This window comes from Chenopodium album, chromosome 1, assembly GCF_948465745.1.
Source record: "Chenopodium album chromosome 1, dcCheAlbu1.1, whole genome shotgun sequence".
In the NCBI taxonomy this organism is placed as follows: domain Eukaryota; kingdom Viridiplantae; phylum Streptophyta; class Magnoliopsida; order Caryophyllales; family Amaranthaceae; genus Chenopodium; species Chenopodium album.
The window spans coordinates 75752098-75896276 of record NC_137834.1 but is presented as its reverse complement, the minus strand read 5'-3'; positions in this window follow the sequence as shown (position 1 = coordinate 75896276).

Sequence of the window (144179 nt, the reverse complement as noted above, 5' to 3'; positions counted from 1 at the left end):
GTGACTATGCACTAGGAGCCGTGCTCGGACAGAGGAAGGACAAGGTTTTGCATGATATTTATTATGCTAGCAAAACCTTAGATGAAGCCCAAGTCAACTATGCCACCACAGAAAAGGAGTTTCTTGCTGTTATTTATGCTTTAGAAAAATTTAGATCATATCTAGTTGGTTCTAAAGTTAATGTTTTTACTGATCATGCAGCATTGAAATACTTGATAGCCAAGGCGGAATCAAAGCCAAGGCTACTCCGGTGGGTTCTCTTGCTCCAAGATTTCAACATTGAAATAAAAGATAAAAAGGGCCAAGAGAACGTAGTGGCAGACCACTTGTCACGTATCAGGTATGATGAGGGTAAGGATTCTTTACCTATAGATGATTCTTTCCCTGATGACAACCTGTATGCAGTTGTAGAGCATCACCCTTGGTATGCCAATTTTGCTAATTATATAGTGGGTGGTACTCTACCTCCTGACTTGTCCTACCAACAGAAAAAGAAATTCCTTTATGATGTTAAACATTATTTTTGGGATGACCCTTTTTTGTTTCGTGAGTGTGCAGATGGATTATTTCGCAGGTGTGTTCCCGAATGGGAGGTTCACGGCGTCCTTACCAGTTGTCATACTTCACCCTATGGTGGACATCATGGCCCCACTAAAACGGTGGCTAAGATTAATGAGTCAGGCTTCTTTTGGCCTACTATGTTTAAAGATGCTAACACTTTTGTGCAGGCTTGTGACTCTTGCCAGAGGACTGGCAACATTTCGCGGAGGCATGAGATGTCCCAAACTGTGATTCTCGAAGTTGAAATATTTGATGTTTGGGGTATCGATTATATGGGGTCGTTCCCATCTTCCAATGGGAATTGTTACATACTTGTAGCCGTAGATTATGTGTCCAAGTGGGTAGAAGCCATAGCTTCACCAACAAATGATTCCAAGGTAGTCATTAAGCTCTTCAAGAAGATCATATTTCCCAGGTTTGGTGTTCCACGAGCTATTATTAGTGATGGGGGTACCCACTTCCATGAAAGACAATTGATTAACCTCCTCAAGAAGTATGGGGTATATCACAGAACAGGGCTTAGTTACCACCCTCAAACTAGTGGTCAAGTTGAGGTCTCTAATAGGGAAATAAAGGCGATCCTAGAAAAGGTAGTAGCCAAGTCAAGGAAAGATTGGAGCATGAAGCTTGATGACACACTTTGGGCATACCGAACAGCATTTAAGACACCGATTGGTACTTCACCTTATAGATTGGTTTATGGTAAGGCATGTCATCTTCCCGTAGAATTGGAGTACAAAGCTTTTTGGGCGATCAAAGAGCTTAATATGGATTCTAAGGCCACGGGTAAGAAGAGACTCCTTCAACTCAATGAGTTGGATGAGTTTAGATTGTCGGCATATGATAGTGCGCGGATCTATAAGGAGAAGACCAAGAAGTGGCATGACAAGAGGATCTTACCAAGAGAGTTTGCACCAGGCGATAAGGTTCTTCTCTTTAATTCTAGATTGAAAATTTTCCCAGGAAAGTTGAAGTCTAGATGGTCCGGTCCCTTCACTGTCACAAAGGTGAACAAATTTGGTTCGGTAGAGTTGGTGAATGACAAAGGTGAAGAATTCAAGGTGAATGGCCAAAGGTTGAAATTGTATCATGAAGGTGCTACCATTAGAGATGTGGAGGAGACTCTCCTAACTCCACTTCCAACATGAGCTTCAAGGTGGTGAGAAGGTCGTGCGGGACCTAGATAAACCAGCGCTTTGCGGGAGGCAACCCGTATTTCATGTTTTCTAGGCTAGTTTTCCTTTTCCTTAATTTTTCTTATTTTATTTTAATTTTTTTAGAGAGGCGAGGAGAGTGATATTTCACCAGTTTTAAGTGTTGTTGTACAGGTATGAATTTGACAGGTATAAAGACTTAGAAAAATTTTGAAGAAGAAACGAAATCGGGGAATAAGGCTCTCTCGGGCCCGATCGGGCGAGGCTCGCCCGATCGGGCGCGCAAGCTACCCAGAATTCAGCAGCAATTTCGCCCGATCGGGGGCGAAAGCGAGCTAAAAATCGAAACTAATTTCGCCCGATCGGGCGCGCAAGCAAGGTTGAATTCAGGGACAATTTTCGCCCGATCGGGCGAAGCTTGCCCGAACGGGCGCTTTTTGTGGAAAATCGAGTAAAAGAAAAAGATATGTCGGGCGAAGCTCGCCCGATCGGGCGAGCAACGGGCGAAAATTTCGTTCGCGTTCGCCCCCGATCGGGCGCGCAACTTGAGTTTTGGAATTTCGCACTTTCGCCCGATCGGGCGCGCCTTCAGGCTGTCCCCCCTTTATTTTCTTTTCTTTTCTTTCTTTCCTCATTTTCTCCTTATTTCATCTTCTTCATTCACTTTCTCTCTCTAAAACCTCCATTTTCAAACCTTAAACTTACACTTCAATCCAAGATCTTCTCCAATTCTTCCATCCAAAATAAAAAATTCTTACATATTCCATCTCCCCTCATCTTCCTCTATAATCTATACTAATTTTCCCCAATTTTCTCTCAACTTTTCTCAAACCCTAAGAGAGAGAAACCTCAAATTTTCCACTATTTTCAAAGATAATGGCCTCCAAGCGTTCAAGGAATAAAAGGGGTGAGAGCTCAAGTGCACCACAACCAACAATCAACCCGGACCTTCAAATTCCGGGATGGGAAGAGGTTGTAATCACCTCGGAGGAGCAACGGGTACGGATGGTCAACCTTACCGATCGTCAGGTAATTTCTGCCCGTTTCATTCATCATCCTACATTAGCTAGGCTAGGTCTTGATAAATACGTAGAAAAATTGTTCAAGGGCATAGGCATGAGTGGTTTTTTTTCAAATGTGCCACGATACTTATGATTATTTAACATTGGAATTTATCTCAAGTTTTAATGTTATTAAAATGAATGCACTTATCACTCATGTACAATTTCGATTGTTAAACAACGATGTGAGACTAACTTTAAAAGAATTTGGAAAGTTGTTTGACTTAAAATCGAACAAGCCTATTGAACCCTCTCAAGACCACACCGCCGTGGTCTATAAGAGGTTAACCGGGGAGGATTTGGTGAACCTCCAACATGCCAAAGGGACGTGGATTCAACATCCCGTCCCAAAACTTTGGCAAAGATTTGTCGGCCTTACCATTTTTGGGAGGCATGAACCGGAAAATGTTCGGAGGGATGAATTGGAACTTTTGGCATCGTATATCATTCCCACTGCTGAAAAATTAAACATACCCCATAGGATAGCCAACCATTTCCAAAGGGCGGCCAATGCGGCCGAGGCTAGTAGGTCTAGAGGGCCTATTTACTTTGGGGGGTTAGTGACCCATATAGCTAGGAAACACTTAGGTTGGAACCCCGATGGCCATAGGAAAGTTGTGGGATCGAACCTAATGGACCTACCCTATTTAGGGAGCTTGAACTGGGTACAACCTGTGGGAGTGATACTTGGTGGATTGTCCACCGACAATCGGGTAGGAGGGACCAAGCCTTTACCTTACCCAACCCCGCCTTGACCAAATTTGAGAGGGGGAAGCCCTCTTATACTTTCGATTTAAATGGTCAAGGTGAGGTTCAACCACCTCACCCCTCACCACAACCCCACCAATCCCCCATTCACCAATCCCCCATTCACCACTCACCCCACTACCAACCACCCCCACCTTTCACCTACGGCATGCCCACTTCCTCGGTCGATTACAATGTCGACCCCAATGCCCCATATGACTTTTTGGCTTTTAGGAGCCAATTAGACCGCATTGAGACGGGGCAAGGGAGGGTTGAGGGCATGATGCAAAACCTAGACTCTAGGTTAAGCACCCTAGATGGGCGGGTTGGTATTATAGAGAGGAACCTAGGGAGGGGCCTTTACCCCATGTATGATGATTATGCCCGTCGGGGGGCTATTCCTCCCGATTCACTTACTCCCGATTGGTTCCAATACCCCCAAGGAGGGTATTCTCACCCCGGTGCATATGGTACTTACGTGTACTACTCTTCGGTCCACGGTTATGGGGGTATGGGTGGGAATGTAGACCCTAACTACTATGCCGGTGGTTCGAGATATGGTGGTGGTGGCTCTAGCCATGGAGGAGCCGGTTCTAGCCACGACGGGGGTTATTCTAGGATGGATGAGGATGAGGAGTAGGCTACTCTCCCAAGTCAATGAGGGCATTGCTTGATTTGTTTTGGGGGGGGGGTGTTCTTTCACTTGGAAATTCTCTTCCTTTTCTCTCTTTATTTGCTTTCTAGTATAGTTTTTATTTGCTTTCCTAGTGTAGTTTTTTATTGCTTTCTTATATATGAAAAATACAAAAAAAATTGAAAAATAAAAAAATTCAAAAATACGTTCCAATGAATTGTAAATCATACTTCCCTGTGCCCCATACTTGAGAAAATTTGTTTTGATTCTTGGTATTTGATGATGAATTTTGTGGATTTGTTGGTCATGATTTGAAGTCTAATTGTTTGGATTCCTAAACTTGCGTCAATTTTGCCCAACTACTTGTGAATATAGTGCTTGACTAGTTGATTTGGTTAGGAAATGTGTGATAGTTCCATAATTTCTGGTATGTCAATAAATTTGAGTATTGATTTGCAACTATGAGTAGTGTTTCATGACTTTTTATTATGCACATGAGGAGGATGAAGGCGTTCATTCTTTTAGGTAGCCTTCAGAGTATTTAGATACATTTGTTCCCTTCTTGTCACCCATGTTGTTGCTTGTGCCCTTTTATTATTTATAGCCACATTACAAGCCTTAATTGCCCCATTGGTTACTAGTCCCAAGCTTTGCTTGGAGGAGCTATTAGTGAGTGAGGTGAGGGAGTTTGTAGTGTGCACTTTATTTGCACAATTTGGGTGGGTTTTGAGAAGTAATTTGTTCTTGATCATATTTTTGTTTTTATGAGTTTGAAAGTTGTATATATTTGAGAAAAATAAAAGTGTGATGAAAAAAAAGAAGTTCAAAGAAATAAAAGTGAGAAATTTGAAAAAAAAAAGAAAGTGAACTTCTAAGAAAAAAAAAAAAGAAAAATGTTTGATGTTCAAATGTTCTAAGTGAAGGTTAATCAAAAGAAAAGAAAAAAAAAAGTTGAGTTTCAATGTAAATATTTCAAGTTATGAGTTCAAGGGTTTGTTTTTCACTCAAGTTCTACATTATCATATTTTTATGAGTGAAATTGTGAGTGTTGGGATTGTTTTTATTGTTTGGAGTATATATTTGGTGGTTTGTTGTTGAAGTTGGTTATGTTGGAGATGTATATGATCATTATTTTTGATCATGGGTTTATTAGGATTTGGCTCCCTTAATGCATAGCTTTTCTCTCACATAATCCCAAATTTATCCTACCTTTACCCTAGCCTTACATTACAAGCTTAAAAGACCTTCCGACCTTGTGCATAGAAGTTATGTAAATGTGAAAGTGTTGTTTTTCAATGCAAGTTATGACTTGGCATATTTCGAGTCGACTAGTAGGATGAGCGTTCAATGTTTTTATACACATGAGAGTGTTAGTTGGGAGGGCATTGTTCACATTAAAGGGGTTGGGATGGAGAGCGATCGAGTACATTCTTTACTCGCCACATAAATGAGAGTCGAGTGTGTGAGCACTAGTCTTGAATTCTATATGCTCTTGTGGTTTGCTCTACTTGACAATTGTTGGGGAGGAAGGGTGATTAGATGAATAAGATTGATTGATGTTGAAGCATGTTCATTTAATTTTACCTTGAATCGTGGGCTTTTGATTTGTTTATTAGGGTGAAGTATGTTTTATATGTTCATTGATGAGCTCTTTGCTTAGGGACAAGCAAAGGTTTGGCTTGGGGGAGTTTGATATGTCTATTTTATATAGTGTTTTACCTCCGTCCCGTGGTCATTATTAGTAGTGTTTTTGGCTCTTTCGGGCCACTTTTATTACTAATTTGTGTGTTCTAGTGTTTTCGTAGTTTTAGTTATATTTTACAGGAAATTGCACTCTTGGAGCATTTTCCCGGGCCTTATTGGATCGACTACGGAAGCTAGAAGGACACGACCACTTTTGGAGCCCAAGATCGGTGAGAGCCGGTGACTAAGGGCTCGGTTATTTGGATCACGAGGCAATTGGACCATGTATTCGAGACCCGAGAGGAAATATGGATTGGGCCGAGAAATCTAGCCCAATCGAAGTCCAAGCCTTGAAGAAGAAGACCGGGCCCGATCGGGCAAGCATACGCCCGATCGGGCAGATGCGCGCATGGGTGCCCTCAAGGAAAAGGCGCGCCCGATCGGGTGAGCGTAGGCTCGATCGGGCGCAGCACATTAGAAGGAGCGTTGTAAAAAAGGCGGGCCCGATCGGGCGCCCCTTCGCCCGATCGGGCGCGTGTTTTTCTAGAGTCTGATTAAGCTTAGTTTAATTCGTGTTTTAGGGGAAGTATGTATACGTTTTGTACGGATTATTTACTTACCTTTTTCTCTTAGACTTTCTCTCTCTACTTAGAATTTTTCTCTCTCTTAAATTTTCTCTAAACTCTTGTTCTTAATTCCTTCATTAATTTCAGATTTATTTTGGTACAATTTCTTCCCTTTTTAATTTCAGCTATTTTAATTGTTTTCTTGATTATGTTCTTATTTATTTATTTGATTGGTTTAGTTATGATGATAAGTGAGTAGTTTTATTCTAGGGTTTATGGGGATCCATAATTAATATGAAGGGATAGTTTGTTATTATTGATTGTTGATATTGCATGATAATTTCCTATTGAATTGTTTTAATTCTTTGCAATTAGGTTATGAATCGAGCAGATGTAATTTGATTGTGAATGTTTAGCAATATTGAATTGATGAATCGAGCACATGTTGATTTAGTATTAAAGGCTATTTTTAATAGGAACTTAGGTCTAATAAATTGCGAGAGCCTGTTAGATCTATGTTGATTAATAAATTGCGAGAGCCTGTTAATCATGTTGTCTATGCATTGTTAATTATTAATTACTCCGTTCTATCCCGGAATATTAATTATTGGTAAACCTGTGACCCTAGGCCTTCTTATTATTTTTTCTTTTCTCCTTAAACTCATTTTCGTAGTATAGAATTCACACTAAAAACATTGGTTACTTGGATAATTTAGAATATAATAATTAATTAGAACTAAAAAGACCTGTTTCCCTGTGGAGTTCGACCCTACTTCTCTATCTACCTTAGTTAGTGATTTAGGTAAATATTTTTGATCAGGGGATACAACTTTACCCTGTCAGGGAGATGAATGAAAGAATGCTAATTAAAACTAATTGTTGAGGAAAACATGTGAATGAGGAGAATGGGTGAATGAATGGTGAATGATAGATGTAGATGATCCATGAAAACGGAGTTTTTAATACGATATTTATAGAGAAAATCAGCCAAAAAAGATAAATTAACAAAACAGAGTCTAATGCTTAGGAAACAGAGCTGGCGCCAACCCTGGCTAGCTGGCGCCAAGCACCAGCACTAGCGCCAGGCGCCAATGGCTAGCGCCAGGCGCCAAGCCTGGTTCCAGGCGCCAAGGCCTGGGGTTGGACGCCAAGCTTGATTTTAACGCGTTTTCGAAAATCCGATAAGTTTACCGTACTAGAGGATAAAATAATATAATTTTTTCGAAAATGCTATTTGATTTTAATTAAAACTCTGAAGAGTCAACAAGGTCAACTTATCAATGCTAATTGAATTAGGAATGAAAAAAACCTTCTAGAAGATTCTAGATGACTAAAACCATTACTAATTGCATTAGGAATGATAAATCATATTAGGCGCTCCCCAAGATCATTGGGCCGTACATAAAGCTCAAACCGGGCCCAGTTTGGTAAATTAGCCATAACTTCCTTAATATTCATCGGAATCGGGCTGATAATATATCGTTGGAAAGGTCTTTACAAGCCCCATCCAACTACACCACTATTGGACCCATATCATGGACCAACAAAAATGGATTGGCTGTTTTCTTAAAATAAAGTTTTCAAAAACAGAGAGAAGAGAAAAGAAATAAAAACTTTCCGCAACACTAGACCTTTCCACACATTCGTTTCATTCGATTATGATTCGACGTGAAAGGTACTCATCACTGGGTTTGGTTTTGGGGAGACACAAATGGGTGTCTACAAAAGCCCCCACTTTGACTGAGTTTGGAGAAACGCAAGTTTTGAAAACGAAAGTCAAAGTATCGGTAGGGACGGAGAATGATTCAGAACGTTCTGCGATCCTAAATCAATCTTGTAACGCCGATACCTGCAAAACTAGCGTTAGTTAAACAGATAAAAGAGTTAAGAAACGCGTATCTTGCACCGTCGAGCACACGTCTCTGAAAGTAACCAATTTTCTTGATGACCTCTACAAGTTAGAGAATGTCATCCCGCTTGAAAACCGCTACGCCCGTAACTGCTTCCAAATTTGGAAGATTGCTTCGCCTGAAACGATCCTCCTCTGCATTGATAATATTCCGCGTCCAAGGGAATACTATCGAAGATTGCTTCTCTTGAAACAATCTCCAGTTGTTTGTGACAACTCTCCGCAAGCTAGGGAATGTTGTCTTGCTGCTTCGATGTTCACTCGTCTCTGAAAAAAGAGCTTCTTTTTTCGCTGTGATAGTCTTCGAAAAGATCACTGCTTCTTAATGTTTGCTATTCCAGTACGTCGGCGCTTTGCTTTTTGTGAACCAGTATGTCGGTGCTTTTGCTGTGATGACAATCCTTTTTTCTTTGGGAATAGTGGCCAACACAACTCTTGTATGATATATGACAATCCGATTTAGGGAAAGTTATCAATGCCACGTAACAATACATCCTTGGAAATATTTCCACGATGAAGCGACAATCCGTATCTCGGAAAATTTGCCAAAATCCAATTTTTGGAAAAGTTGCCAATGCTTCGTAACAATCTTTCATAAGAACTTTGCTATGATCGACAATCCACATCTTGGAATATAACTCTTGAAAGCAATCCACCTTGGAAATTTGCCAACGTTATGCGACAATCCTTTTAGGAAAATATTGCCACAATTGACAATCCACGTCTTGGAACATTTGCAAGAAAGAGTCGACCGACAATCCACTTCGGGAAAATTTGCCACTTGCTGAAATGAATGACAATCCACGTTGAGGAACTTTTGCCGAAATTTATGATGAGTAGAGACCTACGACAATCCTTTGGGAAATTTTGCCATAGGGAACTGGGTGTATGACAATCCAATCTCGGAAAACTTGCCAACGATCTTTGAATGTATGACAATCCGAACTTGAAAAAACTTGCCAAACAAAGAAGGAGCACGACAATCCACGCTTGGAAACTTTGCAAGAGATGACAATCCAATTTTGGAAAAATTGTCGTTTGAAGAAGATGCACGACAATCCATTTTAGGAAATATTGTCATTTAAGAAGAATGCGCGACAATCCATATTTGGAAATATTGTCGTTTAAGTGCTTACTTTTGAACCGATTGTAATGAGCCAGTGTTTTAGGCGCTTAAGCTAAGTGAGACGATTTTTTGTCAGGTCAATCACTTACTACGATTGTAATCGAGCCGACTAATAATCATGTCAAATTGCTTATAGGGGCTAACTGGCATACCAAGGAACCCGAAATTGCTTCATGAGGTCGAAATCACCTTTCTGAGAGGCTTCGAGCTCTGTCGTTGCTGAGATATTTCTGGCGCTAGGAATGGGAGTAGGGTCCTCCCTATTCTGCTGCACCTGTATTTATTTTGACTATAGAACTTTGCCAATTTCTTTAACCATGTTAGGGTTGACCTAAGGTTTAGCATTGCTTGACTCATCGACTTGACACGACTCAAGGTATAAACTTGACTCGCTGATGATTGACTCGAGGTTGACTCGACTCAAAGTGTTTGACACATGTGTTAGACTCAAATAAAAGAGATATGACACGACATGACTCGTGTGTGCATTGTAATGTGGTCGCGCGACTCGAAAATGCAAAAAAGCAAAAATTTTCCGTCATTTTTGTGGAGGGTGCCGACTTTCTCCCGAAAAAGAAAGACGCAAAAAAAGAATCGAAGTGTTTGAAGGTGCATGTTGAATGAGCTTAGTCAAATGTCATTTGATACTATCTCTCAAGGTGCAAGGATTAATCCATCCTAGGCTATCTCAATGGTTGACTCAATGATGAAAGTATTTGGGTAACTTAGGCACGGAGGCTAAGCACTTCATACTTCGTGATGCAATGATGATTATGATTGATGAGTGATGTTGATATGACAAGGCATGCTTCAATGTTGCGTTAAGATTTCATGACAAAGGGTTCCTAAGGGAAGGTATATATTTGGTCATGTATCTGTGATGTGTGTGAAAGTGACACTAAAGTTAGGCCGCAAGAGCTAAGTGTGTGGGAGAATATTATTTGTTAAAAGAGTCAAATGGGGGTGACTCTTAGGCTAGGTAAGTTAATGATGTAGGGATCAAGCCCCCAAGTCTAGCTCTAAGTGAATAGGGATGAGCATTGGAGATCCCTTGATATGATCATGGTGCAAGTGTGTGAATGTGAATATGAATGCATGTTTATTACGGCCGCACCTCGATGTGAGATTGCCTACGTATCCGTTAGGAATCAGGCCGAACTTAGCTCTAGCCGAACCTCGCACAAGTGTGTGTATACCTCAAAAAGGTCTTATAAGGGTTGTAACGCGGTTAGGCTAAAGGTTATAGAAGAAGGGATAAAGGCTGAAGACCCTAGATAAGCCCCCCAAGGTGTGCAGCTTTGCTTTTAAATCTTTGTATTTTTATGCTTGAGTTTCTACTCTTTTTTTAGATCTCTTTTATCTTTTGCTTTAGCATCTATTTTATTTTTATAAGTGTGGGCAATCCCGATCATGCGGTCTATCACTCACCTGGCATTCATGTTTCTCAGGCACGGTACCGAGCACTCGATAAGAGACGCAATCTGAGACGTGATCTTATCGAAGATATTTTCATATCAAAGACATTGGAACACTTGCCCTTTTGTACACTTTTATTTATTTTTTCTTTTGCTTATTTTTGCTATTTTAATCTTTGAATTTGCTCAAGCTTTCTTTAGAATTGCAAAAGTTGCAAACCATCCCATCCCAAGGTTAGATAGATGTAGGTTGAAAAAAGAAAGGTCTATCGTTAGACGAGGCTCAAAGTGGTTTATGAAGAAAAGATTGTATAATTGAAGGGTGAAATGTGATATGATGCGGCTACAAGGGGTGCCTTAAATCATTGGTATACCTTGTGCTTAATTCGACATGGATTTTTTTTTTTTTTTTTTTTTTTGGCAATGCAACGAAATGATCATATAAGGAAATGAATGCTCATTTTCATTAAAAGAAAAGGGGAAAGAAAGAATCTACAAAATTAATCTAAGGGAAAAGAAAGGTGCCTATGCTAGACTTATTGGGGAAAGAAAAAAAAAAGAAAAAGAAATAGAAAAAGAGGTCACGAAATCTTGTCGTTGAAGCTCGCCTCTTGTCTTGTGTTGTTTCATCATCACCCAGTCTTGTCGCTAGCTAGAGGCAATGGGACCTTGTTTGCTTCTATGAGGTCTTGAATGAGATTTTGAAACCTGTAGCATTCATCAGTGGTATGATCGTTTCCTCGATGGTACTTGCAATAGGAGTTTGGATTCCATATCGAAGATCGATTTTCTAGTCTTGGATCCTCGGTAGGGCCAATAGGTTTGATTAATCCTCGATCATAGAGACGATCGAAAGCAGCATCGCAGGTCATTCCAATGGGTGTGAACTCTCGCTTGGGTTTCCTTTTAGATCCTTGATTGTTTATAGCTAAGACATCATTATGGTCAAAGGTACTAACATTATTACTAGAGTGGGCGTTTTCGGAAGAAGAAGGATTGTCGCTCTTCTTTCCTTTCCAGCCACCGTGGTTACTATTGTTAGTAGCTTTTTGCTTTGCGAGGTTGTCTTCGATTTCAATTCCGATGTCATAAACGGCCTTGAAGGTATTCAAGTTGTGTTGATATTTTAAGTGCTTTGAATACTTTTCTTGGAGATTCTTGATAAACATCCTCACAGACTCCTTTTCGGTGGGGACCTCAATCATCTTGGCGGAAGTTTCCCTCCATTTATTAAAGAAAGAAGTAAAACCTTCATTCTCTTTTTGTCTAAGCATCTCAAGTTGTCTATGATCGGTTTCAACCCGAATATTGCACTTGTACCTATCAACGAAAGCGTTTACTATCGATTCCCAGGTAGAGGTTTTTTCTTTGTCAAGGGAGAAGTACCACTGTTGGCAAACGGTTTCAAGAGATAGTGAGAACAGAGAGGGAAAAACCTTCTTATCGATACCCTTAATACTCATTATGGTTTCAAAAGCTCTTAATTAGATGAAAGTAAGGATTATCCGTTGCTTTGAATTTTGGGATGTCGTTGGCATTGAACTTGTGTGGAAGAAGATCTTTGTCCACCGAGACCCCTTGTGATGTAAGCTCTTGAAACTTGTAATCGCTAGACAATTTGCTTAAACTCTCTTGCATGAGGTCCATTTGTTGTTGCTTCACGGGATCATCGATCCTAAGTGCGAGAAGCTTCAATGTCTCTGTCACAGTAGCCAGTTGGTTCTTAAGATCATTGACTTCTTCTTGTGTTGCCATTATCTTCTTAGCCTTCCTCTTTTGACGAATCGGTTTATCAAAAAGTGAGACTTGAATAAAGAGGTTGTCTTTGATTAATCGCCCTTCTCTCCTTGACCAAGTACTTTGGAAAAGGAATTTGGGGATACTTATTGTTAATTATTTGACTCAAACTTTATTCAACATGCAATGGATGGAGGAAGTGAAAAAAGATTTGAATAGAATGTGAAGGGAGATTTAGGTGGAGGTATATGAAGAATTAGGAATAGAATGTACCCCCCAACTCAAATGACGGAAAGACCGACTCATGCATGGACCTAAAACATGGTCGTGACATATACTCAAAGTGTGTGCTAAGACTAGTGAGTGTAGGTGACATGTTGAAACTCGTATCATGACCATGTGGCTAGACTATGTGACCGAGACTCGATTGATGACTCGACAACGTGTTATTGACAGCGAAAATTAACCGAATTAATTAGCAAACTGGTTAATTAGACCCTAGGTGATGACTCGACCAATAATCCGAACTGTCGGCCAAGCGACAGGACTGGCGTCACACTGTGGAGCTTGGCGTCAGAAAACATAGTTGTCGTCAGGCGCTACACTCCATAGTGTGGCGCTACAGCTCAGACCTTGGCGCCAATATTGGAGCTTCGGTCTGGGACTGTTTTCGGTGTTATTAATCAACTGGGGTATGCCTAAAGTCGTACTAGGTCAATTCTGATTAAAATACTAGACTTTATTGACTCAAATTAATTAATTAATTAATTAATTAGGCAAAGTTCTTTAAACCATTAATTTATTTAGTCTCAACACAAGTCAACAAATGGTTAAGCGAAACATAGAATATATATGCACAACCAATAATGCACAATTAGTCAAGTAGGCACAATATGATGCAATGTGTTTGCAACCTAACCATGGCTCTAGTTCTCTAAAGTTCGTGATATGGTTTAGTCAAAAAGGGTCCATGGTTAATTTTCCGGATGCACCGCGCGGAAGCCTAACCGTGAAGGGTTGGCGCGAGTGGATGGGACACCGCGAGTTTTAGAAAAAACTCGCTTCCATGGTTTGGTGAATTCAACATCTCGGATGTACCCTTTGTTGCACGGAGCGTTCAATCGGGTAGATGGAGCATGAATTCCCAGAGGGTTATGTCCATATGTAGATCACATATGGGTTTCAGAAAAGTGAGAAAAAAATTCAATCAGGAAGTAGGATCGAGCAAACAATACGAAAAACCGGTCAAAATTAGAACGCATATTTCTGGCTCGGTATTGGGGGAAATTGGCGCCAGCAATCAGAGACTGGCGCCAACTTTTAACTGTAGCGCCTGGCGCCAATACTAGCGTCTGGCGCTACGGCTAAAAGTGTGGCGCCAAGCTCTGGCCCTTGACGCTACTTCCCACATGCCTCAGCAACTTTCTGTGCTCGATAAAATCTTCCAGTTTCGCGCGGTGTTATTTCAGTCCTAGTTGTGAAAGACATTCCTCAAATTTCCTACGTGAAAAATCCTATGTTTTTGACTCATTACGGATGGTCTTTCCAATGAGATCCTTTTTATGCATATGACGATAATGTTAATCAAAATTATGCACATGAAATACTTAGAACTTTTCGAGTCTCATCCACTCATTCTAAATCATTGCTGAAACAAATTCAGGAATTAAAATAGAAATCCTCCCCAATGGAGTCGCCAAAAACTATAGGGAATAAATTTCAAGCTTTTAAAATCCCACTAGCTTGAACCCCACTGTGATCATACACTAAAGTACGGTGGCGTCCAAAAGGGAAGAAGATAGAGCAAAAGAGTCGCCAACAAGTTTTTAAGGAACTTGTAAACTGTTCACGAGGTGAAGGTTACACCCCTTAACGATCAAAGAGATCGTCAACTCCATAAGGTCTAGAACCAAATAAGGGTTCGGGGATGAAGGTACAAATCCAACATAAAAGAGATTGAACCTGCCCTAATAATAGGCCTCTACTTTATTCTGATCGTATTCATGTGCGCTTTCTGACTAACATGCAATCAATAGGATTAACCCTAAACCTGTTTATCTATGTTGGTTGAATTTAATGCACAAATAAATCTATTATTGGCGATCACTTGAATTATAATCACAATTAACCCTAAACAAGATTATTAAATATCTTATTAAGCGTGATTACAAGTACAAATTCCCTTTAAACATACATAAAAGGCGTGATCAAGCAATAAAAATAAATATCAAGCAACATAATCATAAATATCTCAATAATAATCATGAATAATAATAATCATCATCAAAATAATAATAATAATAATAATAATAATAATAATAATAATAATAATAATAATAATAATAATAATAATAATAATAATAATAATAATAATAATAATAATAATAATAATAATAATAATAATAATAATAATAATAATAATAATAATAATAATAATAATAATAATAATAATAATAATAATAATAATAATAATAATAATAATAATAATAATATTCATAATCATCATTAATTATAACAATTATAATCATAATCATGTTCATGTTAATATTAAAGCATAATAAAAACAGCAAGATCCTAGGCATGATACTAACAAGATTAATAACAAACCCTAGCATGTCACTAAGCAATAAAAATCAAAGCTTTAGCGCTAACATGATACTAACAATCACAAATATTAGGAAGAGAATAAAAGGCATCATAGCAATCATATTTAATATTAAAATTAACCTAGACATGATACTAGGAATATCATAATAACAATATAAACATGATTTGTACATCATAACATCAATTAAAACCATTAAAGTACTTACTTTGATGCCTCGTACCTCTTTCTAATAACAAAATACACACGTTAGTAACTTCAAGGAAAATAATAAACAAACAAATAAATTAAATAATTGAAATAGAGATTTGGGACCAAACCCTCAGAAATTAAACCTTTCACGTCTAGAGCGAAGGCAACTTCGAATATGGCTAGGTGTTTCTAGATCTTGCGAATGCGGAATTTTGTATAAGAAAACCAAAGTTTAGAGGAAAGATGAATGAGGGAGATGAATGAAAGAATGCTAATTAAAACTAATTGTTGAGGAAAACATGTGAATGAGGAGAATTGGTGAATGAATGGTGAATGATAGATGTAGATGATCCATGAAAACGGAGTTTTTAATACGATATTTATAGAGAAAATCAGCCAAAAAAGATAAATTAACAAAACAGAGTCTGACGCTTAGGAAATAGAGCTGGCGCCAACCCTGGCTAGCTGGCGCCAGGCACCATCACTAGCGCAAGGCGCCAATGGCTAGCGCCAGGCGCCAAGCCTGGTTCCAGGCGCCAAGGCCTAGGTTTGGACGCCAAGCTTGATTTTAACGCGTTTTCGAAAATTCGATAAGTTTACCGTACTGGAGGATAAAATAATATAATTTCTTCGAAAATGCTATTTGAATTTAATTAAAACTCTGAAGAGTCAACAAAGTCAACTTATCAATGCTATTTGAATTAGGAATGAAAATAACCTTCTAGAAGATTCTAGAAGACTAAAATCATTCCTTATTGCATTAGGATTGATAAATCATATAAGGCCCTCCCCAAGATCATTGGGTCGTACATAAAGCTCAAACCGGGCCCAGTTTGGTAAATTGGCCATAACTTCCTCAATATTCATCGGAATCGGGCTTATAATATATCGTTGGAAAGGTCTTTACAAGCCCCATCCAACTACACCACTATTGGACCCATATCATGGAACAGCCAAACTGGATTGGCTGTTTTCTTAAAATAAAGTTTTCAAAAACAGAGAGAAGAGAAAAGAAATAAAAACTTTCCGCAACACTAGACCTTTTCACACTTTCGTTTCATTCGATTATGATTCGACGTGAAAGGTACTCATCACTGGGTTTGGTTTTGGGGAGACACAAATGGGTGTCTACAATAACCATGGACCCTCTTTGAATAATCTATATCCTAAACTTTAGAGAACTAGAAACATAGTTAGGTTGCAAACTCATTGCATCATGTTGTGACTACTTGACTACTTGTGCATTATTTTCTTGTGCATACTTACATGTGATTAAACTAACCGTTTGGTTTGACTTGTTATTATGAATATGTTTAAATAAACTAACCAAGGACTAAAGGACTTTGCTTAATTAATTGATTAATTAATTTGAACTAATGAATAAACCTAAAATCGAGTTATAGTTCCTTTAAGTCAACCCAGTTTTTTATTCCCGTATACAGCACAAGCGTCAACTTGTTTCGGTCATAGCTGGAGTTCTAGGAAGAGTTACGAGTCTTAAAACTTATGGATTTGTAGTCTCGAGTTTTATCTTTAATTTTGTGTTGGTTTTGTCCCAATCAGAGTCACAAATAAAAAGTTATGACTAATACTACAACCTGTCCAGTTTAGTGCACATACATGAGGTCTTAATTTAGTTTTGTTCGAGTCTAGTCACATAGTCTTGCCACATGGTCATGACACGAATCTTAACATATCACCTAAACTCACTATTCTTAGCACACACTTTGTACATACTCTTTTAACACCATGACCATGTCTTAGGCTCATGCATGAGTCGGTTTTTTCCGTCATTTGAATTGGGAGTACATTCTATTCCTAATTTTTTCATATCTCTCCATCTACATCATCTTTCCATTCTCTATATGCTTTCTCCATATCAAAACCTTTATTTTTCCTAATTTCTTCCATCCATGCACGTTGAATGATTTTGAGTCATGTGATTGACAAAAAATAAAAAATAAAAAAATAATAAAAATAAAGTAATGATGAAACAAATGCACAAGGAAAGCTTCTCACCAAGATTTCATGCTTTCTTGTTCTTTTTTTTCAAACCCTTCCCCAAAAAGTCTAGCATAGGCACCCTTCATCCTCCTTGAATTTATTTCTTAGAGTTTGATTTTTACCCTTCACTTTTTAAATAAAATGAGTATTTATTTCCTTGAATATGATTAGTGCATTTCCAAAAAAAAAAAAAAAAATGCCGAGCTAAGCACAAGGTATACCAATGATTTGAGGCACCCCTTGTAGCCACATCATATTACCTTTCACCCTTCAAATATACAATCTTTTCTTGATAAACCACTTTGAGCCTCGTCTAACGATAGACCTTTTTTTTCAACCCACATCCACCTAACTTAGGGATGGGACAATGTGCAATTTATGCAATTTTAAAAAGCTTGAGTGATTTCAAAAGATTAAAATAGCAAAAAATAAGAAAAAAAATAAATAAAAGTGTACAAAAGGGCAAGTGTTCCAATTTCTTTGACATGAACATGTTTTTGATATGAACACGTCTCAGATTGCGTCTCTTACCGAGTGCTCGGTACCGTGCTTGAGAAACATGAATGCCAAGTGAGTGATAGACCGCATGATTGGGATTGCCCACACTTATAAAAATAAAATAAATGCAAAACCAAAAAAAGAGAGCTAAAAAAAGAGTTAAAAGCCTCAAGCATAAAAATATAGAGATTCAAATGTAAAGTTGCACACCTTGGGGGCTTATTGAGGGTCTTGAGCCTTTATCCCCTTCTTCTTCAAACCTTTATCCTAACCACGTTACAACCCTTCAAAAGACTTTTTTAAGATATACACACTTGTGCGAGGTTTGGCTAGATCTACGTTCGGCCTGATTCCTAACGGATACGTAGGCAACCTCACATCGAGGTGCGGCTGTAATAAAAATGCATTCACAATTACCTTCACACGTCATGATCATATCAAGGGATCTCTTATGCTCATCCCTATCTACTTATAGCTAGACTTGGGGGCTTGATCCTTACATCATTAGCTTACCTAGCCTAAGAGTCACCGTTATTTGACTCTTCTAAAAAAAATATCTTTCCACACACTTAGCTCTTGCGGCCTAACCTTAGTGTTACTTTCACACACTACACAAATACATGACCAAATAGTCCTTCACTTAGGAACCCTTTGTCATGAAATCTTAACACAACATTGAAGCATAATTCGTCATAACAAAATCATTCATCACTCATCATTGCATCACAAAGTAAGAAGTGCTTAGCCTCCGTGCCTAAGTTACCCACATACTTTCATTATTGAGTCAACTAGGATAGCGTAGGATGAATTAACCTTTGCACCTTGAGAGACAGCATCAAACGCATATACTTGGCTAAGCTCATTCAACATGCACCTCTAAACACTTCGATTCTTTTTTGCGTCTTTCTTTTTCGGGAGAAAGTCGGTACCCTCCACAAAAATGACGGAAATTTTTTGCTTTTTCGCATTTTGAGTCAAGCACATCACAATACAATGCACACACGGGTCACGAGTCACACGTGTCAATTCACCTTGGGTCAACCTCAAGTCAGTCAGTCACGTTGAGTCAAACTCAAGTCAGTCAGTCACGTTGAGTCAACCTCAAGTCAGTCAATCACCTTAGGTTAATCCTAAGAAAAAAAATTAAGCCTTAGGTCAACCCTAAAAAAAGTACTAGCAAAGTATTTTGGCAATCTTTTGATTTTTACATGATACAACTATTCAGCAAAGCTCTTGTTCGCAGCCAACCGAATGAACGCAACAAACATTCAAGTAAAAAAAAAACTCTTTTGCTTAGAGACGCGTGGGCACATTGTTCAAAGCTCTTTGTTTAGAGACACGTGGACATATCATCAAAGCACTTTTGTTCAGTGACGCGTGGACATATCAAAGCTCTTTGTTCAGAGACGCGTGGACAATCCTTTCAAGCTCCTTTATTCAGGGACGTGTGGACATATAAAAAAAGCTCTTTTACTCAGAGACGCGTGGGCATATCATTCAGAAGCTCTATTGTTCAGAGACGTGTGGAAAATCCTTTCAAGCTCCTTTGTTCAGAGACGCGTGGACATATAAAAAAAGCTCTTTTGCTCAGAGACGCGTGGGCATATCATTCAGAAGCTCTTTGTTCAAAGACGCGTGGACATATTAAAAAGAAGCTCTTTGTTTAGAGACGCGTGGGCATATCACAAAAGCCCCATTGTTCAGAGACGAGTGAACATCAAAATAGCAAGATGGCGTTCCCTAGCTTTTTGAAGGTTATTACAACAGCAAATGCAACAAATCGGTTACCTACAGAGACGTGTGCTCGACGGTGCAAGATACGCGTTTCTTAACTCTCTTATCTGTTTTAACTAACGCTAGTTTGCAGGTATTGGCGTTACAAGGATGATTTAGGATTGTAGAACGTTCTGAATCATTCTCCGTCCCCCTCGCTACTTTGACTTTTGTTTTCGAAACTTGCGTTTCTCCAAACTAAGTCAAAGTAGGGGCTTCTGTAGACCCCCAAATGTGTCTCCCCAAAACCAAACCCAGTGATGAATACATTTCATGTCATTTGGTTATCGAACAAAGCAAAAGTGTGAAAAGTCTAGTGATGAGGATGTTTTTATTAAAATATCTCTTCTTTCTGTTTTTGAAAATATTTTTTTTCTTACCCTATTTATGAAAAACGTGCATTCCATTTTAGTTTGGTACATGATATGGCTCCAATAATGGTGTACGTGGATGGGGCTTGAAAAGACCTTTCCAACAATAGATTATAAGCCCAATTCCGATGAATAATGAGGATGTTATGGCCAAAATACTAAACTGGGCCCAAATCAGATTTTACCTACGACCCAATGATCATGTGGAGGGTTTAAAGGTTTAATCCTATTGCTAAACAAATTAGGATTTATTAGAAGCTTCTATAAGTTTCTAAAAGATCTTTATTATCCTTTTTGAAAAGATAAAATCAAAGAGTTTGAAATTGAATAAAACTTTTTTTTTTAATCCTAATTCTATTCGAATTTAAAATGATCAAAGACAGTCAGATATAATTTTCGTGCCTCAAAATATTCATACAAATTTTATATGGTTGGATATATCTTGAAATTATTTTTCCAGTTATATATTATAATATTAAATCCGAGCTATAACGAAAAAGTTATGAATGAGATATGAAATTCTATCCAAAACTGACACCCTTCCACTATTTCGGCCATATATTTTTATCTACATAAGATTTAAATCTTATTTTGATTGGGTTGGAAAGTAGACTTTAAGAGCTTTCTAACAACATATTATATGCCTGATTTGGACTTCTGGATCAAAAGATATGATAAAAACAAAATCCGTAAAAACTATCTTGAAGCGCCAGAGAACAGGCCTGTCGCGCGGCGACAAACTCTGTCGCGCGGCGCTGCACCCTGTCGCGCGGCGGCAGGGGCAGTTGCGGCGAAAACATTGATTTTTATTCCTCTTCGAACTCCAATTATTTTTTTATCATATTCCGGCCGATTTTCGTTATAAATAGCCTCCTTGAACCTCGGTTTTTAATCATCAACTCCCATCAAGAACTTCTTGATTCTATCTCTCTTTCTATACTAGCCTTTTACAAACAAAATCCCTCATACATTAGCACTATACACACCTAGCCAAGTTCGAAGTTGCCTTCGCCTTAGACATGAAAGGTTTGATTTATGAGGGTTTGGTCCCAAATCTAGTTTAAACTTTCTTAATTCTTTCTTTCAATTATTTAAGTTAATTATTTGGTTTTATATTTTCCTTGAAGTTACTTACGTGTTTATTTTGTTATTAGAAAGAGATACGAGGCATCCAAGTAAGTGCTTTAATTGTTTAATTGATATTATGATATAGTATCATGTTTAGGTTATTATTTTGATTCCTAGTATCATGTTTAGGTTGTTATTTTGATTCCTAGTATCATGTTAGGATGCTTTTCTTAGTATGATATTTAGGGTGATTTGCTTATATCAGTTATGATTTCTGTGATGCTTCCTATTTTCTTTCCTAATAGCATGATAGTATCATGTTAGGGCTAAAGCTTTTATTGTTATGTTTAGTGACATGCTAGGGTTTTGTTATTAATCTTGTTAGTATCATGCCTATGATCTTGCTATTATTATGCTTTATTTTTAACATGATTATTATTTTAATTATAATTGTTATGATTATTATTATGTTGCTTTATATATACTTGTTGTTATTGCTTGATCACACCTTTTATGCATGTTTAAATGGAATTGGTACTTGTAATCACGCTTAATAAGATAATTAATAATCTTGTTTAGGGTTAATTTGATTATAATTCAAGTGATCGCCAACAATAGGTTTATTTGTGCATTAAAATTCAACCTATATAGATTAAACAGGTTTAGGGTAAACCTATTGATTGCATGTTTGTCAGAAAGCGCACATAAATACGAGAAGAATAAAGTAGAGGCCTATTATTAGGGGAGGTTCAATCTCTTTTAGGTTGGATTTGTACCATCATCCCCGAACTTCCAGTCTTGGTTCCAGACCTATTGGAGTTAACGATCTCTTGGATCGTTAAGGGGTGTAACCTTCACCCTGTGAACGGTTTACAAGTTCCTAAAACTTGTTGGCGACTCTTTTGCTCTAGCTTCCTTCCCTTTGGACGCCACCATGCTTAAGTGTATGATCACAGTGGGGTTCAAGTTTGGGGTAATGCTTGAAGTATTCCCTATACTTGCAAACTAGTGTTAGTTAAACAAATAAAAGAGTTAAGAAACGTGTATCTTGCACCGTCGACCACATGTCTCTGAGGTAACCGATTTTGTTGCTGCATGCTGTTGTAACAATCTCCACATGCTAGGGGACATCGCTTGAATACTGTTCTGCTTTTAGCTGCCTTCAATTTCCGTCGTGACAGTATTCCACATCTTATGGAACACCATTGAGATTGCTCTTCTTGTAGCACTCTTTTGCCGCTTTGTACCCATCTTCCGCAAGCAAGGGAACACGATCGAAGATAACTGTCCTTGTAGTAATCCTCAGCTTTTTAAATTTCTCACATCTTAGGAAAAACTGTCAAAGATAGCTCTGCTTGTAACCATCTTCAGCCTTAATGACGGTTTTCCACATCTTAGGAATTATCGTCGAAGATCTCTCTGCTTGTAGCAATCCCCTATTTGGCGTGATAACCTTCCTTAGAAAGCTATCGAAGATCACTGCTTGTTGATCCTCAGTTTGTTGGTGCTTTGTTGTAATGCTTAATGTGTTGTTGCTTGTATTTTGCTGTGCTTTGATATTTGCGTTTGCTTTATGAACCAATATATTGGGGCTTGAGATGAGCCAATGCTTAGGCGCTTAAGCTAAGTGAGGCTATAATTATTAGGTCGATCACTTACCGTGATTGTAATTGAGCCGACTACTAATCATGTCAATTTGCTTATAAGGGCTAACTAGCATACCAAGGAACCCAAAATTGCTGCATGAGGTCCGCATAAATCAATATGGGGGCCACAAACTGTGTCGCTGAGGAAAGGGATCCGGTAAGCACCTTACGCGTTGTCGTGGCGCCACAGGCTTGTAGCAGCGCGACATGTCAGTCCTTTTGCGATGGAGTAGAGTTTTCCGGATTTAAACCCCTTCTCCTTCATTTTGCTGTTTGTGCCTCATTTTTACTCGTTTTCAATCGATAACTTCACTTGGCTCGTTCTCCTTCGTTTCTCAACGAAACTCGCTCAAGTTTTTTTGCAAATCAAAGCTTGTGATCTCTAGTTTTCTGATATATGTAAGTTTTGCTCAAAAGCACTTTATTTTATGCGAATTTCATGCTTGTTTTCTCGCGGTTTTTCTGAAAAACCGAGATTTATATTGCTCAATTTGCTTTGTTTGTCAAATATTATGCTATGAATTTGCTTATTTATTTTTATATATCACCTTAGGAGTGTTTTGAGACTTGTTTGACTCAATTTGGTGAAGAAATGAGCAATTTGCAATTGTTGAGCCTCTTGAGTTCGTGAGAACAATGGATTTGTTCTTCATGTTTTTGCTAGCTATTCATTCTCAATTGTCACAATATTTGTCCTAGTATTGCAAGAAATTGTTTGATTGCTTAAAAATGTTAATTTGTGCTCGAATAAAAATCAAGCTCTGTTTTAGTTCTACGTACTTTGTTTTTTGTCGAACATAATATCATGTGGCTAGGCGAACCTTAGATACTATAGAACCTTTGATTTATGGTTTTCTTACATATTTAGCATGTCTCGGCAACGCGGTACTGGCTCACGCTCTTGTGGGGCTCACCGAGAGGACCAGCCCGTCGACGCCGGGGAGGGTACTTCCACCAGTCTAGAAGACACTACAAGAAAAAAGGCTATTTCTGACGGTAAAAATCCATAGGAAATACCCAAAAAACCGTCAGAAAAGTGATTTCCGATTGTTTTCCGTCAGAAAAGTGTTGTCGGAAATACCTTTGTCGAAAATCTGCACTTTTTCGACAGAAATACCATCGGAAATCACTTTTCCAATGGTTTATAAAGGCCATCGGAAAAAACCGATGGCATAAACCATCGGAGATTTCCAACGGCTTTGCCATCGGAAATTTCCGATGGCCGGATAAACCATCGGAGATTTCCAACGGCTAAGCCATCGGAAACGCCAGCATATAAAATTAAAAAACCAAAAACACCGCCCCTCCACCACCCACCGGGCCACCATAACCCTAAACCACCCCTTCCATGACCTAGACGGCCAAATTACCCACCCAAACCACTCAGACTACCCACCCAACCTAAACCACCAAAACCCACACCAAACCACTCTAAATCACATAAACCCACTACGTACCCACACCCACGCGACCAGACCCACACCACCCCTCCCCAAACCTCCTTTGCAACCACAGAAACCCTACACACACGTACACCAAAAAAACCCTGACCACCACCACAAGTACCCGCCGCTACCAACACCAAGGGCTCCTCCAACCGTCGCTGCAACCAAAAACAAGCGAAGAAAACGAATAATCCCCCACATAAACGCAAGAAAATGAAAAAGAGGATAGATTAAAAAAAAAACCTTTATAATTTCAAGAAAAATGGGTTTATATTGTCAAATTCAACCACGAAAACTCCAGACCTAGAATTTTCATGGTTGAACTTGACCAAAAAACCAAAAAAAACCCACCAATTGCTTGTTTTCTTGTAATATTTGCTATAAACAATTTATGAACTGCAAATTTGGCCTATCAAAGTGAGATAAACAAGAAAAAGATGAACATAATTAAAAAGAAGAGGATAGAGAAAAGACGAGAAGTGTGAAAAAGATGAAGGGGAGCAGAATGAGAAGGGGGGAAATGAGGAGAGTGAGTGGAAAAGAGAGGAGAGAGAAAGGTAGATGAGAGTTAAAAGGGAGGGGGCGGCTGTTTGTTAAAGAGGAGAGTAGCCTTAGGATTTTTTTTGTTTCTTATGTTTTATCATTTCCAACGGCTTTTTAAACAAAATCCATCGGAAATTTCTGATCGGAAATGTTTTATGTTTCGACGGTTTTAGACCATCGGAAATTTCCTATGGCTTTTAAAACCATAGGAAATTTCCTATGGCTTTTAAAACCATCGGAAATTTCACATTTTTCGACGGTTTTTAAAACCATCGGAAATTTCCGATGGCTTAAGCCATGGGACAAACCCTGGGAAATACGGTTTTAAAGCTTTTAAAGGCCGTCGGAAATTTCCAACGGCGTAGTCCATCGGAATTTTTTTAAAAACCATCGAAAGTTTCCGATGGCTTTTAAAACCATCGAAAATTATGTATTTTCCGACGGTTTTAGGTGGCCATCGGATGGTATCCATCGGAAATAGCGTGTTTTCTTGTAGTGGGAGTTCCCTGATTGGGATGGGCGTACCTTGTTCTTTGCGCCTTTATTTCACATCTCGGAGCGAGTCGGCCTCGGGATGACTAATGAGCGAGTTCGTTGCCATGGCTCGGGTAACGACACTATAGAGCAGCTGTAAGAGTCTTACTTTCGCAACAACGAGGAATTTCGTGTGCTATAGCAGTCTTGTGGTCTGACTCCACTGTTGTAGGCCACTTAGGTGCTCTATTCTTCGTCATCGAGTCGTTTCCTAATTTGAGCTTTGGTGGAGTTCTTTTGGGACACCACCAACACTTTCAACTTTCCATGGGTTGAGATGACTGTCACTCCTGTCGACCTATCTCTGATCACTGGGATCAAGTTCTGGACTGCTGCGGTTCCATTTGACAGCGATATCACCGTTTTCTCTCCCGAGGTAGAGCAGCTACTCGGTCCTATCTCTATTTGAGCTCGCGGCGAGGCTCGGCCGATGCAGATTAGCAGCCGATGTATTCGTCGGTCTATGCTCGTCAAAGCTTTCAGAGATGGTGCGACCACCCTGGAGTAGCGGGTGTGTATCTTTGTTCTGATTCTTTTGTTGGGGACTTTCTCTCCTAACAAGGGTAGCCGAGTGATACTCTACTACCTTCCTACTCTTCGTGACCTTCATATGCTTGGGACATATGATTGGGCCAGCTTGGCCTATGCTGACTTCCTGCTTGGATTGCGACTTGCTTGTCGCCATCGCAAGTTTGAGAAGGAGGTCACTCTTTCTAGTTTATTGAGGATCGTAGAGGTATACCATGTTTCTCCTTACTAAAGTTTACTTTAGACATGTGTTAGCACTTGCTGATGCTTCTCTATCATTTATAGGTCTGGTTCTACGAGTACTTCCCATCTCTTTAACCGGCGAGGCCCTCGCCTCATGGGCTCCCCGTTACTGCTAGTTGGGGAGGCAGTCAAAATGACCAGACTGCTACTGCTCGTGTTCAAGAGTTGATTCTCTCGATATTGTAGACACCTACTTTTGGCCTCTTGTCCCAAAAGGAAGTGCGATGATGTTACAAAAATCCGTTATTCATGTTAGATCAAAGTTGAAGTGTTTATGGACTACGAAATGCATTATGAAGTAAGTTGAAACCAATATTTGAGACGAATTTATCTTAGATCCTTTTCCGATTACTAATTAGGCCTAAAACAAGTTCATACATGTTTAAACTTGATTAATAACGGACCCAAATGCGACTAATGCAATGATTGGATGCAATGGAACCTACATTGTTGAAAATCGAGCCAAATAGATAAACCTACCATAAAATTCCCATGCAAGGCCTACACAGATGGATAGCCCTTTCAAAAAATCTTTCCAACGGTGTATTATAATCCTAATTCCGAGCCAAAACGAAGAATTTATGATTAAAACACTAAACCGGGCCGTAAAACCGACACCCTTGCACTCAAACAGCCATAAATTTTAATCCATAACAAATTTTAAACTACTTTTAATGGCATTAGAAAGTAGACATTCAGAGTTTTCCAATGATATCTCACACGACTTAATCTGACTTTGCAATCAAAAGTTATGGAAGTTTTAAAAATGTGTTTTCGTATAAGGCAAAGCGCAAACCAGCGCAACTCAGTCAGTTGCGCGCGACACCCAGCGCAACTCAGAGAGTTTCACGCGCCACCTGACGGCGCGAATCTAAAACCCTAAACCTAGATCCCTATGCCTATAAATAGGGGTCTTCGTTCAGCATTACGAGGACCGAAAATTCAGAATTAAAACCCTAGTATTCTCAAAGCCCTAATCTCTCAACTTCTCTTACCATCATACTACTTTTTCTTCTCTCTTCCCAAATACTTTCCAACCCTAATTGAATCCATTGAATTCCTTGGAGTTACAAAGAAAAAATAAATTCCATAAACACATTAAATGGAGATTTAACATAAAAGAAGAACGGTTAGTTTCCTGAGCACTTAGATAAATCACTTTTCTTTTATTGTTTAAATAACTTTATTGATTAATTAGTGTTGTTTGATCACTTTAAACAAACTTTTAATTAATTAATTAATTCACATAGTACTCTTTTGTTAATCAAGTCTAGAATTTGAATAATTAATTGTTCTTTTATCACTTAAGACAAGGCGAATATTGTTTATTTATTGTTCTTTCACGAATATTGATTAAATAAGAATAACGACTTTTGCAATGTAATTCCTACGTGATTAATGCGTGTAAATAAAATAAACTAACTTAGTTTTAGGTATCGTGTTGCATATATTGTTTGGGGATGAAATTGTGAAAAAGGAAGAGCTAGTAGCTAGAGGCCGCACTAGGGCTAGAATAGCGATTCCTCCATAAAGGAACGTTATTTTAGTACCCTCGTTCCCGAAATCATTTATGGTTTATGTAGACTAATTTGGGCATGGGTAAACTTACAATTCGTGCTAATTATCCCATAAAATCCACATGGGAGAAAGGCATGAATGAGGTTTATGCGTTTTCCTAAAACTCATTGGCGACTCCCTACTTGTTTCTTATAAAAAAGCGTGATGACAAGATCAATTCTAATTCAAGGTCCCCCAAATAGTCAGGAATTCAAATGCTAATACAGCCTAACAAGTGTAAAGTCCTATGCTTTTAAAGGGCCAATGGGCATTTAAGGAGAAGATCCTCAACGATGGGAACACCTTCCTTACAGTGGCGACTTCGCTGGGGACTTAGATGTTACAAGATTAGTTCTTAGTTATGGTCCAAGGTTTCCAACACCAGGTTTCCTATGGGTTGTAACGATGGATAACTTGGATAATCTCTAGTTAGAGAGCGTGACTTGAATGCAGAATATCTTCCTTTTACACAAAAGTAAAAACCAAACAAGCAACATTGCATCATACATAAGCTTAGCACACTTTAACCATTGAGGATTGGCTCATTGATTAGGGGCTTCCAACACTAGGCTTCTATCCCGAAATCAATAGTTCTTACCCACCCATATGTGCAAATTTAAAAGCATCTCCTGACTGTAACTGCTATGGGTTACAGTCAATAGTTCTTACCCACCCATATTGCCAACAAAATATTGGGAGGGCTATGTCATGGGTCAACACGTTGAGTGATTGATTCATGCATCGTCTCTTAAGATATGGTACCCTTGGACACCCAACCTTGACCTTAGAATGGCATTGTATGCTTTGACGGTTCCTTTTATGTGCCTATGTGACTACATGAATATGTTCTTCTTGTGTTTTCGCAAAAAAAAAAAAAAAAAAAAAAAAAAAAAAAAATTGTCGAACCTACTTGGTGGCACGCGCCCTCCAAGCGCAAGTTCAGAAGTTGCGCGCGGCACCTCCGCGGAACACTGTGTCTTGCGCGCGCCCACTGTTTAACGTTGACTTTGACTCGTTACGAGCAATATCATATGGAGAAAACGAGACTACCGCTTCAAGGTTAATCGTTAAGTAGGTGCTAAAAAATCTCTTTGGCTAACAACGTTGTCTAACTTTACTATGATCGTTTTTTTTTGTTTTTTTTTTCTCGAAAAATCCAAAAACATGTTCTTTATTGTTCTTTTTTTGTTTTTGCAAAAAAAAAAAAATTAAAAATAAAAAAAAAGAGAGAAAAAAGAAGAAAAAAACGCATGTGGCAGATGCTACTCTTGAAGTTGCACTTTCCACCTTAGCGCAAGATAGAAAATTGCGTGCGATACTATTTTTGATTATGATGATTCATTTACGTACTTTATAATCGAACTAATGACATTACTTCTTATGAGGTTCGTCATTAGAAGTTTGCTTCTCTTGATAGGATGTCACCAATATGTTTATTCTTAAACGTGCCTACTTTCGTGTTCATCATTTTTTTAGTTGTAATTGGTCAACCTTGATTTAAGAATATAATTTATTTACCTCTTCTATGGTTTTAAAAGAAAATCACGAGAAATTTACTTGAGATGATTGCCTCACACAAAAAAAGAGAGAGAATATAACGAAAAAAAAAGAAATGTCGTTCTTAAAAAAATAATTAAAAAAAAGAGAGTATGATATAAAAATAATATATTATTCTAAAAACAAAAAGAAGATAATAAATGATAAAACCGAGAAAATGATTTAATTATTTCTTGGATTTTACATTCGGAGGCCATCATTCTTTTGAAGCAAATAGTAAAATAATATCCTTTAAAGATGAGCAATATGAGAATCATAATTGAAAAAAAAAATGATATAGATCTCTATTGCAATCTTAGTGATCAACACATACCATAGTATATTTGATCATTTTAAGGAGTGTGTTTGGGTCGATTAATATTTCTAAAAATTTGATGAGCATTTTCAATCCAACTTTGTTGTCTTTCTCTTCTACCTTTTTCGAAAACAAGTCATTTAAAGTAAAATCCTTAGATGATTACCTTGTTGAAGTAAACACAAATCATGACGTTCCATCAATGATTGTTCGTGAATATTTTGACATTTTTCATTAACAAACTTGCTTCAAGTGAATTCGTATTACAAGGATTAAAAAAAAAAAAGAAACAAAACATTCATTTTGACTTTGATTCGTTGTTTGAATGCTTGGCAGAAGAGTTTAGTGAACGCGCTCAATTTCTCGTGATACACATTACTATATCATCTTCCACATTCGCATACTAGTCCAATTATGGGTGACAAAGCAGCATTGGAGAAACTTAGAGAGGAACTCCAAAACCTAAAGGCCCTACGAGAAGAAGAAGCCCAAATGAAGGTTCATAAAAAAGCAGAAAAGGCTAAAATAAAAGCAGAAAAAGAAAAAGAAAACATTCTACAAGAAAAAGCAAGAGCCGAAAGACTAGAGGCCTTGGAGAAACTTGTCCTTCGAGCTACTCAGGGAATAAGTACTTCAATTACGAGCTTGCACCACAACCTAGTGGCAAGACTCTCTTAAAAAAGTTCTTGACTACGGATTTTCCAACCCTTAAGGTACAGACAATCCTAGGACTCACTAAATGAGCTTTATTGGAATTATGGTATTGAAAGGGGTTAACTAAAAGAAGAACGGTTAGTTTCCTGAGCACTTAGATAAATCACTTTTCTTTTATTGTTTAAATAACTTTAATTGATTAATTAGTGTTGTTTGATCACTTAAAACAAACTTCTAATTAATTAATTCACATAGTAATCTTTCATTAATCAAGACTAGAATTTGAATAATTAATTGTTGTTTTATCTTTTAAGACAAGGCGAATATTGTTTATTTATTGTTCTTTCACGAATATTGATTAAATAAGAATAACGAATTTTGCAATGTAATTCCTACGTGATTATTGCGTGTAAATAAAATCAACTTAGTTTTAGGTATTGCGTTGCATATATTGTTTGGTGATGAAATTGTGAAAAATGAAGAGCTAGTAGAGGCCGCACTAGGGCTAGAATAGCGATTCCTCCCAAAAAGGAACGTTATTTTAGTACCCTTGCTCCCGAACTCATTTCTTGTTTATGTAGACCAATTTGGGCATGGGTAAAATTACGATTCGTGCTAATTATCCCATGAACTCCACATGGGAGAAAGGCATGAACGAGGTTTATGAGTTTTCCTAAAACTCATTGGTGACTCCCTACTTGTTTCTTATAAAAAAGTGTGATGACAAGATCAATTCTAATTCAAGGTCCCCCAAACAGTCAGGAATTCAAATCCTAATATACCCTAACAAGTGTAAAATCCTAGGCTTTTAAAAAGACAATGGGCATTTAAGGAGAAGATCCCCTACGATGGGAACACCCTCCTTACAAGTATTATTTGCTTATCATTTTCGTCCTTTTTGCTACTTAGTAGGAGCCTATCTCATTAGTGTTCATTTTGTAGGGGCCTGAGGTCCAATTTCGGCCATGGGCCAATTTTGACCTTCCTAGACGGGATGTCCAGTACATCAGCGTCATTATTTTTAGGGGACGTACGACGTTGTGGCATATCTGGTCGAGAGAGTTGCGATTCAGCATTCTATGGAGTGTTTTGTGGTTCTTGTTCGTCCCCCTCGGCACATGTTTGACCAGATGGCCATGAGAGTCCATTTTGGTGGATCGCTAGCTGGTACGGATTGGCAGCGTCATATCCCTTCAAGACGGAGTTATGGCGAGAGCCACATGCTACATTTGGATCAACCTCCTTGTATATCGGAGGAGGCGCAGGTACATTTTGCGCCTTTGATTTTATTCTCTTGATAGCCCCCTAGCAAGTCCTAATCGCCTAGATTTTGTTTTGACAGGCTGCGACAACGGCTAGGGAGTTTGTGCCTCCACCTGTTTGTATCACCTACTAGGGGTCTTTTGGCCTGGTCGAGGAGATGATTCCTTTGGCCCCTGAGCCTTGGCACTTGATAGAGAGGTCGATACCTCGCCACCAGACCTCGGTAAGTCTTTCATCATTATTTTGTGTTTGCATGCATGTTCTTTGATTGAGTTTGACATCATTGCTTGTCAATTTTCCCGCGAGGTGATGACAAGGATGGCGAGAGCTATGGATGCCTTTTGTTATCCGCTCGTGAGATTGAGTCAACTAGGTAGGTGTCATGGAGACGATGGCATGGAGGTATTTCTTTTGACCTTATTGCTTACTTTATTTATTTATTTTTCCATGCTTGACTTGACTTGTTTTTTCTTTTTAAGCCTATTCCTCCTACATGTACTGGTACGAGACCATAGACTCGGAGGGAAAGGTCCGGATCTGGCTCGAGGCACCGACGTACTTTGGTAGGAAGCCAGGGTGGTCGAGCGGATTCAGACCACACCGTAGTACTGGAGGATTCGGGCTCTTTGTCTTAGGGTGCTTCAAAGAGGCCGACTAGCCAAGGAGGCGAGACATCAGCTCCTTTAGCGGGTGGTGGGACGTATGAGGTAGGCTCATTGTTTCAGCAGCCATAACAACCTCAACAGTTAGGAGTGCAGCCGTAGGGTGAAGCAGGATGGACTGGCCCCACACTTTCAATCCCGGCCACCAGCGATCAGGCTGCTAGTGAGGGGTTGACTCCTCGGACTGTATAGTTCTTTGACATGTTTGACGTTCCTCCACATTTGCGTACTCAGCCATCATAGCTGTGACTAATTGTATATATTTTTATTTTGAATTTGTAGGACTTTGCTTATTTTGACTTAACAATTATGTTAGACATATTGTATATATATCCTATGATTACTATGTCTATTTTATCTTTACATTTTTATGTTTTTTATTTTATGTACATATGAATGTGTGAAAAATGTGACTAATTTTTGCGCAAAATTTTTCGTCATTTTTATTATTAATGGAGGGTATCCAACTTTCTCCCCCAAAAATGAAAAATAATGTCAAATTTGACTAAAAATAAGCTTAAATTTAAATAAACTCAGAATAATCAAATATGGGACAAGTGTTTGGATAAGATTTGCAAAAAATAATGTTTGGATAAGGCTTTAAAAAGAATCCAAAACCGTACAGTCAAAGTACAAATTTGAGTCAAAGTCGGATAACATATGGTCAGCGAAACGCGTAACGCTGATGCAGAAAAAACAAATTGTCGCGGTGCACTGACACCTGTCGCGGCAAGACTACTTTGTCGCAACACGCTGGGTTTATTTTTCCAAAAGATTCAATTTGCATCAGCTATTGTTTATAATTAGCCCCCAAATCCATCGATTTTGGTACAATTCGAATTGAAAAAAAAACATCTCCTCTTTAGTTTTTCATCATGTCTAAGAGTTTTAGCGATTTTACTCGTGAGTGGTGTCGGTCTTTGACCGCTAAAGAGAGAAAAGAGCTTGACTTTTTTTCACTTGGGGGGTTTGCTTGGTATTAAGGGGGTAGATCTTGACATACACTTTATTTATACCACCTTAGAGTATTGGGACCCAGACACCCTTTGCTTTAAATTAGGTCATGATGAATTTGTCCTTTACCGGAAGAATTTGGTGCCATCCTTGGCTTCCCTTCTTTAAATCTTGCGGTAATTCGAAAGGTGAGTGAGTATTATTATAAAGATTTTGAGCGTTTCCTTAACCTTAGGGATAGGGACTTAAAAGATATTGTGCATGGGAATGTAATTGATTTGAACAATTTGCACGCTTTTATTTTGATAGACCACGCTCGGAGTCTTTTCATGTTTATAAAAGAAGGGATTTTCTCTTTTGCATGTTTAGCCAATATCTCCTCACTAGCGGTAATATTCGTGAGGGTCAAGCAGTTTTAGCGTCTGTCATAAAATAAATTGAATCAGGAAGAAATGAAAATTTACTTACATTAATACAATTTTTAGCTTTTCAAATTAAATTGACTTTTTTTTTATATTGAATTAATTATTAAAGCAATGAAAATGACTTGAATAAATTTCGAAAATTCTTGAAATACACCTTCGCCCAGATTGGCGAAAAAATACTAGAGCTGGACTTTTGAACTTGTCGCAGCACGACAATCCTGTCGCGGTGCACTGGATTTGTCGTTGTGCGAAAAATGCTGTTGTGCAGCGCTGATCTTGAATTCTGCGCGCCGTTTGTTCTGTGTTGACGCACTGATGCGGAGATGCAAGATTTGTAGAAATCAAAGTGGCCTCACCCTGTAAAGGGTTGTCTACGTATCCTTTCCTAAAGAATCAGGCCAAATGTAGCTCTCTTGAGTATATTACTCAAGTTATGATGGGTAGAAATTCTTATATTGGTCAAGGTTTGTCATGTTAGAGAATTCATTACCATCCATATCAGTTAGTATTGTGGCACCTCCTGATAGGATAGTTTTGACAATGTATGGCCCTGACCAATGAGGCCTAAATTTGCCTCTTGGGTCTAGAACATTTTTTCTTAATGTTTTAACACCAAGTCTCCCACTTTGATGTTTCTTTTCTTGAACTTTTTGTTAAAGTGTCTAGCCATGCGAGTTTGATAGCATTGAGTATGATGTAGAGCTTCTAGTCCTTTTCCATCAAATACCTTGCTCTAATCCATTCTACTTCATCGAGTTTATTTTCCAACACAATGTTTAGAGAAGGTATTTTTAGCTCTACATGTTGTACGACATCCATTCCATAGACTAGGGAGAATGGCGTATTTCCCATGGATGAGCGAATTGACGTGAGATAACCCCAAAGAGCAAAATGGAGTTTGTCAGGCCAATCCTTGTAATTTTATTTCATTTTCTCGATGATAGTCTTTAAGTTCTTATTGCTTGCTTCTATTTCACCCTTTGCTTGCGGCCTATATGGGGAAGAATGATGGTGTTGAATACCACACTTTTGAAGCAATTCTTCACATTCCGCTTGAAAGTGAGTTCCATTGTCACAATTCATTTCATATGGGACTCCATATCAACATATTATGTTTCTTTTGATAAAGAGTGCTACATGTTTTGTGGTGAGTTTTGCGTAAGATGCTGTTTTAACCCATTTGGTGAAGTAATGAATTGCTATCAAGATGTGTTCATGACAACCTGTCCAGGAGGGGTGATTTTTCCAATGATGTCAATGCCCTATGTGGAGAACGACCATGGTGATGTATAGGTGTAAAGGAGTGATGGAGGAACATGTTTCAAGTAAGCATATATTTGGCATTTAGGGCATCTCTTTACATATTGATGGCAATCCCTATTCATGGTAGTCTTATAGTATCCTTGGCGCATTACTTTTTGGGCTAGCATTTTGCCATTCATATGAGTTCCACATACTCCTTCGTGAATTATTCTCATTGCCCTTTGATCTTCCCTTTTCCCTATACATAGGAGAGCTCTACCCTTAGGTACCCTTTTATGAAGCTCATCGTTTATGAGTACATATTGGGAAGCCAAAAGCCGTAGATCTCGCTTTGGTGACATAATTGAGGTGGATATTCACCTTTGATGACATAATTGAGGTGGATATTCACCTTTAGTGACATAATTGAGTATGTCAGTATACCAAGGTTCTTCATCTTCTTCTTGTTCCTGAGCTTCCTCGTCATCTTCTATGGCTTAAATGTAAGCCAGTTTATGCCTTTTCTCTATTGTTAGAGGAATTTGCTCAATTTCCTTAGGAATTTTAACCATTGAGGCTAGTCTTGCCATGGCATAAGCAAATTGATTTTCCTCTCTTGGTAAATATGTGTATTTGTAGACACCCAAATGTGTCTCCCCAAAACCAAACCCAGTGAAGAATACCTTTCACGTCATTTGATTATCAAACAAAGTGAATGTGTGAAAAGTTTAGTGATGTGGTTGTTTTTATTAAAAATAGTCAGTCCATTTTAGCTTGGTCCATGATAAGGGCCCAATAATAGTGTAGTTGGATTAGGCTTGAAAAGAGATTTTCAACAATATATTATAAGCCCAATTCCGATGAACAATGAGGTAGTTATGGCCTAAACTAAATTTGGCCCAAAATGAATTTTATATGCGGCCAAATGATCTAGAGGAGGGCTTAATTATTGTTATTCCTAAAGTTACTAGGATTGATTTTAATCTTCTAGAAAAATTTAGAAGGTTCTTTTAAATTCTAAATGAGATTAGGATTAATAATTATATTTTAAAAAGTTTTAAGTTTCTCTTTGATTCGGAATGGGAGCTGCACTATGTGGAATTGATTAATTAATTATTTTAAAAGTGATCAAACAACACTAATTAATCAATTAAAGTCCTTTTAAACAAGAAATTAAAGGTGATTTAACTAAGTGCTCGGGAATTTACTACTTCTCTTTGCTACATCTCCGTTTAGAACACTTATGGACACCTTCTTGTTGGGGAACCTCCACCGTAGTAACAAAGTATCGAAAGGGTGAGTGTTAAGGACAAGAGGGCTAGGTTGCACAAGTTCACAACTTATTTTCCCAGAGTTTTAGGTTAATTTCTGTCTGTTGAAACCTCGATTTAAGCTCGTATTTATAGAGAAGGATTAGGTTTAGGGTATCGAGCTTTCTGCCGTAGCAGGTGTCGCGCGCAACAGATGAAGTTGCACGCGGTATCCCAATGCAAGTAATAGAGTTGCGCTACCATGTGCTGCCCGACTTTTTGTCTTGCGCGCGGCTTTATGGTAAGATTCGATTTTATATTTTCCGTATAATTTCCGAATAATTACAAATCTTCCACAGCGTTACTCTGAAAGTTGCGCTGGGTGTCGCGCGCAATTGAATTAGTTGCGCTGGGTGTCGCGCGCAATTGAATTAGTTGCGCGCGGCAGCCCAACGTGACTTTGTGAGATGCGCGCGGCTTTTTCTGAGGCAGCACTAAGTTTTAACCTAGGGGCTCCTAAATCCGTCATTGTTAGGGTTTAAGCACGGGCTTAAGCCTATTTATGTTCGGGTTTAGTTAATTGGACCTTTGTTTTGGCTTTTCTTTAATTTGGGCTAGTCTTTTTTGTTTTGTGGCTTAACCAGTTATCCATAAGTATTCTTTACTTTGATATAACACGAAGATGGCTTTATTTATCGTCATTGCACTTCCTGTCGGGACAAGAGACCAAAAGTAGATGTCTACAGTTAGCCCCCACTTTGATCGAGTCTAGAATAGACGATGATCAAAGTAGTCAAGGAAATAAATCTGAGACTCATTCTGCGAAGTTCTCTAAGGATAGGGAATCTTTCAGTAATGTTTAAGGATGTCGAAACAATCCTTGGTTCGCTAAGTGTTTTAAGCAAATAGCTATTAAGGCTAGAAAAAGTCCTTCCTAGTCTTAACGCGCTAAAGAATTGACAGGGGTCGGAACTAGGTCGTTGGACTAATCCTCCCTAAGCCAAACAAAATTCATAAACACTTAACTAACCTAAATACAAGTATAGAGGTTAGTTAAGGGTCGAACCCAAAGGAACGGTTATGTCTAATTGCTTTCAATTATGTGCCTAAGCTAGGTCGAAGTTTAAGGATAAAAGGTGACACTAACAACTACTTAAACGAAGAAACCAAACAAATAGGAATCAGTATAATGAAACACTAGGGTTTAGGATCCTCAAATATTAGCAATGAACATAGCAAATTGGGATAGGAAGTTGACTAAGTCGAGTGATGCAAGGGAAAATCAATCATGCAACCAAAAAAGCATATCAAGCTATTTTCTTAGAGGTCTAACTATCGTCAACTACGATAAACTCTAGCTAGGAACGTCAAAAGACACATCAATCGTTAAATGCAAACCACAAATCAATAGTCCGTATCAATGTGAACCTACAATGCAATCTAGTGTGAATAAATAGGGTGATCAAGCCTAAATCAAACACACACATGCACATAATCAATCAACCAATTTAATCACATCATCAACTCCATCAATTATCCCTAAATTTACATTAATCCATCACATCATATAAGCTTCACCATCACCCTAGCAAGAAAACTACTCTAGCAGCATCATCAAATTAACAAACTACTATAGAAGACAAGAATCAACACTCAAAGAAGAATAATTACTCTAATCAAAGATCAAAGATCAAAATCCAATAAAAAAAATCATAAAAACATGAATATTAAACAAAACAATAATATGGATAGAGTTTAGAAATGCTCATTGATAATAGAGAAGATCTCTAATACAATTGTCACCATTGAATCTTCAATCTCTCAATCACCATTGAAATTCCTCACTTTATCTCTCTAAAATCTATTTCTAAAACTAACCCTAAAACTAGAGAGAGAATCTCTCCACTAAGCTAAGAATATGATCAAAATCTAATATGAAACTTATTCTAAACTTGCCCCGAAAATCGGGTTACAAAGATATTTATAGAAGTGCGAAAACACCAAAAACCGAGCAACAAATACTCAGGGAGGCGCGCCCGCACCATGGGGTGGTGCGCCCGCGCCACCCAGTGGTGCACCCACGCCAAAGGGTGGTGCGCCCGCACCCGAGCTCTACGCGCCCACGCTTCTCTGGGTTTCTTTGAAATTCTCGCGGCTTCGTGCGTTTGCTAAGGTCGCACGACTATGATGATGATGAACACTAGGAGTGGCAGTAGCTAATGCTCTTTATTAGTGGGTACACCACTTCTTAATGGTAGCACGACATGAGAGCGCAAGAGCCAAGACTTAGAATTTCCACTTCCTTGCATCTTGAGTTTTCCAAATGTCGTGAGCTTGCTCCAAAGGCTTTCTCCACCTTAGTAGATCTCCAATATCAAGACCCGAACCTCGTACAATACCTACAACCACGGAAATAGAGGAAATAAAGGAGAAAAGGCTAGAAAACCAACGAAATACACAAAAACTACAAAATAAGAGAGGAAAGGTAAAACTAAGCAACAAAGCATAAAACTAAGCATTTATTAAGCAAGAAAGCTATGAAAAGAGGATGAAATCAACCTAAATGCTCATCAAATGGGTGCCATTTATGACATCCATCAATTGCCCCCAAGCTTATCTTTTACTCGTCCTCGAGCAAAACATAACCAAGGGAGTGAAAATGACGAGCTTATTCAAACAAGCGAAAGAGGAGAAGAGACACGAATATACACTAACTCACTTTAGTAGAAATGACGGTCAATTTTAGCAACTAAAGACAAGCCATTTAAACCCCTAGATCGCCCTAGAGGACGAGTGATGCTCTCGTAAGGGTTTCCTAAGAGTTTAACCCATAACTCTCATAATAATACAAACAAGGAAAAACACGAAAAACAAGTCAAAAGGAAAGTAAAACAAACAAATGTTCATGAAAGGACTTTTCCAAATGTACAAGCACAAATGAATGCAAATCTTTCTAAACAAGTAAGGGAGTGCATGTTCCAAGATACCTAAGGTTGATTGAAACATAAATATGCTAAGCATAGGAACTAGCTTTCACAATCCACTTTCGTCCCAAACGATCTTACCATGTTCTTCCTACTAGTCTCATATCAACCTCTAGTGAGCATCCCAATGATTCCTCGAAGGAACTGGAAAAAGAGAATTTTTAGGCTACTCGACTTCATGACTATGCATCCCTTCTCCTTAGGCTAAAAATCACATTTCTCTCCACCAATGAAAGACTCAACCACTTAGGTCAAAAGGTCTTTCCCCAGGCCAAGGTTGTAACGTTAAGGCAAAAGGATGAGGGTAGGCTAAAATTTAAAATTTGGTGGTTTGTGAAGCAAAGATTGTGCATTTCTTTACACCATAACCAAGTAATCACCAAACAAAAACAACAACACCCCCAAGCTTATTCAAAGCTATAAATCACAAACATATACACAAAAAGCGTGAGAACGCTTCCCCCCAAGATTAAATGGAGCATTGTCCTCAATGCTCAAAAAGTAAGAATACTCACATCAAAATATTTTTGCATTTTTCATTTTTCACTATTTTTTTCTTTAATAGTGCTTTGTCCTCGCCTCTTTTAACTTTGGACGGCTTTTCAACTTTGCACTTGCTTTGTACTTGCCTTTTTTTAAATTTGGACGGCTTTTTCATTTATTCACTTGCCATAATTCACAAAAATATTCAAAACACAATCTTGCATTCATTTGAACCAATAACCATACTAATACACCACAATGTCCAAAGGATGACCATTTGCTTCACAAAAACAAAAAATGGAACAAAAAGAAACAAAGGCTCAAGAATCTAAAGATGTGGCTTGAAAAGAAGGGAAAAAGCTCAAATGGTTAGCAAGTAGGCAAATGTAAAGCCAAAAATAACAAAAATGACGAATACTGTCCTAGAAAAAGAAAAATTACCACCCCGAAAAGATGCCTTTGTCCTCCCTAAATGGTTCGGTCTCGGTCTTAAGAAATATGAGTCAAGATTCTAGATTAGGTCCGCAATAGTCAAGGATCCATGCCGCTCATGCAAATAAATTTTGAAGGCTTGAAAAAGTATAAACCTCACATGGATGTAGCAAAAACTTACTATTGGTGTCAAATCGACTATAGGAAGCAACTACCTAACATGCCACATACAAGTAGAATCCGGTTTCATGATCCCACTAGTTCTAACCAACTACCTTAGCATGCTTTATCCTAGAATCAATCAAGCTCTCAAACTATGCACACCATTACCATTTAAGAAGAATAGCATTTAATTATTCAATTCCAAATGTTATTATGTCCAAAGAAAGAACAAAACAAAACACATTGCAAATTTGCCTTGATAGAAACAAAAATTTTTTTGGAGTACTTCAAAATATAAGAAACATGGAAAAGCATATACAAAGGTGCATAGCATATATGAATCAACATCCCACCAAACATGATAGGATACCCTCCCCTAAGCTTGAATGAGACAATACACTCAAACATAAATCAAATAATCCATGGGAGGGGAAAACAAGGAGATCAATCCAACATACCAACATATGTCCAACAAGTCATCATCCACTAGAGAAAGAGCAAGGAAGGATATTACCGGATATTAGGTGGGTGTAAATACCCGCAAATGATCCAATTAAACCTTTCAAAGCTAATTTCTCAAGAATTGAACCTTGTTTCCATAAGCTCGCAAAAATAGGAGTCAACCTTCCTTGATTCTTGATCCAAATCGAAGCACCAAAGTATATCAAGTCATGTACCTAGAAAAAGGCACACAAACACTTCCATGAGAGAAAATCTATTCTAAAAACAAAAGAAAATATAATCTAAAACACGGGTTACTTCCCGAGAAAGGCTTTCTTAAGGTCCAAGCTTGACCGCTCTAGTAAATAATATTGCAACGAACGCAAGAGCTTGTCAAATGCACTACTACACATTTCATATGAAAGCAAGTATGCACATGACAAAAATAAGGCATGCAACAAGCATAGTGCACACCTATGAAGAGAGAGATTCCAAGAGAAGGAAGAAGAATAAAAATAACACTCAACAAAATAAGAAGAAAAAGAAGAAGAAGAAGAAGAAGAAGAAGAAGAAGAAGAAGAAGAAGAAGAAGAAGAAGAAGAAGAAGAAGAAGAAGAAGAAGAAGAAGAAGAAGAAGAAGAAGAAGAAGAAGAAGAAGAAGAAGAAGAAGAAGAAGAAAAAGAAGGCAAACTCTCCTCAAAATATTTTTGGGTGGCAACATCACCCTTTTCCTCAATTGGAGACAAATGAGCCTCATACAAATCATCATATACAAGGGGGTCCCCAATAGGCTCACTAACAAAGGAAGGGAGGAATAAAGGAGTATAGGAGATATGGTTGAAACTCCTTGAGAAAGGGGCGTTAGAGGAGGAAATAGGGGCTATGGTCTCTCTAATGGACTCTTCCTCACCACCATGCCTCAAATCACCTATAAGAACATGGAAATCAATCATATAATCCTCAAAAGAAGAACACTCATGATCACCATCTCCCTCAAACATCAAACTCCCAAGAGGAACCACAAAATCTCCTCCACTACATTCATGAACAACTACTCCCTCAACTTCCTTAAAGCCCAAAGTCTCAAATCCATGCATGAATGGATGCAAATTTAACTCAAAATCCTCTCTCTCCCATGAAGCATCCTCAATGAACTTGCTTAAAAGGCTATGGCTATTACTTATACACTCAATAAACACATTTGACATAACCTCAAACGAGTCCAAATACTCATGGATAGAAGAGTCACATTCATACACTTGAGACTCATCACAATCAACAAAGGAAGAGATGTCTAGACTTAAATATCATCAAAATCATCATCACTCTCGACTCTCTTTCCTTCACTCCTCGCACACTCTTGGTTGCTCGAAATTATCATCATCACCCTCAACACACACATTGGATTTGAAATTTTCCCACACAAGCATCAAAGATGACAATTGTCTTTCTAGCTCTTCATTTCTCTTTCTTCCCTCTTCAAGACGCTCCTCACTCTTTTTCATCACCTCCAATTGACTTTTCATAGAACTAAGAATCGACTCCTTTTTAGGCCCAAGATCGTCACTAAGCTCAATATGCCTAATTTGAGTTTCCAAAGTAGCAATAAAAGATTCAAAAGGTGTGGGAGATTGAGGCTCAACAAGAGAAGAAGAAGTACAACCAAAGGTAGGATCATCATCAATACAAACATGAGCATTTTCATTAAATAGGGGATTGTGAGCATTTTCAAATGTATGAGATTTGTTAGCTTGAACATGCAACTCATTATCATGAACAAAAGAGGAAATAGAATTGGAAGCATTTGTTCCAGGTTCAACTATGGGATCATGTGACACATCATGGTAAATCATGCTAACATTGGAAGAATTAACACATTCCACATCAAAAATAGAAGCACGATTACCCTTATTATAGACTTCCCAAGCAAACCAAACGTAAAATTCCCAAGCATCTTCAATAGAAAATGCTCTAAATCTACCATTACGCATTACTTCAACTATATCCTTAGTTTGCTCATTCAAACCAAAATAACAAATCTCACAAGCCTCCCAAAGACTACAACGATTATAGTCAAGAAATCCCTTAAGTCTATTTGAAATATTAACAAAAAGGCTCATCATCATATTGAGAAAAAGATATACATGCCATTTTTACAAATCAAACAAAAACAAATAAAAGAAAAGTATCAACAAAGACCTAGACTCAAGCAATCAAAAACACTCAAACATTGACACCGTTCCCCGTCAACGGCGCCATTTCGACAGGGGTTGGATCTAGGTCGTTAAACTAATCCTCCCTAAGCCAAACAAAATTTATAAACACTTCACTAACCTCAATACAAGTATAGAGGTACGTCAAGGGTCGAACCCAAAGGAACGGTAATGTCTAAGTGCTTTCAATTATGTGCCTAAGCTAGGTCAAGGTCTAAGGATAAAAGGTGACACTAACAACTACTTAAACGAAGAAACCAAACAAATAGGAATCAATATAATGAAACACTGGGGTTTAGGATCCTCAAATATTAGCAATGAACATAGCAAATTGGGATAGGAAGTTGACTAAGTCGAGTGAGGATAAGGAAAATCAATCATGCAACCAAAAGAGCATATCAGGCTATTTTCCTAGAGGTCTAACTAGCGTCAACTACGATAAACTCTAGCTAGGAACGTCACAAGACACCTCAATTGTTAAATGCAAGCAAAAAATCAATGGTCTGTGTCAATGTGAACCTACAATGCAATCTAGTGTGAATAACTAGGGTGATCAAGCCTAAATCAAACACACACATGCACATAATCAATCAACCAATTTAATCACATCATCAACTCCATCAATTATCCCCCAATTTACATCAATCCATCACATCATATAAGCTTCACCATCACCCTAGCAAGCAAACTACTCTAGTACCATCATCAAATCAACAAACAACTATAGAAGACAAGAATCAACACTCAAAGAAGAACAATTACTCTAATCAAAGATCAAAGATCAAAATCCAATCAAAATAAATCAAATAAACATGAATATTAAACAAAACAATAATTGAGATAGAGTTTAGAAATGCTCATTGATAATAGAGAAGATCTCCAATACAATTGTCACCATTGAATCTTCAATCTCTCAATCACCATTGAAATTCCTCACTTTCTCTCTCTAAAATCTACTCCTAAAAATAACCCTAAAACTAGAGAGAGAAGCTCTCCACTAAGCTAAGAATATGATCAAAATCTAATATGAAAATTATTCTAAACTTGCCCCAAAAATCGGGTTACAAAGATATTTATAGAGGCACAAAAACACCAAAAACCGAGCAACAAATACTCAGGGAGGCGCGCCCGTGCAGCAAGGGAGGCGCACCCGCACCATGGGGAGGTGCGCCCGCGCCAAAGGGTGGTGCTCCCGCGCCACCTTGTGGTGCGCCCGCAACCGAGCTCTGCACGCCCGCGCTTCTTTGGGTTTCTTCAAAATTCTCGCGGCTTTGTGCATTCGCTAAGGTCGCACGACTATGATGATGATGAACACTAGGAGTGGCAGTAGGTAATTCTCTTGATTAGTGGGTACACCACTTCTTAATGGTAGCACGACATGAGAGCGCAAGAGCCTAGACTTGAAATTTCCACTTCCTTCATTTTGAGCTTTCCAAATGCTGTGAGCTTGCTCCAAAGGCTTTCTCCACCTTAGTAGATCACCAATATCAAGACCTAAACCTCGTACAATACCAACAACCACGGAAATAGAGCAAATAAAGGAGAAAAGGCTAGAAAATCAACGAAATACACAAAAACTACAAAATAAGAGAGGAAAGGTAAAACTAAGCAACAAAGCATAAAACTAAGCATTTATTGAGCAAGAAAGCTATGAAAAGAGGATGAAATCAACCTAAATGCTCATCAAATGGGTGCCATTTATGACACCCATCAAGAATCTAGATTGATCCTTTGCAATTGTAGAACGCTCTTACAAGTAAAAGTATTATGGGTGATGTCAGGTCATGAGAAGAAATCGGTTTTAAAAGGATAAAAGGGGAGGATTTCCTGTCAATCGCGTCATCGTTGATCTAAAGTTCCTCGATATGTCATTGAAACTTTAGCCTGACTTTAACAAAGTAAAAGATGAAAAAAGGGTTTTCGGTATTCGAGTAAAAATGGTCCGGTATTTGAGCCAGGTCCGGTATTCGAGCCGGACGTCCACAAGATAGAAATACATGTCTCAGGTCTGGAGGCATATATCCAAATTCAGTGAGAGGGAAAAAAGTCAGCAACTCTCTCATCAGTTTTCTCCACAAGATGAGTACACGTGTCTTAGGACTAGGGGCACGTGACTACAAAGGCGCGACATCGTCTCGTCGCTTCTTTATACATGGAGTGGATTCGACACCCTAACTGTCCGGTAAGTTAGTAAGCGCACTAACTACCGTATTTGCTCCCATTCAAGAAGTGCCTGTTCCTGAAGGTTCGGCGCGCTTGTCGACTCGTTGAGCTAATGCCTACAGTAATTCTCTACCTATTAGTCCTGAGAGGTAGATCTCGCAAAGCTTGAGCTGAGTGAAATTTTACGCATCACCTACGCCTTACAATTTTACGCCGTACGATACGCCATTTGCATTTTTACGCTGCATGAAATTGCCTTCCATTTTGCTTCGGACGTGAAAAAAGAAGCAAACCCGGACATTTGTAACGTCAGTACAGTAAATGACAAACCTGTCTATGGGTGCTCTTACGTAAAGCACCACCACGGAACGTCTTAAGGCACTCTTACGAAAAACGTTCAAAACGTATGCTTAGGGAAGGCACAAAGCATGGTGTGCATGCAATATGATGCAAAAAACTAACAAAAAAGAAAATAAACTACAATATGCAAAGCAATTAAAAAGACTTTGATAATTTGCGCGCCATTACGTCTAATAACGAGCAAAAACCGTTCAAAAAAATGATCAAACGGATCAAAATAAAAATCCCGGTCTTTTGGTGACCAATATCTGCGCGCAACTTAGAAGGTCGCGCTAGCTAGGCGCGCGCATCTTTTTGAGTTGCGCTGGTATGTCACGCGCAACATCTAAAGTTGCGCGCGACATTTATGTCAGTAAAATGAAAATCGCAGATGCGATTTTTCATTTCACCATTTTTCTTCTTCTTCAGCCATTTTGTACTCTTTCTCTCTCTAAAAAGCTCGAATTTTCTTGTTTTTTGAAGCTAAAGGAAGTAGATCTCGTCCCTTATTCATATTTTCCATAATTCGTTCATTCTAGGCTGAATTTGGGCGATTTTCGAACCGTTAAATCCCACATTTTGAATTTGGGGGTTTTTTTATTCGACTTGTTTTCATGAATTTGTTTGTTTTCGTTATGACATGTTTAAGCAATATATTGTAAAGTGACAAAGTATTGATCCTGTATGAGCATGCCAAGAATATATACTCCCTCTGCATTCAATTATCTGCAGCATTTGCCATAAATGGGTGCTACATATTATCTGCAACAAATGTTTTTAGTTCTATTTTTAGTAAAATTTATAGTGTAAAAAGACATCCTTACCCTTAATTTTTTTGTTTTAAATTTGTTTAACTTATCTTAATTATACACAAAGGGGACCACCTTTTCTCTCCTTTTTTCCCACTCCAATGTACCCACATGCAAAATTAAGTCACATGCACCACTTGCTCTCTCCTATTTCCCTCATTTTTTCAACTTAATTAAACACCCTAACTTGTCATTAAACTTCCCTAAAAGTTTTGCCTAGGAGGCCGTAAAAGTTGTCTTTGTTGCAGATAATTGAAACCGGAGGGAGTATTTTTTTGCTCTAATTTTGACTTTGTGCTTTAACTTTATTGCTCGCATAGACTATACTTGTTAATTTTAATGTAAATTGAAGTGTTAAGAACAAAAATTATGCATTAAAATTATAAATGAAATTTTAAACTTTTATAATAGCATGAATTTGTTCTTGCGACTCATGTTTATTTTTTCATGCGTAAGTTTCAAAATTGGTTTTATCAATGATAAAAATAACCGACGGTTATTGTTATTCACTTATAAAACTGTGATTTCAAGATTTGCACAAAACTAGTTAGTTTAGGAAATTCTTGAAGAGATCATCGAACTGGTGTAGCTTGGTTATATTTCGGGTTCATAAGCCCCCATTTTACATTTTCGAATGTTGTAGCCCCCAGTGTTGGGTGACTTCGATGATTTGCTTGTTGTCAATAATTAGACCCTTTCATGTTGCTTGAAATGGGTCTACAAATCCCGTTTTTCGTCTTATTATGATAACAACTAGGATCTTGGAAACGATTAAACTAGTGTATTTAAACCGTTTTTTTTTTACCATTGATAGTTTTAACAAAGAAATTTGCTAATTTTAGTAATATTGGTCATTCATTAGAACAAGGGAAAAATGAAATGTTGTTTAAATTTTTCATCTATTCTTGCTACATTTGAATTCTTTCTTTTAAGTTCAAATTTGTCACTGTTTTGAATCTCGAGAAAGTAGATGTTATCCTCCTTGCGAAATTCCAATGTGTGCAACAATGGAGAATAATTTTAAATTAAGACTCCTTAATTTAGAATTTAGGAGTCTTTTGTTTACATTCTAACTCATGAAATTATTTGTCTTATGTTAATAATGTGTCTTGATACAATTTTCATGATGAATGATTGAGTACTAAACTTTTTGTATGAGCAAGTATGATTTTGTTTCTTTTGTTCTATACTAGTCATACTCTCTAATCTCTAGAGTAAATTGAGATATTGAAACAACAATTATGCACTAAGATTAGTTTTTGAAGTTGAACTTGAGAATGGCTCTAGTATGTAACCTGTTTAATGGCCAAGTTCAGTTGCAAACTTAGTTTTCAAAGGAACAACATGATTATTATATCATTTTGATACATTTGAAAATTGTAAGGCTCGAGATCTACGTAAACCATTTGTAGTTTATGCGATTCTCGAAAGTAGCTCGAATGGCATGAATATCTCATTTTGTTTTTTTTTGTTGATATTGGAGCCCCCATGTGTCGGGTTATGCGCATTCTTGCTATTTTGCAAGTCTTGGAGCCCCCAATTGGGGGTAAATTCTAATGACTTGCTATTGTTTAGGCCATTCATATGATATTGAGATGGACATGTGTATATATCCTATTTTTATTTTTGAAATATTTAGGACAGTGATATGGCTTTCACATTTTAGTTTAAGTTATTTTCAAGAAAGCAAGTTAGTTTTTTGCTTATTTATAGACCAAAAACAATTGTGTTTAAGGTTTAGTAATCTTACCTAATGTCTAAACGTTTTTAAAGATCATTGCGGTGATTTTATTCTTCAAAGTTGATTTTAAAAAATCAAATATTTTCTTAGTTCTTGTCAATATTTGATTTTGGTCTTGTAGGTGGTTCGTTTACCATCCCTTAGCCAATAAGCGAGAAAAAGTTCTAGTCAAGAAGAAATCGAATCTTAATTCATTCCTTTTGGAAATATTTATGTATATACATGTATTGTCCAAACGGTTATTGAGAATCTGAAAATTTATTTATTTTGAGAAAACCAAAATTTAGAAAGGAAATTTTGAATACTATTTTTATTAGAAACATGTTGTTTTGAATAAGAAATTCAAAATTTAAAAAGGGTCCAATAGTTTGTTTTGAAAAGCAAATTTTTCTAGTAGGCAAAAATCATAATCATATTATTTTCAAAACTGGACCCAAAATGGAAAGAAAAGTCTAGCTCGTAATTGAGTATGACTTTTTTGTCCAAGATTGATGAAGGTAAGTTGTAATTCGCAACTTATTTCAACAAAGATATGAAAATGTGAGCAAACTTTTGTATATCTAATTTTGTTTATGTTCTACTTTTTAGTGTTTGTCATCATTGTCATATTTTTCTAATTGAAAGTTAAATTCTTTCAATTAAATAAGCACCATAGTCTGAAAATGAATGTTTATCAAACTTAGGTTTGGCGGAGTGTTCAAAATTTATAAAATTGTTCTAATCACTTACCAAAATATAGTCTCATTTTAAAATAAGAGTTAAGGTGAGACTTATATTTTTAATTTGAAGTCCCCAAGTGTAGACTTAGGTTACTTTTGGAATTCATGTATACATATGCTAGGGGATGTTTCTCATGTTTATTTGAAGCCCCAAGGATTGTATTTTGAATTTGTGGAATATTGCATATGTTTATCATGAATTGTTTGATCAAGTAACATAAGTAATTACCTTGGTCAAATAATAGGAAGTGGTATTCTTCCCTTCGTCATTTAAAGTTATTAAGATGGTTCGTAATAAGCTTTGCATAACATTAATTTCGTAGCATAAATAGCGTGTTCAAATCTGTAAATAGAGAGAAGTGGGGATGTCCTGGCTTTTTAGCCCCCAGTTTTATGCAAAGAGCGAAAAAATTATACTATTTTTTTGAGTATTTTAGTTGCTAAATGGGAGGGATCATCCCGACTTACCCCCTAAAAAAGAATGAACAAAAAAGACGGATTTGTATGAAAAGGAAGGGGAATCCAACTTTCCCATAGAAGCATAAAGAAAGAAAATTAGACATGTTTTCGAAAAGCAAGGATTATTGACTTAATATTTGAATGATCATGATGACTTGACAGTGAGGTATACGTGTGATAGCGATAACGATCAATTTTTTCATGTAGCGATCATTTTCAATCAATATTCCTCACTTAGAGAAGATGGAGATATCCCACGTAGGCGGACATTTTAGTTGCTCATGACAAGTGAAAAGACCGATTCTCAAGAGTTGTAAAAGACATCTAAAGTTGACGTCGAGGCTGTCGATATATGAAATCAATTTATTGTGTTAATTATTTAGGTTTCTAGGCAATGTATATAGAACCTGAATTACCTTAGTAATAAATGGCCCTATTATTAAAAGAAAATAAGATGATTGTTTGTTTTTTTGAAAAGTGATAATCATCTCATTTTTCTTTGGCAAAAGATATGGAAAACATCGAATTTAGTTTGACTCGATTGCTTTACTAACATGATGTAATCAAGCTAATGGCCATAAAATCATCCAAATTTTTTTTATACAAAGTATATGATCTTGTAATCATAACTCAACACTTCATGCATTTTATATATGGGCATGACTACTTAATTGTAGGTCCATATGCGTAAAGGTCTAAGATTGGCCATATTTTCATGGAATGATGATTTTGGTATATGGTTATGGTCTACCTCAAGGAGGGCCTTTCCAAGGTCGTAATGTGGCTAGGCTTGGGGTTATGAACAATGGACAGGCTCAAGTATACTCCCAAAATCCCTTACTTTTGGTGCTTCTCAAATTTAAACTTTTCTTCTTTGTGTGGCAACTTCCTACATTAGGTGCCTTTTCCTTGTCATCTCTTCTTTCTTTCTTTTTTTTGACAAGTTTTGTTTTGGGTTTAGAACGATTTTTTTTTTCTTTTTTTCTTTTGCATTTGATCAATCCTTTTGGGTTTAAACTAACTTTGTGTCCCCCTCTTATGTTTCGTTTCCCCAATTTTCTATTTGTATCTTTGCACCATTCCCATCCCAAGGTATGGAATAATGTAGGTTGAATAACTAAGGCTCAATTGACGAGGCTTAAATGGGCTGCCAAAAAGATGGATTTTCTTTATGGTTATGAACATGGGATTATATTTATGGAGTTTAAAGTTGCCTCCTGTGTTGGTGAAATCATTATATCCTTTATTTGTGGGCCTAAGATGGGCCTCTTTTCATTCAATACATCTTGTAAGCCAAAGCTCATCAAGATTCTTAAAGTGTTGAGTATGTATGCCTTTTGATATTGCCTGTTTATATGTATACATTTTATTTAATTCAAGTCAATAACAATAAAGAGATTGAAAAGAGAAGAAGATAGACGTACTTGAAAAGTATATTTTTTATTCATTAATTAATGAGAGTACAAAATAAGTAGATTCGACAGCATGAATCCCTTAGTTTATGATAAAACAAAGTAAAGAAACAAAACAAGACCTAGGGTGCTACATCTTGAATTGTTGATAACTTCTTGAGATTGCGTCTTCGAGCTTTGTCCGTTTTCGACGTAGGTGAAATCCTCTCTAAAAATCAAATCTATCTATATGCTTCATGGTTTCATTTATCAAGTCCCTTTCAATTAATATTCCCACAGTATAGACTTTTTGAAATGTGTCTAAACCAAGGTATTGTAAATGGCACTTGTATGGTGGAGACATATTGTCTATAAACTTTGGGACAAGTTCATGATCCGGAGGTCTTTGTGGAATAAGAGCAACCTTTGATCTCCACCTAGAAAAAAAGTTAATGAAGCCTTCTTCTTCCCCTTGCTTAAGCAATTCGAGATCGCGCCAGGTAGTTGTGAGTTCAATGTTATCTCCATATTGGGTTAAAAACGCCTTTACAACGTCACTCCAAGTGGAAGTTTGTTTTTCATCGAGGTTATAAAACCATGATCTAGCATTTGGGTCCAATGAAAGAGGAAAAGTACATGCATATAGGCTTGGCTCAACCCCTTTCAATGCCATAATTACAATAAAGCTCATTAAGTGAGTCATAGGATTGTCTGTAACCTTAAAGGTTGGAAAATCCGTAGTCATGAACTTTTCTGGGAGAGTCTTGCCACTAGGTTGTGGTGCAACCTCATAATTGAAGTACTTAATCCCTGAGTCAGCTCGAAGGACAAGTTTCTCCAAGGCCTCTACTCTTTCGACTCTTGCTTTTTCTTGTAGAATGTTTTCTTTTTCTTAGTCTGCTTTTATTTTAGCCTTTTTTGCTTTTTTATGAGCCTTCATTTGGGCTTCTTTTTCTCGTAGGGCCTTTAGGTTTTGGAGTTCCTCTCTAAGTCTCTCCAATGCTTCTTTGTCACCCATGATTGGACTAGTATGGGAATGTGGAAGATGATCTAGTAATGTGTATCACGAGAAATTGAGCGCGTTCACTTGAACCTTTTCTGCCAAGTATTCAAACAATAAACCAAAGTCAAAATGATTGTTTTATTTCTTTTTTTTTTAATCCTTGTAATACGAATTCAGTTAAAAAAAGTTTGTTGATGAAGAATGTCAAAAAATTCACGAACAATCATTAATGGAATGTCATGATTTGTGTTTACTTCAACAAGGTAATCATATAAAAAAGGTAGAAGAGAAAGTTAAGAAAGTTGGATTGAAAATGCTCATCAAATTTTAGGAACATTAATCAACCCGAACATACTCCTTAAAATGATCAATATACTAAAGTATTTGTTGATCATTTAGATTACATTAGAGATCAATATCGTATTTTTTTTTTTTTTTTAAATTATGATTCTCATATTGCTCATCTTTAAAGGATAATATATTACTATTTGTTTAAAAAGAATGATGGCCTCCGAATGTAAAATCCAAGAAATAATTAAATCATTTTCTCGGTTTTATCGTTCATTATTTTCTCTCTTTTTTTTTTGTTGAGAATAGTTTTTTTTTTTTTTTTTTTTTTAAGAACGACATTTTTTTTTTCGTTCTATTTGTCTCCTTTTTTTTGTGTAAGGCAATCATCCCAAGTAAAGTTCTCGGCATTTTCATTTTAAACCATAGAAGAGGTAAATATATTATACTCTTAAATCAAGGTTGACCAATTAGAAATAAAAATGATGAACAAGAAAATAGGCACATTTAAGAATAAACATATTGATGACGTCCCATTAAGAGATGCGAACTTCTAATGACGAACCTCATAAGAAGTAATGTCATTAGATTGATTATAAAGTACGTAAACGAATCATCATAATCAAAAATAGTATCGCGCGCAATTTTCGTCTTGCGCTAAGGTGAAAAGTGCAACTTCAAGAGTAGCATCAGCCACATGCCTTTTTTTTTTTTTTTTTTTTTTTTGCGAAAACGAAAAAGGAACGGTAAAATACAATATATATTTTTTTTCATTTTTTTTTGCAAAAACGCAAAACGAACGATAAAAAACATTTTTTTTCGAATTTATTTTTTTTTGAAAAAAACTAAAACGACGATTAAAGTAAAGGTAACTAAGTTAGACAACGTTGTTAGCCAAAGATATATTTTTAGCACCTACTTAACGATTAACCTTGAAGCGGTAATATCGTTTTCTCCGTATGATATTGCTCGTAACGACTCAACGTTGAACATTGGGCGCGCGCATGACACAGAGTTGCGCGGAGGTGCCGCCTGCAACTTCAGAACTTGCGCTTTGAGGGCGCGCGCAACTTTGACAGTTGCGCGTGCCACCTGGTAGGTTCGATAATATTTTTTTATTCTTTTGTTTATTTTTTTTTGCGAAAACGTAAAAAGAACGATATATATATATATTGTGCGAAAACGCAAAAAGAACGATTTTTTTTTTTTTTTTGTCGAACCATAATGTTTGCAAATTTTTTTTATTACATCTCTAGGTAACAAGTTGGAATTAGTTAGATTAGACACGAAGCACGTATTCATGTGGTCACATAAGCACATAAAAGGAATCATCAAAGCATACAATGCCATTCTAAGGTCAAGGCTTGGGTGTCCTATGGTACCATATCTTAAGAAACAATGCACAAATCAATCACTCAACGTGTTGACTCATGACATCGCCTTCTGAACATTTTGTTGACGATATGGGTGGGATGATTGTTATTGATCTCGGGATAGAAGCCTAGTGTTGGCAGCCCCTAATTAATGAGCCAATCCCCAATGGTTAAAGTGTGCTATGCTTATGCATGATGCAATGTTGCTTGTTTGATTTTTACTTTTTGTGAAAAAGGAAGATATTATGCGTTCGAGACTCGCACTCTCACTAGAGATTATCCAAGTTAGTTCTCGTTACAATCCATAGGCAACCTAGTGTTGGAAACCTTGAACTATAACTACGAACTAATCTTGTAACCTCTAAGTCCCACTGGAGTCGCCACTGTAAGGAGGGTGATCCCATCGCAAGGGGTACTCTTCTTAAATGCCCTTGGCCACTTAAAAGCCTAGGACTTTACACTTGTTAAGGTGTAGTAGGATCTGAATTCCTAACTGTTTGGGGGACCTTGAATTAGAATTGATTCTATCATCACGCTCTTTTATAAGAAACAAGTAGGGGTCGCTGATGTGTCTATTTTATATAGTATTACCCCCGTCCCTTGGTCATAATTGGTAGTATTTTTAGCTCTTTAGTGCCACTTTTATTACTAATTGGTGTTTTCGTGGATTTGGTTGACTTTTGCAAGGATTTATGCTTTTGGAGTATTTTCCCGAGATATTTTGGAGCAATCACGAACATTGGAGAAGCACGACCAGATTCTATAGCCCAGCAGGGCAGGTTAGAGCCATCGAACCGGTGATTAAGGGCTCGGCATAGGTGATACCGGGGCATTTGGACCGAGTATTTAAGACCGGAAGAGGAAACCCATATTATCCCGAAGAATTGGGGCCCAATCGTAGTCCAAATAGTGGCCCAAGTGAGCCGCCTGACAAAGAGGCTGGCGCCCGAAGGCGCGCCAGGCCGGGCGGGAGAAGCTAAGGTTGGCGCCCGGTGACGCGCCCGGCCGGGCGCGAGATTAGTATTGAGGAAGCAAAAAAGCACGCCCGATCGGGCGCGTGTATTTGTTAGGAGACGATTAGCGTCGTTTTAGTTTGTTTTAGTTTAGGATTTGTACGGAGTATAAATACTCCTCCGTAATACGATTTTACTCTCTCTCTTTTCCTTTTACTCTTTCTTTAATCTCTTAATTGTTCTCTTAGATTCTCTCCCTCTTAAACCTTTGTTCTTAATCCATTATTAATTCCAGATATGTTTGGTAACTATTTCTCTTCTCTTAATCTTAGTTGTTTATTATATTCCTTTAATTATGTCTTACTTTATTGCTTTTATTAGTTTAGTTTCTATTATGTGTGAGTAGTTTTGTTTCTAGGGTTTATGAGGATACATAAATAATATGAAGGGGTAATTTATTGTTGATTAATTGTCAATGCTAGATTAATTTCCTATTGATTGATTTAATGCTCTGTGACTAGATTTGCGCAGATCTTTTATGCATGAGTTTAACAATATTGATTCGAGATTCGACAGATGAGAATTAATGTTTAGATCTAGTTTCAATAGGCAGGTTAATTTATAAATGGTTAAGTCGAGATTCGAAAGATGAGATTTAATACCGGTACATTAATAATGTGATTGTAATACGTAGCGAAAGCCCTTTATAATCTGATTAAGTTATGCATTGATGAATGATTATTATATTCTACCCGGGAATATTATTTATTGGTGAACCTATGCCCTAGATCCTTTTATTCAATGTTTTCTCCCTATTCTTAATCTTTGTAGTTTAGTTTATTATTCAATTATAAATATTGGTTACTTCATAATCTAGATTATATTAGTTAATTAGGAATAGAAAGACTTGTTTCCTTGTGGAGTTCGACCCTACTTCCCTATCTACTTTAGTTAGAGGACTTAGGAATTATTTTTTATTAGGGGATACGACTTTACCCTGTCAGTCGCCAATGAGTTTTAGGAAAAACTCATAAACCTCGTTCATGTCTTTCTTCCATGTGGAGTTCATGGAATAATTAGCACAAACCATAAGTTTACCCATGCCCAAATTGGTCTATAAACCAGAAATGAGTTCGGGAGCGAGGGTAATAAGATAACGTTCCTTTAAGAGGGGAATCGTCATCCTAGCCCTCGTACGGCCTCTACTAGCTCTTCCTTTTTCACAATTTCATCACCAAACAATATATGCAACGCGATACCTAAAACTATGTTAGTTGATTTTATTTACAAGCATTAATTCACGTAGGAATTACATTGCAAAGTTGTTCTTCTTATTTTATCAATTTCATGGAAGAACAATAAATAAACAAGATTCTCCTTGGCTTAAGTGATCAACCAACAAGTATTTAATTCAATTCTAGTCTTTATTTAAAGCAAGATACTATGTGAAATTGATTAATTAATTATTTTAAAAGTGATCAAACAACACTAATTAATAAATTAAACTCCTTTTAAACAAGAAAATAAGGGTTATTTAACTATGTGCTCGGGAATTTACCACTTCTCTTTGCTAGATCTCCGTTTAGAACACTTATGGACAACTTCTTGTCGAGGAACCTCCACCGTAGTAACAAAGTATCGAAAGGGTGAGTGTTTAGGACAAGAGGGTTAGGTTGCACAAGTTCACAAGTTTTTTCGCCAGAGTTTTAGGTTAATTTCTATCTATTGAAGCCTCTGTTTAAGCTCGTATTTATAGAGAAAGATTAGGTTTAGGGTTTTGAGCTTTCTGCCGTAGTAGGTGTCGCGCGCAACAGATGAATTTGCGCGCGGTATCCTTGCGCAAGTAATCGAGTTGCGCTGCTATGTGCAGCACGACTTTTTGTCTTGTGCGCGGCTGTATGGTAAGATTCGATTTTATATTTTCCGTAAAATTTTCCGAATAATTACAAATCTTCCACAGCGCAACTCTAAAAGTTGCGCTGGGTGTCGCGCGCAACTGAATTAGTTGCGCGCGGCAGCTCAATGCGACTTTGTGAGATGTGCGCGGCTTTTTCTGCGGCAGCACTAAGTTTTAACCTAGGCGCTCCTAAATCCGTCATAGTTAGGGTTTAAGCACGGGCTTAAGCCTAATTATGATCGGGTTTAGTTAATTGGACTTTTGTTTTGGCTTTTCTTTAATCTGGGCTAGTCTTTTGTGTTTTGTGGCTTAACCAGTTATCCATAAGTATTCTTCACTTTGATCCAACACGAAGATGGCTTTATTTATCGTCATTGCACTTCCTATCGGGACAAGAGGCCAAAAGTAGATGTCTACACTTTTTCTCTCTCTTTCTCTCTATTCTTTTTCTAAACCTTTCCTCTCACAAAATTCCACATACATTAGTTCTAGAGACACCTATCCAACTTCGAAGTTGCCTTCGCCCTAGACGTGGATGGTTGATAATTTCTTAGGGTTTGGTCTCAAATCTCTATCTCTATTATTTAAATTAATTGTTTAATTTAATATTTTCCTTGAAGTTACTAACATGTGTATTTTGTTATTAGAAAGAGATACGAGGCATCCAAGTAAGTAGTTGCTTTAATTCTTTTAATATAGAAAGCATACTTAGATTATTTTAATATGGAAAAACATATTGTTAGAAGAGCCAAATAATGGTGACTATTAGGCTAGGTAAGCTAATGATGTAGGGATCAAGCCCCCAAGTCTAGCTCTAAATGAATAGGGATGAGCACGGGGGATCCCTTGATATGATCATGGTGTAAGTGTGTGAATGTGAATATGAATGCATGTTTATTACGGCCGCACCTCGATGTGAAGCTGCCTACGTATCCGTTAGGAATCAGGCCGAACGTAGCTCTAGCCGAACCTCGCACAAGTGTGTATACCTCAAAAAAAGTATTTTTAAGGGTTGTAACGTGGTTAGGCTAAAGGTTTAAAGAAGAAGGGGATAAAGGCTCAAGACCCTAGATAAGCCCCCAAGGTGTGCAACCTCGCTTTTGAATCTTTGTATTTTCATGTTTGAATTTCTATTCTTTTTTTAGCTCTTTTTGCTTTAGCATTTATTTTATTTTTATAAGTGTGCGCAATCCCGATCATGCGGTCTATCACTCACTTGGCATTCATGTTTCTCAGGAACGGTACCGAGCACTCGATAAGAAACGCAATCTGAGACATGTTCTTATCGAAGATACTTTCATATCAAAGACATTGGAACACTTGCCCTTTTGTACACTTTTATTTATTATTTTTTTTGCGTTTGCTTATTTTTGCTATTTATTGAATTTCTGAAATCACTAAAGCTTTGTTCTTTGAAAATTGCATAAGTTACACACCATCCCATCCCAAGGTTAGATAGATGTAGGTTGAAAAAGAAAGGTCTATCGTTAGACGAGGCTCAAAGTGGTTGATGAAGAAAGGATTGCATATTCGAAAGGTGAAAGGAGATATGATGTGGCTACAAGGGGTGCCTCAAATCATTGGTATACCTTGTGCTTAATTCGACATGGATTTTTTTTTTTTTTTTTTTTTTTTTTGCAATGCAATGAAATGATCATATATAAGGAAATAAATGCTCATTTTTATTAAAAAGGGAAAAGAAAAGAAAAACTACAAAAATAATCTAAAGGAAAAGAAAAGGTGCCTATGCTAGACTTATTGGGAAAGGAAAAAACGAAAAAGAAATAGAAAAAGAGGTCATGAAATCTTGTCGTTAAAGCTCGCCTCTTGTCTTGTGTTGTTTCATCATCACCCTCATTTTTTGTTTGTCAATCACATGACTCAAACTCGATTCAACACACATGGATGGAAGAAGTGAAGAAAAATTGGAATAGAATGTGAAGAAAAGTGATGGAGGGATATGAAGGATTAGGAATAGAATGTACCCCAACTCAAATGACGGAAAGATCGACTCATGCATGGACCTACGACATGGTCATGGTGATGTATACTCAAAGTGTGTGCTAGGACTAGTGAGTGTAGGTGACATGTTAAGACTCGTGTCATGACCATGTGGCTAGACTATGTGACCAAGACTCGATTAATGACTCAACAAGGTGTTATTGACAGCGGAAATTAACCGAATTAATTAGCAAACTGGTTAATTAGACCCTAGGTGATGACTCGACAAATAATCCGAACTGTCGGCCAAGCGACAGGACTGGCGTCGCACTATGGTGGTTGGCGCCAGACAATTTAGTTAATGTCTGGCGCTACACACTATAATGTGGCGCTACAGATTAGACTTGGCGCCAATATTGGAGCTTCGGTCTGGGACTGCTTTTGGTATTATTAGTCAACTGGGGTATGCCTAAAGTCGTACTAGGTCAGTTCCGATAAAAAAAAAAACTTTATTGACTCAAATTAATTAATTAGTTAATTAATTAGGCAAAGTTCTTTAAGTCATTAATTTTAGTCTCAACACAAATCAACAAACGGTTAAGAAAAACATAGAATATATATGCACAACAAATAATGCACAATTAGTCAAGTAGGCACAATATGATGCAATGAGTTCGCAACCTAACCATGGCTCTAGTTCTCTAAAGTTCGGGATATGGTTTAGTCAATAGAGGGTCCATGGTTAATTGTCCGGATGCACCGCGCGGAAGCCTAACCGTGAAGGGTTGGCGCGAGTGGATGGGACACCGCGAGTTTTAAAAAAAACTCACTTCCATGGTTTGGTGAATTCAACATCTCGGATGTACCCTTTGTTGCCAGGAGCGTTCAATCGGGTAGATGGAGCATGAATTCCCAGAGGGTTATGTCCATATGTAGAACACATATGGGTTTCAGAAAAGTGAGAAAAAATTCAATCAGGAAGTAGGATCGAGCAAACAATACGAAAAACCGGTCGAAATTAGAACGCATATTTCTGGCTCGGTATTGGGGGAAATTGGCGCCAGCAAACAGAGACTGGCGCCAAATTTTAACTGTAGCGCCTGGCGCCAATACTGGCATCTGGCGCTACGGCTAAAAGTGTGGCGCCAAGCTCTGGCCCCTGAAGCTACTTCCCACATGCCTCAGCAGCTTTCTGTGCTCGATAAAATCTTCCAGTTTCGCGCGGTGTTATTTCAGTCCTAGTTGTGAAAGACATTTCTCAAATTTCCTACGTGTAAAATCCTATATTTTTGACTCATTACGGATGGTCTTTCCAATGAGAACCTTTTTATGCATATGACAATTATGTTAACAAAAATTACGCACATGAAATACTTAGAACTTTTCGAGTCTCATCCACTCATTCTAAATCATTGCCGAAACAAATTCAGGAATTAAAATAGAAATCCTCCCCAGTGGAGTCGCCAAAAACTGTAGGGAATAATTTCAAGCCTTAAATCCCACTAGCTTGAACCCCACTGTGATCATACACTAAAGTACGGTGGCGTCCAAAAGGGAAGAAGATAGAGCAAAAGAGTCGCCAACAAGTTTTTAAGGAATTTGTAAACCGTTCACGAGGTGAAGGTTACACCCCTTAACGATCCAAGAGATCGTCAACTCCATAAGGTCATGAACCAAATAAGGGTTCGGGGATGATGGTACAAATCCAACCTAAAAGAGATTGAACCTGCCCTAATAATAGGCCTCTACTTTATTCTGCTCGTATTCATGTGCGCTTTCTGACTAACATACAATCAACAGGATTAACCCTAAACCTGTTTATCTATGTTGGTTGAATTTAATGCACAAATAAACTATTATTCACGATCACTTGAATTATAATCACATTAACCCTAACAAGATTATTAATATCTTATTAAGCATGATTACAAGTACAAATTTCCTTTAATTATGTATAAAAGGTGATCAAGCAATAAAGAATAAATATCAAGCAACGTGATCAATAATCATCATAATAATAATAATAATTAATAATCATAATAATAATCACAAGCATAGTAAACATAGCAAGATCCTAGGCATGATACTAACAAGATTAATAACAAACCCTAGCATGTCACTAAGCGATAAAAATCAAAGCTTTAGCCCTAACATGATACTAACAATCATAAATATTAGGAAAAACATAGGAAGCATCATACTTTTAATCATACTTGATATTAAAGTTACCCTAGACATGATACTAGGAATCAAAATAACAATCTAAGCATGATTTCTACATCATAATATCAATAAATCAATTAAAGTACTTACTTGGATGCCTAGTACCTCTTTCTAATGACAAAATACACACGTTAGTAACTTCAAGGAAAATAATAACCAAAACAATCAAATTAAATAATTGAAAGAGAGATTTGGGACCAAACCCTCAGAAATTAAAACCTTTCACGTCTAGGGCGAAGGCAACTTCGAATATGTCTAGGTGTTTCTAGATCTTGCGAATGCGGAATTTTGTATGAAAAAGCAAGAAAGAAAGAATGCTAAAGAAAGAATGTTTATTGATGAAAGCTAATTAAAACTAATTGTTGATGAGAATTCGTGAAAATTGGTGAAAGAAAGAGAACGAATGAAGAGAGTTGATGAATGAAAACGGAGTTTTTAATACAATATTTATAGAGAAAATCAGCCAAAAAAGATAATTTAACAAAACAGAGTCTGAAGATCGCAAAACAGCATTGGTGCCAACCCTGGCTAGCTGGCGCCAGGCACCAGTGGCTAGCGCCAGGCGCCAATGGCTAGCGTCTGGCGCCAAGCCTGGTTCCAGGCGCCAAGGCCTGGGGTTGGACGCTAGACTGGATTTCAACGCGTTTTCGAAAATCTGATAAGTTTACCGTACTGGAAGATAAAATAATAATATAATATCTTCGAAAATGCTATTTGATCTTGATTAAAACTCTAAAAAGTCCTAATTTAATTAGGAATGAAAAGAACCTTCTAGAATATTCTAGAAGACTAAAACCATTCCTAATTGCATTAGGAATGATAAATCATATTAGGCCCTCCCCTAGATCATTGGGTCGTACATAAAGCTCAAACCGGGCCCAGTTTAGTAAATTGGCCATAACTTCCTCATTATTCATCAGAATTGGGCTTATAATATATCGTTGGAAAGGTCTTTGCAAGCCCCATCCAACTACACCACTATTGGACCCATATCATGGACCAACCAAACTGGATTGGGTATTTTCTTAAAATAAAGTTTTCCAAAACAGGGAGAAGAGAAAAGAAATAAAACTTTCCGCAACACTAGACCTTTCCACACTTTCGTTTCATTCGATTATGATTCGACATGAAAGGCACTCATCGCTGGGTTTGGTTTTGGGGAGACACAAATGGGTGTCTACACCATTTAAGAGAAAATTTACTCCTATTGGTATGAGTTATGACACCATATTTGACCGTCTTCATGAAAAAGGTCTTATAACTCCTATTGGACCATTTGGGGATCCACTAGTTGAAAGGAGAACAACTAATTGGAATCCCAATGCACACTGCAAATACCATCAAGGTAGGGGTCATCTTACTGAGAATTGCCGGAAGCTAAAGGAAGTTATCTAAGACTTAATTCATAGCAATAAACTCCTAGTGCCTCCTGCAAGCAAGAAGCCAAGTATCAACAGCGAACCACTTTCTAACTCCTTGGCTATATCTGATGAGGAAAATTGTGTTGAACCCTCATCTCTAATCAAACCAGTCAAAGAATTTCATGTCATTGAAGAAGAAGAGGATATATTTTTTGATGCCATGAGTGATTGGCCCCAAATCAACAACCTTACACTAGAGAAGACGTTTTGATCTTCATAAATACAATGTGGAAAACAATAGACATGTGTAGAAAAGTTCTTGAACGCACAAAGTTAGAACAAAGTAAGCATGTCAATAAAGAGGTGACACATATAAAGACTACTACGAGGAAGCCATTTTCTCTCCAAGTAGTCAAAACACCCAAAAGGAGCAATAAATCCTATACTCCGATTGGGACCACATATGCAAAATATGTTCACAATGCTCTCCGAGAGTGGCAAGATCAAACCTCTCGAACCAAGACCATTTGTATCACTAAAGAGGACAAATAGATTCTACTGTCCATATCATCAATTAGGGGGACACACTATAGAACATTGTTTTAAATTCAAGGATTTAATTCTAAAACTGATTGATAATAAAAAGTTAGTTCAAATTCCACAAAAGAAAGATGCTACCATCAATGGAGTTTGGGAAAGTGATGATGAGGACATCTACCTCAAGGATATGGAGGAAACCCCACTCTCCACAATATATCCAGTGGACGATATTTGGGATGAAGAAGATTCACCCATAGACGTTCTCACAAGATCTGAGAAAATGCAACCTCTCATTATCGCACAACAACCTATTCCTGTTACTCAACAAGTTCCCATACCTATCATAGAAGACATCGATGTTGTCAAACAACTCAAAAAGACTAAGGTCGAGATGAGTGTATGGAAACTACTAGCTATATCCCATCAACATAGGGTAGTAGTAATGGACGCTGTAGCTAAGATAGGAATAGATTCTAAAACCACTCTTGAGGGGTTGGCTAACTTCCTCACGAGTGATCTTCCTAGTCCCATCAATTTGATTACATTTTCTGACAAGGACCTACCCCCAGAAGGTGACAAACACAATAAAGCCTTAAATCTCACAGTAATCTACAAGAGAATGAATGTCCCAATGACTCTTATAGATAATGGATCAGCAATTAATGTTTGTCCACTTCGAACTGGGAGAATGTTAGGAATAAGGTATGAAGACTTGTCTCCATCTACACGAGGAATAAAAGCCTATGACAACACTCGCCGCCAAGCCCTTGGAACAATCACCATGAATGTAACGGCAGGAGTCATTGAACATGCTACTACTTTTCAAGTGGTAGACATTAAATCATCTTTCAACTTATTGTTGGGACGCCCTTGGCTTAATGACCTTAAGGTCGTCCCTTCATCCCTTCATCAACAAGTGAAGGCTATTGTTAGAGGAATCCCTATTACAATTAACGCTTCTCCAATGAGAATCAAAGCCATCGAGAATCCAATCATAAACGTGGAGCACGATGAAAATGATGAAGATTTGTGGGGCTTTAACAAAAAGGTCTTCTTAATCGAGGAGGATGAAAGGACCCATCTCTACTACGACCTCTACTCTAACATCACAGTAAATCCAATCCTCAGAAAACAAGGACACTTTCCTGGAATAACTCTTGGAAAGAAGAAAGGGATAACAAAGCAAATAGGACTACCTGGCCTCTCTAAATTTAACACTTTTGGACTTGGTTTCGAACCGTCTCTAGAAGACCTTAAGCGAGCCCGGGAAAAGGTCAATGCACGTAGGAACGCTCGTACCCAAAAGAAAGCAATCTAAATGGATTATTATCCTCTCACCCTAAATGGACAATTCATAAGAGAATGAGAGGGTTATCCATGCTATGAATTTCTTAAACCCTTTGTTAAGGATAGGATAATACAACCTGGGTTCGAAATCTTTTCGGATTGTAATTTTCTAGATGATATCCCAACTCCTACCCATAAGGATAAAGCACCTCCATGATTTGACTTTAATGTCATGGGACTTCTCTTTGGGCATGAGAAGAATGAGCCAACATATATTGAGGATAATTCCTTGCTCATTCATACGGTACTCCAAAGTGATAACTTTGATCCTTCTAATCTTATCACTCCAGCAAAGGGGTTAGTTCAAGGATGGCGAAAGACCGTGAAGGTGACTACTCCAAGTGGAAGAAAGATCTCTATAACAACAGGAAAAGGACCACTGTTTGAGGAATCGTCTGAGTCAGAGTCCGAGTCTTCCCTTATCGAGTCTTCTAAATCTTTAGCTATAGCACCTTCTCCCAATTCTTCTGTTTTAGCACCTTCTCCTAGAATAGTTAGTAGTCAAGTCCCAGCGGACATATCTCTATTTGATGTAATGGTTTCTGAGTTTAATAATATGTCTTCATTTGCTTACTCCTTATGTCACTCTCTAACCCAAGATGACTAGCATTTCTTAACTAACAATGAAAATGACAAAGAAATAATTAAAGCAATGGAAACACTTGAAAATAGAACACCGGTAATTGAAGATATTGAAACGGTTGATATCTCTATAGATCAAACCATTAAAAGAGAATTAAAATCGGACTAACACTTAATAAGGATGAAAGAACAAATTTGATTAATCTATTGAAAGAGTTTATTTATGTATTCACTTGGTCATATGAAGATATGCCAGGAATAAATAGAGAAATAGCTCAACACATGATACCACTAATTCTAGGAATAAAACCTGTAAAACAAAAGTTACGTCGAATGAAACCGACATAGCTCTAAAAATAAAAGAAGAGGTACAAAAACAAATAAGTATAGGTTTTATCAAGGTATCCAAATACCCCGAATAGGTTGCAAATATGGTCCCAATTCCAAAAAAGGATGGAAGAGTAAGAATGTGTGTCGACTATCGAGACCTAAATAAGGCAAGTCAAAAGGACGACTTCCCTTTACCACACATCGATATTCTAGTAGACAGTACAGTGAATCACGCACTTCTCTCGTTTATGGACGGATACGCGGGGTATAACCAGATTCTCATGGCAGAAGAAGACATGGAGAAGACAACATTCATAACACCTTGGGGCACTTATTGTTACTCGGTGATGCCATTCAGGTTGAAAAACACAGGTGCCACTTGCCAATGAGCAGCGACTGCCTCACTCCATGACATGATGCACAAGGAAGTTGAATTCTATCTATGTAGATGACATGATTGTAAAATCAAAGGATCGCCCAAGGCATTTAGTAGCCTTAAGAAAATTCTTCGAAAGGCTAAGAAAATACAATATGAGGTTGAACCCATCTAAATGTGCTTTTGGAGTCACCTTAGGAAAACTCTTGGGATACGTCATTAGCTGTAGAGGAATAGAGATAGACCCAACCAAGATCAAGGAAATCATGTCAATGCCACCACCTAAAACCGAAAAGCAAATTTGGGGATTCATTAGCCGGTTACAAAACATAAGTAGGTTCATATCCAAGTTAACAACAATATGTGAACCAATATTCAAGAAGCTCAAGCAGAATGTGCCAGTGATATGGGACGCTGAGAGCCAAAAAGCCTTTAAAAAGATCATAGCCAATCTCGCTAATCCTCTTGTATTAGCATAAGCATTCCTAGGAATCCCTCTTAGGTTGTACCTAACAGTCACTAAAGAGACAATGGGAGCTATGCTCGCACAAGAAGTAGAAGGAAAAGAGAATGCCATCTACTATTTAAGTAAAAAGATGCTCGAGTATGAAATAAGCTATACACCACTTGAGAAATTGTGCCTCGCATTAGTGTGGGACACAACCAAGTTAAGACATTACATTCTTATTCACACAGTCGTTGTAGTATATCGGATGGATCCACTTAAGTATCTTTTCGAGAAATCTACACTAAATAGGTGAATATCAAGATGGATAGTCAACTTAGCCCAATTTGATGTAAGATTCATGCCCCAAAAGGCTATTAAAGGATCGGCTGTCTCGGAATTCTTAGTGGACTTCCCAATAGAAGATTCGACACCAATACACGAGAATGACTTTTCAGACGAAGACTTAATTGTCACAAAAGAAGATACTTGGACTCGATACTTCGACGAAGCCTCAAACCAAAAAGGATGCGGCGTAGGGGTATTATTAGTATCACCTAAACAAGAACATATTCCAATCTCCATAAAGTTAGATTTCAACTTTACCAACAACGCTGCAGAATATGAAGCATGCGTTGTAGGCCTCGAAACAACATTGGCATTGGGAGGAAAGAAACTTTGAATATTCAGAGATTCTTCGTTGATCATCAACCAAATTTCCAAAAGATGGAAAGTGAGGAGTAAAATCTTGGCCCCTTACCAAACATACTAGGAAACTATTACGAACCAAATGGAAAAGGTAGAGTACACATATCTACCTAGAGAAGAAAATCAATTTGCTGATGCCTTGGCAAGACTAGACTTAATAGTTAGAATTCCTACAAAAATTGAGCAAATGCCTTTAACGATAGAAAAAGGCATAAACCGGCTTATATTCAAGTAATAGAGGATGATGAAATGGTCCAAGAAGAAGAAGAAGAACCTTGGTATACGAACATCCTCAACTATGTCACCAAAGGAGAATACCCACTCCATGCAGACAAAAGAGAAAAACGAGCTTTAAGACTTTTGGCTTCCTAATATGTGCTCATAAACGACGAGTTACACAAAAGGGTACCTAAAGGTCGAGCTCTTCTATGTGTAAGCAAGAAGGAATCCTAAAGGGCTATGAGAATAGTCCATGAAGGAGTATGTGGAACACATGTAAATGGCAAAATGCTAGTCTAAAAGATAATGCGCGAAGGGTATTATTAAACTACCATGAATAAGGATTGTCATCAATATGTCAAAAAATTCCCTAAATGCCAAATATACGCTAACTTACAACATGTTCCTCCATCTCTCCTCTACACATATAAAACACCGTGGCCATTCTCAACATGGGGAATAAAAATTATTGGAAAAATTACACCCCTAGGAACAGGAGGTCATGAATTTTGATTACTTCACTAAATAGGTTGAAGCAACATCATATGCAAAACTCAGTTCAAAGCATGTATCACTCTTTATCGAAAGAAACATTATTTGTCGATATGGAGTCCCACATGAAATGATAAGTGACAATGGAACTCACTTTTAAGCAGAATATGAAGAATTGCTACAAAAGTATGGCATTCAACATCATCACTCTTCTCCAAACAGACCTCAAGCAAATGGTGCAGTTGAGGCAGCTAATAAAAATTTAAAGAATATCATTGAGAAGATGATAGAAAATTATAACGATTGGCCTAACAAACTCCACCATGCTATGTGGGGTTATCGCACGTGAATTCGCTCGTCAACTGGAAATACGCCATTTTCCTTAGTCTATGGAATGGATGTCGTACAACCTGTAGAACTAGAAATACCTTCCCTATGCATCACGTTGGAAACTAAACTCGATGAAGTTGAATGGACTAGAACAAGATATGAAGAGCTAATTCTACTCGATGAAAAGCAACTAGAAGCTCTACATGATACTCAATGCTATCAAACCCGTATGGCTAGAAACTTTAATAAGAAAGTCAAGACAAGAAACATCAAAGTAGGAGACTTGGTGTTAAAAGCATTAAGGAAAAATGTTTGGATCCAAGAGGCAAATCTAGGCCTAATTGGTCTGGACCATATATTGTCAAAACTATCCTATCAGGAGGTGCTGCAAAACTAACTGATATGGATGGCAATGAGTTCTCAAACATGACAAATCTTGACCAACTTAAGAAGTACTACCCATAATTACTTGAGTAGGATACTCAAGAGAGCTATGTTTGGCCTGATTCCTTAGGAAAGGGTACGTAGGCAACCTTTATAAGGTGCGGCGACTTTAATTTTTACAAATCTCGCATCCCAGCATCGACAAGTCAACTCAGAACAATCGGCGCAAAAATTTCATGACCAACACATCACAGAAAATCTGTCGCCCGACAACAGATATCAGCGTCGACCGACAAACTGTAGCGTCTTGCAACAAACATAAAACTACAACGCCATTTTTTTTGCGATAATCTAGGCAAATTTCGGTTTATTTCGAAAATTTTCGACTTCCGTACTCGAATCATTTTTAGAATAATAATTAAAGTGTTTTCATTGCTTTAATAATATTAAATGTAAATGTTTATTTATTTTAAAAAGCTGAAAATTACATTAATAAAATAAAGTAAAAATTACATTATTGATGGAATTCAAATAAATCTTAAAAATAAATTGACTTAAAAATTAAAATTGTCTAATAAATTGAAAGTAAAGCAATGCTCTAATTTGTCTTCTCTTTCCTAGCTCTCTTCCAATTCTTGTCAGCATTTTCTTCATCATCCATCACTTTTGCTAACAAGCTCCCTTTAGAGGATCTGCATTCAATCTTGGTGTGGATAGTTTCGCCTTTAACCATCACACCATGTTTCTTTTCTACCCGCACTTTCTTTTCTGTAGAGTCAGCTTTTTTTTTTCTCTTTGCCTTTAGAAGTACTTTTCTTCTTATGCATAACAGGAGTCTTGAATTCAACCTTTTCACCTAGGCGTTCCTTAACAGGAGCTTTCTTGTCTCCCAGACGATCCTTCACATTGGTCTTGTTTTGAACTTTGTTCTTGTCCTTTTAAGATCTATCAAGTATCCAATGCTTCACATCTTTAGACAAAGAAGGAGGAACCTTTTGGGTAACAACTTCCCATAAAGGCTTAACACACCAATAATCATCAAACCTCTCCATGTCTTGTGAAACAGGAAATTCATAAGGGCCACGAAGATCACCGGAAGGAATAGTTTGAGCAAGGCCATACTGCTTTTTACCCTACAGGGGTAATAAAAAGGTCAATTTTGATAAGCTAGGAAGGGGACAAAAGGTTTGTTTGTTCACACCAACCATCTTCTCAATTTTCCACCAAGGAATGACCCACTTGATAGAAAAATCACAAGATTCAAAAATCTTGCTCCACTCCTAGCGGCCCATCTTTATGGAAAAGCGTTTCTTTCGCCTTACAAAGCAAATTGGTGTATATTTGTCATCATTGTCAGGAGGACTAATTAATTCTAACCTCTCCATTAGCCACATCTGCAAAAATTCAATGCAAATAATTAGTATTACTATACAAAAATATATATTTTTGATTTCTGTAATTAAAAATAGGCAAAATTGGCCTCAACACTCTGAACTTTGGCTTAGGTGCACTCAGCACCCTGAACTAAGAAAAATAGCCAAAACACCCTGAAGTATTAGCATGGGTGCACTTAGCACCATACAAGAAAATTTCCGGCCAATAGTGGCCGGATTCCCGCGACTTTTTTTTTATTTTATTATTATTATTATTATTATTATTATTATTATTATTATTATTATTATTATTATTATTATTATTATTATTATTATTATTATTATTATTATTATTATTATTATTATTATTATTATTATTATTATTATTTATTACTATTATTATTATTATTATTATTATTATTATTATTATTATTATTATTATTATTATTATTATTATTATTATTATTATTATTATTATTACGAAAATACCTCGATTTGCGTGTTGTTATTTATTGACGAAAATTGTTCACGTAAGGTTTTGGGGGTCATTTTTACCCTTAATGGATCCAAATTTAGCTCAGGTTTTGCAAAAAAAATAAACGGAAATACCTCGTTTTGCGTGTGGAGAAATATCTAAGTAGTTAAGACACGCAAATCGAGATATTTCTTGACACGTAAACGAGGTATTTTCTTTGCAACTCCCGAGCTGAATTCGGACCCAATAAGAGTAAAAATGACCCCAAAACAAATACGCAAATCGAGATATTCCTCGACACGCAAAACGAGGTATTTCCATTATTTTTTTGCGAATTCCGAGCTCAATTTGGATCCATTAAGGGTAAAAATGACCCTGAAACCTTACCAAAACAATTTTCGTCACAATAAATAACAATACGCAAATCGAGATATTCCTCGACACGCAAAACGAGATATTTCCATTACTTTTTTGCGAATTCCGAGCTTAATTTGGACCCATTAAGGGTAAAAATGACCCCCGAAACCTTACCTGAACAATTTCCGTCACAAAAAATAACAATACACAAATCGAGATATTCCTCGACACACAAAACGAGGTATTTCCATTATTTTTTGCGAATTCGGAGTTTAATTTGGACCCATTAAGGATAAAAATGACCCCCGAAACCTTACCCGAACAATTTCCGTAAAAAAATAAATAACAACACGCAAATCGAGGTATTTTTGTAATAATAATAATAATAATAATAATAGTAATAAATAATAACAATAATAATAATAATAATAATAATAATAATAATAATAATAATAATAATAATAACAACAATAATGATAATGATAATAATAATAAGAAAATAAAAAAAAAAGTCGCCGGAATCCGGCCACTTTTGGCCGGAAATTTTCTTGTATGGTGCTAAGTGCACCCATGCTAATACTTCAGGGTGTTTTGGCTATTTTTCTTAGTTCAGGGTGCTGAGTGCACCCAAGCCAAAGTTCAGAGTGTTGAGGCCAATTTTGCCTTAAAAATATTATTTTTCTACCTGTGATAAAATTGGAGAACCTTGAAGAGGTGCTTTTGGATTTTATTTAATTCATCTAAACTAAGCATAGTTTCTCCAACAATTAATGGAATTAGATTCCTCCCTGATTAAATTTGTTCTATGACAAATATTAAAATTGCTTGACCCTCACGAATGTTACCACTAGTGAGAAGAGATTGGCTAAACATGCAAAAGAGGAAAGCTCTCCTCCTATATACATGAAGAGATTCAGAATGTGGTCTATCAAAATAATGACGTGCAAATTCTTTCAGATTAACTACATTCCCATCCACAATTTTTTTAGATCCACGTCCCTAAGGTTAAGGAAACGCTCAAAGTCTTTATAATAATATTCATTAACATTAGCAATTACCGCAAGAAGGGAAGCCTAGAATGGCACCAAATTCTTCCGGTAAAGGACTAGTTTCATTATAGCCTAGTCTAAAGCAATGGGTGTCTGGATCTAAATATTCTAAGGCGGTATGAATAAAATCTATATCTATGTCTACCTATTTAATACCATAAATACCTCCCAAGTGAAAAAAGTCAAGCTCTTTTCTCTCCTTAGCAGTCAAAGACCGGCACCACTCATGAGTAAAATCACTAAAACTCTTGGACATGATTGCTTGATGAGAATTAAAGCTATAACTATTTTTTTTTAATCTGTTCAAAAATATACAAAAATCGGCAGATTTGGGGGGCTATTTATGCAAAAAAATGGTCAAATTTGAATCCCAAAAGGATTCGGAGAAAATTAAATTAGCGCCAGGCGACAAGCACAGTGCCTGACGACAAGGCCTATTACCTGGTGACAGAGGGCAGCGTATGGCGACAGAAAATCGGTGCGACGCCAGCTGTGCGCACTAGGTAAACCATGTTTTTCCGACTATGACTCAATTTTGTACCTCAAAGCCTTATCCACCTCAAAATCCAACATTACCTCAAACACTTTTTTCGATTAATTTGAGCTTAATTAACTTTGGGCTTATTTTAGTCAAAGTTTATGCTGAATCACCTACGACTGAGGCTGCTGCGAGGACGAGCCAACCTCGTACATCCCACCACCCGCTATAGGAGCCGATGTCACGCCTCCTTGGCCTGTCGGCCTAACATGTGCACCATCAGACGAAGAACCTGAACCCTCTAATCTCTCGATAGGAGCTGTCTCCGATCGGCCACCCCGACCCCCGAAAGAAGGACGACGATGTCTCGAGCAAGACCCGGATCTCTCTCTTCTAACCTCGGTCTCGTCCACGGAGGAATAGGTTGTCCCTATAAAAATAAATCAAGTGAGACGCAAAATAGACTAATAAAACATGTTATAAGGTTAAGAGAAATACCTCTGCAGCGGTGTCATCATGACGACAGGAGGCTTGGTCTCCCAGTCTCACCAGCTGATAGAGAAAGGCGTCCATACCCCTCGCCATCCTCGTTGCCACCTCACGAGAGAACTGTTAAGAGACAAATTCAGTAACAATGAAAGATATATGCAAACGGAAAATAAATGAAGTACCCAGGTCTGATGCCGAAGTATCGACCGCTCGATAAAGCAATGATCCAGAGGAGCCAGTGGAATCATCTCCTTGACCGGACCATACATGCATCCCCTGGTAAGTGATAGATACGGGTGGAGGAACGAACTCTGCACGCGTGTCCTTGCAAAAAAAATACAGGTTATTAGGATTTACTTGGGGGCTACATAAAAGACAAACACAGGAAATGAGGAATACCTATGCCCTCTCTTGCAAAACAGGTGGTGGAGCCAGAAGTGGCAGTTGTGTCTCCCAATAACACAGCTCCGCTCGAGCATGAGTGCGCCACAATGACCCGTTGGTGACCTACTCGCCAAGGTCCTCAACCTCGTCTAGTCAAACATGTGCCGAGGAGGGCGAGTAGGAACAACAAAAACCTTCGACGAGTGTTGAATAGCCACTCTCTCCTAGGTTCACTACAGCGTTGTACGTCTCCTAAAAGTACCAACGCTGAGCAGTGTACTATGCAGCAAGCGCAAGAATGTCCAAATCGGCCCACAACCAAAACTCTACAGCATGCTCTTACAAAACGCATATTCATGAGACAAAATCCCATTAAAAGGTGATAAAGACAAGTATTTGAGGAACATATCGAGAGGATCAACTCCCGAACGCGAGCAGTAGTGGCCTGGTCGCTGAGGCGGCCTCCCTAATAGGCAGCAACGAGGAGCTCGCGAGGCGAAGGTCTCACCGGCGCAAGAGACGGGAAATACTCGTAGAATCAAATCTACGAAGATAAAGAAGTATCAATAAATGCTAATGCAATTCTAGAGCTAACATTAGTAAAGGAAATAAAGTATACCTCTACGAGTCTCCAAAAGCTAGATAGCACGATATCTCCCTCAAAGGAACCTTGACGACTAGAAAGTCAAAATCCGACTAGTAAGTCTGCATAGGCCAAACTAGCCCAATCATATGACCCAACCATGTGAAGGTCGCGAAGAGCAAGCGAGTAATATAGTAAGGCTCGACTAGATCTGTCAGGAGAAAAGGTCCCCGGCAACAAGATAAGGGCAAAGATGCGCACCATCCTAGAAAGCCGCCGCAAGAGTGGACCGGCGGATACACTGGAAGGAGAATAGTAATAGGACCTAAGAGATCTAGTACCACAAGGAGAATAAACTGTGATCTCGCTATCAAACGGAAGCACGAACAAACAAAACTCCAACCTTGAGATGAGACTGAAGTCAGTAGGCGTAATGGTCATCTCACCCCAAGGGAAATGAAAGGTGTTGGTGATGTCCCAGAAGAACTCCACCAAAGCTCGAACCTTGTAACAGCTCGGCCCAAAAGAATATAGAGCCTGAGTGACTCGGAACAGAGGAGTCAAGCCACAAGACTCCCACAGTCAGCGTAAACCATCGTGATCGCTAAAGTAAGTATCGTACAAGGAGCCGATAGTATCATTGCCTGAACAATGGCTACGAACTCTCTCGCTATAAATCCCTCGCTGAACGCGCTCCAAGATGTGGAGATTGGGTGCGAAATAAGGAGTACGCTCGTCCCACACCGGGAACTCCCCTAGAGAAGAAGAGGTCCCCACGCTGGCATCAACGGGATCATCCTCCTGGTGAGCCTCTCTAGAGCGAGACACAGAACCACATCGTCTAGCCATGCTATATTATGAAAAGTAACAGTAAATTAAGGGTTCTATAGTAACTAAGGTTCGCCTAGCCGCATGATACTATGTTTGCCAAAAATAGAGTACGTAGTACTAAAACAGAGCGTAATTTTTCTATTAGGTAACATCATTGGCATTGGGGATGGTTCTGGAGTTGTGATAGTGTTTGATGAGCATTAGGTTACTCCCTACTCTAGCTTGCATTACATTTTTCTATTTTTCTTGCTTTGTTGTATTTTTTGTTTAATTTGTAATTTTTTGTATTGGTTTGATTTGTAGTCAATTTTGAGAGGAGTCGGTGAGGTACTCCCTAATGTTGAGCACAGATATTGTGCAAGGCATATATATGCTAATTGGCATAAATCCTTCAAAGGGGATAAATATAAGCTCCTCTTTTGGAATTGTGCAAAAGCATACAGTCAAGCTGATTATGAGGAAGCACTTGAGAAATTAGTAAAGGCAAATCCGGCTACTGCTTAAGCTTTCAAGGCATGTAACCCTAATGTCTTCTGTAGAGCCTTTTTGAAGACAGAAGTGAAAGCTGATATGATTACAAGCAACATGGCAGAGACATTCAATGGGTATATTATAAATGTTAGGACAAAGCATTTACTTTATGTTTAGGGTAAAAATACCCTAGACACGTGGACCAATGAGAGGAGGCCACGTGTCGAGTTCAGGATGGCCCATGTTGCTTGATATCCTCATGACACGTGTGGCCCTTAGATACATCTCTGAAATGGCGGCCTTCAAGGGCCCAAATCCTAAGAAGCGCCGTTTTACGGCGCAACCCACTGAAATTAAGGTCAAGTGACCTAGATAGGGGCACGTTCTCCAATGACCCTATAAATAGGGAGATATTTCTCCATTTTGGGGACACAATTGAATCATTTATTACACCTACATTCTCTCACATTAGAGAAACACCTGAGCTTGGAATCCAAGCAGATCCCCACCTAAATTTCCGTACTCTTTATTCCCTTTCAAGTTACTAACTTAATCGTCGGAGGCGGAGCTCCTACCACCTGGAGTCTCCGGTGAAATTAAAGAACTGATCACTAAGAGTCGGGCTAGCCCAAGTAAAGGTCAGTCGGCCAAGAAGACTCCTCTGGAAAAGGGGAAGTTAGTCAGATATCGGCAGGCCACTCCTCATCCAAAGGAGAAGGCAGCCGAGACCATTGATTGGTCCAAAATTCTTCTTCCTAAAAGGAATAACAAAAACACCCGCCGGACCCAGCAGCCGATAGGAAGTAAAAAACCAACTCTTGATGCCCGGGAGCTCATCAACCGGAAGAGAAATCAACAGTTGTCTGAGTCGGCTTCCACGTCGAATTTTCCAGACAGCTTAAACAATACTTCTGCAGGGAATGCACTTTCCTTGCACGAGAGTCAGACAGGCGGTAATACCGTCCACTCTGGCCCTCAGATGATCGGGACTGCACCATATGTACCTTCTCAGGTCTACGGTCAGTACCCACCTTACTATATGCAGCCAGCTCTCTTCGGAGGTCAGGCGGCATACCACAATGTCCAGCCACTGGACTGGCAGCTCCGTCTACTTCGCCTGGGTGAACAACCTTCTGCGTTCACCCGGGAGATAACCGAGGCAGCACAGCCGTCCAAGGTTAAGAATGTATTGGTTGGTACCTATGATTGTACCACCAATCCGGAAGATCACCTCATGGCTTACACCAACCTCATGTACTTACAAGGGTTGGATGATGCCACTTGGTGTCGTTGCTTCCCGGCTACATTGAAGGGCATTGGCCAACAATGGTTTGGCAATTTACCAGTCGGGTCCATTAATAGTTTCAGGAAGCTTGCCTTCCTGTTTGCTTCCAACTTCTCAATGAACATCCCTGCTAAGAAAAAAAGCTTGGACTTGAGCACCATTAAGCAGAGGGAGAGAGAAGGGATGCGCTCCTATGTCAGGCGGTTCAATCTGATTAGAATTCAAATTCAAGGACTATCTAATGAGGTAGCTTTTACAGAATTTTTCAAAGGTCTGAGAGACGGGTCGACTTTTAAGTTCGACCTAGTTAGAAAAGGGGCTTTCACTTTACAGGCGGCCCTGAGGGAGGCGGAAAGCTATATTTAAGCAACCAACCTCTGCACGCCTGGTAATGAGTCGGACTCCAAAAAGTCTGACAAACAGAAAGACAGCCGGCCTGCTCAGCTGGCTAAAAAGAAAGAAGAGAGCAAGAAGAGAAAAGAAGTCTGGGCGGTTAGTGACTCTGACCAGCCGTCCCAGAATAAAAAGAAAGAATTTAAACCGTACGTCCCTAAGTACGAGTTTAACAAGGACTGCAACTCCATCCTCATGGAAATTAAGGACCGGCTGTCCCTAGAGAAGCCGAATCCAATGAAAAGCTCCATTCAATCAAGGAACAAAAAAAAATTCTGCCAATACCATGAGGAAGTTGGCCATGACACCAACGACTACTTCAGCCTTCAACGGGCGTTGGACCGTCTGGCTGACAAGGGGATGTTAAAGTCCTTGTAGACACCCATTTGTGTCTCCCCAAAACAAAACCCAATGATGAGTACCTTTCACGTCGAATCATAATCGAATGAAACGAAAGTGTGGAAAGGTCTAGTGTTGCGGAAAGTTTTTATTTCTTTTCTTTTCTCCCTGTTTTGGAAAACTTTATTTTAAGAAAACAGCCAATCCAGTTTGGTTGGTCCATAATATGGGTCCAATAGTGGTGTAGTTGGATGGGGCTTGCAAAGACCTTTCCAATGATATATTATAAGCCCAATTCCGATGAATATTGAGGAAGTTATAGCCAATTTACCAAACTGGGCCCGGTTTGAGCTTTATATACGGCCCAATGATCTAGGGGAGGGCCTAATATGATTTATCATTCCTAATGCAATTAGGAATGGTTTTAGTCTTCTAGAATCTTCTAGAAGGTTCTTTTCATTCCTAATTCGATTAGGACTTTTCAGAGTTTTAATCAAGATCAAATAGCATTTTCGAAGGAATTAGATTATTTTATCTTCCAGTACGGTAAATTTATCAGATTTTCGAAAACGCGTTGAAATCCAGTTTGGCGACCAACCCCAGGCCTTGGCGCCTGGAACCAGGCTTGGCGCCAGATGCTAGCCATTGGCGCCTGGCGCTAGCCACTGGTGCCTGGCGTCTGCTAGCCAGGGTTGGCGCCAATGCTGTTTTGTGATCGTCAGACTCTGTTTTGTTAAATTATCTTTTTTGGCTGATTTTCTCTATAAATATCGTATTAAAAACTCCGTTTTCATACACCAACTATCTTCATCATTTACATCTTTCATTCATCAACTCTCTTCAAGTTTTCTTTCATCGATTCTTAATTAAAAATATTCTTTCTTTTAGCATTCTTTTCAATTCTTTCTTGCTTTTTCATACAAAATTCCGCATTCACAAGATCTAGAAACACCTAGCCATATTCGAAGTTGCCTTCGCCCTAGACGTGAAAGGTTTAATTTCTGAGGGTTTGGTCCCAAATCTCTATTTCAATTATTTAATTTAATTGTTTTGGTTATTATTTTCCTTGAAGTTACTAATGTGTGTATTTTGTTATTAGAAAGAGGTACGAGGCATCCAAGTAAGTACTTTAAGGGTTTTAATTGAATTATGATATATAAATCATGCTTAGATTGTTATTTTGATTCCTAGTATCATGTCTAGGGTAACTTTAATATTAAGTATGATTAAAAGTACGATGCTTCCTATATTGTTCCTAATACTTATGATTATTAGTATCATGTTAGGGTTAAAGATTTGATTTTTATTGCTTAGTGACATGCTAGGGTTTGTTATTAATCTTGTTAGTATCATGCCTAGAATCTTGCTATGGTTTAACATGATTATGATGATTATTTTATTTATGATTGATATTATTGTTATTAATGATGTTGATTATTTATTATGTTGCTTATTATATTTTATTCTTTATTGCTTGATCACACCTTTCATGCATGTTTAAAGGGAATTGGTACTTGCAATCACGCTTAATAAGATAATTAATAATCTTGTTAGGGTTAATGTGATTATAATTCAAGTGATCGCCAATAATAGTTTGTTTGTGCATTAATATTCAACCAACATAGATTAAACAGGTTTAGGGTTAAACCTATTGATTGCATGTTAGTCAGAAAGCGCACATGAATACGAGCAGAATAAAGTAGAGGCCTATTATTAGGGCAGGTTCAATCTCTTTTAGGTTGGATTTGTACCTTCATCCCCGAACTCTATTTTGGTTCATGACCTTATGGAGTTGACGATCTCTTGGATCGTTAAGGGGTGTAACCTTCACCTCGTGAACGGTTTACAAGTTCCTTAAAAACTTGTTGGCGACTCTTTTGCTCTATCTTCTTCCCTTTTGGACGCCACCGTACTTTAGTGTATGATCACAGTGGGGTTCAAGCTAGTGGAATTTTAAAGGGTTGAAATTATTCCCTACAGTTTTTGGCGACTCCGCTGGGGAGGATTTCTATTTTAATTCCTGAATTTGTTTCGGCAATGATTTAGAATGAGTGGATGAGACTCGAAAAGTTCTAAGTATTTCATGTGCGTAATTTTGATTAACATTATTGTCATATGCATAAAAAAGGTTCTCATTGGAAAGACCATCCGTAATGAGTAAAAAAATAGGATTTTACACGTAGGAAATTTGAGGAATGTCTTTCACAACTAGGACTGAAATAACACCGCGCGAAACTGGAAGATTTTATTGAGCACAGAAAGCTGCTGAGGCATGTGGGAAGTAGCGTCAGGGGCCAGAGCTTGGCGCCAAACTTTTAGCCGTAGCGCCAGACGCCAGTATTTGCGCCAGGCGCTACAGTTAAAAGTTGGCGCCATTCTCTGTTTGCTGGCGCCAATTTCCCCCAATACCGAGCCAGAAATATGCGTTCTAATTTCGACCGGTTTTTCGTATTGTTTGCTTGATCCTGCTTCCTGATTGAATTTTTTCTCACTTTTTTGAAACTCATATGTGTTCTACATATGGACATAACCTTCTGGGAATTCATGCTCTATCTACCCGATTGAACGCTCCTGGCAACAAAGGGTACATCTGAGATGTTGAATTCACCAAACCATGGAAGTGAGTTTTTTCTAAAACTCGCGGTGTCCCATCCAAACGCGCTAACCCTTCATGGTTAGGCTTCTGCGCGGTGCATCTGGACAATTAACCATGGACCCTCTATTGACTAAACCATATCCCGAACTTTAGAGAACTAGAGCCATGGTTAGGTTGCGAACTCATTGCATCATATTGTGCCTACTTGACTGATTGTGCATTATTTGTTGTGCATATATATTCTATGTTTCTCTTAACCGTTTGTTGATTTGTGTTGAGACCAAAATTAATGACTTAAAGAACTTTGCCTAATTAATTAATTAATTAATTAATTTGAGTCAATAAATTTTTATTTAATCGAAATTGACCTAGTACGACTTTAGGCATACCCCAGTTGACTAATAATAATACCGAAAACAGTCCTGGACCGAAGCTCCAATATTGGCGCCAAAGTCTGAGCTGTAGCGCCACAGTATAGTGTGTAGCGCCAGACATTTTCTAAATTGTCTGGCGCCAATCACCATAATGTGACGTCAGTCCTGTCGCTTGGCCGACAGTTCGGATTATTTGTCGAGTCATCACCTAATGTCTAATTAATCAGTTTTCTGTTTAATTCGGTTAATTACCGCTGTCAATGACACCTTGTTGAGTCATTAATCGAGTCTTGGTCACATAGTCTAGCCACATGGTCATGACACGAGTCTTAACATGTCACCTACACTCACTAGTCTTAGCACACACTTTGAGTACACATCACCGTGGCCATGTCTTAGGTTCATGCATGAGTCGATCTTTTCCGTCGTTTAAGTTGGGGGTACATTCTAGTGCTAATTCTTCATATCCCTCCATCTAAATCTTTCTTCACATTCTTCCATCTTTCTTCACCTCCTCCATCCATTGCATGTTGAATAAAGTTTGAGTCAAATAATTAACAATAAGTATCCCCAAATTCCTTTCCCACAGTACCTGGTCGAGGAGAGAAGGGCGATTAATCAAGGACAACCTCTTTATTCAAGTCTCGCTTTTTGATAAACCGATTCGTCAAAAGAGGAAGGCTAAGAAGATAATGGCAACTCAAGAAGAAGTCAATGATCTTAAGAACCAATTGGCTACTGTGACTGAGACACTAAAACTTCTCGCACTTAAGGTCGATGATCCCATGAAGCAACAACAGATGGATCTCATGCAAGAGAGTCTAAGCAAGCTATCTAGTGACTATAAATTTCAGGGCATGAGTTCGCAAGGGGTCTCGCTGGACAAAGAACTTCTTCCGCATAAGTTCAACGCCACTGACATCCCTAAATTCAAGGCAACAGATAACCCTTACTTCCACTTAAGAGCTTTTGAAACTATAATGAACATTAAGGGTATCGATAAGAAGGTTTTCCCCTCTCTGTTCCCACTATCTCTCGAGACCGTTTGTCAACAATGGTTCTTTTCTCTCGAGAAAGAAAAAACCTCTTCTTGGGAGTCGATAAAAAATGCTTTCATAGATAGATATAAGTGTAACATCCAAGACGAAACAGACCACAGACAACTTGAAATGTTAAAACAAAAGGAAAACGAAGGGTTCACTTCTTTCTTCACTAAATGGAGGGAAATTTCTGCTAATATGGTCAAGGCTCCTACCGAAAAAGAATCTGTGAGGATGTTTATCAAGAATCTCCAAGGGAAGTATTCAAAGCACTTAAAATACCAACACGACTTGAATACTTTCAAAGCTATTTATAATATAGGCATTGACATTGAAGATGACCTTCTGAAAGATAATAGTGCGAGAGGAAAGAAGAGCGACCATCCTTCTTCTTCCTCTAATGAGGTACATGCTACAAACACCTCTAAACCACGAATCCAAAGATCAAAAAGGGTGTTCACTCCACTTGGTATAAGTTATGAAACGGCTTTCGAGAAGCTACATCACAAAGGACTAGTCATGCCCATAGGGCCCATCAAAGATCCGGTTCCAGAAGCTAGGCCACCTAAGTGGGACCCTAATAAGCACTTCAAATATCATCAAGGAAAGGGTCACGACACTGAAGAGTGTTGGAAACTCAAAGAAGTTATTCAAGATCTGATCGATAACAATGAAACTTCCGAGATTCTAGCCATCGAAGATGACCAAGCATCCTTTGATCCATCACTTCTTATCACACCTGTAGGAGAGCCCGTGATCGAGACAGCTTATATGACCTCTCTCGATGAAGTGGCCATAATTGAGGAGGATGAAAGTCTTTTCTTAGATAATATCAAGGAAGACTCGTCAAGTCTAAAAGAGGAAATTCGAAAACTGCGAGATGTCATTACCATGCTCTTGAATGTGGTAGAAGGATTAGCAAATCGGGTGATGGCCATCGAACAAAATTCTCGCCAAGAGTTTAATGAAGAGCTCAATGCTCCTAAGCCACAGAAAAAACGGACCATTGTAGAATACACACCAATAGGAATGACTTACAATGAAGCTTTTGACTGTCTTCACGATCAAGGTCTCATTCACTCCATTGGTCCCAGTCAAGACCCTCCATCTGAAAAACGTTCTCCTAATTGGGATCTAAATTCCCATTGTCGATACCATAAAGGTCGCGGTCACACTACTGAAAAGTGTCTTGCCCTCAAGGATCGTGTTCAAGACTTCATTGATTCAAATCTCCTTCATGTTCCTCCGCGCGACAAGAGGGCCAAGATTAGTAACAATTGTAACAGTGGCTGTAAAGGGAAGAAGAACGACTATCCTTCTTAGTAATAGTGTTGGTACTTTCGACCTTAGTGAGATCCTAGCCATGGGTAATCAAAAGCAACCAAAAGGGGAATTTACCCCTATCGGAATTAGCTACGATGATGCTTTTGATCGACTCCATGCCAAGGGAATCATTACTCCCATAGGACCTATTAAAGATCCCCCACTTAAGAAAAGATTGCCTAGTTGGAATCCAGACGAACACTGCAAGTACCACCAAGGTAGGGGTCATACTACTGAGAGTTGTTGGAAGCTAAAGGAGGCTATCCAACATTTGATTGATAATAACAAGCTTCCCATGCCTCCAGTTAACAAGAAGAGCGAGTGATGATAAGGGAAGCAACACAAGACAAGAGATGAGCTTCAACGACAAGATTTTATGACCTCTTTTTCTATTTCTTTTTTCATTTTACCCCTTCCCCAATAAGTCCAGCATAGGCACCTTTTATTTTCTAGATTTTTCCTTTTTCCCTTTTTAATAAAATGAGCATTTATTTCCTTGCATATGATCATTTCATTTCATTGCATTCAAAAAAAAAAAAAAAACCATGTCGAATTAAGCACAAGGTATACTAATGATTTGAGGCACCCCTTGTAGCCACATCATATCTCCTTTCGCCCTTCAATTATACAATCCTTTCTTCATAAACCACTTTGAGCTTCGTCTAACGATAAAACCTTCTTTTTTCAACCTACATCTACCTAACCTTGGGATGGGATGGCGTGCAACTTATGCAATTCTAAAGAAAGCTTGAGCAAATTCAAAAGAAAGCAATAGCAAAAAATAAGCAATAATAAAAAACGAAAACAAGTGTACAAAAGGGTAAGTGTTCCAATGTCTTTGATATGAAAGTATCTTCGATAAGAACATGTCTCAGATTGCGTCTCTTATCGAGTGCTCGGTACCGTGCCTGAGAAACATGAATGCCAAGTGAGTGATAGACCGCATGATCGGGATTGCTCACACTTATAAAAATAAAATAAATGCTAAAACAAAAAGAGCTAAAAAAGAATAGAAATTCAAGCATGAAAATACAAAGATTCAAAAGCAAGGTTGCACACCTTGGGGGCTTATCTAGGGTCTTGAGCCTTTATCCCCTTCTTCTTCTATAACCTTTAGCCTAACCACGTTACAACCCTTAAAAGACCTTTTTGAGGTATAAACACACTTGTGCGAGGTTTGGCTAGAGCCACGTTCGGCCTGATTCCTAACGGATACGTAGGCAACCTCACATCGAGGTGCGACCGTAATAAAAATGCATTCATATTCACATTCACACACTTACACCATGATCATATCAAGGGATCCCCTGTGCTCATCCCTATTCATTTAGAGCTAGACTTGGGGGCTTGATCCCTACATCATTAGCTTACCTAGCCTAAGAGTCACCATTTGACTCTTCTAATAATAATATTTTTCCACACACTTAGCCCTTGCGGCCTAACTTTAGTGTCACTATCACACACATCACAGATACATGACCAAATATACTTCCCTTAGGAACCCTTTGTCATGGATCACCGTTGAAGCATGCTTCGTCAAAATCACTCATCAATCATAATTATCATTGCATCACGAAGTATGAAGTGCTTAGCCTCCGTGCCTAAGTTACCTAAATACTTTCATCATGGAGTCAACAGTTGAGATAGCCTAGGATGAATTAATCCTTGAACCTTGAGAGATAGTATCAAACAACATTTGACTAAGCTCATTCAACATGCATCTTCAAACTTTCGATTCTTTTTCGCGTCTTTCCTTTTCGGGAGAAAGTCGGTACCCTCCACAAAAATGACGGAAAATTTTTGCTTTTTGCATTTTCGAGTCGCACGATCAACACTATGCACACACGGGTCATGAGTCTAACACATGTGTCATTTCACTTTGAGTCGAGTCAACCTCGAGTCAGTCAATCAACGAGTCAAGTTTATACCTTGAGTCGTGTCAAGTCGATGAGTCAAGCAACATTAAACCTTAGGTCAACCCTAAGATAATTTTAAGCCTTAGGTCAACCCTAAGATAATTAAAGAAATTGGCAAAGTTCTATAGTCAAAAATAAATACATGTGCAGCAGAATAGGGAAGACCCTACTCCAATTCTTACGCCAGAGATATTTCAGTAACGACAGAGCTCGAAGCCTCTCAGAAAGGTGATTTCGACTTCATACAGCAATTTTGGGTTCCTTGGTGCGCCAGTTAGCCCCTATAAGCAATTTGACATGATTAAGTAGTCAGTTTGATTACAATCACAATAAGGGGTCGACCTGATGAAAGATCGTCTCGCTTAGCTTAAAGCGCCTAAGATATGGCTCATTACGGAAACACCGACATACTGGTTTTAGCGAAAGCAAAGTTCAGGCGAGCTTTAGAGATCGACAAACGTTGGTCTTCGGAAATTTTTCTTCGGAACATTATCGCAACAAACATTCAAGCACCGAAGCTCTTTTGTTCAGAGACGCGTGAACATTTCCATCAAAAGCTCTTTTGCTCCAGAGACGCGTGGACATTTCATTCAAGCTCTTTTGCTCCAGAGACGCGTGGACATTTCATTCAAGCTCTTTTGTTCAGAGACGCGTGGACAATCCTTTTCAAGCTCTTTTGCTCCAGAGACGCGTGGGCATATCAATCAAGCTCTTTTGTTCAAAGACGCGTGGACAATCCTTTTCAAGCTCCTTTGCTCAGAGACGCGTGAACATAACAAAAGAAGCTCTTTGTTCAGAGACGAGTGAACATCAAAACAGCAAGGTGGCGTTTAGATTGTGGAGAGTTGTCACAAATAACTGAGGATTGTTTCAACAGAAGCAATCTTCGATAGTATTCCCTTGGACGTGGAATATCATCAATGCGGAGGAGGATCGTTTCAGGCGAAGTAATCTTCTATATTGGAAGCAGTTACGGGCGTAGCGGTTTTCAAGCGGGATGGCATTCTCTAGCTTGTAGGAGGTCATCAAAACAACGGCAGTACAGCAGCAAATCGGTTACTTTCAGAGACGTGTGCTCGACGGTGCAAGATACACGTTTCTTAACTCTTTTATCTGTTTAACTAACGCTAGTTTGCAGGTATCGGCGTTATAAGATTGATTTAGGATCGCAGAACGTTCTGAATCATTCTCCGTCCCTATCGATACTTTGACTTTTGTTTTCGAAACTTGCGTTTCTCCAAACTCGGTCAAAGTGGGCGCTTCTGTAGACACCCATTTGTGTCTCCCCAAAACCAAACCCAGTGATGAGTACCTTTCACATCGAATCATATTCGAATGAAACGAAAGTGTGGAAAGGTGTAGTGTTGCGGAAAGTTTTTATTTCTTTTCTTTTGTCCCTGTTTTGGAAAACTTTATTTTAAGAAAACAGCCAATCTAGTTTGGTTGGTCCATGATATGGGTCCAATAGTGGTGTAGTTGGATGGGGCTTGCAAAGACCTTTCCAATGATATATTATAAGCCCAATTCCGAAGAATATTGAGGAAGTTATGGCCAATTTACCAAACTGGGCCTGGTTTGAGCTTTATATACGGCCCAATGATCTAGGGGAGGGCCTAATATGATTTATCATTCCTAATGCAATTAGGAATGGTTTTAGTCTTCTAGAATCTTCTAGAAGGTTCTTTTCATTCCTAATTCGATTAGGACTTTTCAGAGTTTTAATCAAGATCAAAAAGCATTTTCGAAGGAATTATATTATTTTATCTTCCAGTACGGTAAATTTATCAGATTTTCGAAAACGCGTTGAAATCCAGTTTGGCGTCCAACCCCAGGCCTTGGCGCCAGACGCTAGCCATTGGCGCCTGGCGCTAGCCACTGGTGCCTGGCGTCTGCTAGCCAAGGTTGGCGCCAATGCTGTTTTGTGATCGTCAGACTCTGTTTTGTTAAATTATCTCTTTTGGCTGATTTTCCCTATAAATATCGTATTAAAAACTCCGTTTTCATACACAAACTATCTTCATCATCTACATCTTTCATTCATCAACTCTCTTCAAGTTTTCTTTCATCGATTCTTAATTAAAAACATTCTTTCTTTTAGCATTCTTTTCAATTCTTTCTTGCTTTTTCATACAAAATTCCGCATTCACAAGATCTAGAAACACCTAGCCATATTCGAAGTTGCCTTCGCCCTAGACGTGAAAGGTTTAATTTCTGAGGGTTTGGTCCCAAATCTCTATTTCAATTATTTAATTTAATTGTTTTGGTTATTATTTTCCTTGAAGTTACTAACGTGTGTATTTTGTTATTAGAAAGAGGTACGAGGCATCCAAGTAAGTACTTTAAGGGTTTTAATTGATTTATGATATAGAAATCATGCTTAGATTGTTATTTTGATTCCTAGTATCATGTCTAGGGTAACTTTAATATTAAGTATGATTAAAAGTACGATGCTTCCTATATTCTTCCTAATACTTATGATTATTAATATCATGTTAGGGATAAAGATTTGATTTTTATTGCTTAGTGACATGCTAGGGTTTGTTATTAATCTTGTTAGTATCATGCCTAGAATCTTGCTATGGTTTAACATGATTATGATGATTATTTTATTTATGATTGATATTATTGTTATTAATGATGTTGATTATTTATTATGTTGCTTATTATATTTTATTCTTTATTGCTTGATCACACCTTTCATGCATGTTTAAAGGGAATTGGTACTTGCAATCACGCTTAATAAGATAATTAATAATCTTGTTAGGGTTAATGTGATTATAATTCAAGTGATCGCCAATAATAGTTTGTTTGTGCATTAATATTCAACCAACATAGATTAAACAGGTTTAGGGTTAAACCTATTGATTGCATGTTAGTCAGAAAGCGCACATGAATACGAGTAGAATAAAGTAGAGGCCTATTATTAGGGCAGGTTCAATCTCTTTTAGGTTGGATTTGTACCTTCATCCCCGAACCCTATTTTTGTTCATGACCTTGTGGAGTTGACGATCTCTTGGATCGTTAAGGGGTGTAACCTTCACCTCGTGAACGGTTTACAAGTTCCTTAAAAACTTGTTGGCGACTCTTTTGCTCTATCTTCTTCCCTTTTGGACGCCACCGTACTTTAGTGTATGATCACAGTGGGATTCAAGCTAGTGGGATTTTAAAGGCTTGAAATTATTCCCTACAGTCCTACATTTCAAATTCCCCAGCCGGGACAAAGAAGAAGAGCAAGGGTCAGTCCTCCAAGACTACCCCCCAGCCTGCTAGTAGCTCGGATATCGACAAGGAGCCAGTCTACACAATAGCAGGCGGGTTCTCATGTGGTGGCCCTACCATCTGGGGCACCAAGAGCCATCTTCGAAAGATGGACAAAGATGATGATGAGTAGGCGTCTGCAAGCTCCTCCTTTCCAGACGTCCTGATCACTGAGAAGGACAGGGGCAGCGTCCGCCGTCCGCATGATGACCCGGTCGTCATTGAATGTAAGGTTGCCAACCAGCTGGTTGGACGGATCCTTATTGACAACGACAACTCATCAGACATCATCAGCCTCCGGTGCCTGCAAAAGCTGAAATACAATGACAGCAGCAGGCATCCGGTTACCCACCCCTTGGTTGGTTTTGGGGGTGGAATGGTCTACCTAGTCGGTAGGGTTTATCTACCAATCCGGCTGGGTGAGAAAGGAAAAGGGCGACACCTAGTCGTCAAGTTCTTGGTCGTTGAGAAGCTGACTGCCTACAACATTATTTTGGGCCGGCCAAACCTCAACGAAGCCAAGGCTGTAATCATCCCGTCCCTCATGCTCATCAAGTATGAGAGGGATGACGGCTCTGTTGGTTCCTTGAATAGGGATCAGAAGACGGCCCGAGAGTGCTATCTTTTAGCCGTCAAAGATACTGTGGCCCCAGACGGCCAGGAACCAATAGACCTTGACAATGTCAAGGATGCCGACCCAGTACCAGCCCCACCAGCAGCCGGGAAGAAAAGAAAGGCACCTATGCTGGTGGAGGTGAAGAAAGAGAAAAAATAGCAATCAATGACCGGTGAACGGTCAGATGAGCTCCGTCCCCAACCGGCTGGTGAACATATTGACATACCTCTGGACGACAGCCGTCCGGAGCGTACTGTGAAGGTTGGGACGGTTGCTTTTGCTTCGAAAGATGGACAAAGATGATGATGCCAGGCGTCAGCCCAGATCTTGCTGTCCACAAACTCGCCGTGGACCCTAAAAAAAAGCCCATCCGGCAAAAGAAAATAAATCACGGCAAGGAAAGAAGTCAGGCGGCAGCTGCCGAAGTTAAAAAGCTGTTAGACGCTGGGTTCATTCGGCCATGTAATTTCCCTGACTGGGTGGCGAATGTTGTGCTTGTAAAGAAGCCGAATGGTACCTGGCGTATGTGTGTTGATTACACAGATCTCAACAAGGCATCTCCCAAGGACAGTTATCCGTTTCCTAAGATCGACAGTCTGGTCGATTCGACAGCCGGGCATGCCTTGATGAGTTTTATGGATGCCTACTCCGGCTTCCATCAGATACCCCTGTGGAAGAAAGATCAAGAAAAGACGGCCTTCGTCACTGATTAGGGGTTATTCTGTTACACTGTGATGTCGTTTGGCTTGAAAAATGCGCCGGCTACGTTCCAACGGATCATTAATACGGTCTTTATTAATCAAATTGGGAGGAATGTAGAGGCGTACATTGATGATATGATCACCTTTCTGATCTCCGAGAAACCTTCACCACACTCAGGCGGCATAAGGTTATGTTAAATCCGAAGAAATGCATCTTTGGTGTTGAGTCTGGGAATTTTCTCGGATTCCTGATTGATCAAAGGGGGATAGAGGCTAACCCTGAGAAGATACAGGCGGTAATAGACATGATGTCACCCCGCACTGTCAAGGATGCACAGAGACTAACCGATTGCCTGGAGGCCTTGGGGAGATTCCTTAGCCGGTCGGGTGACAAATGCCTTTACTTCTTCCAAGCAATCAGGAAGAAGACCAGATTTGAATGGGGGGATGATGCTGAGGCGGCCTTTCAACGGCTGAAAGAACATTTGCACTCTTTTCCAAGGCTTGTTAGTCCACTGCCTAAAGAGGTGTTATACCTGTACCTAGCCGTTTCAGATCATGCCCTCAGTGCTGTTCTCCTTGTTGAGAGAGACAGCGTTCAGCTCCCGGTCTATTTCATTAGCCATGTTCTAAAAAATGCTGAGCTGCGGTACCCCATGGTAGAAAAATTTGGCCTTGACCTGTATATGGCTTTCAAGAAATTGAAACCGTATTTTCTGGCTCATCCGGTGGTAATTTACACCGACCATCCCCTCAAGCGGCCAATGTCTACTTTGGAGTCATCCGGCAGAATGTTGAAATAGGCTATTGAAATGCAAAGTCTCGAAATCACTTTTGAACCTAGAAAGGCAGTGAAAGGTCAGGCGTTTGCCGACTTCATTGTTGAAATGACACGACCGGTGCAACTGGATAACATTGACCAGGTTTGGAAAGTGTATGTAGACGGAAGCTCTTCAAAGAACGGCTGCGGTGCAAGAATTATATATGAATCCCCTGAGGGGGACTGATTTGAATATGCACTGCGGTCTAAGTTTCAGGCCTCAAATAATGAGGCGGAGTATGAAGCCCTGCTAGCCGGAATCCGCATGTGTAAGGCAGCAGGGGCAACTAAAATTGACGCCTATTCTGATTCACAGTTGGTCGTTAGCCAGTATGAGGGAAAATATGAGGCAACTTATCCGGCTATAATCAAATACCTTCAGGCAGTCAAAGAAGAGGCTGGGGCACTTGAGGAATTCCATCTTAATCAAGTGCCTAGGTCAGATAACAATCAGGCGGATGCGTTGTCCGAATTGGCTTCGTCCGCCTGCTGTGATACGCCTCGGTCGGTCTTTTGGGAAGTTCTTGAAAAGAGAAGCATACATGAAGAGCCCATTGGAATCTTAGACCGAAGATCTACCTGGATGGATGGCATCCGGGCATACTTAGCAGACGGCAAACTTCCTGATTCACCACAGGAGGCAGCCGTCATGAAAAAACGAGCAGCGAACTTCGAGTTAAGAAACGGAGAGCTCTTCAAGGCGGTTTCCTTAAACCTCTATTGAAGTGTGTTACCCTAGAAAAGGGGAAAGAAGTTCTCGAAGAATTGCATGCTGGGTACTATGCCTCTCATATAGGCGGCAGGTACCTAGCCGTCAGAGCCAGGCGGCATTACTTTTGGCCTACTCTTGAAGCAGACACTAAAGAGTTGGTGAAGAGATGTGACAAATGCCAGAGGTTTGGCCAACTTATCCACCGCCCGGCTACTGATCTGACGGCAATTCACAGCCCAGTCCCATTCGCTAAATGGGGCATGGATATCTTGGGTCCTTATACGCCTGCTCCAGGCGAAAAGCGCTACATTTTGGTGGCTGTGGATTATTTCACCAAGTGGGTAGAAGCTGAGCCGGTTAAGAACATCAAGACAAAGGATATCATCTCTTTCATCTAGAAGAATATTATCACCCGGTTTGGGGTACTGTAGACACATAAAAATGTCTCCCTAAAACCAAACCCGATGATGAACAACCTTTTACCGCCATTATTGGTCGGGTTGAGTATTTAATCTTGGAATGCTTAAATCCATATTTCAATTTCATAAACCAACCCAACTTCTAGCCCATTTACCCAAACCATAACTTATTTTCCTCTTTTCGTGTCTTTAAACCCAAAATAATTCATTTCGTGTCCTTTAAAATCAATCGTTTCGTGTCCTTTTTATAAAAACGTTTAATCCAGTTTATTTTGGTCCATAATCTGGGTTCAATGATTGAATATTTGGATGGGTCTTTAAAAGAGCTTTCCAACGATATATTATAAGCCCAAATCCGAGTTATAACGAATAAGTTATGGCCAAAATATTAAACTGAGCCCAAACCGAACCTAAGCCCACCTTACCTACAACCCAATGATCATGTGGAGAGTCCAAATTATTTATTCCTATTCCTAAAACAATTAGGATTAATTGGAAACTTCTATAAGTTTCTAAAAGATCTTAATTATCCATTTTGAAAAGATAATATTAAAGAGTTTGAAATTGAATAAAACTCCTTTTTTGAAAATCCTATTTTTATATTCGAATTGAAAGACGTTCAAAGATAGGCAGATATTATTTTCGTTCCTCATAGTTTTTATCCAAATTTTATATGGTTGGATAGCCCTTGAAATTATCTTTCCAATGATATATTATAATATCAATTCCGAGCTATAACGGAAAAGATATGAATAAAATGTCAAACTCTATCCAAAACTGACACCGTCCCACTATTTCGGCCATATATTCTATTCTATCAAATAATTTAATATGATTTTAATTGGGTTAGAAAGAAGACTTCAAGAGCTTTCCAACGATATCTTATTCATCTTATTCCGATTTCTGGATCAAAAGGTATGATAAAAACAATAACGGCAACAACTGCTGTCTATCGCAAGAGTTTTAATCCGATTCGAACTCGATCTTTTCTTGATTCTTCGACCCTCTTTTTTCTCTATAAATAGAGGTCATATCTCCCCTTTTCCATTCATCAACAAGCTTGATCATCAAATAATTCTCTTCTCCCTCTTTAGCCTAAACACTAGCCATCTTATTCTCTCAAAATACTTTCCTTAAGCACTCCAAAGAGTCCATATAATATCCAAAGTTCTATACTTAAACCAAGGCGTGAAAGGTATAAATAACTGAGGGTTTGGACCAAATAAAATCTATATTAATTTAATTTTCATTTTATTTATATTTTTATTGATGTTACTAACAGTTTATTCATGATGTAGCAATTTAAAGGAACGCGCAGAATGTGATTAATTAATTAATTTAATTACTCTTATTTTATTTTTAATATTGCTAGTATCATGATTAGGGTTGTTATTATTATTATTTGATTTGGCTAACACTATTATTGTTAAATTGCTTCCAATATTAATGTTTATTCTATTATTATTGTCATGATCACCCTATTTCATGTTAAAGGGAATATGTAATTGAAAATCACGCCTAATAAGATAATTTGGACAACCGGCTTAGGTTCCTTTTTAATCTTGTTAATTAATTCAAGTGATCACAAATATTTTATACTTATGTGTTGCATTAATATTCCACCAATTTAGCATAATAATAGTTTGGAGCAAATTGAATATTTTGTTTGTATGCCTTTGAGATCGCAAGAATTACTTTTCACTATAAGAATCGAGTAGAGGCCAATACGGGCGAATATGACTCCATGACTCACTTCGTACCATCATCCCCGATCCTCCTTTCGTGGTTCCGAACCATATGGAGTTAGTAATCTCATGGATTATGAATGGGGTGTAACCTTCATGGGTCAATCGTTGTTGCCTATCGTTGTCCCTTATTCGTGGTTGCCTTTTATGATCCGTGAACGGTTTACAAGTTCCTTAAAAACTTGTTGGCGGCTCCCTACTTTCCTTGTCCCTAATCGTTATGTCAATTCCCACTTCCTATGAGTGCCAAGCATATTCACACATGCTTTTAACGTAGGCGCACTTCAAACAACGCCTACAATTTGGCGACTCCACTGGGGAGGATTCTTGGTTATTTATCGATTTGAGTGATCGGTATTTAATTGAGATGAGTGGATGAGACTTGAAAGATTCTTGAAAAATATTCCTGTGATTTAATTAGCATTGTCACATATGCATATGCATTTTAGGTCACCTATTTTGCCACAATAGTACCTGTTCTACGTATGTGGCTAGCCTGGGGGATTTAAGCTCTATTAACCCGAAAACGCTCATGGCAATAAGGGTTCATCCGAGTTTTTAAATCCACCCAAACCATGGAGTCGAGTTCGATTTCATCACGAACTCGCGGAGCCGCCCGTTGGCATACACCCTCAAGGGAGGCTGCCTTGCTAACGCGTCCAAACTCTTAACCATGGTACCCTTTGACACCCAAAAGCTTGACCATAGTCGAACATAGAACTTCACTTTAGGTTGCGAACTTCATTGCATCATGCGTGACAATATGCTTATATATGCATTTTTTTTATTAACTTTTTTTTTAATTATTTTTTCTCTTATCAAACCCTTTTTATTTTTTTTAGAGTCGAGTCATAGATTTTTTTTAAATTTGAGTCAACTCGGTTTTTTATTCCCGTATACTGCATAAGAGTCAACTTGTTTTGGTCATAGCCGGAGTTCTAGAAAGAGTTACGTGTCGTGTAACCTATGGATCTGTAGCCCCGAGTTTTATCTTTCACTTGAGCTAGTTTCGTCCTAATCAGAGTCACAGATTAAAAGTTATAACCGATATACTACAGTCTGTCCATTTTAGGTGTCTTTTTAACGTTACCTTTTTTATTTTATTTTATTTAAAAAAAAAAAATCGTGTCAAGCTAGTCTTAGCCAAGTCCTTTATTCCGTGTCAACTCGTATAACATAGGATTATAGATTTTTTTTATATTTTATTATTTTTTTTATACCCATGAGTCATAACTCATCTAGAATTCTAGTCCTCTTCCTAGTTTCTTGTGATCGATTTTTGTGTTAACCTTAACATGTGTTCTTTTTCTGTGATTGTTGTTGATCGTATTTATGACTAATGATTGCCAATGGACCGTTTTCACCTAATAAATAGCATAAACATTAAAATTGGACAAAATTAATCAAGTTAGTTTGTCTTTTAGTTTTTCGTGCTATTTGATCATTGAGTCATTTGTTTTTCACAACTTCCTCATGTCTAGCCATGCGATCATACCACGAGTCTTAATAAAATCACCTAATCACACATGTTGAGTCATTGCACACACTTTGTCTCCGAGTCATGCACCATATTGTTTATGATCGTACATTAGGATCATGCATGCGTCGTTTTCCATCGTAATAGGAATGAGTGGAGTATTTCCCATCAGTTTTCAAAATTGTTTCATACACTCTTCCTTTCCAATCCGAGTATTGAGTTAATGCATTAGATGAGTTCATCATTACACAGTACTTGAGTCTAAAATCACTAGGCAATAGTTGGAAGAATAAGGGGAACGTCATTCCTTCCTTCTTTTCTTCCAATCAAAGCATCAGCAATAACAAACTTCTTGTTCCTCTTGACGGTAACAAGTAATTCATAAGAAACCATGAAGACGAAACACAAGACAAGTTTTCATGCTTTTTTCTTTCGTTTTAACCCTTTTCCCCTAATAAGTTTAGCATAGGTTCTCCTTATCCTTATATCTATATGCCATGTTCCATCAATGATCATTTTTTTCCTTCGCATTCGACCATGTCATTCGCCAAAAAAAAAAAAAAAAATCAATTGCCGAACTAAACACAAGGTACACCAATGATTTGAGACACCTTTCGAACCCTGTCATTTCCCATTAACCATTCAATCACACATTCCATTTCTTCATCAACCACTTTGAGCCTCGTCTAACGTTTGGCCTTCATTTCTTCAACCCACATTCACTCAACCCTGGGATTGGAAGATGTGTAATTATATAGCATTCAAAGACAAGTAAAAAAAAGTAGCAAAGCAAAAATAAAACAATGTCTAAAGGCAAGTGTTCCAATGTCTTTGATATGAACACGTCTCAAATTGCGTCTCTCATCGAGTGCTCGGTACCGTGCCTAAGAAACATGAATGCAAAGTGAGTGATGGACCGCATGATCTGAGATTGCCTTCATTGATTCAAAAGAATGAAAAAAAAAGTTCAAAGCAAAAAAAAAAAAATGTGTTGAAAATAAACTTGCAAAATTCAAAATTTTCAAATTCACAATTACACATCTTGGGGGCTTCTCTCGGGTCTTGAGCCTTTTACCTCTTTCTTCCTTAAACCATCAACTTAACCACATTACAATCCTTGAAAGAACTCTTTCAGGTGTACATACACTTGTGCAAAGTTCGGTTAGAGCTACGTTGGCCTGATTCCTAACGGATACGTAGGCAACCTCACATCGAGGTGCAGCCACATTCACATTCATATCCACATTCATATTCATATCCATGCATGATCGAGTCAAAGAATATCCAATTCTTACCCCTACCCATTTAGAGCTAGACTTGGGGGTTTGAACCCACATCATTTAGCCTACCTAGCCTAAAGAGTCATCATCTTTGACTCTTCTCACATCTCTTTCCATCACCATAACCCTTGCAGCCAACCTTAGTATCACATTCACACACTTCACTCACACATTCATATCCATATCATCCTTCTCTTTAGGAACCCTTTATCATGAAATCTTGTTTCCCTACTGTGCATGCTTCATCATCCTTCAAGACAACACTCATTAGAAGAAACATTGTATACTTGTTTAGCTTCCTGACCTGAGCAATATTCATTATTTCATGCATCGCATAATGTGCTGAGAAACATTTATATATCAATAATTTTTAATCATACAAAGCATATCGCGCTTAGCTCCTTGACCTAAGCAACGTTCATTATGCAATAATCACTTCATCTGTATACGTGCTTACCTTCCAGACCTAAGTGACGTTCAAGATCGTTTCTTTACACCATATATGATGCTTAGCTCCATGACCTAAGTTTATTCATCGTGTCACATGATGTAATTGTCTTTAGCCTCCTAGCCTAAGGACATGCATCATGTATACATTACTTTCAAGAAAAGCAATTCAATCCATGCGATTCATTTTGTCTTGCTCAACGAGGAAGTTCAAAACTTCTTTCCTTTTTTCGCGTCTTTTCTTTTGGGGAAGTTTAAAAAAAAACTTTTTCAAAATTTTCTCATCGAGGGAAGTTCGAAAATAAAAGTTCAGTTTTCACATCTTTCTTTTTCGGGAGAAAGTCAGTACCCTCCACTCATGACAAAAATTGACGGAAAATTTTTGCTTTTGCATCTTCGTTTGCTTGTGTCTGCACACACACATATACACACACACACTCACAAGTCATACACATGTCATGTCACATCAAGTCAAACTTGGTCAAGTTAGTGGTTAAGTCAATCACAATATATACGAGTCTATTGGCAAATTTATTTTTGCAGGTCTCATCTACAACCCACGTTCGGGGACAAGCGAACCAACTACAACCCACGTCCGGGGACAAGCGGACCATCTACAGCCCACGTCCGGGGACAAGCGGACTATCTACAGCCCACATCCGGGGACAACCGGACCATCTACAGCCCACGTCCGGGGACAAGCGGACCATCTACAGCCCACGTCCGGGGACAAGCGGACCATCTACAGCCCACGTTCGGGGATAAGCGAAGCAACTACAACCCACGTCCGGGGACAGGCGGACCATCTACAGCCCACGTTCGGGGACAATCGAACCACCAGCATTTCATGACGCAAGGTTCTCGATACATAGAGACTTGCAATCTCATCATCTGTCGACTTTCCTCAAGCATGGAAAGTATTATCCGGTGGATTTCTTCAAGCATAGAAAACCACCAAATTCCTTTGTCGGCTTTCCTCAAGCATGGAAAACATTATCGGTGGATTTCTTCAAGCATAGAAAAAACCGCCAAGTCGGCTTTCCTCAAGCATGGAAAGCGTTATCGGTGGATTTTTCTTCAAGTATAGAAAACCGCTAAGTCGTCTTTCCTCAAGAATGGAAAGCGTTATCGGTGGATTTTTCTTCAAGTATAGAAAATCGCCAAGTAGTTGGCTTTCCTCAAGCATGGAAGGCATTATCGGTAAAATTCTTCAAGCTTAGAATGACACCAAATTCATACGTCGACTTTCCTCAAGCATGGAAAGTGTCATCCGGTAGGTTTCTTCAGGCTTAGAAAGCTACCAAACTCATCTGTTGGCTTTCCTCAAGCATGGAAAGCATTTCAACATATGTCATCCGGTAGATTCCTTCAAGCATAGGAAGCTACCAAACTCATTTGTCACCGATACACTGGTGTCTGATACGCATTCTATCCCTTTACTCTTTTATCTGTAGAACTAACATTTTTCTGCAGGTATCGGCGTATACAGAATGATTTAGGATCGCAGAACGTCTTAAATCATTCTCCGTACCTATCGAATACTTTGACTATCGTTTTCGAAACTGACGTTTCTACAAACCCAGTCAAAGTGGGGGCTTCTGTAAACACCTAAAAATGTCTCCCCAAAACCAAACCCGATGATGAACAACCTTTTACCGCCATTATTAGTCGGGTTGAGTATTTAATCTTGGAGTGCTTAAATCCATATTTCCATTTCATAAACCAAACCAACTTCTAGCCCATTTTCCCAAACCATAACTTATTTTCCTCTTTTCGTGTCTTTAAACCCAAAATAATTCATTTCGTGTCCTTTAAAATCAATCATTTCGTGTCCTTTTTATAAAAATGTTTAATCCAGTTTATTTTGGTCCATAATCTGGGTTCAATGATTGAATAGTTGGATGGGGCTTTAAAAGAGTTTTCCAACGATATATTATAAGCCCAAATACGAGTTATAACGAATAAGTTATGGCCAAATTATTAAACTAAGCCCAAACCGAACCTAAGCCCACCTTACCTACGACCCAATGATCATGTGGAGGGTCCAAATTATTTAATCCTATTCCTAAACCAATTAGGATTAATTGGAAACTTCTATAAGTTTCTAAAAGATCTTAATTATCCATTTTGAAAAGATAAGATTAAAGAGTTTGAAATTGAATAAAACTCCTTTTTTGAAAATCCTATTTTTATATTCGAATTGAAAGACGTTCAAAGATAGGCAGATATTATTTTCGTGCCTCATAGTTTTTATCCAAATTTTATATGGTTGGATATCCCTTGAAATTATCTTTCCAATGATATATTATAATATCAATTCCGAGCTATAACGGAAAAGATATGAATAAAATGTCAAACTCTATCCAAAACTGACACCGTCCCACTATTTCGGCCATATCTTTTATTCTATAAAATATTTTAATCTGATTCTAATTGGGTTAGAAAGAAGACTTCAAGAGATTTCCAACGATATCTTATTCATCTTATTCCGATTTCTGGATCAAAAGGTATGATAAAAACAATAACCGCAAAAACTATTGTCTATCGCAAGAGTTTTAATCCGATTCGAACTCGATCTTTTCTTGATTCTTCGACCCTCTTTTTTCTCTATAAATAGAGGTCATATCTCCCCTTTTCCATTCATCAACAAGCTTGATCATCAAATAATTCTCTTCTCCCTCTTTAGCCTAAACACTAGCCATCCTATTCTCTCAAAATACTTCCCTTAAGCACTCCAAAGAGTCCACATAATATCCAAAGTTCTATACTTAAACCAAAGCGTGAAAGGTATAAATAACTGAGGGTTTGGACCAAATCAAATCTATATTAATTTAATTTTCATTTGATTTATATTTTTATTGAAGTTACTAACAGTTTATTCATGATGTAGCAATTTAAAGGAACGCGCAGAATGTGAGTAATTAATTAATTTAATTACTCTTATTTTATTTTTAATATTGCTAGTATCATGATTAGGGTTGTTATTATTATTATTTGATTTGGCTAACACTATTATTGTTAAATTGCTTCCAATATTAATGTTTATTCTATTATGATTGTTATGATCACCATATTTCATGTTAAAGGTAATATGTAATTGAAAATCACGCCTAATAAGATAATTTTGACAACCGGCTTAGGTTCCTTTTTAATCTTGTTAATTAATTCAAGTGATCACAAATATTTTAGAATTATGTGTTGCATTAATATTCCACCAATTTAGCATAATAATAGTTTGGAACAAATTGAATATTTTGTTTGTATGCCTTTGAGATCGCAGGAATTAGTTTTCACTATAAGAAACGAGTTGAGGCCAATACGGGCGAATGTGACTCCATGACTCACTTCGTACCATCATCCCCGATCCTCCTTTCGTGGTTCCGAACCATATGGAGTTAGTATTCTCATGGATTATGAATGGGGTGTAACCTTCACGGGTCAATCGTTGTTGCCTATCGTTGTCCCTTATTCGTGGTTGCCTTTTATGATCCGTGAACGGTTTACAAGTTCCTTAAAAACTTGTTGGCGGCTCCCTACTTTCCTTGTCCCTAATCGTTATGTCAATTCCCACTTCCTATGAGTGCCAAGCATATTCACACATGCTTTTAACGTAGGCGCAATTCAAACGACACCTACAGGTACCTATGTCTATGGTGTTTGACAATGGCCCTCAGTTTGAGACCCCCCAGCTCAAGACTTCGTTGGGAGATCAGGGTATCTCACATTGTTTTGCATCAGTCGGCCGACCCCAAGCAAACGGCCAGGTTGAAGCCTTCAACAAAATCATCTTAGACGGCATAAAAAAGAAAATTGAAAGACCTGGTGGTTTATGGGCAGAGGAGTTAATTCATGTCCTATGGGCCATCCGGACTACTGCTAAAGGGGCGACCGGAGAAACCCCATTTCTTATGGTATACGGTGCTGAAGCCATCTTCCCCATTGAGCACTACGAGCGACTCTCAGAGTCATGCTCTATGATGAAGAGGCAAATTGGGAGGCCATGCGGCTGGCATTGAACTCCCTCCCGGAACGCAGGGGCAACGCTACCCTGCGCCATGAGATATACCGTATGAGAATGACCAGAGCCTACAACAAGAAAGTGCACAAGCACCCTTTGAATGTGGATGACTTTGTGTTACGGAAAATGGAGGCAACCGGTAGAGCCAATGAGGCTGGGAAGCTAACCCCTAATTGGGAGGGCCCCTACCGGATCTATGAAGAGGTCAGGGACGGCACCTACTGTCTGGAAACCCCAGACGGCCACCGTCTTCCTAGAACTTGGAATGTAGATAACCTAAAGAAGTACTACTTCTGAGAATGTAAATTTTTTGTAAACAATGAGTCAATTAAATTCTGACTTTGTTTGCAGAATTACTCTGTCATTTTTATTACTTGTCCGCCTGGGTAATACTCAGCCGGACTCTTTGTTAACTAACTAAGTTTGATACTTAGTATAATTAATGTTATAATTGCTTGCCCTAGTCTTTCCCTAGTCCACCTGGGTAAAACTAAGACGGACTCTTTGTTTAAAAAACTAAATTTGATACTTAGTGTAATTTAATAATTGCTTGTCCGCCTGGGTAATACTCAGACAAATTATTCGTTCAACCAACTAAGTTCGACTTTTAGTGTAAATTCAACATTGGAAAAACACTCGGCCAATGGTCTGATTAAAAACTGAGCACAACAACGCTTAGTGGCTATACAACCGGTCTCAAACAAGACCAAAGGCCAAAATGGACGGATGGTTGCCTATTTTATAAACCGCCTATCCCAACATCGACAAAGGCGTCCGGCGACACCCCTCCGGGTGCAATCGTCGCAGAAAGCGGACTATTCGTCAGTTCTACTTACCTACGCAGATGGCGAAAATTGAACGACCGAATTGGTCAACTTATAGCCGTCTGACCAGAATAATCTATGAAGAACGATTAAGTCACCGAATACCGGATGCCCTAAGGCATCAGTCGGTCATCGGCTGAAGTTCTCACTTAGGTTGTTTATTCCAAAGTTGCACTCACTCTCCCTATTGGGGCAAAAGATTTTGTGTAATGGTTGTGTGTTAACCCCAGACGGAATATAACCGCTTGGGTAAGAAGCTCAAAGCACCCGCTCTAATGGCCGGCTGTGCACTTGGTTTGGGGCAATCACCATCGTGATTGATTGGCCTAAAAACACTCCATACTTCTTCTAGTATCAAATGTTTTCAAGCCAATGAATCAACTTGAAAGAAAACCAACCACACAGCCACCCAGGGGCAAGAGCACCCGGATTGAAAATTGTTGTATGCTTTTTCAAATTAGGCAAAATATAAAAGAATTGCAAACATACGCAAAATTCAAATTGAAAAATTCAAACACAAACATATATAAACACCGACTGAGTCGGAATACTTCATTAACATTGATTAATGGCACAAAGGCCAGAATAAGTGTTAGCCGGAATTACATCCGGTGAAGAAACCAAAAATAAATTGTTAACCCAACCCCATGGTTGGTAAAGATACAAGATTACACGGCATACAAGCCGGAAGAGAAAATAGTTGGCATACTGTCACAGAAGTTGGGGAGGCCCGTCTAAGGCTGAGGTGGTTGCTGCTGCTCCGGCTGAGTCTGGCTGGTATGGCCTTCGTTATGCTCGTCCGTCGCCGGATCCTCGTTATCAGAGACTTCATATCCCTGCTCAGCAGCCCAATCTTTGAAGCGAGGCGGTGGAGCATCACCCAGTAGCTGGGCATCATACACCTCTGTGGCGTAATCATACCTTAGCTTATAGACCTAAAAGTCTATGTCTGGGTAGAGGAGGCTCCAAGTGATCTTCATCCGAGCCAAGTTATCACGCTCATTCTCCTCCGTCAGCCGTTTTTGCTCTTGGGTAAGCTCGTCCGACTGCTTGTTTTGCAGATTGACAAGCTCAACCCCCAGGCGGGAAAAGTCTTCTCGAAGTTGAGTGTTTTCTTGATCATCCCCTTCTAATGCCTTGAGGTCTGACTTGGCATCCTTCAGTTTCTTATCAAGATCATCAGCCCGACTGTTAGCTTCGTCGTTCGCAGCCGTCAAACTCCGGATCAGCTCCTCCTGTTTTAACTCTACTCCTTTAATCTTTAAATCACAAATATAATTAGCATATTCATCAGAGTTGAGGTTTTCAAGGGCCCTCCGTTTGGCGTCATTTACCTCTTTCTGCTTCTGTCTGAAGGGGCCTTGGAGGCCATCCACTCTCAGCATCACCTGAGAAAAGAGCAGCCGGATTATGAGTTACTTAGCAGAATTAAAGATAAAAGATATCAAGGTTGTGGGATTCATTACCTCAGCCAATTGGCTCATTATCCTGTCGAAGTCCACTACCTGCAGATCAGGTATGGAGTTCTTCTCTGACCGGGTGAGGGTCCTCACCATCCGTTTTGCAAAGCCCACAAGATCCGGCTCATCAGAACTCAGATCTGCATCAAAAGTAGTACTTTGTGAGAAAGAGGCAGCGTAGTTGGCATTCATCCGTTGCCGGCTGCTGACTGACCCCCCAGAGGGATCAACCTTAGTCTTGATTCTCATGAAATCAAGTGGCCAAGGTATTTCAATCCGTCCCTTACCTTGGGTATCCAGATGGGGCTCAGGCTTCCGCTCCTCCCCAGGTGTTGCCGCACCGGCTGCAACATTAGGTGGCTCGCCACCCTTCGATGCCGTAGAGGCATCCGGCGCTTTCTGCTGTGAGCGCTCTGAGCTTTTGCTCAGAATTGTCATCGCAGCAGGCGATTTGCCCACAGTCGTTGGACGACCGGATTGGGCAGAAGATTGTTTCTGGGGAGGAGGGTCCTTCCGGGCGGCCTTCGCAGCCGGAGTTTTCTCTAGATTGTCTCCTTGCCTTTTGAGAAGCTTGGAGAAGGATCGTGGAATTTTCTTGGCGGAGTCTTGAGAAACAAACAAGGGTAAGTATACCCAACCGGCAAGTTGTAAAAAAAAAAAAAAAAAAAATGTAAACCCATAAAAAATCAGACGGTCTTACCCTGCCTTTCTTGGAGTCCTTGGCTTCGACGGCTGCCTTCTTGGCAAGTGCAGCCTCTTTGCGCAGCAGCGCCGCCGACTTAGCCGGAGTCTTCGCCTGGTCGACCATTCTCAAGGCGTCGGCTGCATGAACAGAATTCATGGTTAGAGGAAATTATGACAAGTTCGCAATATAAATAAAAACAACAAGCATTCCGGATGTAAAGTATTCTACCCTTAGGAAACGTGGTACTCAGCCCGCAGGCGTACAAGAAGCACTCGTCCTTGAAGAAGTCCGGATGGGGGATCCAGTTCTTGGGAACTATGATGTGAGTCCCATCCCCCATGGGCTCAGTTGTTGTTTCAAAAAATCCCGCTCTATTATTTACTCCCGAGCCTTAGTAAATAGCACCGGGAGAGGGCATTTCCAGCCTAGAAGAGCCGGCTTAGTGTTGTACCGGCGTAGTGTCCGGTTATGTCTTAAAGTTGGGGAAGAAATCAAGTAAAACTTGTCCTTTCACCCGGACCATTTGGACACTTTGTCCAAAGTCATCAAATATTGGGGCAAGGTAGTCAGAGTATACCATGCCCCATGGCCGCCTGGGGCCTTGCTCAAGTAGTGCATGTGAGCGAAGGCGGAAAAGCTGGGGTTTATATTTTGGAACTCGCAGACGGTGATGTAGCTAAGAATGTTCACCCACGAATTGGGGGTGAGCTGCCAAACCCCTACATCGTACCCCTTTAAGATTTTCCTAATCCCGGGGTGGTGGGGAAACCGGAGGCCGACTTCGATGACCGCCTCGTAGCAGACGAAGTAGTGGTCTGCATTGTCAATATCATCGTTCCAGGCCATTACAGCGTCAGCCGGAGGAACGATGATGTCCCAGCCCCTTCAATAGGGGTGCTTTTCTTTAAAGGCCCTAAATCCGCTCTTGAGGAGGGCGATGTTACCCGTCAGCATCCGGGTCCGGTTAGGGTTGGGGTTGTCAGCGACCTTAGGCGGCTGCTGGTAGTCAGCCGCAAAATTATCTTGGTCGGAGCCGGAAGATTCGGCCCTTGACCCTTGGCCGGCCTCAGCATCGCCGGCTTCATTAGAGGAGGCGGCTCCCTCGCCGTCTACCTCTCGTACCCCCGAGCTCCCGGAAGTAGAGGGAGCCTCTTCCTCGGAACCACTCTCTTCCAAATCCCTCTGTTCCCCGTTGGGAACAACCTCATCGGCTGGCACTTCTATAGTGCGCCGGCTTCTAGACCGTCTGGCCGTTTATTTCGTTCTGGCCTTTGTGTCCTGCAAAGACACAGAGAGGGAGGAATTCGGAGATGAGCATATCGGTTCCGACAGTCCAGAAAAGGCACCCTTGTTCTAGACTCAACCGTTCCGGGGGACCGGCTGAGTGTCCTAGGTAGTGCCGAGTGAGTGGATTGAGAACTCATTTATATTTTCTAAAAAAAAAGGTATACAGGCGGAGAAAAAACTGGTATACAAGTTTAAAGGGAGAAAAGCTAAATTGGTAGAGGCGGTTACCTTGCTTTTACTCTGAAAAATATGAAAACCGCTACAGCCGGGAAACCGGGTGTTGAACTGCTAGCACACGGAAACTTGAATTTGTTGTGATGCAGACAGAGGCAGAGAATCTCTCTCTAAAAAGCTCTCTCTTTCTCTCTCTAAAAACTCAAATGAACGTAAGATGAGAGAAAAGGGGGGGGGGGGTAACTTTCTATTTATAGAAAGTGAAAGCGGGGGGAAAACTTTGGTTTGAAATTCAAATTTTTACCTGTTATTGTTCACCTTTGAAAGGTCGACACGTGTCACAAGCCCCACGTGATATGCACGTGCGACCTGTGAGGGGCAAATGTTTAGGGTAAAAATACCCTAGACACGTGGACCAATGAGAGGAGGCCACGTGTCAAGTTCAGGATGGCCCATGTGGCTTAATAACCTCATGACACGTGGCGCCCTTAGATACATCTCTGAAATTGCGGCCTTCAAGGGCCCAAATCCCGAGAAGCGTCGTTTTACGGCGTAACCCACTGAAATTTAGGTCAAGTGACCTAGATATGGGCACGTTCTCCAATGACCCTATAAATAGGGAGATATTTCCCCATTTTGGGGACACAATTGAATCATTTATTACACCTACATTCTCTCACATCAGAGAAACACCTGGGCTTGGAATCTAAGCAGATCCACATCTAAATTTCCGTACTCTTTATTCCCTTTCAAGTTACTAACTTGATCGTCGGAGGCGGAGCTCCTACCACCCGGAGTCTCCGTTGTTTTGCAGGTACAACTCAGCTGGATCAGACTTCGTGACGTAACTCTTCCGAGGGACAATAACACCCAAAACACTTTACATGCTTGAGGACATAAGAGCTTCCTTGATGAAGAGACTAGTGACAAAAAAACAAGAGATGGAGAAATGGACCACTACAATTTGTCCTAGGATTCAGAAGAAACTGGACTAGGAAAAATAGGAGGCTGCTCAATGTGAAGTACTTCCTTCAAGCCCAGCATTGTTCCAAGTGAGCCATAGACTGGACACAGTCACTGTTCATCTTGAAAACAGGACATGCACTTGCAGAAAATGGGATATGGCTGGAATCCCATGCTGTCATGTTGTTGTAGCAATGTTTTTCTCTCACAAGAATGCAGAGGATTTTGTGGATGATTGTTACAAAAAGGATATGTACCTATTATCCTATTTAAATTCAATTCCACCATTGGATGGTGAAAGACATTGGCCTAGGAGTGATTTGGCGTTAGAGCCACCACCCATAAAAATAGGCCCTGGTAGACCAAGGAAAAATAGGAGAAAGGACCTATTTGAAAACCCTAAGCACCCATGGAAGCTCATAAAACATGGCATGGAGATGACTTGTAGTGTATGTAACACCAAAGGACTTAAAAAAAGCATCTTCCCCAACAAAGGAACTGCCACCACCAGCATAGAACCCCCTCCAAAGAGACCAAGGGGCAGGCCTAGAAAGCAAGTTGATCCACCTCCACAAGATCAACCAGGCCTATCTGTCCATTTAACAGCAACAGCCTAACCTTCTAAAATTAGTAAAGGAGGAAGAGTAGTGGGCAGGGGAGGAGCTACTGCAAATGTGAGGGGCGGGGGAGGAGCTACAGGAAATGTGAGGGGCAGGGGCAGAGGAGGGGGATAAACTCAAACTAGGGGAAGGGGTAACACTGCTGCAAGGGGTAGGGGAAGTTCTAGATGGAGGGGAGACTCTTCCGCAAGGGGAAGTCAGACTGATGGGAGGGGCTCTAGGGGTAGCAGAGGAAGAGCTCAGGTGTCATAAGGTTTTGGGTGTTTTTTACACCTGATGGCTCTACATACTCAAATGTAAGCCTCTCCCATTGTATCAATAGATGATGATGATTAAGTATGTTCAGTTTTAACTGGCTTAACACTCTATTTTTACACGTACCTGGAGGATTAGGAGCAAAAGATGTGACTGCATATACCACAACAGTCAGCTACAACTTCAGCCAAGGATCTACCTCCTAAAGATCTTGTGTTCAATAGAAGCTGTAATCTCTGTATTTTGTGTTAGCCTGAACTTTTAGACTTCATTTTCAGCATGTAATATATACTATGTAATAGATTTGGGTTAAGTGTTTTGTTTACTGTTGGATACCATTTCTCAACTGAGAACCTTATCATACCTTTGGGTATTGGTTTATGATAGTATCAGTATTGTTATGTTGTCCATGATTTTGGTACAATTTTCTTTTTTTTTAATAAAAAAAATAAAAAAAGGAATGACTTTGGTACATAATTGCAATTATGATGCTACATTTAAGTAAATTGAAGAAATAACTAAATTACCAACAATTACTTAAAACAGTCATATATATATATATATATATATATATATATATATATATATATATATATATATATATATATATATATATATATATATATATATATATATATATATATATATATATATATATATATATATATATATATATATATATTGCATAAGAAATTCATACATTCTCAAAAAATTTAGGTACTTTTGCACTTACATGGACTTTATGTCCATTTCTTAAAACTAAACTTAACTACTAGTCCCTTAGGACATTCAATTCTACTAGTGTCAATCAACCAGATTAACAAAAAAAAAAAAAAAAAAACAAACCCCACACCAACATACATCCACCAACAACAACTACTGCTACTAAGAAATTATACCCCCAAAAAACTTCAACAAGTACCTTCCCAATATAGCCTACTGCATCACCACCTATTTAAATAAGAGCACCAAAGTGAAAAAGCACCAGGAGAAAACCAATGTCAGCATGAGCTTCCTGTCAGTGTTGTGTTCTTTGAGCTCATACATTGTCTCAGTGGTTGCGATGCCCATCTCTGCAACCTCATCCTCAAGCACCTCCTTCTTGGACTTCAGCTTCTTCACCCTCTCTCTTAAACACATATTCTCATCTTCAAGCTCCATGATCCTAGAGCCCTTGTCAGCAACAGCTTGTTACAACACACGTACATCATCAACTTCATCATGCCACTTGAAAAACCCACAGGTCCTCTACTCCTACAAATTAAGCAAATTAATACTCCAAACATTTTAAAATTCAATTAAAAAACAAAAACTTCTCAACATCAGTACACAAAAAAACCTAGAAAATTTAATTTCACAAATAAGACAATTTACGGGCCAAAAAGAACACCCATAGAACCGCTTTCCCTTCGTAGGACCATCATGGCGTACAGTTCTTAGAAGAGCAACCTCGTCATGGTAGCAATACACTAGCCCTAGCTGTGACTGAGCAGAGTTTGCCCTACCCCTAGACTTCGATTTCGAAGCAAAGACAATTGAAACATGACTTGCCATTGCAAAGAGAGAGAAATTAGAAAATTAGAGAAAAAAGGGGTAAGCTTTTTAGGTTAAATGGAGAAAATGAAAGGGGGCTGACTGGAATTTAAAGGGGAAGAACAGGGGGGAGTAGGGGAGATATAAAGTTAATGACAATTGAATTAAATCTCAATTGTCAGCATTAATTAGGGGAAGAAACCGGAAGTTTTTAAATCTTAGGTGATTTAACCTGTTTTAGAAGGTTAAAGCCTGTTAGAAGAAGATTACTGACCAAAGTGGGTTTGCCTCGTAATAAATGAAAGGTGGGATTGTTTTTGTCAGACCAAGCAAAGGTGGGATTATTTATTTCCATTTTTCCTAACTAAAATTTCTAATATCATGTATGTTTATGATGCTTCCTATTTCTTTCCTAATATCAGGTTAGTATCATGTTAGGGTTGAAGCTTTTGTTTTTAATGTTTAGTGACATGCTAGGGTTTGTTATTAATCTTGTTAGTATCATGCCTTGGATCTTGCTATTATCTTCGTGCTTTATTGAATATTGTATTGGATATTGTTATTATTTTGATGATTATTGTTATTGTTGCTTGATATATTATTATTGTTATTGCTTGATCACACCTTTTATGCATGTTTAAAGGGAATTTGTACTTGTAGTCACGCTTAATTAGATAATTAATAATCTTATTTAGGCTAATATGGTTATAATTCAAGTAATCGCCAATAATAGATTTGTTTGTGCATTAATATTCAACCAACATAGATTAAACATGTTTAGGGTTAATATATTGATTGTATGTTAGTCAGAAAGCGAACATGAATACGAGAAGAATAAATTAGAGGCCTATTTTTAGGGCAGGTTCAATATCTTTTAGGTTGGATTTGTACCTTCATCCCTGAATATCCAGTCATGCTTCCAGAATACTATGAAGTTAGCGATCTCGTGTATCGTGAAGGGGTGTAACCTTCATCCTATGAACGGTTTACAAGTTCTTAAAACTTATTGGCGACTCTTTTACTCTAGCTTCCTTCCCTTTGGATGCCACCATGCTTAAGTTTATGATCACAATGGGGCTCAAGTGTGGGATGCCTGAAATATTTCCTACAATATTCCACCTTTTCGAGTTGGTCAGTAGGAGTTTCTAGATATGTTTTATAAGGGGCTAAGCTTTCACTCCTTACTTTCCATCTTTTGGAAATCTGATTGATGATTAAAGAGGAGTCTCTGAATATTCGAAGTTTCTTTACTCCTAATGCCAAAGCAGTTTCGAGTCCTACCACACATGCTTCATATTCCGCAGTATTATTGGTAACGTTGAAATCTAGCTTTATAGAGATTGGAATGTGTTCCTCTTTAGGTGATACTAATAATGCTTCTACGCCATAACCCTTTTGGTTTGAAGCTCCATCGAAGTATAATGTCCAAGTCACATTTTCTATAAGCATTAAATTTTTGTCTAGAAACTCATTTTCATGCATTGGCGTCGAATCTTCTATTGGGAAATCTGCTAAGAAGTCTGAGACCACTGATCCTTTGATAGCCTTTTTAGGCATAAACCTTATGTTGAATTGGGTTAAGTTGACTATCCATCTTGATATTCGCCCATGGAGTGTAGATATGTCAAAGAGGTACTTTAGTGGGTCCATTCGAGATACAACATAGACTGTATGAACGAGCATATAGTGTCTTAACTTGGTTGTGTCCCACACTAGTGCGAGGCACAACTTCTCAAGTGGTGTATAGCGCACTTCATACTCAAGAATCTTCTTACTTAAGTAGTAAATGTCATTCTATTTACCTTCTACTTCTTGCGTAAGCATAGCTCCCTTTGACTCTTTAGTGACAGTTAGGTATAATCGAAGGAGGATTCCCGGAAGTGCTGGCGCTAATACGGAAGGATTACCAAGATAGGCTTTGATCTTCTCAAAGGCTTTTTGGCACTCGTCATCCCATATTACTAGCACATTATTTTTGAGTTTCTTAAATATTAGTTCACATATCGTGGTTAGCTTAGATATGAACCTACATATGTATTGTAACCGGCCAATGAATCCTCGAATTTTTTTCTTGATCTTGGGCGGCGGCATTGACATGATTTCTTTAATCTTAGTTGGGTCTATCTCTATTCCCCGAGAGCTCATGACGTAGCCTAAGAGTTATTCTGAGGCGACTCCAAAAGCGCACTTAGATGGGTTTAGCCTCATATTGTATTTCTTTGACCTTTTGAAAAATTTTCTTAAGGCTACTGGATGTCCTGTACGATCTTTTGATTTTACAATCATATCATCTACATAGACTTCTACCTCTTTGTGCATCATGTGATGTAGTAAGGCAGTTGCAGCTCGTTGGTAAGTGGCACCCGCGTTTTTCAACCCGAATGGAATTACCGTGTAACAGTAAGTTCCCTATTGTGTTATAAATATAGTCTTTTCCATGTCTTCTTCTACTATGAGAATATGGTTGTAAATTGTGTATCGATCCATAAATGAGAGAAGCGCGTGGTTCGCTGTATTATCTACCAAAATATCGATATGTGGTAAATGGAAGTCGTCCTTTGAACTTTCCTAATTTAGATCTCTGTAGTCGACACACATTCTTACCCTCCTGTCTTTCTTAGGGACTGGTACCACATTTGCGACCCATTTGTGGCATTTGGATACTGTTATAAAACCTATTGTTATTTGTTTTTGAACTTCTTCTTTTATTTTTAGAACTTTCATTTGACGTAACTTTTATTTTACATGTTTCATTCCTAAAATTAGTGGTATTGTGTGTTGAGCTATTTCTCTATTTATTCCTGACATACCTTCATATGACCAGGCGAACACATCTATAAATTCTTTTAATAGATTTATTAAATCGGTTCTTTTCTTGTTTATTAAGAGTTAGACCAATTTTACCTTTTCTATTAATGGTTGGATCTTTTGAGATTTCAGTATCTTCAGTTACCAGTGTTTTATTCTCATGTTTTTCCATTGCCTTAATTATTTGTCATTTTCATTGTTAGCTAAGCAATGCTCATCATCTTGAGTAAGGGAATAGCACGAGGATTCAGCGGAAGAAGACATATTATTAAACTCGGAAAGCATTACGTCAAATAAAGAGATGTCCATTGGGACTTGACTACTAACTATCCTAAGGGTATTCTTTGAAGTAGAAGGGAGAGAAGGAGATACTACTATAGAAGGTTTAGAAAACTTGACTAAGGAAGACTTGAATTCAAACTCATACTCAAATGACTCAAACTCGTCGAACATTAGTCCTTGTCCTGTTGTTATGGGGATCCTTCTTCCACTTGGTGTAGTCACCTTCACGGTCTTTCTCCATCCTTGGACTAATCCTTCCGCTAGAGTGATGAGCTTTGTAGGATCAAAGTCTTCGCTTTGCAAAACTGTTTGAATAAGCGCCAAATAGTTATCGATATGCTTAGGCTTGTTTTTCTCTTAGCCAAATAGTAATCCCATGACATTAAAGTCGAAGCATGGAGGTGCTTTCTCCTTACGGGTAGGAGTTGGGATATCCTCCAATAAATTGCAATCCAAGAATATCTCGAACCCAGATTGCCTATCCTATCTTTGACAAAGGGTTCAGGAAATTCGTGACAAGGATAGTCCTCACCCTCTATTATAAATTGACCGTTGTGAGTGAGAGGATATTGGTCCATTGGGATTGCTTTCTTTTGGGTACGATCATTCCTCCGTGCATTAATCTTTTCCCGAGCTTGCTTATAGTATTTCGGGGTCAATTCAAAACAAAGTTCAAAAGTATCTAATTTAAGGTAATGGACTGAGCATTTTCATTGTCAGTTTAACTTTGCACATTTTGACCAACATCAACATATGTTGTTTGAGCACTTTGACTGACAATTTGATTTTGTTGCTCATCCTCTCGAACTTCATCGAGTTCGATTTTCCTCCCACTGTTGATTTCGGAAAGGTGTTCCATCCCCAAAAACACACCATCACGAGCAACAAACACTTTGTTCAGGGATTTGTTGTAGAATTAATACCCTTTGGTTTCTTTTAGGTAGCCCACAAAGTAAACCTTGTCAGATTTGGGGTGAAGTTTGTCTTAAATTATTTTTTGACATATGCTTCGCAACATCATATCTTGAGAAAAGACAACCTTGGAGGTTTCTTCGTCCATAATTCATATGGAGTCTTTTCTACAGCTTTTGATGGAGCAAGGTTCAGTGTTAGTACAGCGGTTAGAAGTGCGTGCCGCCAGAAAGAGATAAGAAGATCACTAAGACCCATTGTTGATCAAACCATGTCTATCAAGGTTCAATTTCTCCTTTCGGATACTCCGTTCCATTGTGAAGTTCCTTGAGTTGTCAATTCTGAAAGTATACCCTTTTCTTTTATATGGTCATCAGGTTCTTGGCTCAAGTATTAACCACCTCAATCTAATCGAAAGGATTTGATTTTCTTCCCAAGCTGATTTTCAACTTCACTCTGAAATTCTTTGAATTTCTCAAATGATTCAGATTTGTGCGACATAAGGTAGACATATCCATATCTACTATAGTCGTCTGTGAAGGTAATAAAATATCGATTGTCGTTTTTTGTGGTTGTGCTCATTGGTCCACATACATCAGTGTGTATTAGGCCCAACAAGTCAACTTTGAGGGCAAAGACAAACTAAGAGTTCCTACAGATACAACTGACATCTTGGCTCCATTGTCGACTCGTAGTTCAACCTCTCCCTTCTCTAGCCTCCTGTCCATCCTGAGTCCCTGAGCATGAGAACAAAGGTGTGAGCCACATCCGGTATCTAATACTCATGATGTTTTGCTAACAAAGTTTAAGTCTATAACGAAAATACTTAATGTAGAAGCAATTGTCCCATTCTTCTTATCTTCCTTGAATTTGAGGCAATCTCTCTTCCAATGTCCCTTCTTCTTGTAGTAGAAACATTTGGAATCAGATTTAGAAGAGGCTACCTTTTTCTCCTTTTTGTCTTTGGTAGCTTTTGGCTTAGGCGGAAAGGTCTTCTTACCTTTACCCTTAAATCCTTTCTTCTTCTTGCCTGAGCGTTTAAACGGCTTGCCCTTCTTGACAATAAGCATGTCATGCTTTCCCTCATCTTTGAGCGTTTACTCAGCTTGCTTCAACATACCATGAAGCTCGGTAAGGGTTCTCTCCATGCTATACATGTTATAGTTCATTTTGAACTGATCATAGCCTTTGTGCAGCGAGTGAAGAATGATGTTAATTTCCATCTCGGTTGAATACCCCGCATAATTTTAAGTACATGTGGGCTAACTTGCTCTCCTTTCTTGAGCTTGCTCTCAAGCATCTGCCAGTGGGTTTCAAACCTTTCAGTTTAGGCTTGCTCTTTGAACTTTTTCTGAACCTCATAAATGATCTCAAAAGTTGTCTTCTTCTCAAAGAAAGTCTTCAGAAGGTCAAGAGACATAGTGGCCAGCATGATGCACTTGACATCTCGATTGGCAGTTTTCCATCGATTTAGGGCAGCCTGAGTCACTTCCTCAATGGGAGTCTTGGACATTCCCTCATCAAGGACATATTTCTTTTGCTCTTGCATGAGAAATATACGCAAGTTTCTTTGCCAACCAAGAAAATTTGGCCCACTCAATTTCTCCTTGTCGAGAGTTGAGCGCAACGAAAATTGGTTGTTTGAGTTATTCGCAGACATGGTTCTACAATTGAAAGAATTTGAAATGAAAAACCATTCACTACAAAAAAAAATGAGAATAGACAACAGTTATGATCAACACTTACAGAAATGTTACTCTTAATAATCTAACGCAACAATATTTATTTGTTACCTTGTACTAAAGAAACATAAAAAAATAAAAATAAAATAAAAAAAATAAAATAAAAAGTGTAAGGCGACAGTCGCTTAAAGTGTTACCTTTTTCTTGTCTAAGGCAACAAACATAATAATTGTTGCATGAAAATATAACAATAACAAAAATATTGTTTAAAAATGTAACATTAATATCTATGTTGCCATCTATGGCAACATTTATATTAAAAAGACAACATAATTTAAGATGTTGCATATATATATATATATATATATATATATATATATATATATATATATATATATATATATATATATATATATATATATATATATATCAAGTTTGGTGGAGTTGGTGGGGAGTTCACCTTGTGACTTTGAGATCATTAATTCGAACCCTACCAACTACTAAATGGTTGGGAGTAGCAACATTTAGAAACATTTTTTAATTGTCTCCTTAGATGGCAACATTTTTCATTTGTTGTCTTTGTAAAAGTTGTGCCTTATGTATTGTTTTACCTTAGCTTTTAAAATTGTTGCCTTTGAATAAAAATGTATTGCCTTATAAATAGACAACGGGGGCATATACTAAGCCTCATATGTGTTGCCTTAGCTACAAGGCAACACTTTTTATATTAGGCAATGGTGTCGCACTATTACCTGTAGACATCTACTTTTGGTCTCCTGTCTCGACAGGAAGTGCAATGACGATAAATAAAACCATCTTTGTGTTGGATCGAAGTGAAGAATACTTATGGATAACAGGTTAAGCCACAAAACACAAAAGACTAGCCCAAATTAAAGGAAAAGCCAAAACAAAGGTCCAATTAACTAAACCCGATCATAATTAGGCTTAAGCCCGTACTTAAACCCTAATAATGACGGATTTAGGAGTGCCTAGGTTAAAACTTAGTGCTGCCGCAGAAAAAGCCGCGCGCGTCTCACAAAGTCGCGCTGGGCTGCCGCGCGCAACTAATTAGGTTGCGCGCGACACCCAGCGCAACTTTCCGAGTTGCGCTGCGGAAGATTCAGAGTTATTCGGAATTATACGGAAAATATAAAATCGAACCTTACCATAAAGCCGCGCGCAAGACATAAAGTTGCGCTCCACATAGAAGCGCAACTCTATAACTTGCGCGGGGATGCCGCGCGCAACTTCAACTGTTGCGCGCGACACCTGCTGCGGCAGAATGCTCGAAACCCTAAACCTAATCATTCCCTATAAATACGAGCTTAAACCGAGGCTTCAACTGATAGAAATTAACCTAAAACTCTGGCGAAATAACTTGTGAACTTGTGCAACCTAGCCCTCTTGTCCTAAACACTCACCCTTTCGATACTTTCTTACTACGGTGGAGGTTCCCCAACAAGAAGGAGTCCATAAGTGTTCTAAACGGAGATCTAGCAAAGAGAAGTGGTAAATTCCCGAGCACTTAGTTAAATCACCTTTATTTTCTTGTTTAAAAGGACCTTAATTAATTAATTAATTAATGTTGTTTGATTACCTTTAAAATAATTAATTAATCAATTCCACATAGTATCTTGCGTTAAATAAAGATTAGAATTGAATTAAATAATTGTTGGTTGATCACTAAAGCCAAGGCGAATCTTGTTTATTTTCTTGTCCTTTTCACGAATTTAATTAAATAAGAATAACGACATTACGATGTAATTCCTACGTGAGTTAATGTTTGTAAATAAAATCAACTAACATAGTTTTAGGAATCACGTTGCATATATTGTTTGGTGATGAAATTGTAAAAAAATAAGAGCTAGTAGAGGTCGTACTAGGGCTAGGATGACGATTCCCCTCTAAAAGGAACGTTATCTTAGTACCCTCGCTCCCAAACTCAATTCTGGTTTATAGACCAATTTGGGCAAGGGTAAACTTATGATTTGTGCTAGTTATTCCATGAACTCCACATGGAAGAAAGGCATGAACGAGGTTTATGAGTTTTTCCTAAAACTCATTGGCGACTCCTACTTGTTTCTTACAAAAAAGTGTGATAATAAAATCAATTCTAATTCAAGGTCCACCAAACATTCAGGAATTCAAATCCTACTACACCGTAACAAGTGTAAAGTCCTAGGATTTTAAGTGGCCAGGGAATTTAAGGAGAGTACCCCTTGTGATGGGATCACCCTCCTTAAAGTGGCGACTCCGCTGGGGACTTAGAGGTTACATGATTAATTTGTAGTTATGGTCCAAGGTATCCAACACTAGGTTACCTATGGGTTGTAACGAGAATTAACTTGGATAATCTCTAGTTAGGGAGCGAGACTTGAACGCATAATATCTTCCTTTTGCACAAAAGTAAAAACCAAACAAGCAAAATTGCATCATGCATAAGCATAGCACACTTAAACCATTGGGGATTGGCTCATGGACTAGGGGTCTCCAACACTAGGCGTCTATCCCGAAATCAATAACAATCATCCCACCCATATCACCAACAAAATGTTGGGAGGGCGATGTCATGGGTCAACACGTTGAGTGATTGATTTATGCATCGTTCCTTAAGGTATGGTACCTTTGGACACCCAAGCCTTTTTTTACCTTAGAATGGCATTGCGTGAATCTTGACTTATGGCATGCTTATGTGATTATTTGACTATGTGAAACGTGTTAGGATAATGTTCTTTTCGTTTTTTTTTTAGTTTGGTCTAGGTTCCCAATTACGAAGTTGTCTCTTCGTGATTTAACGTCACATTCAAAGGATAACATAAAAAAAAAGGGTAAAAAAAATCGAAAAAAAAACAATCGAACTAAAAAAAAAAGTTTTACGAGCAGGTGGCGCGCTCAACTCAAGAAGTTGCGCGACCCCTCCCAGCGCAAGTGATTTCGTTGCGAACGAGAGCCGCACGCAACTGAGTCACTTGCGCACGCCCACTGGGCGAGTCAGTTTTGATTTTTCAAAAAACAAATTGACTCGTCCGAACAATATCTTCATTGAAGAATTGTTAAAGGAGATGTTATCCGTTTGAATATATTTTGCGTCTTTTTCTTTTTTTTTCCTTTTAAAAACAAGCGTATCGATTTACTTATCCTTTCTTACTCCTTTAGGGCCGGTTTTCAAACTTGGGAAAGAGGACCTCCGACATTCGCATTCTACGTTTACCACCTAAAGATCAACCCCTTTCAAACCACTTTCCTTCGACAACTAATCCTAGTCCAACAACAATGACAACCGTCGAAGAGCTTCAACAAGAGATTCTTCGTATGAGAGAGGAAAAGGCTCAAGAGGCCGAGGAGAGAAGAATTAAGAAGATGGAAAATGTTGAAAAGAAAAAAGTTGAAGCGTTAGCCTTACAAGAAAAGATGGAGCAATTATCCATCAAAAAAAAGTCGTTGGAGAAGCTAGTTCTTCGTTCTATAATGGGGAACAAGTACTTTGACGCCGAAAAATTTTCTCCTCCCCCAAGACTTGCTTTACCAGAAAAGTTCGTAGCTACGGACTTGCCAATATTTAAGGTGACCAACAATCCACAAAATCATTTAATGTGTTTTACTGGCACTATGGCACTAAAAAGAGTTGATCCTAAGCTTTATGCTTTGACTTTCCCTTTATCACTAGACCCAACCGCGAGAGAGTGGTACTATGGGCTATATCCAAAATTTAAAGCGACATGGGAAGATGTAGTTTCGGCTTTCATCACCCAATATGAGAGTAACGTAGAGTTTAAGTCAACTTTACGTGAACTCGAGATGCTTAAGCAAGGCGACAATGAAGGTTTCCTTGCTTTTTATGGTAGATGGCGAGAAAAGGCGGCCCACCTTGCCCAAAGGCCTCCTGAACTTGAGTTAGTACAAAAATTCATTGACAACTGTCATGAAAAGTACAACAAACATCTACGTTACCTTGGTCTAGACACTTTTCAAAAGGTCTATTCTGTGGCTACTAGGATTGAAGATGATCTTGCTAAATAAAAAGCAAAAAAAACCTCATTATCATCATCAACCTTAGAATAACTACAAGAAAGGGAATGATAATGCATCATCCTTTATTGACGTATTTGCGACTTCCACGCAATACAATAACACAAATCGATATGATGATCCTAGAAAAAGATGGACAAAAGAGAGAAAATTTACTTCATTTCCTATAAGCTATAAAGAATTGTTAGAAAAATTAAATGAAAAAGGCTTACTTGCCCCAACAGGGCCAACACCAGCCACTCCACCAGAAAGGAGGTTTTCTCAATGGAATGGTAGTGCTTATTGTGCCTATCATAGAGGCGTTGAACACGATACTGAACGTTGCTATGTTTTAATGCACAAAATACAAGATTTAATAGACGATAGGAGAATTCCCACGCCTAAACCTAACAATAATGCATCCCCCTTAGGGGTGTTTCACATCAATGAAGACCATATGGGAAGTGATACGTTCAATCCTTTGGACTATATCACACCCATATGAGAACCTCTATCCACAAAACACATAGAGGCAACTAATGAAGTATGTAGGCTATAGGACGACGACTTTCAAGACTTATATGTCTCTAAGTATGCCGTCGTCCCACCTCCATCTTGTTTACAAAATTAAACAAGTGGAGCGCTTGACTGGGATCATTTCTTGGGGAAATCGCAAGATTTATCAAATCTCTTCTTGGATGAACAATGACATCAAGCACAACTCATGGAACATTTTGAAATGGAGGCACATCCAAAGCCTCTAGAAGAAAGTTGGTTTATGAGTCCTACGACTAACCCAAATGAGATAGATTATTTAACTCGTTCTAGGCGAGTCTATCAAGCACCTCCACCAAATGGATCTTCGACCACACAAAATCAAACTCAAGGTCAAACACAAAATACAATACCACCTCCACTTGAGATGGAAGATCCATTGGTCAAACAAATTCTTCAATCCAAGGTGAATGTTAGCATTTGGGAACTCCTAAGTACTTCCAAATAACATAGGAATTACCTCATGAACGCTCTAACGACTTTGTCTGTAAGCACACACAGAACCCCTCATGACCTCATTAGCTTGCTTACTAGCGAGAAATCCGACAAGTCAATTGTTTTCACTAACAATGATTTGCCTTTACAAGACACTACCCACAACAATGTGTTATACTTAACTGTGGGATGCAAGGGATACAATATCCCTCTAATTTTGGTAGACAATTGGTTGGCTGTAAACGTATGCCCATTACGAACGGCAAAATACTTAGGCCTAAATCCAGAAAAAGATTTCCAATCAACAAAACAAAGCATAAGGGCCTATGACAATTCGAGAAGATTGGTGTGTTGAACTGTTAAGCTACCAATTACCACAGGCCCAATTCAAAAGATGGTTGAATTCCATGTTATGGACATAAAACCTACATTCAACCTTTTACTTGGACGTCCTTGGATACATGAGCTTGGTGCAATACCATCCTCACTTCATCAAATGATTAGGTTGAACTATCAAGGGCTTCCTATGACTATACATGCTTCTCTACTCAAAATAGCAATAAATGATCAATCACTCTTAGAAATAAACCATGATAATGATGAAGAGGACATGTGGGGATTTTCCTTGGAGCCAATCTTTACAATTGAAATGGAAGAAGACTTGGAAGAACCATTCAAGCTTGATCCATATTCCACTCGGATAGTAAACAACATCTTGCTCAAGAGTAGTTACTTTCCTAGGATGCCTTTGGGAATAGGAATGAAGAAATCTCTCTTACTTCATATCCCAAAGAAAAGCTTCTCCTTTGGATTGGGATATAAACCAACCAAAGAAGAATTGGAGTCTTACGATGCAAAAAACAAAGCACGTAGAGACAATAATAAGAAAGGGATAATCACTTTACTCCCATCCTATCAACAAACCCTTAATGGACAATTCATTCGGGAGGGAGAAGATTACCCATGCTACAACTTTCCGGGACCCTTAGTTTTGGAAGGAATCAAGAAGCCTGGATTTGAAATATTTCATGATTTCTACTTCGTGGATGACGATCTTAGTATCGTTAAATCAAAACACCCAACTCTAGGGTGCTATGATGGGCAAGCATTTAACTTGCTATTTGGACTAGAGCAAAATCATGTCGCAACAATGACCAATCAAAACGCCATTCAAGATGATGCTTTTGACCCAACTTCGTTGATCACCCCTTCAAACGAAACTTTTGAGCATGGATGGAGGAAATCTTTCAAATGGACCAATCACAAAGGCGATAAACTATAAATTGTCACAGGCGAAGGGAAGAAGTTTGAAGAATCGGACGATGAATTTATTATAGACTCTAGGGAAGCTGAAAATTTAGGCCTTGTGGCCATTACCGAGTCTTTATTTTCTAGTTCTAAGGACGAAGATCCCAAAAAGGATTCGTCTCTTGATGTACTCTCTTTTGATTTTAATAATATGAGCTCCATTTCCGAGTATATGCCTTCTCTCGAATCCTTCGAATGCTATAACAATCAATCTAACGAAGATGATAACATTAATAAATTGGTTGAACTAATGAATGAACGAGAACAAAAGAACCCTATTGTTGAAGAAACTGAAATAGTTAATATAGGAACTAACGAAAATAAGAGAGAAGTCAAAATTGGCTTAAATCTAAATCCAGAAGAGCGATCGACCTTCATATCGACGCTCAAAGAATTCGAAGACGTGTTTGCTTGGTCATACAAGGACATGCCTGGAATAGATAGGGAAATTGCGGAACATACCATTCCCTTGAACCCTACATCTAAACCAGTAAAACAAAAACTTCGACGTATGAAACCTGACGTCGCATTAAAAATAAAAGAAGAAATACAAAAATAGTTGGACGTCGGTTTTATTCGCGTATGTAATTACCCAGAATGGGTAGCGAACATCGTTCCAGTCCCTAAAAAGGATGAACGAGTTCGCATGTGTGTCGACTTTAGGGATCTTAATAAAGCTAGCCCTAAAGACGATTTTCCTTTACCACATATTGATATATTGGTAGATAACACGGCTGAACATGCAGTGTTATCCTTTATGGATGGATACGCAGGTTATAACCAAATTTTAATGGCAAAAGAAGATGAAGAAAAGACATGCTTTATCACCTCTTGGCGTACGTATTGCTACACAGTCATGCCATTTGGTTTAAAAAATACAGGAGCTACGTACCAAAGAAAGGCTACGACTCTCTGGCATGATATGATGCATAAAGAAATAGAAGTGTATGTGGATGATATGATAGTGAAGTCCAAAGATAGAATGGGACATATAAAAACTTTACGCAAATTTTTCACTCGCATAAAAGAATATAAAATGCGATTGAATCCACAAAAATGCGCCTTTGGAGTAACTTCTGGTAAGTTACTCGGATACGTAGTAAGCACACGTGACATTGAGATCGATCCCTCTAAAATAAAGGCAATTGTTGACATGCCTCCCCCTCAAACAGAAAAAGAAATTAGGGGATTCCTTGGCAAATTACAATACATTAGTCGATTTATCAACAAATTGACTATGACTTGTGAGCCAATATTTAAAAAATTGAAAAAAGAGGAGAAACATGAATGGGACGATCAATGCCAAAAGGCCTTTGAGAAAATCAAAGATTATCTCAAAAGTCCAACAATTTTAGCACTACCAGTACCCAAACTACCTCTTAGGCTATACATTACAGTTACACACACAGCCACAGGGGCCATGTTAGCATAAAAGGTAGAAAAAGTCAAACGTGTAATATATTATATAAGTTTCATCCAATACGAAACAAAATATAGCACCTTGGAAAAGACAAGCCTGGCATTAGTGTGGGAAAACAAAAAGTTACGACATTATATGTTACCACACACTACTCATGTGATTTCTCAATAAAATTCGATAAAGTATTTGTTTGAACAACCACCCATACAAGGAAGGATATCTAAGTGGTTGTGATGTTGGCTGAATTTGAGCTAAAATATATTCCTGAAAAATCATTGAAAGGAAAAGTAATTTCCGACTTTTTGGCACAGCATCCAATTCAAACAAGTCGTGCAGAAACTACTCATCTTCCGGATGAAGAGATTCTCATGACACAAGATGACAAATGGGTAATGTACTTCGACGGTGCGTCCAATCAAAAAGGATGTGGCGTAAGACTGTTACTCATAAGTCCAGAGGGAGCACATACTCCAATCTCTGTTAAATTAGACATTGAGGTTACTAATAATGCCACAGAATGTGAAGCGTGCATTATTGGATTAGAAGCCGCAGCTAGCATAGGTGTAGACACCTAAAAATGTCTCCCCAAAACCAAACCCGATGATGAACAACCTTTCACCGCCATTATTGGTCGGGTTGAGTATTTAATCTTGGAGTGCTCAAATCCATATTTTCATTTCATAAACCAACCCAACTTCTAGCCCATTTCCCCAAACCATAACTTATTTTCCTCTTTTCGTGCCTTTAAACCCAAAATAATTCATTTCGTGTCCTTTAAAATCATTCATTTCGTGTCCTTTTTATAAAAACGTTTAATACAGTTTATTTTGGTCCATAATCAGGGTCCAATGATTGAATATTTGGATGGGGTTTGAAAAGAGATTTCCAACGATATACTATAAGCCCAAATCCGAGTTATAACGAATAAGTTATGGCTAAAATATTAAACTGAGCCCACCTTACCTACTACCCAATGATCATGTGGAGGGTCCAAATTATTTAATCCAATTCCTAAACCAATTAGGATTAATTGGAATCTTCTACAAGTTTCTAAAAGATCTTAATTATCCTTTTTGATAAGATAAGATTAAATAGTTTAAAATTGAATAAAACTCCTTTTTTTTAAAGTCCTAATTCTATTCGAATTGAAAGACGTTCAAAGATAGACAGATAATATTTTCTTGCCTCATATTTTTTATCCAAATTTTATATGGTTGGATAGCTCTTGAAATTATCTTTCCAATGATATATTATAATATCAATTCCGAGCTATAACGAAAAAGATATGAATAAAATGTCAAACTCTATCCAAAACTAACACTGTCACACTATTCGGCCATATATTTTATGATATAAAATATTTTAATCTGATTCTAATTGGGTTAGAAAGTATACTTCAAGAGCTTTCCAACGATATCTTATTTATCTTATTCCAATTTCTGGATCAAAAGATATGATAAAAATAAAAACCGCAAAAACTACTGTCTATCGCAAGAGCTTTATCCGATTCGAATTCTTATATTTTCTTGATTCTTCGACCCTTCTTTTTTTCTCTATAAATAGAGGTCATATCACCCCTTTTACAATCATCAACAAGCTTGATCACAAGTCTATTCTCTTCTCCCTCTTTAGCCTAAACACTAGCCTCCCTATTCTTTCATAACACTTCCCTTAAGCACTCCAAGGAGTCCATACTTGACCCGAGGTTCCGTCCTTAAACCAAGGCGTGAAAAGGTAGAATTAACTGAGGGTTTGGACCAAATCAACTCTACAATCTATATTTATTTAATTTAATTTCATTTGATTTATAATTTTATTGAAGTTACTAACAGTTTATTCATGATCGCCTTAAAAAATATTACATATGAAATCCGGATAAAACTCGTTCACTCATACAACCATTTTTAACTAAGCATTCAATTGAAAGATTCTAAGTGTTATGCATTTTACCGAATAAAACGGTAAAATACATAACACTTGGAGGGTAATTTAGAAATAATAAACTGTTGCGAGAGCATGGACACTACTTTTGGGCCAAATTAACTATTGTTGACTTGATCAAGATTGGAAAATATTTGATCTCGATTTGAATTATTTAGATGATTTTCCTCGTATGTGGGATGTGACTTAGGTTGTATTTATTTAGTTATTATCTTGTAATTAATCCTAGCCTTTTATTTTGTATGGTTTAGATTTAATGAGGTTTAGGGTTTTATTTCATGTACTATTGCCTCCTTATAAAAGGAGTTACTTTATGATGTAATAGAATAGACTTGTTTTGAATATTGAAATTATGAGAGTTTTTCTCTTCTTTGAGTTCTTTGTGATCTCTCCTTTGTGGTAAAATCTCAATCTTTATCAAACTTTGTGGTTGATTAGATTGAAACCCTTGATTCTCTAGATTATGTAACTAGTGAATCAAGTTATTTTGCTAAATAATCTTACTTTGTGTTGATTATTTTAGCTTAGATCTTGATCCAAGATCATATCTTTATTTTGCTTGCATTCAAAAACTCACAAAAATTCCTCAAAAATAGATCTTTGTTCTTCTTTTCATATCATAAACCGTTCTAAGTGTTCAAATTTTTTCAAACATCACGAAAAAATCTTCACACTTGGGGGGTAACAATACGGTTTTTTAAAGAAAATTTTTTCGAGACATTCGTAGCACAGATGTCGCGCGCAACTGGAATAGTTGCGCACGGATGTCACGCGCAACTGATTTTGTTGCGCGGGACAGGCTCACGCAACTCCAAACGTTGCGCGCGCCACCTGATGACGAACTGCGAACCCGGATTTTTGCGTTCGAATGAAGTTGCGGTTTCTACTTGCGGTAAAATAAGGGTGATTCTTAAATATAACATATACTCGAAAAATAAAATTAAACTTTGATTTAATTCTTTTAAACAAGGTTTGATTAATTTTTTCATTTAATGTCTATCTAAGATATTAAAGAAAAAATAAATAAATAAATACATAATAATAAAAAAAAAAATAGCACTACGCAAAGACTTGATTTCGTAATGCGAATACGTAGGAAATCTTTATGATATGGTAATATCAAAATATAAAAACATAAAGCTCATTTTATTTCATTCAAAATTCAAAAGAGAGACATTATTGAACTAGATAGTAAATGAAAAAAAACAGAGTAGTGATTACACTTTATTCGGAAAAAAAAAAAAAATAATGATAAAATTGTATAACACTCTAAGGTTTTACTATGTCCTCGATTGTCACGATGATGGAGTAGTAGTTTCCATCGCAGCATTTTAAGAAACCTTGGAGCTTTCCCCTACACTCTTCTTCTTCACCCAAACATTGTTTTTCAATTTAGGGATTGGGGCCTTTGCAACCTGTTTTCCTTTCCTTTTGAATATTGGAGCTTTCTTGCGAGTATTTGGTGAAGGTTCTTTGATTTTCACACCTTGTTGCGCGGGTTTGGAGGGAGCTTTCCTTTTTGTTTCCTTTGAACGAGCCTTAGGAGATTAGAAGTCTAATTTTCTTCTCACTCCTTTGTTTTGGCCACTAAGAGGAGTAGTGGTTGGTTGAATGCATCAAAGGCTTAGGTGGATTGCGAGCGGTGGCGGCTTGAAGTTGAGATCGAGCCTTGTTTAATTCACCCTTATCCGCCGCATTCATCCAAGCCTTGTAAAAGGAAGATAATGTGATACTCGCGGGAGGATTTTGTATTACCCACTTAGGAAGACTTGACCAATATTCCATCCAACGAGCAATCCTTTTGGGTTTAAAGGTCACATCTTTAGGGGCATCACAATCTTGCGGAGGAATAAATTGTCTCATCCCGTATTGTCTCATCACCCTACGAGGAAAAATATAAGTAGTACTAGATAGCCCTAAAAGCCTAATGTAAGGGCAATTAAGACTATTCCCAATCATACTATTTATGTTCCACCAAGGAATCACAATTAGTATGTTAGGAACCCCATGACAGAAAAACGACGTTCATTCCTCTTCGTTCTTATGCTTATAAAGGATTTGACGTCCAGGGAATGTCTTTATTCCATTAGCCTCAAGGTTTTGAGGCTGATCAACAATTCGAAAACACTCCAAGAGCCAAATATGAAAAAAAAAAAAAAAAAAAAAAAAAAGAAGAAGAGAGAGAGAAGAAAAAAAAAATTAGTTTGCGATTTTTTACACAAGCAGGTGGCGCGCGCAACCAAACCAGTTGCGCGCACCCTCCGCGCGCAACGAAGAAAATTGCGCTGGTCATGCCTGCGCAACTTCTTGACTTGCGCTGATAAACGCCGAAAAAAAAACGTACGTGTAATAGGAGTGGACTTCCCATGAAACCGTTTTCGTTAGGATCTCCTCTAAGGCGATTCAAGCACAGAACGGTTTCCGCCAAAACCAAAGGAGCGGGTGAATGACATCCCTCTATTTTCTCTACTATGGACACCATCGAATAATCTTCGTATTCTTTGCCAGTTCTAAGTAAACAATTAACAACAAGACAATAACATAAAGCACGAATTTTAAAGCGTTGTTTAGTCATGTTGTCACGAGGGGCGACGAAGTGTTCAATAAATTGAATTAAGTTCACACCTTCTTCAGTTCCTATGTTAGTCATATCATTGTCGGACAAGCCAAAAAATCTTTGGAATATAGGTTAGGGATCCGACAAGGTAGGCGAATAAGTCACAAAGAGAGTGTTTATAGGGAAACCTAGCAAGGCCTCGAACTCACCAGGAAGGGGGACAATTTCATCCCCTCTAAAAAAGAAAAGATGGTGGTTAGAGTCCCAATGGTTGACTGCGGCATGAAGAAAATCAAAGTTAACCACTAATTGCATATAATTCAATAAAAGGGTCTAATTGGTAAATTTTGAAAGCTAGTTTGTCCTCGGTTGAAAGGGAAGTGACCCATTGCTTCAAACGTTGTTCAAAGGTCTTCACCATTGTTCAAAAAAAAAAGAGAGAGAGAATAAGAGTTTAGAGAGATTAATTCTTTTTAATTTCTTATGTTACCAAGCGAATGAATGCGAGATGATCAAAAGCCTACACAAAGCCACGTTTAAATAGACCCTAGAGGGGCAAATTTTCGGCAAATTCGGCTTAAAGGAAAGTTCACAGACAGAGTTGCGCGCGACACCCGCGCGCAACTCACGCAGTTGTGCGCGACTCCCCTGACGCGGCATGTAAGTTGGGATGATTTCCGTATTTTGGCTCATATAATGACGGAATCTTTACGAGATCTTTAGACGAATCATACGCTTGCCTTCTAACACTTTGTGTTCCTTTTCTTGCCTACTTTCTTATTTTCTTTTTATTTTCTTTTATTATTTTCTTATTTTCTTATTTTCTTTTTATTTTATTTTTTCCTCATTATTTTCCTACTTTCTTTTTCTTTTTATTTTCTTTATTATTATTTTCCTACTTCTTTATTTTCTTTTTTTTTTATTATTTTCTTATTTTCTTTTTCCTTCTGTTTGCCTTCCTTTTTTTTGAGTTTGTTTATTTTTTTTGAGGGGGGTAAGTCGGAACCCTTTCCCTCCCTCGAAAATTTTTTGCATTAATGTTCACATGGAAACAAAAAAAATAATAATGACATATATACAAATGTGTCATATATACAAAAAAAATACAAAAAATATATATACATAAGTTTTCTAAAAAATATATATAATAAATGTGTACAAGAGGAATCAGGGTGCTCGGCGACTACTAGACGGTTGCTGCACATTTTGCAAAATCCAAAACGAAGATTAATACACGAAATGTAATAACTTCGTTGCAAAGAAAAAAGAAATAAAACTTACCGCGATCATCCGATGATCACGGCATGACAAAGTCACGAGGGCTCTCCGATAAGCAGCTCAAAAAGCTAGTAAAGTCCTCGCCATGCCGTTCACGGTCTCCCGCGGAACCTGTTCCAAGAATACAAGGACAGATAGTAAACAAATGTATATGAAACAAAAAATAAATAAATATATTTAAGTACATATACATAAAAGACATACCGACTCAACCGTCTCAGGTACGAACGGTATCCCCTCGTCATCCTCGACCGCTGGAAGGGTCTCACGAATTACCGATTCAACAGCATCGGTACACGTGATCTCCGCTGTAGGAGGCACCTAACCACCTAGCCCGACCCGCTAAAAATACATGTGACAAAAAAAACGATAAAAAAGTCAAAATTTTGAATAATAAAAAGAAACACGAAAAAAAAGAGTTAGAGTACTAACCAGAACAAAGGCCGGAAAAGGAGTCAGCCTGGATGCTATAAAAGCCGGATAAGAAGCATCCGGCAGCACCAGCTGCTCCGCTGGATAACCAAGGATCGCCTGAGCTCGATCCTCGGCAGACAGCAGGTCTGGACATAGCATCCGAATCAGGGGATCCGCAGGAACCAAAGGCTCCTCGGTCGAAAGCTTCCAGAGAACACGCTCGCCTAAAAACCAAGCGTCGGTCTTCTGGAGCACCGAGAGTCCCGTATAGAGGGCCCGGAAACGGCAACTAACCATGCCAGACCGGATAGCCTCAGGGACTCCGACGATCAAACTCCAAGGACGAAGATCGATCTATAAAACACAACCACATGAAAAATCGTTAGAAAGTGAATAAAATAAAAAAAACGAAAAGAGAACATGTAGTTGGAATACTCACCGACGCACGAGTCGCTGAAAGAATCCTCTAGCGAAAGTCGCCGGTAGAAGTAGCTCGTCTCCTCTTAATCTGGACCAATCGATGGTCGATAGGGAAACGCGTAGCCCCAAGAACCCTGCGGGCTAAGAAAGGCAGGTACCAGTATCCCCAAGCCTAAAATCGAGAAAAGATAAGCCTAAAGGGAAAAACGAAAGTAATAACCGAAAAAAGCTTAAAACACGTACCTTAAGGATACGACTATGCCATGTAAGTGAGATCCGAGGCACCTCAGTAGCTGCCACGGAATCCATGACCCGGGTCGCCTTGCCCATAGCCGTAATCATACGGGCATACGACACCTCCGCCCAACTCAGGTCACCTACTTACCCCAAATCGATGAGGCAAATAACTAACCTAATGGCGAAACTCTCTCCTCGATCACTCAAGATGGTGATGGAAAGAACGTGGGCAATATATATCCGAGCCAGCTGCTCAGGTGTACACTGTCGGTCAAGCTCGTCAGCCGACAACTTGTCGGCAAGAACCGAGTACGGACAAGATTGCGCGTACACGTGAAGGGCCGACACAAGACGGTCCCCCACAAGATCGTGAAATCTCTCGTCTGACCCTTTAACGAGCTCTATAACTACAGGCTTGCTCCGAAAGGAAAACCCGTAATCATAGAGAAATCAAAAGGGGTAACCGTCATCTCTCCTCATGGAAAGTGGAAAGTGTTGGTGGAATCCCACCAAAACTCCAGCAATCCACGGAGGAAAACTGACGATGCAGACTGGCTCGATAAATCCCGAAGAGCCGCCAGCTGGGAGTCAATCCCAGAAAGTGCTACAATCTCCTTTGCCACCTCGATCAAACTCTCAAAACGGGCTCGCAGGTCACCAGAGCCGCATAAAACGCATGTCAGGCTCACTCTAAATAAAAGAATAAAAATAAAAAAAACGGTTATGGCTTAATAAGGAGAAGAAACAAAAGAAAAGAGAAAGAAACGAAAGCGCGAAAAACTCACGATGCCGCGCCACCCTCTGATCGAAACGTGGTGATCTAGGTCCCACTTAAGGACCCTAGGGTCCCAGTTGGGAGGAGCCTCCCAAATCACCTTCTCCTGGCCACGTCAATCGGTCGTGACGCGTCGCTCTTGAACCTCCTCTCGAGGACGGGTCACCCTCTGCCGAGGGCGAACCGCCTCATACAGACCAACGAGAACCTCCTCGGCATCGACAAACAGAGGTGAGTCCAAGCTATGACAGATAAAATTTCTTTAATTAGTTTATTTTATTTCCGAAACTAAACTAATATATGTATTCTAGACCCATTTCGGCAGCATAACGGCTACCGATAGGGCAAACCACGAAAATCGAACGCCACTCATACTTGGGGGCTACGATACCTGCAGTTAAACTCAATAAATGGGGGCTTTTAACACCCACAAAAGCCATCCTATACCAGTTTCAACTAAGCATTCAAGGGATTATATTCAAAAATCTCAAAGAAGCAACTAATTCTAGACGAATAACAGTAATATAACCATAATTATCGTCTACCAAACAATTTTGGAGTTTGAATATGGCAAAAATAGGCTAAGTAAAATACGCTAAGTATACACTTTGCGCCATTTTTTCGGATTCAAAATTTTCAAAATGTTAATTATGGAAGAAAAGATAGTTCAAATACTACAATTGTTGCATAATTAACAAGTATAACCAAAATGGGCAAACAAAGTAACAGAAAATCAAGCCAAATTCGAGTAGAATGTCAAAGATCGAACTTGAACAAACAAATGCTCATACAAGGTTCAATACTTAACTATTTTTTATGAAATTTGTAGCAAAACACTCCTTAAACATAGCATAACAACATGGAGCAAACAATTTCAAGAAAAATAAACTGAATCACAAACACCCAAATTCAAAATTTTGGGTTTAACAATTCGAAAATCGTTCGAATTCAGCCGAAAAAGAGTAAATTTTAGTAAAAAAAACTTACATTGGATTACGGCAAATATGAAGTGAGGACAAAATTAGATTCCTTTAGCTTCAAAAATCGCAATAAATCGAGCTTTCTAGAGAGAGAAAGAGTCAAAAATGGCGAAGGAAGGAGAAAAGGGTGAAGTGAAAATCACGTCTGCGATTTTTCACTTTATTGACATAAATGTCGCGCGCAACTTCAGGTGTTGCGCGTGACATACCAGCGCAACTCAGAAAGATGCGCGCACCTGGCCAGCATGACCTTCTGAGTTGCGCGCGGATACTGGTCACTAAAAGACCGGGATTTTGATTTTGATCCGTTTGATCATTTTTTAAAACGGTTTTTTCTCGTTTTTAGATGTAATGGCGCGTAATTTATCAAAATCTTTTTTAATTGCTTACATACTGTAGTTTATTTTCTTTTTTGTTAGTTTTTTGCATCATATTGCATGCACACCGTGCTTTGTGCCTTCCCCAAGCATACGTTTTGAACGTTTTTCGTAAGAGTGCCTTAAGACATTCCGTGGTGGTGCTTTACGTCAAAGCACCCATAGTCAGGTTTGTCATTTTACTGTACTGACGTTATAAATGTCCGGGTTTTCTTCTTTTTTCACGTCCAAAGAAAAAAGGAAGGCTTTTTCATGCAGCGTAAAAATGCAAATGGCGTATCGTACGGCGCAAAATTGTACGGCGTAGGTGATGCGTAAAATTTCACTCAGACCAAGCTTTGCAAGATCTACCTCTCGGGACTAAAAGGTAGAGAATTACTGTAGGCGTTAGCTCAACGAGTCGACAGGCGCGCCGAACCTTCAGGAACAGGCACTTCTTGAATGGATACGGTAGTTAGTGCGCTTAATAACTTACCAGACAGTTAGGGTGTCGAATCCACTCCCTGTATAAAGAAGCGACGAGACGATGTCGCACACATGTAGTCACGTTCCCCCAGTACGTCTTAAGACACGTGTACTCATCTTGTGGACAAAACTGATGAGAGAGTTGCTGACTTTCTTCCCTCTCACTGAATTTGGATATATGCCTCAAATCCTGAGACATGTATTTCTATCTTGTGGACTTCCGGCTTGAATACCGGACCATTTCGGCTCGAATACTCAGCCCTTTTTTCATCTTTTACTTTGTTAAAGTCAGGCTAAAGTTTTAATGACATATCGAGGGACTTTAGACCAACGATGACACGATTGAGAGGAAATCCTCCCCTTTTATCCTTTTAAAATCGATCTCTTCTCATGACCTGACATCACCCAGAATACTTTTACTTGTAAGAGCGTTCTACAATTGCAAAGGATCAATCTAGATTCTTTAGCGCGTTAAGACTAGGAAGGACTTTTTCTAGCCTTAATAGCTACTTGTTTCAAACACTTAGAGAACCAAGTATTGTTTCGACATTCTTAAACATTACTGAAAGATTCTCTATCCTTAGAGAACTTCGCAGAATGAGTCTCGGAGTTATTTCCTTGACTACTTTGATCATCGTCTATTCTAGACTCAATCAAAATGGGGGCTAACTGTAGACATCTACTTTTCGCCTCCTGTCCCGACAGAAAGTGCAATGACGATAAATAAAACCATCTTCATGTTGGATCAAAGTGAAGAATACTCATGGATAACTGGTTAAGCCATAAAACACACAAGACTAGCCTAAATTAAAGGAAAAGCCAAAACAAAGGCCAAATTAACTAAACCCGATCATAATTAGTCTTAAGCCCGTGCTTAACCCCTAATAATGACGGATTTAGGAGCGCCTAGGTTAAACCTTAGTGTTGCCGCAGAAAAAGCCGCGCGCATCTCACAAAGTCACGCTAGGCTGCCGCGCGCAAGTAATTAGGATGCGCGCGACACCCAACGCAACTTTCAGAGTTGCGCTGCGGAAGATTCAGAATTATTCGGAATTATATGGAAAATATAAAATCGAATCTTACCATAAAGCCGCGCGCAAGACAAAAAGTTGCGCTCCATATAGAAGCGCAACTCTATAACTTGCGCTGGGATGCCGCGCGCAACTTCAAATGTTGCGCGCGACACCTGATGCGGCAGAATGCTCGAAACCCTAAACCTAATCATTCCCTATAAATACGAGCTTAAACCGAGGCTTCAACAGACAGAAATTTACCTAAAACTCTGGCGAAATAACTTGTGAACTTGTGCAACCTAGCCCTCTTTTCCTAAACACTCACCCTTTCGATACTTTCTTACTACGGTGGAGGTTCCCCAACAAGAAGGAGTCCATAAGTGTTCTAATTTAAACGGAGATCTGGCAAAGAGAAGTGGTAAATTCCCGAGCACTTAGTTAAATAACCTTTATTTTCTTGTTTAAAAGGACCTTAATTAATTAGTGTTGTTTGATCACCTTTTAAATAATTAATTAATCAATTCCACATAGTATCTTGCGTTAAATAAATATTAGTATTGAATTAAATAATTATTGGTTGATCACTTAAGCCAAGGCGAATCTTGTTTATTTTCTTGTCCTTTTCACGAATTTAATTAAATAAGAATAACGACATTACGATGTAATTCCTACGTGAATTAATGTTTGTAAATAAAATCAACTAACATAGTTTTAGGAATCATGTTGCATATATTATTTGGTGATGAAATTTTAAAAAAGGAAGAGCTAGTAGAGGTCGTACTAGGGCTAGGATGATGATTCCCCTCTAAAAGGAACGTTATCTTAGTACCCTCGCTCCCGAACTCATTTCTGGTTTATAGACCAATTTGGGCATGGGTAAACTTATGATTTGTGCTAATTATTCCATGAACTCCACATGGAAGAAAGGCATGAACGAGGTTTATGAGTTTTTCCTAAAACTCATTGGCGACTCCTACTTGTTTCTTACAAAAAAGCGTGATGATAGAATCAATTCTAATTCAAGGTCCCCCAAACAGTCAGGAATTCAAATCCTACTACACCATAACAAGTTTAAAGTCCTAGGCTTTTAAGTGGTCAGGGCATTTAAGGAAAGTACCCCTTACGATGGGATCACCCTCCTTACATTACCTTTGCTTTATTTTGTTGTAGCATAATACTTAAATAAAATTGAATTCATGCATATATATCAAACTTATTTAAATGTCTTATTCACACACATTAAAATTGTCCCTATTTAAGCGAGAATAATTCGATTCCAATATCAAAAGAATCAATGAGTAGTTAAGCATGCTTTAGCTTGTCTTAACGCTTATTATTCTAAGGTAAGCAACTCTTGGCTAATGGATCCAAGCCACTCTTGGTTAGATCAATTGTCGCATCTAATGCTCTCTCAAAAATTTATCCACTTTGCCACAATATGTTAGGACTTCATCACTCATATCGCTGAATTTAACCAAAACTAACATGTATGTGATGTCTTTTTTCGACAAACCCAATAACATATACCTTACTTCCTAGGGAGATAGTGATGCCTAGCTTTGGCATAGCCCATCACTATGCCATTAGTTCGGTAAGTGTTGTTTTAGAATGACAAGTTATACTCAATATAGTAGGGACCTAGGGTTTTTATGTTGTTTGATTCAAGTGAACTTAATAAATCATCACAACATTCGAAATCTTAGACATGCATCTAACATATTATTCATATATATAAGCATAAATATATTGAAAACATAAGTAAATGATGCATTTGACAACTAGCATGACCCCTTGAGTCTTCAAATCTTCAAGGGTCTTGAACTGCAACTTTATGGCTTCGTCTTCCAAAAAACTCCGTCTTCAAGACATAACAATAATAACGAAAATACTAGTATCTACGATTAGGACTAATCTAAATATTAAGGTACAAATACTTGCAACGGTTCACAGGCTGTATTTAGATTTACAAAAATACATGACGGAACGCAGTCCATATTTTCTATCCTAATCGGGCCCCACTAGTTATAAAACCTGTGAGAGAATATACATTCCATTCATCGATTCACTATATGTGAATGGCCTATGCATTTTACAACGATAAACAAGTACAATGCATAAGCACGAGTAAAATAGTAACTAATTAAAGTGGTTAATCCGATTAACGCGCCTAATTAAAAACCAGTCAAAGTTGTTTAATCAATTATGTGATTAAGCGCAATTAAAATAATGAAGCTCCCACTAAATTCCGCATCCAACTTAATTAATCCAATTAATTAAGCCGATAAACCCAAAATTTTGCCAAAATAAATTTTTTGCTAGTGCCGCTCAAAACCAAGGCCTAGCCTCAAAAATTTTATTAAAATGAATAAATATAACTAAAACAATTAATATCGGCAAAACGCAAAAAATAATACTGCCCTACACTCTCGTATGCCTAGTACCAAGCAACATGGCTTGGTTTTCTAGGAACCAAGCCTCAGCAGCACTGTTGTGCTGGGCTCGTACTGCCTAGCAGGCATAGCCCTCACAGCCCTCGCACACCCCGCTTACTCGCATTAAGCAGCGCACACACACGTTGCATGCATGGAGCGCACGTCATGCGGTTGTTGCTGCGCCATGCAGCTACCTTGCGTGCACAACCCACACACCTAAGCACTACACGCACCAAGAACAGCCACTGCCCTTGGCAGCCACATGCGGGTGATATGCAACCCGACTAGCCAAGGGTGGCTTCTGCCTTAGTTTGCGTGCTAGTCCCTCGGGATTAATTCCCGAATTTTTGTGTGACTTATGTAATTAATTCTAAATTAATTTTAAAATCAATTTAATGAGAAAATGAAAATTATAACAAGTCTAACTTAATAAATCCATTCAAGTGCACTAAACCAAATTAATTCCAAAAACTATTCTTTAATGAAATTTGGTTTAACTTGATGCAACAAAAAATGAAAATGGCTATTCTCATTATTACTTTAACCAACATATATTAATTATGAGATTTGACAAAATTAAATGAGAGTTGGAATTATGAACATAAATATTCAAATAAAGATTCCAACTTTAATTTGTGAATGCTTGAAAAATTACATATTCCAATATGAAGATTAACTAAAATTTTATCATAAACTTGAAACTTTATGATTCCAATCAACTTCATAAATGATTAAATAAAAAGGTTTAATAAACATACATGGAATTTAGTAACACAAAGTTCCAATAAATTAAAATCATAAAATATTGGATCTTTAGTACTTAATAGTTCAAGATACAAACTTTTCACACTTACAGCAATTTATTTGCAATTATGTGAAAATTAGAACCAACTATTAAGCACCAATTACTACCAAGTAATTATGCTCAAAATTGTTCTAAAATTGAAGAAGTATAAAGGAAAGAACCAAATTCATAATCACAATTAATATGCCATTAAGATTCAAGATTTAAAAGATTTAAAAATTTTCGTCAAAACGAAAAATCCCTCGAAACAGACATTTTTGGGCGGAATTTGGCTTTTTCGCAATCCCGGAAGGATCATAATATTACCATAATATCGATTCCACCAAAAATTCACTAGTCTTGGAAGAAAATTTGGAATCCGAAGCCAAGATTCTAAATAAAACGAGATTAAAATTAATAAAATCGAGCTAATAATCTAATTAGCAACAACAACCAGAAATTAGATTCATTTTAAACACCTTGAAAATTTTTGTTACAAAAATAAATGAGCAAGACTCTAATACCACTGTTGGGTTTTAAAAATTCCCACTTTCCACGAACAAAACCCGACCCCAAGACCCGCTCACAATTAATATAATTTAATGACATAAATAACAAGAGAGAAAAGACCATCTTACCCTTGTCGCATGCTTCGCTCACACCACGGAGCTCTTACTTGAAAAGCCGAGTATTGTAAGTGTAAAGACCTCCTATGGTATCCAACCGCAACTCAACCCAATCAGTCTCTTACTCAGAGTTTAGCCGAGTTCGACCAAAACACTACTCGAGTATTATATGAATTTAAAGGTTTTCTCTCAAGTGGAGATACCTTTTTGAGTTCCTACTCAAGTGATTTACTCCAATTCCCAAGGTAGGTATTTATAGAGAATATCACATGAGAATACCACTCTCCCATCAATGTGGGAGAGTTGGTAAAATCAATTTTCTTATTTTTATTTTAAAATCAAAAATAAAAAGAAATCTTAAACAAATAATTAATCAACAAGTGGCATACACGGAAGGAAAAGGTAGGCGAGGACCATAAGGGGAGGGGACCATTGCCTTCCTCCCCAAGCTTCCCCAACCACCACTCATAAGCCACACGGACCCATTGAGCTGCGCCACGTGGCGCGCCCAGCCTTGGGTGCCAAGGTAGCCTAGCTGGCGCCTAGGCTCTTGGCTAGGCTACTTGGCTGGTCGCTCACAAGCGCGGCCTAGCAAGCATGCCTTGCTAGCTAGCAGGCCGCTATTGGGCGTGCTTGCTTGGCGCGCCAACATCAGCATGTTGGGCTCGCACAAGCCTACACATGCACGCAGCAAGCCACGTAGGCAATACGAGCTGTTGCTGCTGCTTACGTGTGGCTGGTGCTGCTAGCATTGCGCTAGATAGATAGCTAGCCATGCGTACCCAACACTCTACCCTTAGTGTGATGCGCATGCTAACACCATTGCCCCTAGCATTCGGTTTTCTTGGGGCATTCCAATGTTAGGGGTATTTTGGTAATTGTTTATTTATTATAGATTTTACCGTCTCGCCTTTTATTAATTCGACTCGACTTGCGACGCCCGGTCTTGACGCTCCTAGCGTGATTTCCGACGTCTAAATATATAATACTCGAGCGACTCATTAATTCCTTCCAGACTAATTCGTCGTATCGGATCGTTAGTTGCTTAGGTGTGATCTGAAGGGTTCAGTCAAGATTAAGCTGTAATATTAATTATGGATTAATATTACTGATCGGAAGCGGCCTCCAACTAGGCATTCCGATCACTTAACCTCACTGAATAATTAGCTTTCTAATAATTTTAAACCCTCTATCGGAATAATACACTTGTTCGAATGACACCATTCCTACCACATTCTTCAAGCCAAACGGCATCACAGTATAGCAGAATAACCCCTGGTCAGTGACGAAGGCCGTCTTCTCTTGATCTTTCTTCCATAGGGGTATTTGATGAAAGCCTGAGTAGGCATCCATAAAGCTCATCAAAGCATGCCCGGCTGTATAGTCGACCAAACTGCCGATCGTTGGAAGCGGGTAACTGTTCTTTGGACATGCTTTATTCAAGTCAGTCTAGTCTACACACATGCGCTAGGTACCATTAAACTTCTTTACAAGCACAACATTTGCAACCCAATCAGGGAAGTTACATGACCGAAAGAACCTTGCGTCTAACAACTTTTTGACTTCGGTGGCTGCCACGTGACTTCTTTCCTCGCCGTGATTTTGTTTCTTTTGTCGAATGGGATTCTTTTTAGGATCAACGGCGAGTTTGTGGACAGCGAGATCCGGACTGATGTCTGGCATCTCTTCCACTTCAAAGGAAAAAATGTCTTTGAATTCCTTAAGAAGAAGGTGCAAGTATGCACCCAACTTTTCAAAAGCAACCGTCCCCACCTTAACAGTTCGCTCTAGACGGATGTCATCCAGAGGAATATCAATGCGATCACTAGCCGGCTGGGGACGGAGTTTATCTGACCGTTCCCCGGTTAGTGATTGCTATTTCTTCTCTTTCTTCGCCTCCACCAGCTCATCAGGTTTTCTTTTCTTTGCGGCTAGTGGGGCTGGATCGGAGTCGTTGACATCTTCAAGGTCTATTGACTCCTTTCCCTGCCCGACTACTGCAGCTGTGGGTTTGACTTCTAAGAGATAGCACTCCCCAGCCATCTTCTGATCCCCGTTCAGGAAGCCAATAGAGCCATCATCCCTTTCAGATTTTAGCAACATGAGAGCTGGGATGATGACGGCCTTACACTCGTTTAGAGTGGGACGACCCAAAATAATGTTGTAAGCGGTTAGCTCTTCAACCACCAAAATCGGACGATCATATGCCGCCCTTTTTCCTTCTTCCCTTGTCGGATGGGTAAGTCAATTTGTCCGACAGGGTGCACGACCCCCACCCCAAAACCAATAAGAGGGTGAGAGATGTCGCACAGGCTATCCAGCTTGTACTTCAGCTTGGACATACACTTGTAGCTGATGAGGTCTGAGGAGCTACCCGTGTCTATAAGGATTCGATCAACCAGTTGGTTAGCGACCTTACATTCAATGACAATCGGGTCGTAATGCGGCCGACAAACTTTGCCCTGATCCTGCTCAGTAGTGACGACCTCTTGGAAGGTGTTGCCAGCTGACGTCTGCTCCTCATCAACAAAGTTTACCATCTTTTGCAGATGATCCTTAGTACCCCGAATGGTCGGGCCACACTTATTTTTAGTCTTTTATGTCGTGTTTTTACATAATAATGCTTGATTTGCGTGTTTGTGTGTAAGTTTAGAGAAATGCGTGCTTTTAATGGTTTTCCTATTATTTTATTCATTTCTCGATTATTTCTCTCACTTCACCGTTTCTTTGACTTGTTTTGTAGAAGTGTCGGGTTTCCCGGGATTTAATTATTGAGGAAGGAGCTCAAGCGCATCTAAGGAAATCAACGGAGCCAAGTTCGAGAGGCCAAGCAAGCAAGCAAGCGTAGCCAAGCACCACAAGTACGAGCACCAAGGCAGCAACCCTGAGCACCAAGGTCACTACCCCACAGCAGCCATGCACCGAGCAACGCTGCAGCCCAGCCTAGCAGCTACGGGCGCGGGTTTGCAAGCCGCGGGCGCGGGCTTATTGCACCAAAACAACCTTTTTCAGGCAATTTCTCACTACGGTCAGGCCGCGAGCACCCCGCGGACGCAAGGTCCAGCCGCGGGCACGACCTTCGTGCTCCCTATTCCATCCGTCTTCCTCTGCGAGCGTGGTTGATAATTCCACAAGCGTGGGCTACAGTGCGCCTACCCAAATAGCTCGCGACGTCCGTTATTCCTTCCGTACCCATTTTTCCGCGGCAAGCTTTAGAAGAGGACACGACCATTTGTTTTCTCTTCCTTGCTTATTTATACTCGTGTTTTTCCTTTTGAAAGAAAAACTTTTAGACTATCTTAGGATATTCTCTCTCATAATTTTAGCTTAGTTGAGAGTTTCTCTCTCTAGTTTTAAGGTTAGTTTTAGGAGTAGATTTTAGAGAGAGAAAGTGAGGAATTTCAATGGTGATATGAGAGATTGATGATACAAGGGTGACAATTGTGTTGAAGATCTTCTCTATTATCAATGAGCATTTCTAACTCTATCTCATTTTATTGTTTTGTTTAATTTCATGTTTGTTTTGTTTTATTTTGATGTTTGATGCTTGATTAGTGTAGCTGTTCTTGATATCTTGTTGATTCTATATTTCCTTAGTTGTTAGTTAATTAGATGATGATTCTTGAGTAATTGTTTGGCTAGGAATTGGGTGAAACTTGTATGATTGATTGATTGTGATTAATTTGGGAATTGTGTTAATTGATTATTGAGATTAAAGTGATTAATGAAGGTTAGAATGTGTGTAATTCGATTAGGCCTTGAGAATTATTCTAGATTGCATTGTAATTTCTAATGACACGACTAATTAATTTAGGAATTGCAATTATCGATTGGTTTAGATTGTGATCCTCTAAATTTGTTATTCAAAGTGAACCCCAGCTTAACGATTAGGAGATAGCTCTTTAATTCCAATTGATAGCTATTATCATTAGTCTTCACAACCTTGACTGCATGATCTTTTCAATTTGTTGCAATTTTCATGATTACTTGTTGATCCCCATTCCTAGTGTTTTATTTGCTCGGTTGTTTGTTTGATAGTTGTTAGTGTTCTCTCTTTACCTTTGATTTCGATCTAGCTTAGGTGCATAATTGAGAGCACTTGAACATTACCATTCCTCTGGGTTCGACCCTTGACTTGACTCTATACTTGTATTTAGGTTTGATAAGTGTTTATAAATTTAGTTTGACTTAGGGAGGATTAGATAACGACCTACATTTTCCTCCTGTCACTTTATCAGTGTCCAAACTACTAGCAGGTTGGATAGTCTTGGACGACTATCCGGGATTCGTCTTGACAGTAGCTTTGGACTTCAAGATGTAATATTTTAGCATCCCCTCGTCCAACGTTCGCTTGAGGCTATAACAGTCGTTGGTTTCATGACCGACTTCCTCATGGAAGTGACAGTATTTATTTTTGTTCCGTAACTAGACAGAACTCTTCATTGGATTCAGCTTCTCAATGGTCATCCGGTCCTTTATCTTTATGAGGATGGAGTAACAGTCTTTATTAAACTCGTACCTTGGGACGTATGGTTTGAATTCTTTCTTTTTCTTCTAGGTCGGCTAATCAGATTCTTTAGCCGCCTAAACTTCTTTTCTCTTTTTGCTTTCTTCATCTTCCGAGCCGGCTGAGCAGACCAACCCTCCTTTTGTTTGTCAAACTTTTTAGAGGTCGACTGATGGATGAACGAGCAGAGGTTGGTGGCTTGAATAAAGCTCTCTGCCTCTATCAACGCCTCTTGGAGGGTGAAGACCGTCCTCCTGACAAGGTCAAACTTAAAGGTTAACCCGTCCTTCAGACCCACAAAGAAGTCTGTGTAGGCTACTATGTCAGACAGCCCTTGAATATAGATTCTCACCAGATTGAACCGCCTAACATAGGAGCATAGTCCTTCTCTCTCTCCCTGTCGTATGGTGATCAAGTCGAGGCTCGTTTTCTTTGCAGGGATGTTCATCAAAAAGTTAGAAGCAAACAAGAAGGCAGGCCTCTTGAATCTATCAATGCATTCGGCTGGCAAGTTGTTAGACCATTGTTGGGATATGCCCTTCAAGGTATCTGGGAAGCATCTGCACCACATGGCATCATCCAACCCCTAAATGTGCATAAGGTTGGTGTAAGCAATGAGGTGATCCTCAGGGTTGGTGGTACCATCATAGGCACCAAATAAGACGTTCTTAACCTTGGCCGGCTATGCCGCCTCGGTTATTTCCTTAGTGAACGCAAAGGTTTGTTTACCAAGTCGGAGTTGTCAGTCTAGGGGCTGAATATTATGTGTCGTCTGTCCTCTAAAGAGGGTCGGTTGCATGAATGGTGGGACATATTGCTTGTATGGCATTTGAGGCACATACGGGACTGACCTAATCATCTGAGGGCTGATATGGACGGACTTACTACCCGTATGGCTCTCATGCAAGGAATGAGAATTCCTTGCAGAGGTGTTTTTGAAGTTGTCTAGAAAGCTTGATGTAGAGGCTAACTTAGACAGTTGTTGGCTCGTGTTATGCTCGAAGATGTGTCGAGAATCGGAGAAGGTTTCTTGCTGCCATCCGGCTGAACAGCTCAGATGACTTTCTTTTTGTCTGTTTGAGGTAGAAGGATCTTGGACCAGTTAATGGCAGGTGTGGCCTTCTTCTTTGGATGTGGAGTAGCCTGCCTGTCTTTGACTAGCTTTCTCCTCTCAGCTTGGGGAGTCTTCTTGGCTTACTTACCCTTGCTAGAGCCAGCCGTCCTCTGGTTGATCAGGACCTTAATTTCACCCTTGAAACTTGTCATGAATTTCATGAATTTGTCTCGTGTGACTAGAGCCTGACCCCTTGTCGTTTAGGTATCCCCACGTGGTGGTCCAGTAGACTTGCTGGGACCAACTTCGTTTTTGCTCTGTTCCAGTCTATCCCTGGGACGGATATGCTTAGAGATGAGTGACCCATCAGGAGCCACATAAGTTTCAACTTTACAGTCGTTATCTGTATCATGATCCGTATCGACCTCCCCATCGACCGTAGGCCGGTTGGGTTCAGGTGGCGATACAGAATCTTGAACCATCTTAGAGGTATTCTCCCCACAGACGCCGCCAAATGTTTTGGGTGTTTTTTGGTCACCAAGACTGGTCCGGCGCGATCTGTAACTGCAAAACACGAAGACTCCAGTTGGTAGGAGCTCCATCTATACGTTCAAGTTATTATTTGTCGTAGAAGATGAAAAGGTGCGGAAAAGGTAAAGATAAGATCATCTTCGAATTCCGAGATTAATTGTTTTTTTTTATGTGAGAGAATGTAGGGTTGTTGTAATAATTGAAGGTGTCCCCAAAATGGGGGGAATCTCCCTATATATAGCCCTTTCTTAGGTCACTATAACCTAATCTTGATGGGCTGCGCCGCATTGCGGCTTTCTTGAGATTTGGGCCCTGAAGGACTTTTTTCTCCCGAACTCTGGGGAATGCCACGTGTCAAACAGGGATAAGTCCACTTTGGCCTTATCCTAGGCTGACACGTGTCGTCTACGGGCTTAAACCACAAGGCATGGGTAATTTTTACCTAAAACAACAAGGTGACACATAACAAGTCACCTTCAAAAATAGGTGACCAATTGCAATACCTTGTATTTTTGTACGTTTTTTTATTTAAAATAAGTGTTTTGTGAAGTGATTAAATAAATTGAAATGTTTTATTTAATTATTTATAGTACTTTAATTATTTATTTTAATAAGTTTAGAAATATTTTATAAAAGGAAATTTTATTTAATTAATTATTTTATTTAAGTTGGGAATTAATTTAAGAAAGTTTTATTTTAGTAAAATTTTATTAGGAAAGGGATTAGGAAAGATTAAAAAGGGAAAGTTTAGGAAGAAGGGTTTCTAGAGAAGGGGTATAAATATTCAACACTTGGGACAAATCAAACTTTGCCTAGAGTGGAGAAAATTACCCAAGGTAAATTTTCTCTCCCTTCTCCTTTATTTTTTCTTTTCTTTTTCTTTCTTTTTCCCCTTCCCCATTTTTGGCTTTCCACCACTAGCCACCACCAAGCCACCAGTGGGTCGTCAACCACCGGCAGCAGCAGCAGCGCCACCAGTAGCACGACGGCAGCCAGGTGTGGTGTCGTGGCTGCTGCTCGGTTTTCCGAAAATAAAAAATTAATCTTTAGCTTTTAAAAATTGATTTAATCCTAGATCTAATTATTAAATATGAGTTTTGTGATTAATATTATGATGTTTGATTTCAAGTAGTATGTAATTTAATATTCAGATTTTAGTTTTAATAAAAAAAAACCCCAATTTTGAAACCCTAGATTCATAAATTACTAAATATTGAAGGATTATGATATAAGATGGTATAAACCTTTGATTTAAGTGTTTTAAAGCCTAACTACAGCAAGTTTTTATTAAAATATAATGCTGGAATTTTTGGTAGTGCATTAAAAATCAAGTTTATGTAAGGAATTTTAATTACCCATTAATTGGGATTAAAGTATAATGTTTTAAATATAATTTTAGCTTATTTTAATTAAATTATGAGGGGTTTAATAATACTCCCTCCGTCCCCGATTGATAATCACTATTTCCATTTTTGTACACCCAAAATGTTAGTCACATTTCACAATTTTAGGTGCAATACAATAACACAAATGGACCTATATACCCTAATTTTTTTTGGTTGTATTATTTGTGCTTCCGAAAATACCCTCATATTTGCCTTTTTACTTGTGCCTTAATTGAATGAGTTGTCTCCCTTGAATTTTGGTACTCTAACTCATTTTGTAACGTTGCTTTCTCTCTCTTCTTTTCTCTCTCTTCATTTCATTGTTTTTCTGGGTTCTTCCATTGAAGAACGACTAATTTCTTCCTTCTCTCTCTTCAAATTGGGCAATTTAGGGTCAAAATTCGCCGGAAAAATTGTGGATCGGTGTTGTACGTGTTCAAACGAATCAAAGCCCTCAACTAATTTTGTGAATCCGCCCTTTTTAAAGGGGATAGGTATCGATTTTTTTTTTCGATTTCCTGTATATTTATTTTTTGAAATTTTGTTTCATAAATAATTTGATTATATGGGGTATTTGTTAAATCTTTATGATGTTTTCAATTTTTTTTAAAATAATTTTATTATACAAAATAATTTTGATTTACTTTACTTCTTTGCCATGGATCTTGATTTTGTTCAATACTATAGAGTATGATTTGGAATTAAAATTCTTGCCCTAAATCATGATTCGTATGTGAATATTTGTGTTTACGATTTTATAAATTTTCCCTAGACCCTGATTACGATTTCGTGAGTTTTTTTTCAATTTAATTGATGATTTTTAAGGAGTATGTGAGATTGTCGATCATGTTAGTTTGAAATGGTTAGTTGATAACAAGTATAAATCACGATTGTTATGTGGCCTTGCTAAGGATGTGTGATTCTGAATTTGAGTAAGGTTATCTGTTCACTTGAATTAGGGTTTCACTGATCACTTGATTTAGGGTTCACTGTGCATTGCCTGCAATATATGAGGGCTATCACTTATGAAACAATGTTAGAGGTTTATTGTAGTTGTTGACATTGTTATAACATGAGCCATATTGTTTGAATGCTTCATGGTTGAAACAGGAACAAAGGACCCATTGTTATAGCATCTTGATTACATGTTTGGATGTGTTGAGTGCTTGTATACTCATTTAAACTTGCTGGTTTGATGTTTGGCTGTTTTGAGTACTTGTATACTCATTTAAACTTGTTGGTTCCATGTTTGGCTATCTTGGGTGCTTGTATACTCATTTACACTTGCTGGTTTGATGTTTAGCTGTCTTGAGTGATTGTATACTCATTTACACTTGCTGGTTCAATGTTTGGCTTTCTTGAGTGCTCATATACTCATTTAAACTTGCTGGTTCCATGTTTGGCTATCTTGAGTGATTGTATACTCATTTAAACTTGTTGGTTCCATGTTTGGCTGTGTTGAGTGATTGTATACTCATTTAAACTTGTTGTTTTGATGTTTGGATGTCTTAACTGCTTGTAAACTCATTTAAACTTGATGCTTTGATGGTTGGCTGTCTTAAGTGCTTACATATTGATTAAGCCATGATTGAGTGAGTCCCCTGGTTGCTTTTGTTTTTCAGGTTGCCTGTGATAATGAGTGAGTCCCCTGGTTTAGAAGAATCACACTCTCATCACAGTCACAGCTATGAAATGTATAGAAAGCAGAAGGCAAGCAGAGAAGAGGTTGATAAACCATCTAAATCTCCGGCCAAACCACCAAAATCCCAAGCAAAACTCCCATCTACATCTCCTGTTCAAACTCCTGCCAAGTCCTGTGAAGTCTTGTGTCAGAATTCCTTTGGAACAACAAACTAGTTCACTTGTTGACAGGATATTTGCTGATTCCAGATCACACTACACATCTGAGTCCTACAAATGCACTGACCGTGACTGTGAATTAGGCAGTGGCTGTGATGGGGAGCACAGTTACAGCAATGTGACTTTAAGAATAAGATTTGGATTGTCCCTAAAGGCATGCCACCTGCAGACTCTGACTTTTGGCCTCATAATTGGTACAGAAGGCAAGCTAGGAAGAAGGGTTTGCCAAGACCCTATGACAATGTTGATTTTGATTTCTCAGACTCCAATGATGATGATGGTGGTTGCTCCCCTTCTAAGATGCATATGTCCTACAAAAAATATTTTGATAATGAATCACACAGCTAAGTTTCAAAATGCCTTGGTGTTTCTTTTTTTTTTTTGTGGTTTTTTTTGTTTTCTGAGATTTGGAAGATTTGAATGTGATGTTTGGTTGTATTTAGAACATGAGGACAGGGTTTACCTTATTGGTTTCCTATTATTTTTGTTGTTGTTGATGATGATGATCTTTGGTTGTCTTCTTGATATGCCTTGTGGGTGGGCTATTACTTTTGTTGCCTACTATCATGATTAGTTGGATATGTTGCCTATTGTTTTTGTATAACCTTGATGATGTTTGTTGCCTTGTTGATATGCCTTGTTGGTTGCCTATGCATTACCTTTGGGTGAATTGTTGTTTCTTATGCATTACCTTTGGGTGAATTGTTGTTGCCTATAATTGTACTTTGTTTTGGGTCTTTTTTATTAAGTCATGGCTGGTTGGTTTTTGTTGCATATTCTGCCTGTTGTTGTGCATGATGAGTATATGCGAGGTCTGTAATGATAGTTTTTGTGCATTGAGAAGGCATATAGGATCTTGTTCATGTCAGTTAGACCACAAGGTACCATCTTCCTTAAGGAAGCTATAATGCATGATATAAGTTTGATTTGGCTGCTCAATCTGCCTTTCGTGATAAAAAGTTAACAATCTAAGACCTCTTTAAATAACATGTCCATTAACTTACTTAGTGTCCTATAACAAATGGGATTCTTGTTTAGTTGTTCATATTATTG